The sequence below is a fragment of the Rattus norvegicus genome, chromosome 13, assembly GCF_021556685.1.
Source record: "Rattus norvegicus strain SHRSP/BbbUtx chromosome 13, alternate assembly SHRSP_T2T, whole genome shotgun sequence".
NCBI classification, from domain to species: Eukaryota; Metazoa; Chordata; class Mammalia; order Rodentia; family Muridae; genus Rattus; species Rattus norvegicus.
Genome location: NC_141546.1, coordinates 77,954,298 through 78,098,476, shown reverse-complemented (window position 1 = coordinate 78,098,476; position 144,179 = coordinate 77,954,298). Strand labels below are relative to the sequence as shown.

The 144,179-nt window shown below is 40.5% G+C and overlaps 1 protein-coding gene and 2 pseudogenes across 3 annotated transcripts; all 3 read left to right on the top strand.

Annotated features, from left to right (window-relative positions):
- The first annotated feature begins 46,402 nt into the window (after positions 1–46,402).
- Mroh9 (maestro heat-like repeat family member 9) lies at positions 46,403–115,537 on the top strand. 3 transcript variants are annotated; one of them, NM_001430807.1, is given in 21 exon segments: positions 46,403–46,514; positions 53,506–53,552; positions 59,188–59,264; positions 59,860–59,995; positions 60,561–60,647; positions 63,825–63,929; positions 70,931–71,066; positions 74,313–74,434; positions 76,077–76,226; positions 78,676–78,830; positions 79,838–80,003; positions 81,005–81,150; positions 83,970–84,107; positions 92,845–92,965; positions 93,176–93,313; positions 94,614–94,790; positions 106,341–106,493; positions 106,587–106,703; positions 107,333–107,435; positions 113,177–113,239; positions 115,083–115,537. In NM_001430807.1, coding segments are annotated over 21 exon segments (2,667 nt in total). In that variant the 5' UTR covers positions 46,403–46,513; the 3' UTR covers positions 115,412–115,537.
- On the top strand, positions 81,750–81,852 carry LOC120096402 (small nucleolar RNA SNORA17; annotated as a pseudogene).
- Positions 115,538–117,290: 1,753 nt separating the features above from the next.
- Positions 117,291–138,081, top strand: LOC148001730 (glyceraldehyde-3-phosphate dehydrogenase pseudogene; annotated as a pseudogene).
- Positions 138,082–144,179: the final 6,098 nt, after the last annotated feature.

Below are 144,179 nucleotides of genomic sequence, written 5' to 3'. Positions count from 1 at the left end.
ACTAGAGCAACACTTTTCTCATTCTCATTTTAAATAGCCTAAAAGGCAAAACAAAGCTAAACAACCAACTTGTGATTCATCTGACCTGTAGGACCCAGGCAGTTTGACATGTGAAATCTATTGAGGTGGACTCTATAATTCTTGATCTGACCAAGACAATGATTTACAGTTCTGAGTCTCAAATAGTCTCTGAGGAATGCTTTCTTATTTTCAGAAAAAAGAAATCATTGAACTTCAACATGTGAGATTTATTTTTTGAATCAAAATTTATAATAAAACCCAGTAGAGTGAGGTGCTCATTTGGGTGGAAGTTGCAATAGCTTTGCACCCCTTTCTAAGTACCTTTCCATCTATTTCTAGCATGAACTCAATCTAGTGGGATGTTTCAAGGGTGGCCCCTTGAGAGAGACCCCCAAGAGAATGGGTAAATATGAAAAGAGAGCAGATGGCCCTTAGTACGCTTACACCATTGAAAGTGGTTTTAGAGTTCCAAAAAAACTTAGAGGAAAGTCAAATTAAAACTACTCTCTAGTTGTAAATTTTCATCACAAGAGCAGAAAAAGGATATTCCTAGTCTTTTAGAGAATATCCAAAAATCATGACTTCAACTAATACCCCCTAGCAAAGTAATAAAACACAAAGACCAAAGGGCAGCGTTCTGATGTCCAAATCCCAACTGGAGTGACTTTTAACTGACCTGGTTCATTCCTCTAGATTACTGAGAGGTTGCACCTCAGAGGGCAGCAGCAAGGCTGATGTGAAGTAGCATGCATTAAGTGGTACAGTGGCCATGTGGACCAATAGCAGGTGCCGAGAGAATGTTCTAGCCGTTGTTTTCATCAGTTCCCCAGTGTAAATCTTCAGTGTAGTTCAAGTGGCATGACAGGACAGTGACACTTGGCTGTCTAGCAGCCATCCTGAGTTTATAACCCTGCTTAACACAAATGTATTATTTCAGGATCGACGTCACAGATCAATGATCTAAGAAACAAATTAGTCACTCACTCTCCATCAATCTCATCCCCCCACATGCATATTTGCTGACACAATTAACCTCCAGATCCAGTAAGTGGCTAGAGTCCCTATGGCATTGATACAGAGGGAGGAGATATGTCATTTAAAGTCTTAGCATTAATAATCTCACCAAATAGCTCCAGAACTTGTGTGATCTAAATCCAGTATTTTGAGGGAATGAACTCTTGGCAAGAAAGACTTGGAAGGCTATCAGGCAATATGAGGGGATTTGAGAAAAGAACCGCAAATGTGTCAATCACTTGATTGTTCTGATTGTTAAAATCCCTTTATTAGAATTCTTAGTCAAAGAAAAGACAAGTGGAATTGGGCTTTACAATTGAGGAGTCTGCATGTTCCATAGACCATTTTAACCTTACTTTAAAATCAGATTTAGGAGGTCCGCAGTATTTGTGAGCCAAAAACAATGGCTCTGTTGCCTCCAACAGTGTGTGTTGGTTCTGATTTTTGAAAACCACCAAGTTCAGGTCAAATAAACAATAATTAAGTTTCTTCAAGCCAGGGTATTCCACCATTGGGGTATCAAGCCATTTGCCCACATAGCTGCCTCTCTCTAGAGATTGTCAAAAGAGGCCTAACTCTAACTCTACCTTCTTCTTCCCTTTGACCATCCATATTTCTTTACCAAATAATTATTAATTAACTATTGCTACAATATGTCTGATAAAAAATCACCAAAATTCAATGGCTTAGAGGAATAATCCTATATTTTCACAGGGGTATGAGTTGGCTGGGCTGGATTGAGACTGAGTCCAGCTAGTCCAAAGTCCAAGAAGGCATTACTTCACATTGAAGGTTGGTTAGCCAGCTGGGGTCACTCGGTGCTACATTTCTCATTGTCTTGGGACTCAAGAGCTCACCAACTACCTTAGATCACATCTTATGGAGGAAAAGGGAACATTGTAAACTGACCATGTAACCAGGCTGTCAGCCCTACTTATGTGACACAAGCAAGTTACATGAACAAATGCAAATATAGAAGAAATTATGAGGAATCAAAGGTATGCATCGATCACCCTGAACTAATGTCTAGCCTAAGACAAAAATGCTCCCCTCTAAATAATTTTTAATTTCTTTTGAAAGGGTTTCTTTCTTCTGTCACTATTCACGAGTGCGCAGAGCTCTACACTACCTACCCTGACCTAGAGACTAGAATCCCTTCTTTCCGTTTCCTGCCTCTCAACAGAAACATTCCCTGCTAGTTATCTATCAAACATGATGCTATTCCATTTTCTATTTTCCTTTCAACTCTTTGGGAACAAATCTGTAAGACTTTCCTTAAATGGGTGGCTTAAGCATTTGTGGCATCATCCCAGTTAGAACCATAATTTAAAAAAAAAGACAATAAGGTTTACACATACACCTTAACTCTAAACAAGAAAGGTTTACTAAAATGAAGAGATGCTAATTACTACATAAGAGAAACATCATCATGGGACGTTTGAACATAAGGCATACATTTGAAGAAACGACTATGGCGCTGTTCCTTGTGAGAAATAATCTAACTAAAATCACACTTGTATCACTCTACTCCATGGCTATATGAGGAGAGAGGGAGGTGTGAACCAGTAGGTGTTCTGAGCCTTTGATTATTAATTATTCACCACCGCTCTACTGTTTCGTCCTCAAGGTATGCAAACCATCAGTGAAGGGGAAGAAAGCAAGATCGCACCGCACAGGCAACACTGTGACTAAAGCAGAGGCCATTTGCAATGTTGACTTGTGGTTCAGCAGTAGTGTGGCTGATGCGTTCTCTTGGTTTCTGTTGCTCTGCCTCCGTGTGTGTGTGTGTGTGTGTGTGTGTGTGTGTGTGTGTGTGTGTTGATAAAAGGAGAACATATAATTAAAAGTAAATTTATTCTGTTTTTTTAAACTAATTTGTGTTCACAAATATTCAGTAAGTAATATATCACATTTGTGTTGGAAGCTGTTGGGCCATCATGAAGTTTTATTGACTTTATTTACTAAGACAATATGGTATTCTGAGGCTTTACTCTCTAATTTCTATAACTAAATCATTGGGGGAAAGCTACTGCTTGAGTCTGGTACCCCTGCTTGGTGCTTCCAGGTCCCCATGGTTACTTTTCCCCATCCTACTCGGAATCCTATCCTGTCTATTGTCTTGTTTGTCTCCACCATTCAAATAAACTCCAATAGGGAAGTGAACACTTGTCTTGCTCGACAAAGTGCCGGGCAGGAGTTAGAGACTCACTGTGAATTAGTTGAGAGAGGTAAACACCAATCTAAATATTACAGAACACGATAAAGCTGAAGGGTTTTGCAACTTTCGAAAGTGATGTAGATATAGTTAGTATAATCTTAATTGATCAGATCTAGTGAGAAAAATTACAATCAAAACAGAAATTAAAAAATGTTATCAGCTCAGGCAATCTGCCATCTTTACACTGTCAGATCCTCCTAGGCATCATGTTTGGTGCTTTCTGAACAACACGGGCTACAGGGCACAAGAACATGCTTGGTGGCGGGGAACAGGCTTGCATGCACTGGCTACACATGAACTCTCCCATTAGTGACAGACACAAAACCCGGGCTCAGAACTGAAACGGTCTCTCTAAAATGGTTCTTCAAGGTTGTGAAATATAACCGAAATTCAAGTGCAAATTAAAATATGAGTCTTACCAGAAGGAAAATGCGTTTTTCCTCTGCATGAAAAAAGAGAAAAACCTCCCCCTGAACGATATGAGCATAATGATTCAATCTCTCCTTCGCCAATCAGCATCAGCCCGTGAGATTCAGACCTGGCCCATGGAAATTTCAGTCTTAAGTCAAATATTATTTCAAAGTTAATGACAAAATCTATTTTTGCAGTGGTCTTGTTTAAAATATTTCCCCTTAATACTCTTGAAATGCTGTAATTGAAAGCAGTTATTTGAGATGCCAGGGCATACTTCTTTAATTATGTCCCATGCCATCTGTTTCCAATGGAAGGAGAGTATCTGTTTGCAGTTACTGATCTTATGAAAAACAGGCTTGTCCCGAAATAGATTGGAACTAAAACCAGAAAGCATTTCTTTCAGAGGCATCCTTTCAAGCCAATTAACTTTAATCATTATAGAAATGTTTATTTCCCATCTAAGTCTCTCTTCACATGTAAATTCCTTCAGGGGAAAAGATCTCTTTTTGTGACTGTTTGAATAGTTCCAATTTGGATTAATCAGAACCTGCTGGCCTGTTTATGTCCCAATTGTGAATGCTGGCAGCTTTCTTGATGAGGGAGGCACACATTTCCCGCAGAGACAGACCCTGAGGTGCAGGAGATACACACCTACTAGTCAAAGCGGGTTGGCACACCTCCCGGCCCCCGTACATGTCTCAGTACTACGCCTTCCAGGGTGAGGACCCATGAAGCCATTTGTTGGATGAGAGATCAGCAATCCTAAGCCTTACCACTGAAAACTCATTTCCCCAAAGAACTCTGTATCTCCTCAGAGCGAACATTTACATGCTACTCGCAGGAAATCCGCAAGAACCTTGCAGGACACAGGGCCGTGGTGTGGATTGCAGGTAACATCAGTCTACTTAAGAGGTTATTATTTTTGAATTGCCTTTATTATTTAAGGGAAATTTCTACCTATAGGTAAAATGTTTTATAACAACTTCTGAATGAATGTAGATCCATCCATCCATTCATTCAGTGACGCAGAATGTAAGTTCCTGAGTGTTTTCTTTTTACTGCTTTAGACATTCATGTATCTAAAATTCCAAGAGCAGTGTCTTGGACATTGTCTCAACCAATATTTGACGGATTTTTCACTCCTCTATAACCTGGAGACCCGTGAACATAAGATACATAAAATCTCTACTCTTACAGACTTTTATTTAACATGATCAATCGATCGTAAAGTGGTTTTTAAAAAGCCACAAGGAATCATACTAATATTTGCCTAAAGAAAAACTCTATAATACACATAATTATGTGTATAAATAAATATACATGTATAGTTTCATCCGAGCTGCTGGTTCTGCCACCAAGAGCGAAAACTTACCTAACAAAGAAACTCTCAGACCAGATGAAATTCAACCATCTTTTGAGTTGTTGATCAGAGCTGTCCAAGAGACTCACAAAACATGCTCGTGCCCTTGGTTACCCCCAGAGGTGAACTCGCTATTGTTGAAAACGCATTGCATTTCAAAAGCAGGACCCAGAGACCCCTAAGCAGAACTGATCTCAATGTTTATCCTTGAAGACTATCTTTCGTGGTACCAGGAGAAACCACGCAAGCTTCCAAAGAAGCGAGACAACCAACCGTCCTACCCAGCAACGATACCTTTTATACCAAACCAATGACCAGAATGGCAACGATAGCCCCAAGGGTGTGGTAGTGACACACATGCCCCGTCAGTAATCAACAGCTCTCTAATTGGATTTAAGACTAGCTCGGTAAGAGAGAAACCGCCTGGTATTGGAAACCTAACTAAGTGCTCCGTAAAATTGTGGTGATGGAGGAGAATCTAAAACCACTAATTTACTAAACCAGCATAATTCCTAATGCCAATCTATAAACATTCATCTTTGTTCTCACAGATAAGTATAATTTTCACCCCTCATCAATAAAGTGTCTCTTTGCAACCGATAGAGACTACTACAGACACCAAAACAAATCAAAGTGCAAAGTTGTGGTGCCCGGTACCAGTGCGTCAACAGAACAACTCTGGAACCTAAGGTTCAGGGAACATTCTGGAAGAGGGAAAGACTGTGAATGCCAGAGGCTCATGGAGCTTGCTGTGGGATTGTGACTCCTTCTAATGTCAGAAGCTATACCCATAGAGTCTCACCAGCATGACTGGCCAAACGTGAACAGGTAAAGAATGACACGAAAGAATGTGTGAAGTGGAGCGGGGAAAGCCCATGCAGCCTCAACCCTACAGGAAGAGCTACAGGCAACCGAGGAAAGCTGGGAGTAGACGCCGAGGTCTCCCAAGGTGAAGAGTGCACACTAATTGTCCGGTCCCAGATGGTCAGCCCACAAAACATATATACAAGTAATGTTATATGGACAGAGCAAATTATATTTAAGAATATATATATAATATATATGCATGAAATAACAGTGAAAAAAAGTCACGTATTTGCAAAAGAGAGGCCAGGGTATATGGGAAGGTTTAGAAGGAGAAAAGGTTAAGGAGAAATGTAATTATATTGTAATCTCAAAAACAAAAAAATAACCTCTTCAGGTCCCACATAGCATGGAAAAAACCTCTCAAAGCCTTATGCTGACAAAAGTCAGATTCCCAAAGACTAATAATAAAGAGTAAAAGGAAAGGTACCCTGACTGTAAATATGGGAGACAGATCATGTGCTTCAGCTGTGTTAGTTTCCTCTCTGGGCCTAGATGCAGCGTCTGCTGCAGACTTGGTGTTTAATAATACTTGATCAATTTAACTCAGCAATCATGTCTGTGTTGGCCACCATCTAAGAAACCTGCCATTTACTGGGCTTCTAATAAATTCCACTTGCTCTGATGAATGTTTTACACACACGAGTTCTCTAATCTTCTAAACAAACAAACAAAACCCAAGAAAGCAGATACTTGATGCCGCCAATGTTCGGAGGAGGAGCCGGAACTTGAGTATGGGAAAATCCCTTGCAAGGGCTCATCAGCTAGTAAATCCCCGGATGTGATTAAGAACCCAGGTCTGACTTTAAGTATTCACATCTGCTTCCTGTTATCTTCCATGACTGCTCCAAGTGTCGTTTAGAAAGGCTTGCCTCTGACACGCCAAATTCATGGCCGCATATTTAAAAACCTGAAACCACCTCATCATGTAGGGAATGGCGGCTCTCATCCCCGCGTCTCCCTTGAAGTTCCTGAAGCTTTTTTCTGCCTGGGCTGTTCATAGAAACTCTATCTTTTCAGCCGAGTTTCCTGAGGCTTTGCATAGCTGTGGTTTCCAGATCTCATGGGCTCCAACCAAGAAGCATGTATTCTAATCATTTCCCAGGAATCATAAGAGTCAGTAATGTAGGGGTTTTTCTCCCCCCTTTTGGAGTTGAAAGCTATCCTATCAGGTCGGATGGACTTGGCAGTAAAGAAAACCAGCCGTCTATCTCAGGCTTTCTTCATTCGATGATTCAAATAGAAGTGTAATAAAATCCCCCCAAGCTTTCCTAATTTATTCCCATTTCAAACTTTCCAGAAATCAGTTGGACATTCCTGTGGGGAAAATCATATAAGGGACGGTACAGGATGACGCAACAGCAGCCAGGGTGGAGGGAGATAATGTGGAGTCGGGAAGGAGTGCAGAGACAGGCTTAGCCGCACAGTGAGCAGGGACTGCGCGTGGATGTGCTCCAGATGGAGCTGGGTGCTGTGTCCTGGAGGCGGGCCTCAGTGGCTATGACACAGCTGGATCATGGCAGACTAATGGTTTGTGAGCAAACTACAAGTATTAAATCTGCCTTAAAATAACTAATTGGCCAGCTTCTCACTGCTTGATAATATCAAAAATAATTTTTCCATCAATATCCACAGTATACCATCATGAGAAGCCAGACGCAGTTCTACCCAGACAGCATTACATATTTGAATTTAGTATGCACACACACACACACACACACACACACACACACACACACACACACACTATGTGGGGAGGGATGAGAAGGGGAAGAGAGGAAGGGAGAGAAGCACATGCATGGAACAAGTGTTCTTGCAAAGAACTTGAGTAGTAAGGTAAGCCGAGAAGAAAAGAGTGCGAATTTACAAGTTGAAAGGACTAAAATAGCAACAGCAAAAGTCTTAGCCCCAGGTGGTTAGTGCCTACCATATTCCAAGAATTAGGCTAAGGGGCTTTAGACTGACCTCACTCACAGAGACCCCTTGAGATGAGTATTTTCATCCTTATTTTACAAGTGAAAAATGTGAGTCCCAGAGAATCAATGTCTTGGGCTACAGAGCTAAAAATGGTAGAAGAAATTCCTCCTGACTGCAGAAGTTCTGCTTTCTGTCTTAATACAGTTTGTCTTAAAAAAATCACATTAGAGGATCTGAATCTGAAAAATGACATTCTTTAAGGGCAGCAGATCAAGGTATATACAAGAAGGTGAAAACTTAGCAGGACTTAGACATACACCTAAACAAGATATGTGACCTACGTCCCATTCTCTGGGACTTCACTAAATAAGTTTATATCCGGTGGCATGTCACCTGGTCCCCAAAGGCCTTAGTGGCAACACCTGTCTATCTTCAGAGGGCGAATTTAACACTGTTAAAGATTTAAGGAGGTTTGTGCGTCTAAATCTTACCTAAGCTCCATGTTGAGGATCTCTGAGGAAAGAAATAACTGAGCAAGCCTAAGGAGGAAACAAGACACTAGCTCTTCAGTCCTTCTTGACTACGTCATATGGGAGCATCCTAAGCTTGACGACTACTTTGGGAAGAGGCTTTCACACTCTGTCTTCCATGATTGGCTCTTCATAGCATAGTGCAAGGTAACCTAAATACACAGTTGTATAGAGACTAATCAATCTATTTAGCTACCCAGGGGCTAGACACTACAGAGCCCAGCATGTGGGCTACATTTCTTTAGGACCAACACAGAAGCAGGCGGATGAAAGGAAGCAAGAGAAAACAGTAGCAAATCTTCTCATGGCGCTCGTGGTATTAAGTCTACAGAACCACAAATCTGGCTGCCCACAAACAACCAGCACCAACATATGACTAAGACACATTTCCATCTGAACTGGGAAGCTAGTTATTATTACAAAAGGCAACTCTCAGGCAAAAGCAATAGCTATCAAAGAAGACAAGGGAAAAGATATTGAAAGTGTTGAAAACGATTGTGGAACTAGGCTATTTTTGTTCTTGTTCAACTTAAGAAGAAGGAGAAAATGTTTACCAGGAAGAATTTCTCACTGAATTCATTAGAAAATTATAGACTTAATGCCTTCATCATTTTTTTCAGCCAGGCAGATCCCAGACTGCCATGGTTTACGGCTTTCTTCTCTCTACTTTGCTTGCATTTCCTAAACGTCTCTACCTTCAAGGTAGCATCCTGGTACTCACTTGGAGTGTGCTTTCTCTAGACCCTCCGCAAATGTGCATATCCCAAGCCTCTATGTCTAAAAAGACCACTTGGTTTTTCCGTGGATCTCATTCCCCTCGTGTGTTAGCCCATGAAGGCCACCAGTGCTACAGAATTAAAAGATGGCTGTGCTCGAACTGGAGCTAGAGAGTGGATATCTAAGCATTCAGAACTACAAAGTAGTGTGTGAGACCCTACACTGTGTAAGACAGAGCAGAGTGAGAACAGGGGAGAGAGTGAGTAATCCAAGAAGATTAGATTTTACCATGACAGTCCACGTGGGCGGGAAGGTATATTTGCCAATAAGGAGGGTGGACCATAATTTGTTCAATGATTGACTTGTGGTCTATCTTAGATATGCAGGCACATGGTATATGAGGTTCCAATTAAATTTAACTGAAAGACCTTCAGAATGATAGGAGAACTCTGAAAGGAAAGGGAAACAAAGGAGTGTGGGGTGCCAGTCGGTATGGAAGTTAACAAACCATGCAACAGACCACGGCTATAAAACTAAACGACAAGTACATTTGTGGGTTAAAAATAGTAAGGAGAAAAATAATATAAAACACAACATTTTCTTTTAATATGCTAGAGAGAATCCTTCAAAAGCAAGATATAACTATTTTACCATTAAAATTTTAGAGCTAGTTCTACTCTTAGGCCAGCCTAAATGGATAGAAATTCTTAGTTTCTTAATGAACACAAGAAAAGGGGCACACATTAAACTCCATTAACCCAAAAGAAAGCAATTATTCACATTCATTTTAATGATTAAAATGTAAATTTATTTTTTATGTTGTTTTGCATTTTTTTCTGTTTATCAGAATTTCTTTGCTCTGCTGTGAATTTCTCTGCCCAACTTCATGTCTGCCCCCACTTTTTAAGCCAAGGACATTCAGTTTCTAACATCAATATACTTTGACTCTCCCAGCAGCTCCCAATCTCCAGTGTCTCCTCAGCTATAGGTAGGACTGAGGGTTTGTCTGCCTTAAACTTGACCAGTTCTTGTGCTTGCTGTCACAGTGCCTGCGAGTTCATCTACTCTCTTCTGGAAACACCTTTTCTTGTAATCATCAATAACCTTGGGCGGGGGGAGACACGAGATATTCATGATTTGTTTAGAGCTGAACATTATACAATCTCTTATCCCCTGAACCTTGACCCACTATGGCTGTGCTACATGTCATCTACTGCAAGAAAAAAAAAAGCTTCCCTAATGAGGGCTGAGAGATGTGCTACGTTATGGGTATAACAATAAGTCATTGGGAAATGGTTTATAACTCAACTGTGTCCAGTTAGCTGTACTACGGCTCTCCCCTAGAGACTATGACTTGTCTAGACATAAATAGATTCTTGATGTAGTAATATGGGCTTTATTTTATGGGTTTGACCTTAAATCTAATGAGAAATTTTTTAGTTATTCCTATTACGTTACTGTTGCTATTGCACCAGTGGGCAAGCCTTGCTAAGACAGTCATTATTGTAGCTGCGGGGGCCACAGCTGGGTAAGATTGCTCATTACAAGTTTCCTCTTGTAGCATGGATAGCACCTTTCAGCACGATAAAAAAAATAGACAATAGAAATAAATCATTGGGGTCAGTACCAGCTTGACTTTTCCATGTTCTATGACTCAAGGATCTGGGCATTCAGCAATAGGACCTTACTGTTGAGTTTTGGGGAATAACCGAAACTCAGCCATACCTTCTAATGTTTGGGGGTCTATGGGACCTCACTTGCCAACAGTTCCAAAAGAGGGGACCCATTCCTGACATTGGGCTTTTTATTCATTAGCCTGTGTTAGGGGCATAGTTTCCCCATTATACAGTAACTACATTTAAACTTTATATGCATGTCATTATACATATATATGTATTATATTTTCATGTATGTCTATACATATGCATATATTCATATATACACATATGTGTACATACATATATATGTATCATACAGTAGAATGCCTCCATGTAAACTTTTCTGAAAGTCTTTAGTGTTTTAAAAAGTCAGTTATTGGGGTTGGGGATTTAGCTCAGTGGTAGAGGGCTTGCCTAGCAAGCACAAGGCCCTGGGTTCAGTCCCCAGCTCCAAAAAAAAAAAAAAAAGAAAAAAAAAGTCAGTTATCTCTCCCTATATTCTCTACTCTACTATGCCCACTTACTCCCCACCCCAATTTAAACTTCTTGTTCCATTCTACTTTGACCTTGAAAAAAAACCACAGCATTCTGTTTTCCCTGCCTAGACAGCTGCACTCCCATGATCCCTTGTAATTTCCAGACCTCTATGAGTATTGCAAATGGAAAACACACCTGAAGATCTAACATATAAAATTGTGAGAACACAGGTAACATTTATCTTTCTGGGTCTGAGGTATGTCACCCAGAATGATTGTTTGTATTTACCTGTGACTTTCATTACTTCATCGTTCTTAACATTTTAATAATATTCTATCATGTATATGTGCTACATTTTCAATATCCATTCACCAGCTGACGGTTAGCTAGGTGCTTTCCATTTCCTGGCTACTGTAAACAGAGCATCAGCGAACATGAATGAGTGGGTATTAATCTGTCCGTCAGGATCTTGAGTCCTTCCAGCACGTGCCTGAAGGATGTAGCTTGGTTATGTGATGAACTTATTTCTGTTTTGTCTTGGTTTTTGGTTTCTTGGTTTGTTTTCATTTTGTTTTGTTTCCTGGGAAATCCCTGCATTGGCTACATGTTAACTATATCAGTTTATGGGTCCAACGACAGTGAATAAATGTTCCCGTCCCCTACAACCCGGCCAACGTTTACTGTTCTTTGTTGTTTTGACTTAGGCACTCTGACTAGGTTAAGATAGAGTCTCAAAGTAGTTTTAATTTGCATTTCCCTAATGATTAAGGATGTTGAACATTTTAAAAATGTATCTTGGCCATTTGTATTCATATTTAGGGAAATTTCTGCTTAGTCCACATCCCATTTTTAAATGTTATTGTTTCTTTCCTTGATTTTAGTCTTTGAAATTTTTTTGTATATTCTAGATAGTAACTCTCTGTCATATGAATAGCTGGCAAAGAATTCTTTCCACTCCATAGGCAGCCTCGACACTTAGATATTGGTTGTTGTATGGACGTTTTCTCTTTCTTGAGATCATTGAAAACTCTAAGCTACTGAAAAAAGAAACTGAAAAGCACCCCAAGAAATATGTGAATATTCTGCTAAAGCTAATGCATGCATTAACTAAGGTCACAGGATATAAAGAATATGTGTTTGATTGTTATATATGCAAAAGAAAATGGCTTTTAGAAAATAAGGCTTTAAAATTACACTCTCAGTGATTTTCTAACACTCAATTTAGAGCCAGATATAGTAATGTAAAGAAAAACATAAGCACAATTAAAGGAAGTTGAGAGCATAAATAAGCAGAGAGACATATCATGCTCATATATGAAAATACTCAATGATGTAATAATGTTGATTAACCTGTGATCTCAAAGCTGGGTCAAGGAGCTTTAAATGTTCTAATTTAATTGAGCTAATTATCTAGTTTTAAAAGAAACTATAAGAGCTCTATGAATAGTCCTAAAAATGTTAATATAAACTCACCAAATGACATTAATTTTAACTCACATTGATTGTATTGATGTGCTTATTATGTAAAATGGCTGAAGAATTAATATTGTGAAAATGGTTATATTATGGTAAGACTAGATTCAGTGGAATATCCACCAAACTCTATTGACTTTCTTCACAAAAATAAAGAACCCTACAATGCTTGTAGAAGTACAAGAGATCATTAGTGGCCAAAGCATCCTAAGCAAAAAGAATAATGCTGGAATTATTACAGTGTCTGGCTTTAAAATTGTAGTAGCAGAACCACCAAGGTACTGGTACAAAAATAGACACGTAGTTTTGAAATACATTAGAGGACCCAGAAATGAGCTCGTGCAGCCACAATCATCTGATTCTTAACAAAGAATCCCAAAACTATGTTAGAGGAAAGGTGGACTGTTTAATAAATAGTTCAAGAATATGGGATATCCACATGCAGAAGAATGAAATTAGATCAAAGTCTCTCAATATGTATAAAAAAATCAATTTAGAGTGGATCGAGGCCTTAACCCTAAGACCTGAAACCTGGATAAAGGAATCCCTTACACATTATTGGTGGGAATGTAGTGTAGCTACCATAGAAATCATATGGAGACTGCTCAAAACACTTTTTACAAGCTATCAAAGGATTGAGATATGCCATTCCTGGACATGTGCCAAGAAAGAGGCAAAGCCAGCATACAACAAGCACACTTTTACATCCATGCTTATTGCAGCGCTGCGCACAATAGTTATGAAATCAGCTAGGGACTAAACAATGGAAGAATGGATAAAAAAATATGTTCTATGCATGTGCACATATATGCACACAATTGAGCATTATTTATCCATGGGAGTGAGAATGGAAATCAGTGGGGTGGCATCTTTGAGACTACCTGGAGACCTGGGATGGGGAAGGCTATGAGGAGTCTATGGGAGTGACCCTAGCTGAGATTCCTACCACAGGGAAATATAGAGACTTAACTGGCCACTTCCTGTAGTCAGGCAGGACTTCTTGTGGAAGGAGGGGGAAATCACACAAAACCATCAACCCAAAACTTGTCCTTCCTACAAGATATGCAGGGATAAAGATGGGACAGAGACTAAGGGACATCCAACCAATGACTGCCCAGCTTGAGACCTATACCATAAGATATAGGCAACTCTGACACTATTAATGATATTCTTCTATGCTTGCAGACAGGAACCTAGCATAATTCTCTTATAAGAGGCTTTATCCAGCAGCAGATGGAAACAGATATAGAGACCCAAACATAAGACAAAGCTCAGAGAGTCTTGTGTAAGAGTAGCAGATAGAACTGAGCAAGCCAGAGGGATCAAGGACACCAAAAGAAGACAGACCTACATCATCAACTAATCTGAGCACATGAGGGGTGGGGGTGGGGTCACAGAGATTGAACTACCAACCAAAGAATGTGCAGGGCCTGGATCTAGGCCCCTCAGACATTTGTAACAGATATAAGGCTTGGTCTTCATGTGGGTTGCCTAAAAATTGGAGCAGGGGCTGTCTCTGCCTCTGTTGCCTGCCATTGGATCCCCTTCTCCTACCTGAACTGCCTGGCTGGGTCTCAGTGGGAGAGGAAGTTCTTAGCCCTGCTGGGATTAAATGTCCCAGGGTCTATTGATACTCAAGGGGGCTTCCCCATTTCTGAAGAGAAGGGTAGGAGTAATAAGGAAAGAGATTTGTAAGGGACAGACTGAGAGGAGAAAGAGGGGCTGCAATTGAGATGTAATGTGAATTTAAAAAGTAAATTGCAAAGAAAATATACACTCAGAAAAAAAAGAAAAAATAAATATAGACGGGGATAAAATATTATATATGCATATACATTATATATGTATATTATATATCTTATATATTTATAACATTTTACATGTTATAGATGCTAAGAATATATTTCATATTGACAAATACAGAAAAATTTGAAAAAATATTTTATAAGGAAAAGATACTAATGGCCATTTTGCATATGAGAAAGTATATTATATCATTGTTGCTAAATAAAAGCATATTCTAAGCACTGTGAAATACTAATTCATATACAACAGAATGGTTGAAACCTAGAGACTAACATCAATCATCTATGAGACTACACAAGAATGTAATTTCTCACAAATTTCCAGCAGGAATACTGTATGGCAAAACCACTTTGGAAACTGTCCATCTTTCTCAAAGTCAAACATTCAGCCACTTTTGATCTAGCAATTCGGTACTTAGTGTTTACCCAAGGTATTAAGAAATATGCCCAGAAGCAAGCGAATGTTCAAGACAGCTTTGCTTGTAACAGTTACAAACCTAAATATTGACCCCAGTGCACATCAACAGACGAGTGAACGACCCTGAGGAATAGCTATGCAATGTAACACTGCAGGCAGCAGCATTTGAAACATACAAGGGGTAAAAGAAGCCAGATACAAAAGAGTTCACAGTATGCAAATCCATTTCCTGGGGTTCAATTTTCATCCCAATACTGTAACAGCTAAAACTAATCTGTGTGGAAACTAATCGGAACATGTTTCCCCAGATGCACCAAGGAGTAGGTAATGGGGACTGGCTGTGAAGGAGATGGAGAGGTATCCTTGGTGTGAGTAACATGATCTATGCATCAGACATACCATGGATTGCATGGCCATAGAGTGGGTAGTTGACTGCAAAATTAAACATCATTTACTTAAGCTTTTTGTGACCACATTTACTTAATTAGAAATACACATTCAATACCAGTGCCAGCCATTATTTTTACACCCTAGAAATGTAACGAGTCTCTCATAAAGAACAGTCAAGAATCATCTTAAAATAAGAGAGTCTGCCAAGGGCTAAAACCTAGATGGAGAGAGGAGAAAGATGTCTGGCCAGCCAGAGGAAAGCTTGGCCACATTAAGGGAACTGTTGGAGGGGAACATTAGACTTCTACTTATTAAATGGAATTAGACCAAAATTAATGACTGAGATTGATTTCATGACTAAAATTACATTCAGGGGTAGTCAGCAAAGCAGCTGAGACCTACCATGTACTTCATCCAAGAGATAGGGAAGAGTGAGCACCAGAGAAATAACCTTATTTGGTAGTGTGCACATAGGACTGGGTAGATGAGGCTGGAATTGGTAATAATGGTCACTGGATGATTTATTTAATTGCTTTTCAACTCCACAATATCTACTTGTCTGCTCATTCCTGATAGCTGCACTGCTCATAAAACTTCGTGTGATTACTTCTGTGGGTATGTATGTGTATGGTATATGCATTTACACATACATATGTGCAAGGGTGTATATACTCATGTATGCATGTGCAGAGAGATCAAAGTTCAGCATGACATTCTCCCCAACTGCTCCCATTGGCTAGATGAGCTGGCAAGTCAGCTTGGACCTGATTTTCTTCTCCCTACTTCTGCTAGTAATTGAGTTACAGGTGAGTGCTGTCACACCAAGCTTCATGCATGTGTCCTGGAGGGGGGTGTTCTGGCTTCAGGTGTTTACCATCATATGGTGAACATTTTACCCACTGAGACATGAAACGAATTCTGTAACGGATGTCCAACATGGAGCCACAAGGAATGCTTCTTCGTGTGTCTGTCTCCTGAATGAAAACTGCAGCTCACAGTCAGAGATGGTTGAGAACAGAACCACTTGCTGACTCCAGTGTTTCTGGAGATCTGTATTCAAGCTCAATTCAGGAACACCAAGATTCTTTGCGGACAGATTCCAAACTGCGCCAGGTTGTCATGACAACTAGTTCCTCTCACTTTCATCAAGGAAGGTGAGATGATGTCACCGATGAGGACTGAGGCAAGGGATTTTGGAGTGCAGCCTTTTACAAAGCATTTGGCTGTGGAGAACAAGCTTAGGCCTGTCTCACGCATGCTGTTTGGGTTTCCTACGTTTTCTGTCTGCGGTTTTAAAATATATTAATACTTTCTCCGATGAGAGAGGGAAATTTTTATATGTAAGGGGAAAAATAGAGATCTCTGTGACTGAAACGCCTTAGATTGTACCATCTTGCCTTTCTTTTAAAATCCTCAATAATGCAATATAACTGTTTTGACACACAATCCCGACTGATGGATTCTATCTATCTAAGAGCTAGGTGCATTGCTGAACTATACGGACTCAGCAAAATCATGGTTGAATAGTAAGGAAGTTTTCACATCATTCTTTATCTCTATGCCTTACACTATCAACTTTTGCTTCAACTTAGCACAGAATGCCAGGAAGATAGTATGTCAGCCACTAAGGTTTTGGCACATGAACTTCCTACTGTTTCCTTAAGCGCTTCAGGGATAGCCCAGTACCATCTTGCTAACCACGGCCTGCTCTGCTGATGGATAGTGATCATAAAGTAGAAAAGCCATTCATTCTCCAGCCACTTCTAGCAAGGTGGCTGCAGTTTTGCTAATTTCTTATTCTTCGTGTTTCATGAGCAACTGATGTCTTTAGTGCTGGCTGGCTGAGGATTTGGACATAGATTTTTTTTTTCTGAAGAAGCAAAAGTCCGTGACAAACTTCTCAGAAATTTCTGTTATTGCTCTCTCCGAGAACCATGCTGCATGAGTGATGTATGAACTAAGGAAACACGACTAATGATACACAGATGATAATTGTAGGACAGACCCACAGTGCTCGTGTAATTGTCGGCTTACCCTCACTCACCACATTGGGAGCTCAGGAATGGCGGACCGTCCACTTTATTCGGGATCCACATAGCTGCTGGACAGCGAGCAGAGCACCTAGCACACAGCGAGGTCTCAGTACGCACTCTCGAATGCATGGATAAGCAATTGCAAGTCAGAGCAGATGCTTAAAGGCTTAATTTGGGAACCAAGCTAACCACAGTTCATGTGTTAGAGTAGCTAATGAGTTGTTGAAAGAGTGGCATGCAAACTCCAGAGCTTCAGCATGTTCTCCACCCTCTTGTCACCCCCAGATTAAGCACACGCATCTACTGTGGCTAACTCAGACCGCGCATTACTTCAGAAACCAAAGGTGAGGCACACTTGTTGGCCTCGTAATTAACACAGGCAGAAAGATGTCTCAGCTTTATCTTGAACTACATAGTCGAATCAGAATTGTAGCTAGTGGGTGGAAAAGCAAAAATAGAGTTAAAAATCCCCATCTGACAAACTCTAATAAGACAGTGGAGGTGATCAATGGTCACCCACAGGCATTAAAGCAGGACATGCAAAACTGACAGAGAACCTTGTAGGAGATGGCTCAGAATGGCAGTATCCCTGCCTGTCCTGGAACTTGCTCTGTAGATCAGGAGTGGCCTCGAACTCACAGAGAGCTCTCTGAATACTGAGATTAAGAGCATGCACCACTGCCACCTAGCAGAATGGCAACACATAAGCTCATGTTTTATCCTGCAGCAGGATTACTAGGCATTTAGTGACTGTGCTCTCATCATGATCTAATCTAAAACCAAACCTCTTTAAGCCTAAAATATACACACACATGAGGGCCAATGCAACTTTGGAGATAATCATAATATCACAGGAAAAGGCAGAGTTCCCCACATGTGACCTCACTCCAGAGAATCAGCACAAGTTCTGTGGTTCACAAGACACTGTTACTTCTGATTGGCCACTGTTACTGGCTATGAATTGGAGGCTTCAAAACACTTTCTAAAATGATCCTCCAAGCAAAGGAAATTGCTACATGTATAATTCACATTTTAAAATGAAGTATACAACCGAAGAGGAACAACCCAAGAGAGACATCCAGAGTGGGAGGTGTGCTGGGGTCCAACATGTAAAGTGTCTTTTTTTTCCTCATGATGTGTCAACCTCTTGGTCTATCAGTGTGCATCTCTAGTCAGGAAACTCACCCCACCATCGCTGTTCAGAATTTTTATTCCATAGGCATCGTTTGTGGAGTCATTCCTCTTGCAGTCAGGTGTTATCCTTACCCTACCTTCCCTTTCCAGAGAACTAGCTGATAGCCACTGGCTCATAGTCACTATCTCTAACCACATGGCCAGTCTTTCTGTGGTAGCCAGGACTCATTTTGAAAACACACTAGGAATTTATTCATCACAAGGTGCCTTACTTAAATTTCAGTTGCCTACCATGAAGAAGGATGAAAACATTTTTATAAATTGGGAATTTTCAGGAGTTTTAGAAGCCCCTTTTTGGAAAACAAGGCAGAAGTATAGCCATTTAAGTTATTATATAACCATTAAACTGATATAATCACAGGTAAGCTGAATTTTGTAGTGACGTGACAATTCACGAAAGAGAACTGCACTGTGCTTACAGAAGAGGTGACTGGGTGATCATGTTTGTAAAGGTACCACTCACAATAGCCAGGCTGTGAAATCAAGTACAGTCAATGGAATAATGGATAAAGAAAATCTAGAATATATAGAAAGTATGGAGAAGTGTTCATCCAAAAAGAGGGATGGAATTATGTCATTTGAAGGGAGATTATCATGTTAGGTGAAACAAGCCAGATTTGAGGAAGAAAAGTATCTTATTTTGTTCCTCATGTGTAGAATTTGGAGCAAAAATAAAACAAGAAAACAGAGATAGAATATTAGAAGATGCAGGCACTCAGCCATGAGAGTAAGGAAGGGCAATGTAGAGACAGAAGTTATTTAAATATATGTGTATATGAAAATGTCACTGTGAAAACCAATATTCTTCATAATTCATCCTCACTAAGCAAGCTTTCCCCATAAATGTTAAGTGTGCTAATGTCTTAAATATGCTGTCCATTTGATCTGCCCATTTCTTACATGAAGACTAATGAATCTCATTTAAAATCTCAGTGCCTGCTACATTACTTTGGAAGTAGTTTTTTTTTTTTTCTGTTTCACTGAGATCGATACTACAGCTGCTATCCAATGCTGCAGATTTTTACCTGTCTTAAGTAAGGAACAAAGTGTGGAATTGTCATTCACACACTATAATAACTTGGAATCTTTTCTTAAATTGATTCAGTGAAATGTTAAATTAAGAATTTTTTCATTGTAGTGGGGAGAATTTGTATTTTAGATGCAAATTTCTTTTATACATCTTTAACTGATTAGTCTTTGTTAGATTTTCCTTTATTCTATTCCTTCATTTTATGAATGAAATGTATACTGGTTAGTTTTATCTGTCAACCTATTACAAACTGAAAATGAAATAAAACTGGGAAGAAAGTCTTAATGAGTAATTACTTAGATCAGGTTGACCTATGGGCATGTCTGTAGACTATTGTCTTTATTGTCAATCTAATAGGAAGATCCAACCCACTGTGGGTAGTATCATTCCCTAGGAAGGGGGTTCTGCACTGTATAAGAGAGGATAAGACTAGTTGCAAGTGAGTAAGAATAGATACATTTATTCTCTTTTACTGTGGATGTGGTGCAACTTGCTTAAGTTTCTGCTTTGGCATTCCTTTAATGATAAGACTACAATTTGTAATTGTAAACCAAGTTAATCCTTGCCTCTACTATGTTGAAACTAGAAGGAAAATACTGTCATTTAAACACACCCTTAAAAAAACCCTTTGAGACTATACATGGACTGACCCTGGGCTCCAACCTCATAGGTAGCAATGAATAGCCTAGTAAGAGCACCAGTAGAAGGGGAAGCCCTTGGTCCTGCTAAGACTGAACCCCCAGTGAACGTGATAGTTGGGGGGAGGGCGGTAATGGGGGGAGGGTGGGGAGGGAAACACCCATATAGAAGGGGAGGCGGAGGGGCTAGGGGGATGTTGGCCTGGAAACTGGGAAAGGGAATAACAATCGAAATGTAAATAAGAAATACTCAAGTTAATAAAGAAAAAAAAATCCCCTTTGAATATCATCCCACCAAAGTTGTTTTTGGCATAATTCAAGTAGATCAATTCTCTCCTATTTGAGCCCAAGCTAATAATCGTCTTCTCAGTGCTTCTGTATTCTTTATCATTTTGTCTTTATTTAAAACCATATATAGCAGGAAGTTAATATACAATTATTATTATCCTATGGGGAAGACTTTCCAAAGTGTTCTAAATAGAAACCTAGGTACCCCCAATACTTTACCAAAAGGTCCATGAAACCAAAACTTTTTTCATAATAAGAACTGATGGGTAAAACCAGGATAGCCATATCAGATTACAGTAGCCATAATCTTCATTGCCACACATGAAAACCAACAACAGACAAATGTAAGCAACCCCAAGTCAATGGTGTCCTTAGGTAGGACATCCGTGTGATGCATGTGCACTGCATGGAGAAACACGACGGCATCACATCATATTTTCAAGGGAAAACTCTAATGAGATTGCTTGAGTTGCGAGCTGAGCTCCCTGCTCTAACCATGAAACATCTTTTACTACTTGGAAAGAGTGACAGACTGTGGTTATGCAAACCAGACCATTTGGCAGATGTTTTCTCAAAAGAATCTGTTACTACAGGGAAAACAATTACCTGTTACCAGTGATAAAATAAAGGTTTCAAGAGAAGAGTAAGGTCTTGGAAATTTTTACGCACCACGGTGAGTTTAAAAATTTTCCAATAGTTAAAGACTCTTCAGATGATATTGTAAGTCATATTAATAAAAATGATTGAGTGTCAGTGTCTGAAAGATCCATGGAATTGGGTAAGCTAATATGTTCCAAATTACTAAGATATAATGCTATAAAACTGGGCAAGTTAGAAAATTAAATTTTAATGTAATGGAGTGTGAAAGGTTTACTAGTATAGTCTAAGGTTGCACATAGCCACTAACCATTAATTAATTATGGCTTATCATATTTTAGTGCAATAGCTAACAGTAGCCACAAATATAGGTAAGGATGTGATACTGAGGAGACAAGGGATGGATCAATAATTACTACTATAGGGGAAACATCCTTCCTTCCAGAACTATTTCTGGTTGCAATAAGTACTCAGTATATAAAAACACATTTTTAGAGATAAAACTGCTTCTCAGTTGTTTCCTATCAACAGGTTCCATGATGAGGAGGAATCAAAAGGTGTTTACAAACTTGTAAAGTCCCATTTGACCAACCAGTCTTTTAGAAGACAATGTTTTGAATATTAGCTTTAATTTTTAATTCCCTGAACAAGTCTATTAACTAATTAATTAATTAAGTAAGTAATTTAGCTGCTGAAATATTCCAAGGAAAACAGGCCAACTGAAATAAGTTTGAATGTGATATTGAGATGCCCTTTGCCTCCCCAGCTCCTCCCTGGTGAAAAATTGTTCGTGGCAGTACAAAAATGGACACTCATTGAAGATGGGTGCCAGGAAGAAAGTGCTTTCTTTGGATGTTCCTATGGGTAGTCAAGACACTAGAATAACATATTTCCTCAATTTTAAGGCATATTAATGGCATTTGTCAGATACCTCCAAAGAGACCTCAAAAAGTAGTCCATACTATGTCCTTCATTATGGACTCATCGGTGTGACCATTCACATCTGTGTGTGGGATCACATTGGGCATGAGAGTGCATATGAAAAGGAGACCTGGAGAACTAGATGGGTGATTCCAGGAATCACTGATGAAATACTTGCTCACAAAATACTCTGGGAAACTGGCTCTGATGAAGAGTCTTCCTTTGAAGAGTGATGTTTACCACTAGCCCAGGAGCCATGTCTAAGTCTTACTCCAATGGTCTGCTACTAACTACATCAACATCTTTCTGTTCCTCAAATTTTTAAAAATCTCAAAAGAACATACTTCACATTTGTAATCATAATTGCTCTCATGGGGAAAAGCAGTGGGGGACCATTGAACTGCCTTCTGCATAATTATTTTATAAGGTACTTGACCTATCTGGGTTCTGGTTTTCCCGTTAGTAATGAAAGGGAGGGAAATAAATGATTGTCGCTCTAAACCCCCATGATTTTGTGCATCCTGATAAGTGATTGATTTAGAGGTTCTGTATAGGTTATTCCTAGCTATATGTCCGCACATCCACTCTCCTAGTCTTTTTGTGCCTATATGCAAGCTGCATTCTTCTGTGCCTGCTAGTAACTCTAATTTTGTTCAAGCATATTTTATAGGTCATGCTATGAACAATCTATGAATAATCAGCTACAGGTTTTCTATACATTGAACATTTGTAGGGAATCTTGCAAATCTTTGTATACACAATAGATTTTGCACCACAGAGGCTCTAGGCAAGAAAAGACTGCATTGGCCTGACTTGTATTATTCAGTCCCATGATGTCACAGTGAGAGCAAGAGTCATCACTGAGGGTTTGTTTCTATACCTGGGAATGCACACTACACTATCTCCCCGGTTTAACAATTCAAGTCTTACTAGATCAGAGGAGCTATGCACAGTACAGAGGATAAAGTTCCTCAGGAAAAACCATGACATGGTTCAGATTTGTAGGAGTCCTGAAGGAGATCTTCCCAGAGTGGCTCCCAGTGATAGATCACATGACAGGATATGCTTTTTGGTAAAGAGATGGCTTGAGGTTCTTTTCAGGTAATTTTTGGCCTTTGCTAGAAATCCATCTGATTGGACTCAGCAAGCCAAGAACTGTTCCCTCAGAGATTTGAGTGAGTGAGCATGAGCGTGGGTGTCCAAGCTACCACAGCCATCTTGAGGATCTGCCTCCCAACGTCTCTTTTTTCCTGGTCCCAGACCCTGCAGGAACTCTTACGCAAAGCCTGACCACAGTTAAGTGTATTAGAATAGTCTCTTACATTGAATATTTTATTTCTAAAGTGCTCTGATATAGTATCCTCTGCTGGTGCATTACACAAAGTTCTTGGGTTTCCCTGGGTCATAGTTCTTGTTGGCTTCAAATGACTCACCCTATAGGCTACATCTTAAATATTATGTACAGCAGAGTCCCTCACCCTCCACACAACTATAAAACATTCTCCTTTCAGTTTCTGAGCTCCCAGAGAGTTGTGTGTGCCTGGTGTTATCACTTTACCAAAATGACAACATTACATTGAAACACTGATATAAAAGTACATGCTGTGTCTAGAAGCCATGCTTTCTCCTCACCTTACAAAGATGTTAACATTGCTGCACTCTCAGTGAGGTGTTTGTCAAAGCAGTAAGGGGTGTTCAGATATAGCCGTGTTTAACCCTTCAATAAAATAATTTTTATGTGTTCATAGTCTTTGAAGCAAAATGGTCATGTAAAAATATTTCTAGTACTGGCTTGTTTTACAGATAAAATTAATTCTCTTAATAACTATGTTAACATATATTTCAGCTGGAATTGTCTGTGAACTGGGACATGAAAACCACCATCCTTACAGGAACTTGACCATTTTCTGAAACATATTTTATTGAAAATAAAAATTTTCATAAAACACATTCTTGTCACAGTTACAAACAAACATAATAAAACAAAATGAGCAAGCTAACAAGCAAAAGAAAGAGCATGATGAATGCATACACACAGATACACACACACACACAGATACACACCATAAAAACACAAAATGAAAACCATAATTTACAAACAATCAGTAAAGTTTAAAAAAATAGCCAAAGGAGCAGTATGAGATTTTAAAAAAGTCTCCAAAAATTGTCTACTACTGATCATGGGACCTGCCTTCTGTGGACCCAGTGAGACTCCTTGGAGAAATTAATTTTTCCATTAGAAGAAGTTATCAGCTGGAGATATGCTTATTTATGGATGGGGGGCTTGTGTACCTACTTCCCCATCTCAGGTCTGGGATCCCATCTGGTTTAGATTTTGTTGTGTGTCTAAAGTTTTCTTGGAAATACACAACACACACATCTACACACTCCAAATAGAAATCCCACAACAGACAAAAGTACAAATTCTACCCAAGTTCAACTTAGTTAACCATTGAGTTTTATTGGAGTTACTTACAGAAATAGGAATGAGAGGTTACTTACAGAACTGACTCAAAAAATAGCCACATCACCAAAGCCTATGCTAGCATGGACAACAGCTCATAGAAGCTGGGAACTTGGAGCACAATGAACATACTGCAGATAGCTCAACAGATTGGAGAGTGAGCTTTCCAGATGCCTCAGTTGGTCCAAACATCTCCCAGGAAGCTTAGCTAATCTCAGAATCTTCTTTGCAGCTTGGCTTGCCTGATAGGGACTCTTAGCTTTTATTGTTTACTCTGGGAAGGGAAGGCCTAGTGAATCTGCTCAGTTTAAGGGACTACCTGAAGCTACTTTGAGTTGCTTACCTCCCTGCTTAAAGATGGTTCATACAAGATGAAATGTTTCTATATTGGAGGGAAATGTTACACAATAGACCTGTGCAGTCCTTATGTATGCTTCCACAGTTTCTGTGAGTTCCTAAATAAGTTAGGCCTGTTGTAGCAGGAAGACACCATTTACTTGGTTCTTACAATTTTTCTCTCCTCTTCCTGAGCCCTGAGGGAAGGGGTTGATGTCTCCATTTAAGATTGAGTGTTCCAAGGTCTCTCATTCTACTCACATTGTTCAGGTGTGAGTCTCCGTATTTGTTCCCATCTGTTGCAGGATAAAGCTTCTCTAAAGATGGCCAAGCAAGGTATTGATACAGGCAACTGTCATTAGGAATCATTTTATTGCTATGTTCCTTCATCAGAACAATAGTATTTGGTTTTCTTGTAGATTCATGGCCTATCTAATCTCAGATTCACGGTAACCTGGATCAGTGTCAGGCCTGGGTTCTGTCTCATGAAGTGGGCCTTAAGTTCATTCAGATAGTGGTTGGTTACCCCCACAATGTTTATGACATGATTTGCACCAGCATATCTTGTAGGCAGGTCACCATTGTAGATCAAAGGATTTGTAGGTGGTTTTGTGGCTACTGTTCTCCTCTTGTTTCATGAAGATTATCTTCCAGTACCATGACCACTCATCAGCAAGGGTGAACTCTAGTTAGGTACCAGATTAACTTCTCTGAAGAAACTTTATGTTAAAACCACAAGCATCCTGATGTCAGATGCTGTTAAGTTCTTTTCTAACATATTTCCTTGACAATTTTCTAGTCTCCATATTAACTAAGCTACATCTTTTCTCTTTCTATATCTTCAAACTCAAAGGTAATGATTTCAGAAATGTGCTCTAGTTAAGAGATAATTTCTGGGTGGGCAAGTGTGTAAGTTTCATATGCCTTTTCTTTGGCTCTTTTGTTCTGTGTATTTGTTTCGTCCTCATCTGATTTGTTTGTTTATAATCTTATTTTACTTTATTTTATTATGTTTTAGATTCATGTTTGTTTTCTAATGAGAGAGAAAGAAAAAGATTTGGGTGGGGAAGTAGGGAGGGCATGGGAGAAGTTGGGGAGGGAAACCCATGTAAGAATATATTGTATTTACTGAAATCCATTTTCAATAAAAAAGACAAGCAACAGCAACAGTAAAGAGATCAGTTTTGCACAGAGGTCCCTGTCCTATGGGGATCCTGTGGACACAGGTAGCAATGATGGGTGCTTTGACCTCTCAGGCTCTGGGAAGGAGAATCTGTGTTTGCTAATAGCTAACATATTAAGCATGTGCTTTACGCTAATGAATTTAAATGTCATAGATGAAGTAAATCATGAAATCCTTATAATAACACTGAAAGGCAAGTCACATACAAATTGAAACCTCATAAATGGTCAAAGTGTAGAGAATAAATGACTATGGCATGGTCAGCCTTAGATGGGATATCTGTATCACACTTCCCTCTCTACCAAGGCTCAGGGAACATTCTAAAAGAGGTTGATGAAACAACATTAGAGTGAGATGTCAGGAAAGGGGAATATTGTTGCAAAGTAATGTCTTCTGGATATGGCGGGGCTGTTGTGCTCATGAAGTCACAACTCCTATGGTTCTCAACCCATACCCGTACTATACATCAAATTAGTCACCACTCCACAATGTCTAGAGAAGTGGAATATGAGCCTTCTAAACCCAGATCAAGAGCTATTAGCAGATTATGGCCATTGGGAAGGCAGAGTCAGTTTTCTTTAGCAGTGTGGCCTATGGTGAATTGGCCATGCACTAGTGGGTGGTGTCCTGTATTCATAAACACATAGGAATACATGCAGCAGTAATTGGACTCAGTGGGTTATAAAGAAGAAGAGGAGGAGGAGGAAGGGGATGGAGAGGAAGAGGCAGAGGGGGGTGAGGGAGTGGGAATGGGAGGAAGAGGTGGTGGTGGTGGTAGTAGTAGGATGATCTTTTTTATACATTGTATTAATATATGAAATTGTTGTGCAATAAATAAATTTTTAAAAATCAACATGAGACAGAAGAATGTTCATATTTCATCCTAAATCCATAGCTATCAAATGCCAAAGCTGAATTTGAACTAAGGCTTTCAGGTAGAGGATCCAGACACTTCCATATTTTGTTAATATGATGGCGGTCTCCCCCCTCCTTACCAGACTGATATGGAGAAAGGAGAGTAGCTACTGTTGTTCTGATGTGATGTGAGGGGGACCCGCTGTCCTGTGATGGCTTCTCATTCAGAGGGCATGGCACAAAGACAAGTGCCCAAATGTCTAAGAGTTAGCAAAGGGATAATGAATGATCAAAGGAGATAGAAAAATGAGAATTGTATCCCATGAAGCTGCTGAAAGGCAACGAACTTCATAAGGAAGATGAGTCCTTGGTACCTAGTGCAGTAGAGGTGAACCAAGTTGGTGCGCAGTGTAATTTGCTCAGTCTATTCTGGACATACAGATTATGGAGATCCATGGACAGTCTTACCAAGAAAAGTTTTAAATGGCTAGGAAATGTGAAATGCAGGTGTTTGAGGTGTGCAACAATCGATTAGTAAGGTCTCCCTGGGGACGCATTACTTAATATTCCTAGACTCTAAGGTGAGGAGATATAGTGACAGGGAAACAGAGTGTTAAAGATGGGGATTTGTATGGAAGCTTCCATGTTGATAGAAAGCAAGAGACAGCAATGAGTATAAAGGAGGGAGCAAGGTTAATCAGTCAATCAAACTTCATCAGCCATTGAAAGAGGACACTGGGACAATACAGGGCTGGGTAGATATTCATTCAGGGGAAAAACAAAAGAAAGAAAGACTTAGAATACATCTCAGAGATCACTGAGCCCTTTCTCTACGTGTTTTTCATTCCATTGAGTCTATTCACAGTAAATAAATAATGTACTGAATCCCACCCATAAGGCTATGCTTAGCCACAGGGCCTGCTCCACAGGAATAATGAGAGCAGCTCCTGACAGCGTGCTCACTAACGTGAGGCGATCTATGCATCCTCCTAGGCTAGACTCTGTCTTCATTTCCAAGATGCGCTTGCCATCCCTTGCTGCTTAGAGTCACCAGGATATCCAGTTTGTCTTTATTTAGTTCTATGAAGAATAGAAATCATCGGAATAAATTACCCTATTCAATCTTACTTGATAGAAAAGGCTACATTCCAGGTTTTCCCCAAGACACTTAGGAAAGGCAGTGCTTGCCCATACTCCAAGGACTTGGGAGGTGGAAGCAACAAGATTATGAGTTGAAGGGCAACCTCCACTACATAGATCCTTCAAGGCCAATCTGGGCTGTCTGAGACCCTGTTCAAAAAATGAGAAATTTCTCAGGGAATATAGTCACCTTCTCTTAGTGAGTTTGCTGTTTTGAAAAGACAGGACTTATTCTCTTAGGAAATGGAATTATGTTTCTAATTATTGCAATGAGTAAAGTGTAAATGAATCAGAAACAGAGCTGCATTTCCCTGGAAATACAAATGAACCGAAAATAAAGGGAACAAACATATCCTCCCAAAGTACTTAAGGAGTAATGGGAGCGTCGTGTTAAGAAGTGGTGGCTGGTTTTCCCAGCACTGAGAATGCACCTGGAAAGAAACCTGATATTCAGTTGCTTTTCTCCACTCTGAAGTGCAGACTCATTAATTCAATTAATGAAAGCCCAGTCTTTTTCCCACTTCATACATAAAGGGTCTCTAAGAGGCCTGCATGAATAGGTGGAGCATAGACAGAACCTATGGTATCCACAATGCTCGAGTTCTGAGTGACTTCACTCAATGGCTTCTCTCAGGCCCCAGGTAGGATTACATTAACTCCCAACGGCAACAGGACATTTCCATGATGAAGCTCCCCTTTCTTGGATATAAAAGCGGGAGGATGAGATAATGGGGTAGAAGGATTCACACTTGACCTGTAGACTCAATAACATTATCCCCCATGTTGAAAGTCAAACCATTGTTTCCCAGATATTAGAGCACAATAATTACAGCTTGGCAACTGTATCAGATACATTTTGTTGTATAAAAAAGTAATCACATGAAAATTTGGTGCCTTGAGACAAGGATTTAGTCTCTCTCAGTATGGGTCGCCTGGGAGAATTTTCAGGGATGGATCAGTCAGAATATCAAAGTTTACAATGATCTACAGAAGAAAGGAAAATTTTGCCCTTGTATCTCAAACATTTGCTGAAACAAATTGAAAGTAGGCAGATCAACAGGAGTGAGGTGAGATGGGGAGTGTATTATTAATGTACACTCACAGTTCACAACACGGAAATCACACAAAATATGCACTCCCTCTAAGTGCTTTGAATTATAGGGAAGAGGCCTTAGCTTAGCCTAGAGAAGGTGAGGAAGGACCACATGATGGTGACAAGGAAAAAGGGCAGGAGGAAGCTTGTGTTACTGACAGTCTCTGAGCTACTGGCTGTTCTTAGAAGCAGAAAAATCTGGACAGAGGTGGTAGGTATGAGTTCCTTTCTTCCCCACTGGTTAACGACTTCCTGGTTGTTCTTGAGAATCCTTGGTAAGGACTTAAGACAATGGCCCTCCTTCTCTTCAGGTGAGGGGTTTCTAAAGAGAGCCTGTTTCTGAATTTGGGGGTGGTGTTAGAGGAATAAGACAAGTCCAAGAGTCTGGAGTCCAGGGCAGCATAATTTCTAGGGTCTCTCAGCATGTCAAAGAAGCAATATTTGATGTATCATTTTTTCATTTTTTTATATTTTGTGCACTTCTGTACATGTGTGTGTGTGTGTGTGTGTGTGTGTGTGTGTGTGTTCTGCAGGAACAGTGGAATGTGGGTCTGTGTGGCGGGTGTGTGTGCAGCTGGAGCGGGGTGGAGTGTGTGTGTGTGTGTGCGTGTGTGTGCGTGTGCGTGTGCGTGTGCGTGTGTGTGTGTGTGTGTGTGTGTGTGTGTGTGTGTGTGTGTAAGTCAGTTTTCTCCTCCCAGGAACTGAAGTTAAGTCATCAGGTTTGAGAACAAGCATCTATATCTCTGGAGCCATCTCGCCAGCCCCTTGTGTGCCATTTTCTAAACTTAAGCAATACCCTTACTTATGTCTCTGGATTTGCCTTTAATTGCCTTTTATTCTGTACTGTTGTGTTGAAAGTCCTGTATATTAAATACCCATTCATTTTTGGAATTCAGGAAGCTATTTTTGTTGTTTTTCCTTATGAAATCATATCCACAATATATGCAGTTTTAAAATCTGATTTCATTTAGTAAAACTCTATTATTAGGGACTTCTCCTGTTTGAAAATTATCTTAATCGTAGTTCTAGTGGCTGCATCCCATCTTTTTACTTTAGATGTTCTTCAGGCAAAGTAGCTACCTCCTGCCAACACTTTCCTCCTTCCTGTTTCCCATGTAGGATCTTCTGGTGAGAATTTTTGTGAAACAAATTCCAAATGTATCTCTCTCTTTTAGAATCCCTGAAGTGTAATGATGTGTCAACAGTATGTGAGCTCTTACCAGAGTCTGGATCTCTATTTTCAGATCCTATGACAGAAGGACTTGTGTGTGTCACCACGTGCTGATAGGAGAAGGTCGTCCCTCAGAATACTGTCCTCTGCTGCTTACACATGGTGGCAAGTCAAAAGTGAAGTGAAAGGGGCTAGGTTTAATCAACATCACTTACCTCCTAAGAAATAAAGTACTGTCTTTATTACCTTTATGGGCAAAATCCTACAGATTTTTATCTTAGTGACATTTGGAGATTTTTACTGAATATAATCTTTCCCATTCTGATTTCTTGACCTTTAATTGAAGATCCATGACACAGCTTGTCCGTCATTCATACCTATGATAGATATATGGCCCTCTAATTGGCTTTTGCAGTTTATGTTTTCTTTGATTTGGTATATTTGAGGTAAAGTCACACTGCAGCTCTTGGTGGCCTGGAACTCTAGAGATTCTCCTAACTCTGTCTCTGAAGTGCAGGGATTATAGACTTGTGCCTTGGCACTTTACTAGGTTTGGGACGGCATTTCTAATTGAATGTGCACAAACCTACTGATATTTCTGATGCCTTCAGCTGTTCCCATCATGCTTTTGCTCAGAAAGAATGCTTCCCTGCTACAGTTTAGAAATTTTCTTGTTTTTTCTCCTGTATACCATATAGAAAGACGTTAAATGTTTATCTCTTCTTTTAAAAAAATGTTTACCTTCTTTAATCAAACTGAACTTCCTTGCTGCACCATGTGCTGTACAAGTGCTGAACTTGTTTTGCTCTGTTTATAGCCCCATCTTTACATTCTCCAGGGTCCTGTGATGTATCTTATATGAAAAGCTGGTTTTATATATCCAACTATCTACTCAAAACTTTACCAAGATGTCTGCATACTACACTGTCCTTCTGACCATCCTTACTGCCACAGACTTAGAGGATAGAACATCGACCCTTCTATTGCCTGTGGCCATAGATGCTTCTTAGAGCATGTCCACCCACTAATCTAGAAGCCTCATGTTCGTAGTAGCTAGAATCAGATGGCTATTACTGACTTCTCTCTGGTTTGCCACCATCACCTCTCTTCTGTAGTATTACAATCTTGTAACCAGTCTTTGGCTACTTTGTGGGTTCTTCTTTCTTCATTCTTCTCCACCTCTTTTCTTCCACCCTTTCAACCCCTAACACTGGATAGGGGAGAAAAGAGGATAGAGGAGAAAGGTCATTAGGGTACTTCCTGCTGGTTAGGGGCATCAAGTTTGGGGCAAGTTTGATCTTCACCATCAGGATATCTAGTTTCCTCTTATTGTTTCTTCTTTGTGCACGAGTACTTAACAAACCTTAACCAGCAACAACCAACATCAACAAACCAACCAGCAAACAATAACTTACCTTGTCTCTCAGGGTCCAAGCATTTATATCTCCTCTGAAAAGTTCCCAGAATTCCAAATGTCACACAGTTTCAAAATCTATCTGCTGCTGGCAAAATCATGCCCCTGCTAGAGCACAGGGCAAATCACAGTCAGCTGCTGCAGACAGACTGAAGCAGCCCCCTATCCCACACACGGGATAAAATGAAAACATGTTTTTATAATATTTCTGTGTCATTTAAGGAAACCAAAATTCTTACTATATAATCTCCGTATAAAGTGTCCATGTATTTGTATGTTAGAACAACTTCAGATTATTCTCCAAACAGCCGTACAATGACAGCTTACATAACACCCTTCCTCCACGCAGTCTTCAGTGACATCCTCGCTCATTTGTAACAATAGAGAGGTGTCCTTTCCTACTTCTTCTCTAGACTTCTTCCATCTACAGTGGTCTCAGCAGCATGGACAGAGGGAGGGAAGAGCTGGGTGGGAGAGGGGAGTGGGGAAAGGAGCAGCAGGATCAGGTATGGAGAGAGAGGAGGGATGCCCAGAGGGCCAGGAGAATGAATGGCAATATGCAGCAGTGGGAGTTAGGGGTCAGAGAGAACCTCTAGAAAGTCCCAGAGACCTGTGAGAGGCTAGCGAGACTCAATGGGGATGACATTGACCAAAATGCCTAACAGTGAGGAGCTGGAGCTGGAAGAGACTACCTCCAGTAGACAGACATGGCCCCTAGTTGAGGCAGGGGGCCACCCCCCATCTTCAAAATTCTTAATCCAGAATTGTTCCTGTCTAAAGGAACTTCAGGGACAAAGATGGAGCAGAGACTGAAGGAAAGGCCACCCAGTGACTGGCCCAACTTGGGATCCATCTCATGCTCGCACACCAAATCCTGACACTATGATATGAGGCCATATTGAGTGTGCAGACAGGAGCCTGGCATGGCTGTCCTCAAAGAGGGCCTACCAGCAACAGGCTGAGACAGATGCAGATAACCACAGACAGCCATTGCATTGAAGTCAGGGACCAATACAGAAGAGTTAGACGAAGGACTGGAGGAACTGAAGGGGATGGCAACCCCATAGGAAGAACAACAGGGTCACCTAATCCAGACCCCTCAGAGCTTCCAAAGACTAGGCCGGAAAACCAAGGAGCATACATAGGCTGGTTCATGACCCAGGGCACATGTGTAGCAGAGGACTGTCTTGTATAGCCCTAGTGGGAGAGAATGCACTTAATCCTGTGGAAACTTGATGCCCCAGGGAAGAGGGATACTGGTGGGGGTGGGTGGGGGTGGGCAGGCAGGTTAGGGAGCATCCTTTCAGAGGTGGGGAAAGGGGGAATGGGTAGAAGAACTCGGGGAAGGGGGAATGGGAATGGTGACAACTTTTGGAATGTAAAAAAATTAAGTAACAATAAAGATCTAAAAATAAGAAGTGCCACAGTCTCTTTGCACCTGCCCTTCCCTCTATTTGGGATGCCTTCCCCTCAGTAATGTACATTGCTTATTTTCTCCTTTCTGGAGGATTTGCTTAAATGCCACTTCCTCGCTGAAGCACCTACGTGTTGTGAACATGACCTAAGGCTACAGATACCACCTCCCCCTCCGTCCTACCCAAATCTCCCCCACCAACTCCAGATCTTGTTTTGCTTTTTAGCACATAAAGTTCTCACACATCGTATACGTCCTCTGCCAGTCCGTTTTGTGTCAAAGCTCCTTGAGGGCGGGAAGGCTGTGCCTTCTTCTCACTGACTCCTCTGTCTCCAGCCTCTGTTTCTAAGTTATATCAGAGCATCCCTAAGGTTTCCATTGCATCCAATGTTGTAAAACTACGAGTGCAAGCATTAGCCTAGATTATGTATCCTAAGCATTAGACTTGATTATATGTCTAAAGGGTTGTTTTTGTTTTTCTTAAATGGCATTTCGGTTTACTTTTGGAATTTGGTAATGGGAAAGCCCAGAAAAAGTTATTATACATTGTCTTCCTGTCCTATATATCATATGAGTCTTTAAAAATAACTTGATGACAGAGTACTGGGACCATTACAGATGTTTTCTATTTGAAGGCTGCCTGAGAAGAATGTTGAATTTCTTTGCAGAGCTTCTCAACTTTTATTACAAAATATACCGTAATAGAGTATATTACATTGTTACTTATGGATGGCACTGTTTCTATTTTCCATTATACGATTTTTATTTTAATTAAATGAGTTGTCCAAAGACTCATTGTATCTAAATTCAACATTTCTAGTCTCGTCCCTGCCACAGTTCCACACTTTCAGAAGTGTGGCTACCTGGAAAATGTCCTTTAATGTGAGGGTGACAAATCCAAGGCTCAAACACTTCGCTGTAGTTTTAAATAAATTTTAACGAAAAGATACAAATAGATCTTGTAATTATATATTATTGAATAATAATCATAATTGTTCACATATTTTAAAATATAAAATAATTATACAAAATTATTTGATGATATATAAGTATGTAATATATATGTATACATATATGGTTTAATACAATGAGATTACACTATAATAGTCGCATAGGAAAGGGTCCAGCATCCTGTTTCCCCCAAGGTTTTGCATCAGTTATGGCTCTCCATTAGGAATTGCTTCTAGACCCAGAAATGAACCCACACACCTATGGGCACTTGATTTTTGACAAAGGAGCCAAAACCATCCAATGGAAAAAAGATAGCATTTTCAGCAAATGGTGCTGGTTCAACTGGAGGTCATCATGTAGAAGAATGCAGATCGATCCATGCTTATCACCCTGTACAAAGCTTAAGTCCAAGTGGATCAAGGACCTCCACATCAAACCAGATACACTCAAACTAATAGAAGAAAAACTAGGGCAGCATCTCGAACACATGGGCACTGGAAAAAATTTCCTGAACAAAACACCAATGGCTTATGCTCTAAGATCAAGAATGGACAAATGGGATCTCATAAAACTGTAAAGCTTCTGTAAGGCAAAGGACACTGTGGTTAGGACAAAACGGCAACCAACAGATTGGGAAAAGATCTTTACCAATCCTACAACAGATAGAGGCCTTATATCCAAAATATACAAAGAACTCAAGAAGTTAGATCACAGGGAGACAAATAACCCTTTTAAAAAATGGGGTTCAGAGCTAAACAAAGAATTCACAGCTGAGGAATGCCGAATGGCTGAGAAACACCTAAAGAAATGTTCAACATCTTTAGTCATAAGGGAAATGCAAATCAAAACAACCCTGAGATTTCACCTCACAACAGTGAGAATGGCTAAGATCAAAAACTCAGGTGACAGTAAATGCTGGCGAGGATGTGGAGAAAGAGGAACACTCCTCCATTGTTGTTGGGATTACAGACTGGTACAACCATTCTGAAAATCAGTCTTGAGGTTCCTCAGAAAATTGGACATTGAACTACCTGAGGATCCGGCTATACCTCTCTTGGGCATATACCCAAAAGATGCCCCAACATATAACAAAGACACATGCTCCACTATGTTCATAGCAGCCTTATTTATAATAGCCAGAAGCAGGAAAGAACCCAGATGCCCTTCAACAGAGGAATGGATACAGAAAATGTGGTACATGTGCACAATGGAATATTACTCAGCTATCAAAAAGAATGACTTTATGAAATTCATAGGCAAATGGATGGAACTGGAAAATATCATCCTGAGTGAGGTAACCCAATCACAGAAAAAAACACATGGTATGCACTCATTGATAAGTGGCTATTAGCCCAAATGCTTGAATTACCCTAGATGCACAGAACACATGAAACTCAAGAAGGATGACCAAATTGGGAATGCTTCACTCCTTCTTTAAAGGGGGAACAAGAATACCCTTGGCAGGGAATAGGGAGGCCAAGTTTAGAACAGAGGCAGAAGGAACACCCATTCAGAGCCTGCTCCACATGTGGCCCATACATATACAGCCACCAAACTAGATAAGATGGATGAAGCAAAGAAGTGCAGGCCGACAGGAGCCGGATGTAGATCTCTCCTGAGAGACACAGCCAGAATACAGCAAATACAGAGGCGAATGCCAGCAGCAAACCACTGAACTGAGAAGGAGACCCCCATTGAAGGAATCAGAGAAAGGACTGGAAGAGCTTGAAGGGGCTCGAGACCCCATATGAACAAAAATGCCAAGCACCCAGAGCTTCCAGGACTAAGCCACTACCCAAAGACTATACATGGACTGACCCTGGACTCTGACCTCATAGGTAGCAATGAATATCCTAGTAAGAGCACCAGTGGAAGGGGAAGCCCTGGGTCCTGCCAAGACTGAACCCCCAGTGAACGTGAATGTTGCAGGGAGGGCGGTAATGGGGGGAGGATGGGGAAGGGAAGCCCATATAGAACGGGAGGGAGAGGGGTTAGGGGGATGTTGGCCTGGAAACCGGGGAGGGGAATAACAATTGAAATGTAAATAAGAAATACTCAAGTTAATGAAGATTTTAAAAAGGGGAATTGCTTCTAGTAGTATACACTCACTAGTAATTTTGTGAAGTATTAGGTAATAAAGGAATCAGCATGGTCCCTGCTCATCCCAAGCACGCACTGAAATGTTAATACACGACGAAATAAGAAAAGGGGAAAAGAAGCAGCTCTAGTTAAGTAGTTCAGCAGAGGAGAAGCTGCCTAGTATGCACATGGTCCTAGGTTCTATTTCTAGCCAAAAAGAACAAATGAAGAAGAGGAGGAAGAGGAGGAGGAGGAGAAAGAAAAGAAAAAGCAATGGCTTCTTGACTCACATGGAGTAGTTCATCAATGTAGGAAACACAGAAAGGTCAGTCCTTTCTCTTCCCTAATTAATACAAGTCTGGAGACTCCGCTATGAAAGAAAGATATCTGTTTGGTCTAAGAGGTATGAGGCCATAAGCAGTTCTGACTACATCTCCAGACCTTCTTGAGGTTCCCAATGAGTCAAAACATAAGTTAATGACAGGCCCAAGAATAATTTTCTAACAATGTGATACCATATATGTAAATACAAAAGCACAGCCAAGGAAATTCTTATTTTGGAAAATTATTCCATAAAAGTATGTGTGACTTTCTGTTTTCAATTTTCTTTTCAGTAATGATTCTTACTATTGCTTACTTATTTTGTCAGAGACACAATCATTGGCACCGACTCACAAGTGAATAGTTTGAAAGTAAGGCAATTCCATTCACGTAACTGTTACCTGCAAGCTTGGAAAAGATCACCGTTACTCAATGATACCTAGCTCAAGCACAGAGATCCTGGCCACAGAAAGCTGGGAGAATTCCTATTACCCAGAATGCAAAGGGTGGTCTGCCAATACCTCACAGTAGGTGTGGCATAGCCGAGCGTCACTCTATAATGAAATGGGATCGGAAAATGTTACATAAAGTATAAAATCCTGTATTAAGTAATATGATGTTCATTTCTTTTCTTCAGGATAGTCAGCCACTTTTATATATTAATGTATTGTATACATTTGAGGAAGAGGAACACAGACGATGTAATCCTTTGATATATGCTGTGACTGGAGGTCACAGGAAAGCATTCTCTAGTTACCTGTGAACAGGAATTTAGGAGAAAAAAATCCCATTATGTGTTTTTTTTTGTCATAATACGGCATTTGTAAATAAATTCATCTAAGCAAAACAGGACTCGAGGAATTTAAGGCTGTTGACATTGTTTATTATTAATTTTGTTTCCTTGTGTGGCTTTTCCCCTTGGACTTCAGTAAGCAAATAGCAATGTTGTCAGCTCAGGGGCCCGAAGAGCAACTGAAGTTCAGAGAAGAAACTATGTAGCCGTAGGCTGCACATCCCATTTACAGGCAACATGTGGTGTGTAAAAACCTGGTTGATTGTAGACATATGTGTAGAGTAATACATGCTACATACATAAAAGAGCATAAATGCAAATTTCTGTCTCTTTATATGAGACAGAAAGGCGGTAGTTCACTTCTCTTACTCCTCATTGTAGCGTTGGGCAAAGGTTAAGCAATGTTTAAAAAAAATCTGTGAAAATCAAACTTCCTGTTCCTCTGGCTATTACAATCTTTCCATCCTCTCTTCTAAAATGATCCCTGCGCCTTGGGAGCGGGGGCTGCGTTGTAGAGGTATCAGAACTGAGATCTACAACTCTGCATTTTGATTGGCTGTGGTTTTCTGTAGTGGCCACTGTCTGTTGCAAGGAGACGCTTCTTTGACATATTAGGAGGACTGCACTGTTTAGGGGCTTAAGAACAGCTATTTAGACTGTGTTAGGGATTGTGGTGGCTTGGTGTAGTGGCAGTTGTTATGCCTCTTAGGAATGTCAGAACGACACCCATAAAGTCTTAGCAACATGACTGCCTGAACACAGCTGAACAGAGGACACCCATAGACATGCTAACATAGACCAGGGTTGGAAGGCAGGGTATGTAAAGATACAGGGTTTTCTACACCCTCCTTTTCCTTGAAATAATGACAAGGAGACCTGGTATATTTATTAAAAAGCTTCTTTCTCTATAGCTAGACAGGATTCTCATCTATTCTAACCCAACTATGCTGCCCCAGCCAAGTACCCCATTACCTACCATCCTGGCCTCACCCTGGATGCTCCTGCTTCATCATGTCTTTATCAAAACTCCCCCATGGCGACCTCTTCTTTCCACTCTGGTCCTCCTCACTGGATTTGGAAGTTCTGCTTTAACTCTACTCCCCAGCTATAGGGGGATCAGCTTTTATTAACCAATCAGAGGTGATTGAGAATACCCTTTATACAACATTGAGACAAGAAATGCTTCAATAATCATGGCATTGCTAATGTCTAGACTGCAACCAGATCTCTCTGCACAGTAATCAGCATCTAATATACAGTGCACAAAACCATCTCACAAGGGAAAAAAAAATCCCAGGAGACCTCAACCTCACACAATGATCTACAAGTAACTAGGGAAAACTGAGAATGGGAGGGAAAAAAAATCTTCCCTGGGAAAGAGCACACCAGTTGCTTATCCAATGCTAAACGGTCAGCCCTGGAAACACATATAACAATAACATAAAGCAGACATAGCAAGTTGTACTTATGTACTTAGAAAAACACACATACAACAACAACAACAACAATTTAAAAGGCCATGAATTTGAAAGAAATCAAGGAGGGGAATATGGGAAGGTTTGGAAGGAAGAATGGGGAAATAATGTGACTATAATCTCTAAAACTAATTTAAAAATTGCTAAAAATCGCAGTGTTGATGATAAAATATTTAAGTTCTTGTTATAAGCAGTTCTGGGGTTAATTTTCCCGTAGAAACGCAAAGGCATTAGAGGCTGGAGCAATCTAGCACACTGGGATGGGTCTAAAACACAAACCCGTTTCTTATGTCAGTTGTCAATCACCCCTACTCAACGGCTCTGCTGGGAGGCATTCAGAATCTGCTTCCTGGAAGATGTAGCACTACATGCAAGGAACGCCTTTTTCTAGTGTTCTTTTTCTAGCCTGCTTTTGTACTGTGTCCTGAGCTGGCGCCTTGAAGGCAGAGACAGCCAGGCCGCCAAGGCAAGCTGTGAGGGCTGCCTGAGAACTGAAGAAGCGGCTGGACATTTTAGCATATCCAGGGCAGGAAGAAAGCTGTGGCGGACAGACGGAGAGCGGTGGGAGAAGAAAGAAAAAGGCTATAAAGAACCAGGGAAGAGAACCAGCACACCCTTGGTCTTCAGAGGCCTGCAGAGCTGTCAGATGCAGACAGGTCCAGAGAGCTGTTGACACTGGCTGCTATCAAGGAATAAAAGAATTCTGGTCAGCCCACCTGGAAGCTGCAATCCAGGCTCAGTCAGCAGCTCAGAAATTCTGTTTCCTGGGTCCACAAAAGGAGTTATTAGCACTTGTAAAGTTAGGGCATGCGTGGGTGCGACTGCAGTCCTGTTAGCATCCCAAGAGATAACAACTACAAAAGATACGATGAAGGGCCTCCCTTGCCTTCTCTACCCATATTTTCAGCTGAGAGCGGAAGGACTCCACCGGTTGGTTGGTAATCGGTCTACATGTACATAAGTATATTATGTAGCAGATGAAATGATGCGGTTAATGTGCACACACATACAAATGTGGGGAAATATGGTAGGTAACAGCACGCTGTTGAAAATGTTCAGACTGCGTTGTGAGACACACAGCCAAACTTTTCTAGAAGAGTGACCTCTGCCGGGAAAGGCCTCCCTTGCTGTCTTTCTCCTCCCCTTCCAGAATTTCACCAGGGAATCTTTGGTGGAGATGTAATGTATGAAAAGCAAACAAACAAACAAAATCGAAACACTGCCCATGCTTCACGGTGAATGTTATGTTAAAAATAAAAAGAAGTACTCGAGACAAAGCAACAGAAAGCATAGGATAGAGAATCTAAGTCGGTGTTAATTCCCTCCCTTAACTCACCCTGCTAATTTCACAAAACACGGTGAATGAATGAGTGAATGAACGCTACTTAAATAGTTTCCAGACAAGCAGTAAACGTGCATACACTAAAGTGTCACATCTCACTTCTCCAGGTCTGCGGAAACTCAAACTAATTTGAGTCACTGCCACCTGGGCGCAATGCTGACACTACCATGGTTCCAGCGAGAAGTTCTGTCAGACTTGAGGCTTGGAATCCTTGCCTCCATTATCCCTGTGGAGTTATCACTGCAGTATAGTCCGTGAGTTTTATGAATTTCACTATTTATATGTCACAATCTGGTTCCAACCACCACACAGATATGGCAGAGAAGGTGTGAAGCCGTCTTGGGTGGGTTCTGGCCTGGAAGGAAGCCACTTTCCTGTGTGTCATTAGTTTGGTCATTAACATGATTCCCTTTTTGCCATTTAATAGGGTGTCCCCTAAGATTTTTTTCACTGGATACTTTATTTATTGACATTTTAAATGTTGTCCCCTTTCCCCGTTCCCCCTCCCCCTGCTTCTATGAGGGTGTTCCCCCACCCACCCACTCCCATCTTCCGTGCCCTGGCATTCTCCTACAGTGGGGCATCCAACCTTCACAGCCCTCCAAGTTTTATCTAGAGTGACACCTAGTGGTTCTGTGTTATAAAAGAAATCTCTGGAAGGTAATTAAATTCTCCAAGTCCTTATACTGCAGCTGCCTTCTCCACTATAAAGGGTTACAGTGCAACCCTGGGCAGCGTGGGGTGATGTAGGAGGGGAGTGGGAAATGCTGTGGGTATCTCCTTCAGCTGGCTGAAGCACAGAGACACACACTGTGGAGGTTTCAGGGGAAGACGCCAACAACTCACATTTTTCTCTTCTGTTTTAATTTATGGTTATTTTTATAAAAAAGCAGAATGAAACCCAGAATGTGGCATTCCGTATTGCAAAGCCGTTTCAAAACCATCGCTCAGCAGACCCAACCGTGTGGTTTAGCAGTCACGTGTCTTATTCCTGTCTCTTGTTTTCTTTCCACTCATAGATCAGGAAAAAAAAAATTGGACAAAGTCAAAGGAATTCCCAGAGAACAGAGGGCTTCAATCCAATAAAACTTCCTTCTTAAATTTTACATACCGAAAGTAATATAGCAAACATTCATGTGTCAAGATTTTCTTCACTGAAAGAATGAAAATACTATGTTCAAAGTTGATCCTGTTTTGTTTTTGTTCTTGTTCTTGTTTTTGTCTCTCAATCCAGACCCATTAGCACCACTGATATTTATATTGTTTACTCCCCACTTCATTTTTGACAAAATAACTTATTCCATATGAAATGTATGATTTTGCAACTGTATTATTAAGGACATATTTTAATTATATACTGTATATTATTATACACCACAATTCATCTTTTAGCTTAATAGCTATTTGTACTTAGCGATATAATGTGAGTCTGATTCCTTTGCCTGCTGAGTTCCACTGAAGAAAGAGATTTGTTTGTCTCTTGTTGAACAATTTTTCAGTAATGTTTTCTAATCAAAAAACCATGTTATACCTACCTCCAAGTAGCTAATTATTCTAGTGTTGTCACTGTTTGGAACTGTGGCTCCCTGTGACTACCTGGCTTTGCACATGCCCACTCTCATGGTTACAGGGAGGCTCTGCATTTATTCATAACAGATATTTGATCTCTCTACACTCTATTCCCTGGTGTACCAGGATAAATATTGGTAAGAGCCATGCACACTACTTTCCTCTATCACTTTCTTTCCTTCCTTTTCATTTCTGATGGTGGTGGTGTCATTGGCCAATCCCCAATGTATATGTGCAAACCCCATGTTGGAAAATAGCGAGGAAGCTAGAGCCTTTGAACGAGGACTATTAGAAGCCAAGGAGGTCTGAGGAACCAGAAGGTAGTATGGGTCCGTGGTGTGCAACACTCCCTACGTGGATTAGAAGATTTGAATTACTTTAATAATGGAATGAACGTGCAACATTTTCTGCCTTTTATAACATAGAAACTTGTAATCATCCTACAAGGTAGAAATAAATAACAAGTACAAAAAATACCCCCAAGAAAGCCCAGAAATGCAAGCAAACAAAAAAATTTACAGTGTTTGGAAAAGGTAGAATTTTGAAAAGAGACTCTAAAAGAATAATAAGCTTCTTTATAAAAAGCCAGTGAGAACAAAACCAGGCAGGACTCAATGTAACAATGAAGGGCTGAAATAAGTGTTTTTCTTTCCAATTAACTGCTCAAGAAAAACCGTTGGAATTCAGTGAAAACATTGGTTCCATGGAACTTGTTTGGCCTGTTACCATCTTGCTCTTTCTAACCACAAAAGACTTAACAACTAACAACTTCACAACCAAAGCAACTGTGGAAATGGTGCCTCAGCCAGCACAGTGGGAGGAGAAAAGGGTTGTATCTTCCCACCAGTTCTCCCAGGAAGCCAGGCTATTTGACCTGTTTACCTTCCCCTCCTCCCCCTGGGGAAGCAACATTCCAAATGGTTGTCTTTTTCTACTCTGGCTCAGAGCTCATTCCATGCAACAGCCCTGTTGCCACAGTGTCTTAAAGCAGGCCATGAGGACTGCTTGGTTCAGCAATGGTCTTGGAAGACATGACCAAGTGTATCGAGTGAGTGACTGATGTGACACAGCAGTCAAAGGATGGACTGTCCACAGGGCACTGGGAAAGTGATGACTCATGGGTATCCCCAGGCTATGTGCAGGTGCAGGGCTATACACACCAAAGACACACCTGAGAAGGCCCAGGCTCTCACTACACTCTGGTCTGGTCAGTCTGCAACCTATAGGGAAAAGTCAAAGCAGAGTTATGAACTGCTGAAAATCTTAAAGACATTTAAACATCATAGACAGACAGACAGACAGATACACACACACACACACACACACACACACACACACACACACACTCAACACCTTGATGAAGGCTGGAAGACTACTTAGTTCAAACCCTTTTAGGAAGTCTGTCTAATATTAATAGAGGTCTATTAAAGTGAAGAGAGAATTCAGTAGTCACATATGACAAATGAGGGAATTTGCTACATTTATGAAATAAAAATTCATCTACACAAGAATAACAACAAACACTGACACTGATTATAGTCCTAAAAACATCCAGGTTTCAGTGAAAATTTCCTGTGTCTGACAAAGAAAAAGTCATTCATACACAGAGAGGAACTGATTAAATGTGTGTGTGTGTGTGTGTGTGTGTGTGCGCGCGCGCGCGCTATGCTTGTATATATGTTTGTGTATGTGTGCAAGTCAAAGTCTTCCTCTGTTGCTCTTTCCTTGAGTTTTTGATACTGAGTCTCTCGCTAAACCTAGAGCTCACTGATGGATTGGCCAGGCTGACTCCCACCAGACTCCAAGGACCTTTTGTGTCTCCCACTAAGATCCAAGGACCATTTTGTCTTTGCTTCTCCAGCACTAAGAAAACAGGCATGTGTCATCATGCCCAGCATTTTATGTGGGTGCTAGAAATTCAAACCCAGGTTCCTATTCTTGCAGGCCCCTAAGCAAAGACTTGTAATAAATTATTACAAGAAGAGTCAACTAAAAAGAATGTATAACGAACTGAAAGTACAGAGACAATGTCCAACAAAAACTACAAAATAACCAAATGTTATGTGAGATCCTGTCCATGGTAATCAAATAGAAATCATAAAAATCATAAAACAGATAAGGCAAACGAAATGTGCTGAGGTACTCAACCGCAAATCTGAGTAAGAGGAGGAAAAACATGAGGAAACCTGATGGCACGTTTACTGCTAGCCAACCTGAAGAACAGAAATAGAGAAAAATGAATAGAAGCTTATTTCTGTGGGACACCAGGAAGCATGCTGACTTACACATAACACACAACTTAGAGGGAGAAGAGAATGAAGGATAGGAAAAATATCTGCAAAGGTAATGGCCCAATGCTCCTGAAATCTAATGAAAACCATCAATTCTAAGAAGCTCAGCAAACTTCAAAGGGAGTCTCTGATGAGTTCTGAAGGATCTCTGAAAGAACCAAGTAAAAGTCACTATATTAGAACAGGACGTCATCAATCAAGGTAACCCGATCTGTGATCAGAAACTGTGGGGGACCAAAGGCAGTGGGATGCCATTTTCAAAGCACCAGAAAAAAAAAATCAACCAGCATTTCTAAATATAGCAAAATCACTCCCTGAAACTAGAGTACTGAAGACATTTGGACAAAATCCTTGCTTCCTTGATTTTATGATTTTGAACTTCTTATAATAAAATAATTATAATAGACAAAATATGAAGGGGTACTATCAGTAACACGACAAATACATAGAATGCAGAGCTAAAATTTGTAACAGCCAGTGTAGTTATCAGGAAAGAAGGTAGCTGCTTTGTTGCTGCCAACCTGCAAGCCCAGCTTCCTCAGGATGTTAAGGCTGGGCGTCACAAGTTCAAGGCGAGCCTGAACTATTAGGGAAACCTCTGTCTACAGAAGGTAGATATATAGGTAGGGAAGTAGGTAGATGATAAATGGATGATAGCTAGACAGACAGACAGATTAGATAGATAGATAGATAGATAGATAGATAGATAGACAGACAGACAGACAGATAGGATAGGATAGATGATAGATAATAGAGATAGATAGATAGATAGATAGATAGATAGATAGATAGATGATACAATAGACAGACAGAACAATTGATTGATAGATTGAATTAAAAAAAAAACTTAAATCTTAACTTTCATTGTTGAAAATTAGAAAGAGGAGATTGGATAATGTGATGGTTTGTATATGCTTGGCCCAGGGTATGGCACTATTAGGAGGTGTGGCCTTGGAGTAGGTATGGCCCTCTTGGAGTAGGTATGTCACTGTGGGCATGTGCTTTAAAACCATCAGCAGAGCTGCCTGAAAACCAGTGTTCTCATGTTTGCCTTCATGAACTCTCAGTTCTTCCTGCACCACGCCTGCTTGGATGCTACCATGTTTCTGTCTTGATGATAATGGACCGAACTTCTAAACCTCTGAACCTGTAAGCCAGGTCCAATTAAATGTTGTCCTTATAAGAGTTGCCTTAGTCCACGGTGTCTTGTCATAGAAGTAAAACCCTAACTAATACAGGCAGGACGATTGCCAAGGAAGAACCTCCAGGGAGTATCTTTCCAAAAACTTGAACACTGGCCATAGACCAAGCTACATCCACAATAGCAAAAACAACCAAGTGAGAGATCACAATACTTTCCTTTAGCATATGCTAATATTGCATTAAAGATAACAGGAAGAAAGAACTGTCCATGTGATATTTCTCACAATTCCAAAACGTGCAATATGGAGATAGATATGGAAGAAGGAACAAGACTGAACAACAGGTCTTGGACCCTAGTATGAGGAAAACTACTGTGAGAGCTGACATGATGCAGATCTCATAGCTCCTGCCCTGCGGCCTATGTGGGGGACCGTTTGTGCCCAAGTTAGCCTGGCACCCAACGGATATTTTCACCACCCATCCTGCAAGCTCAGCTGTCGTCATGTGCAGAGGAGGATCACAGGCTGGAGCTGAGTATAATGCAGAAATGAACACAGGGCTTTGGGAACCCAGTGTTTGTTTCACCACAGTTTAAGAGGGAGAACTAGAGCTGCCATGTAAAAGGGCCAAGAGAACTCAGCCCAGAGGGCTGCTCGATTGGGTCAAGAGTAGCCACGATGGAACACAGACATTAGTGAGTAATGACAGGACTATGGATAGAAAATTAATTCTTACAGCACAGAAGTTAGGCAGTTGCCTATTGTACTGCTCAAAGCATATTAAAGCATAAAGGCTGTGTGTGTGTGTGTGTGTGTGTGTGTGTGTGTGTGTGTGTGTGTGTGTGTCTGTCTGTCTGTCTGTCTGTCTGTCTTTCATCTGGGAACATAAATTGTCTAAGACGGGAAGGAACCCTGTGCCAAGATTTATTAAAATATTCTTACTACAATAGGCTCCAATTTTGCCATAAACCACCTCATGACTTATTTATATCTATTTGTACTCCTACAAATTACTTAAGAAATACTGGTGGGGTTTTTTTTAGCCCTTGCCAATGTTTAAAATGAACTGTTTTTAACTGTTACTTGATTTTGTTATACTTTTACTTTAGCTGGAAGTTAATAATTAATTGGTTTGTATTTCCATAAAATCAAGTCTGATTAATTTTTATTCCATATGCTTATTTGTCATTCAGTTCTCAGTGAGTCTTCTGTCAAAATTTATCCAACTATTGAACTGTATGGAGAATTTCCTTTTAGTAATCAGAAAGCTCCCCTCCTCAGAAGAGACAGTGCAGATGAGCATCCTTGTGCATACATTAGCACAATGTAGCCACGTGCCACATCCATTCCAGAATGGAATCTTTGAAACACACAGTTGCCATGACAGGTATCAACATTGCCAAGAAATCCCATGGTTGAAAATTATCCAAAAGTACCTTCGGTGACATTAGAGTTTCTCTTCACTACTTCATGTCATCAGAAAGTACAGAGAAATTGTAGACAAGTAAGTGGTTGTTTTATAATTTCTGTATGCTGCTAAAGGTCTGCTTTTTCTATATCTTCTCTTACTTTTCACTTATTACTGTTGCTTTATTAAAAGAAAACCAACTATGGATAAATTAGGAAATGACTTTGTCACCGACTCATGACAGAAAAGTCGTACAATCTGCAGTCTGGATGCTGGGAAAGCAGGAAACCAATGGCCCAGCCAATGACTGGTATCTGAGATCCTGAGAGCCAGAGAACTGATACCATACATTCCAGCCAAATTCTAAAAGTGTGAGACCACAAATGTTAAGCACAGGAGACTCTGACTTTGTTGTGCTTGTTGCTGTCCTTGACAGACTGGGTGATGCTCACCCATTGTTGTGCTTGTTGCTGCCCTTGGCAGACTGGGTAATGCCCACCCACACTAGGGACAGCTGCTTTCTATACAGTTTACCAACTGATATGGCAGTCTCTCCTAAAGACTTTCTCAAGGCACACCTAGCTCAGACTCCAATAACTATGCTGACTTAATAAATAAGTCAGCACACAGAATCCACCACCACAATATCTATCTTCTTTCCAGCTTCAATCACTTGCCGTTTGCCTTGCAAACACACGGGGCCATTCATGTTAACTTCCAACTAAATCGCCACTCAGCAGGTACCCACTAGAAAAATGTCTTCTCTAAACCGCTTAAGTTCTAAAATTGTATTTCTTTTCAGAAAAACGTTTTCTCCTCAATATAGCTAGATTTTAATATGTCTGGAAACAGATAAATTTCAAGCAGTGAAAACCTCCTAAGTTTAAATGCACAAATAATAAAAGAGCTAGGCATGGTGGTCTACGCCTGTGATTGCAGCCCCTGGGAGGCTGGAGTGGAAGGCTTCCAAGTTTAGCACCGGTGTTAGATGATGAGACTCATTGTCAAGAAAATCAGTGATTGTGCATTAATTACTAAAAGTAAACGTAACACAAAAACAGGATCGCAAAAATTATATCATGGAGAAAATTCTAGACCTATCCTAAAATTTCTTCATGTGAGAATTTTGGGGAACAAAGTGTTACTGAATCAAAGTCTTGATCTAGCACTAACTTCTTTTATTGAAACATGGAAAATTTAGAAATAAGAAATGCATATATTCCTGTTAGATGAGGTAGAAGGGGATTTGGGAATCAATATGACATGTTTCAGTTAGATCCATACAGAGGTCTATGACTACTGTTTGCAGATGGTTACCTTATCTTGGGTGATGGGAAGAGTGGAGAAAAGATTAGCAGCTTAGACAGAGAAATGAAATGGAATGCAGTCATTAGAAGACCATCTATGGCTCAATACTGAACTAAGGGGAAGCTAATGAGCCTGGACTAAACAGGAAGCAACAGACAAATTATAGAGACAGAGAATGGGTAGGGAGAAGGTCAATTCTGTAATACTCTAAGGCTGCGTATAAACTAGCAGGAAAAGAGTAAAGCTTGAATTTATGGAGTGAGACTTGCCCATTAATGAATGAATAGATAAAGAAAAAAAAATAAGGCAAATACAGTATAAAGTATTAAGGTATTGTTCTGTAATATGAAATAAATTATGTGATGTACACAAAAGTCTGTAGGACTAGAGATGTTTCTGTCGAGTGAATGAGGGCAGACTCAAAAGGCAAATACCCCATGAGCCCTCTCACGAGCAGAATCTTGATTTCAAGACAAGAAAGTAAGAGAAACATTGCGAAGAGAAGGGTCGGCAGGAGGGCCTATGAGCATGGTAATGTGGGGGTAAAGACAATGAAAATGTGATGTGTGTGCGTGGAGCACCATGGTGAAACCCCTTATTTTCTACAACGAGCGTATGCTAATCAAAGGTGAGGCTAACATCAAATCCCATATCTACTTCTGGCACAGAAGTATGGGAATTCTCCATAAGACAAAGCAATGGATGTGAGAGTACCACACTCTTCAATATGCAATCATTTCAAAGGAAGCAACATAAACAGGGACTCCATTAAAAATGGAGCAATGAAATGCCAATGAAACAACTGGGAAAATATTGTTAAAGCTTAAATAACCTAGATTTCTACATTGAATAAACAAATTGTATCTATGTAAAGTGAGTATAAAAGTAGAGGTGGAAGAATTTAGAGAACAAATGTTGCAACTTGGGGAAGCGGAGGAGAAAATAGAACAAGGGCCATGATGGAAACAGAGCAAACACAATCAACACTCTGTGGAAGATGCTAAGTATGCATAAGAGACGAGGGAGAGCTAACACGGCCTGCAGGATTTGCATCACTCCCAGAAAAAAATTATATGAATCAAGATACTTAACTAAATAATAGGCTTGCCCTAAATAATAGGCTGCAAATCCCACTGTACCTCTAGAGAAGTTAAAACAACCAGTGCTGACTTAAATGCTCTTAAAGCTACACACTTAAAAGATAAATAAGTGGGGTTGGGGATTTAGCTCAGTGGTAGAGCGCTTGCCTAGCAAGCACAAGGCCCTGGTTTCGGTCCCCAGCTCCGAAAAAAAAAAAGAAAAGAAAAGAAAAAAAAGATAAATAAGCAAATCTTTGAAAATCCAGGGCAAAGTTCTACACAGAAGGAAGAGAAAGAGTAAGCTAGTCTCCCCCTCTTCCACAGAAGAGCTAGAGGACAATGGAGCAACATCTAAGAAACCCTCCTGAAAAACAAGGTAGCCCATGAGTGCTATAAACGACCAATTTTTTTTTCAGTAAAGTAAAACAAACAGTTCTGAACATGAGAAGAATTGGAATGTAATTGCCAATAAGCTCTTCAATAAGCTAATAGAAAAGAAACTTTTATTAGCTCAGCAAGAAATGACCAAAGAAAGCCTGGCCCTGTGCATGGACTTCATTCAAATATAGAGCTGAAGCCTAAAGGAAGGTGAGGGCACCATTAGGAAACTGTATGAAAAGGATTATATAAGTGGCTCACTAATAAAGTAATAAAGTAGAAGATATGAAGAAGGTCATATAAGTGCAATGATTGCTTCCTGTTAATACTTAGAGCTTATTAACTAATCAAGTACTACAAACAAAGACATGAAGATTTTACTAAGCAACTTAGTCAAGTACAATTTTATGTGGAGTGAAGAAGAGAAAATACAAGTGAGAAAATTTGGTATTTGCTCCTATTTGGGAAGCAGCAAGTTCTGCCTAAAGTTTATTTAACTTAAAAAGCAAGTCAACTAATCTTTGTTTCAAAAATATAAACCCTACTGAGGACCGGCCCCAGTTTGGGAGAGAGTCCTGAGGAAGAGGTGTTTGGGAGCAACTTATGAATGACTCAAAGTTGGTGATGGATGCAACCTGACAGTTCTGTGTATAGCTCTCTGCTCAAGATGGCTCTCGCCTGCAAATCAAAGTTTAGTCTTTATTTTGTATAAGCTACTTCCTTAGGGATTGCATAACAATTCATTTACCTCAGGTTCCCTTTTGATTATCCCACAAATCAGCATTTTATGACTTTATCCCCTTGACTCTAAAGGCAGAGTGACATGTCCAAAGCTGCCAGTTCTGCTTGCTGGCACTAGAACATGGAACCCATTGTTCTATTACATTATCACCCATTTTCCAACTCCTCACTGCCTAAGCTTGCTCTGTAGACAGACCTTGAACTTGGTTCTGCCTCCTGAATGCTGGGATTAAAAGTGTATAACATCATACCTGGACCTAAGGTTTTCTTCACCTAGAACTTGCTCTGTCCCAGACTGGCCTTGAATTTAGAAATCTGCTTGCCTTTATCTTCTGGGATTAAAGGGGTGTACCACTTTGCCTAGGCCTAAGCTTTTCATGGCCGCTATTCTTCAAGATCCAGACCAGAAGCCTGTGTCTTCAAACCTCAAAATCTAGATCACAGGTATTCCCTCCATTTCTGGATTGCAGCTCATTCCAGTTGAAAAGTCCAAACTATTCCTTGTTCAACTGCAAACACAAACAATAAGTTTAGCTGGGTGGGATCTTGCCCTTAGATCACCACTACCTAAATCTCTTTATCTCCTTTCTTAATATCTTTCTGACAAAGCTGGTTCATTAACACAACTGCCTCTATTCTTTCATGTCTTCATACAATTCGTATTACATCCTTATATTTTGCATAGTTGAGAAATCCTGTAAAGAACTGTTCTTACACTGCTTTATATATTCTTGAACTCATATTTCAGAGTTCTTTCCCATGACCTGAAAGGCTGTCCTGAGGGTCACAGAATTTCCATTTGCCTAGGAACATGGACATCTTCTCAATTCTTGGAATCACGCTGTTTCTGATTTTCATGGTGTCATTAACCTCAGCAGGGAGAACATTCCCCAACAGAAGAACGTAAAGTAAAATAATACTTCTTATATGAACAATTTTCAGCACTCAAGAAGAACTACATCCTGCTGGCTGTGCTCCAGGGGCAGGAACTGTGTCATACCATTTCTTCCACAGCCATGCTGGACCTGGCACCTTCCTATTAAAAGAGTACATGAACACTGTCCATCTGTCCCTCTCCCTCCCCCTCCTCTTTCTCTCCCCTCTCTCTGCCCCTCCACACACACACAATGAAAAAACTCTTGAAAAGCTCTCAGGGAGAACTTTCCCTCGGGATGGAGATCCTCTAACTCCAAAGACCAGACCGAGACACCACAGGATGCAATCAGCAAGAGGATTTGGTTTATTGTCGGGATACACAGGCACAGGCACCTGCGGGTGCTTCAGTCACTCGGGGGACTGGCGCCCCACGGAACCAAGGATGGGCTTTTATAGGATTTTGGGGAGCAGAAGCAAGCATACAGAAGCAGATGCATGGTTACAGGGATATAATTGGTGGATTCTAATGTGGCAAGGGTTTAGCCCGGGGGCAAGTTTCCTAGCTACCTTTCTGAAACATAAGGGCTGACTCGGCCCCCCAAGGGTTCAGCCCGGGGGGCAAGTTTCTTAGCTACCTTTTTGGAACATAACGATTGACTCGGCCCCCCACCAGGGTGTGGGACCTCTCCCGGGGCTTTTTTCATTGTCAGGTGCTCAACCGCAGTCGTCCTGTTGCCAGGCCTTCAACCAAACACATCCTGCTTGGCAGCTGCTTTGTACTCAGTGTTTTAACCTTTCTCTGAACCAGTCATCTTAAGTACAGCCTTGCAAAATGGCGTTACTGCTGCTAAGCTGGGGTCTTTCACTCTTAATAAAAGATTTTAAAATAACAACAAAAAAACAGCCTAAGCTGTGTGGACATCCTGCTGCTTTAATAAATGGGAATGGATTGAATTTATTAAATGGGTGTGAATTGGATAGCTATTAAAAGACATGAATCTGGTTAAATTATAACTAAGTGCCAGCAATAGAGTTTACAGTGTTAGCATCTATAAATGAAGTCTTTCAAAAGATTAAGATTAAACAGGTTGAAAATAAAAAGACAGGGAAAAACCCTACTGGAAACAGAGCAGTAAGGACAAGACAGAACAGAAAAGCTGAGTTGAGCTTTGAAGTATTGTATATGAAATTTTTATTGTTTTTACAAAGAATTGCACACTGAGAATGTACAATTCATAATGAGTACAATTATGAAAAGCCTACCTATAAAAAAAGACAAACCTCAATATTTTTGAACCCAATGTTCCTGCCTCATAAAGTTAAAATAAGAACTGAGCCTCTGAACACACTGGCTTTCATTTTTATTACACATGAGGTAAAGGGATTTTGGCTGTAATTAAGGGTAATAATAAATTGTCTTTGAATTAATCTAAAGAGAGATTATCTGAGAGGGCCTGACTGAACTTCAGGAGCCCTGTAGTTTCAATCTCTAGTCTGTTGGAAACAAGACAGTTTGATCAGTCATGGATAGGGGCTTTATGATGGGGAACTGTGGGTGGGTTCTAGAAGATAAGAAATGGCCTTGGCCCAAACTGACAGAGAACAAGGCAGAAGCCTGATGGACTCAAGATGTGTTATACAAATAATCTAAATGACCTTGAAAGAAGACCAGCCTCAGACCATAGAACAGTCCTGGCTCACACGACTGTGGCTGGGGAAAAGGGACCCTGGGCAGAGGGTATAAAAAAACCTATGCTTAGCTTTGGACCTACAGAAACTGAAATGACAAAGCGTAGTTGATCATTAGGAAATTGAATGTGCAGTACTTTGGGACCTAAGATGGGAAATTAATTTTGTATTAATGCCCTGTATTCCCTTGTAGCACCTTGAAGATTAACTCACTTCAAGTGGCAGTATGGCCCAAGAATACTCAAACACAATAAGATTTTAGTGAGAGAGAGAGAGAGAGAGAGAGAAAGAGAGAGAGAGAGAGACAGAGACAGAGACAGAGAGACAGAGACAGAGAGACAGAGAGACAGAGACAGAGAGACAGAGACAGAGATAATCTGTTCTTGTTTCCCAGTAAAACATTTACAGAACTTGCATACCACTATATATATTATGATAGGTATTTTTGTATAAATTCCATAAGAATAGAAATAACAAATATTCTCTGATCATATGCAAAAATAGAAGTGGGAAACTCTAATACATATACATATATTAAATTTTCTGATAATATTGGATCGATGATCTTGTCACAGAAAACTTTTTCTGTTCACAATTTTATCAGTTATATTCAGGATAACCAACAAGAATACACTGATATCTTATCAGAAAATTTTGCCACAATAAAAATTATTATGAACAGCTTCTTTTTATTAAAAATAATGCTGAGATTTGAATTATAGATTGGATCATAGGCTCCAGAACACCCTCTGTTTAGAACAAATGCCACTCAGCTTTGGCACATTGCTCTTGCATGAGATCCCCTAGTGTTCGCCACTTTCTGTTAAGTGTTGCTCTGGAATAGACATTACGGATGTTTGTGTGTGTCTGTGCGTGTGCGTGTGCGTGTGCGTGTGTGCATGTAGTTTCACCATCTAAATCAGCACAACTTGAGTTTTAGAGAGAAGGTCTAACTAAAGTAACAAGAGAATTGTTTGCATTGTTCCTTACATATTCCTTTTCCTCTTCTTGCCTAGTGACCCGTCTCCAGACTCTGCAATCCTCTGTGATTTGGTACCATGTGGTATGTGATATTCTAAATGAGCACTAGTGCATCTGACATCTCCAGGGGAAACATTACACTCACAGCCTTATTGCCAGTTAAAATGAAAACGTCACTTGTGTGGGTAACAAAGAGCAGGAAGGCACTCCAGTGGGAACCCAGTTTTTACCTTATTCTCTCCTATAGCACTATGATCTCATTCATTTGGAAATGGCCCTCAGCACCAAGTTAAAAGGATCTACACCAATCCTCCTGATTCTCAACACCCCCACCAAACCCTGATGGTTCCACAAGTCTCATCACTCTAATACCATTACCGAAGAAATCATCAAACTGCGGCCCCTCTCCCTTAGCTCCACATCAGATGACATTATTTCTCTGTTTAGAAGCCATCCTGCTTTTCATCTCTCTTTCTACTTATCTTCTATGATTTCCCCCCCAGACTTTTCTTGGTGTTCATTACTAGAGGTCAGAGAAGTAATTTTTCACTTTAGTGCTCTTCAAAGTGTGTAAAATACCTATCAGTTTCAGTAGTTATTCATCCATCAGTTTTTTTAAAAAAAAACACAACATATTGAACTTTTAACAAACTATCACCATTTTACTATCAATATTTAATTTAAGTCAACATTGGTGCAAAAAATAGCATCACAATAAAATGTAATATTTTTAGGAGTGGGTCAGAATAGTTATTAAAACATTTCTTAAAAACAAAACAAAACAAAATAAAACAACAGGGTTGGGGATTTAGCTCAGTGGTAGAGCACTTGCCTAGCGAGCGCAAGGCCCTGGGTTCGGTTCCCAGCTCCGAAAAAAAAAAAAAGAAAAAAAAAAAAAAAGAAAACAAAACAAAACATTTCTAGGGGTTGGGGATTTAGCTCAGCGGTAGAGCGATTGCCTAGCAAGCGCAAGGCCCTGGGTTCGGTCCCCAGCTCCGAAAAAAAAAAAAAAAAACATTTCTCGATAGTTTTATTATGGCCCTAGGTATAAAAAATTACTGATCATTAAAAATAAAACATCAGTAACAGTTGATGGACAAGTTGAATTTTGCCAGCCTGGACATGAGGTCATTTGTCAACATCTGTAACTCAAAGGAAGGAAAAAGTAAAAAAAGAAAGTGTTAGCATTTTATTCACTCACTTACTCATTCACACATTCAAAAGTAGCTTTTAGAGTATCTGTGATAAGTGCAATATCATGCTGTAGTTCTGAGATGCAAAACAACAAAGTGCAGGAACTAGTTTCAAATTGCCTGTGGTCCAATGGAAAAGTGAACTACAGTAGCACTAAGAAATGTCTTCTACGGAAGGTACAGCAGGTGGGATGAGACAGGCACATGCTCGAAGGCACCTTCAGACTTGCCTGTGGTTAGAGAAGACGCCAATGGACTTTGTAAGGTGGGTGAAATATCCAGTTGAAAGAGAAGTTCATCCCAGGAAGAGGATGGAGCATGGGTATGGAAAAAAGCAAAGCAAGAAAGAAAGCCACGCAATTGTGTATTTTAGGTACAGTGCCCAGGACACAGAGTCTAATTGGATTTTCCACCTAGCAGTTTCTTGAACTTTCAGGTTATACTACTGAGGATTAGGGTGGGGTGTGGCTGGAGCATAAGGATTGGGTAGAGGGGAGACGCAATGTTATGAGGTTAGAAAACTGTTCTCAGCCACTGCTGTGGTGTTGGTGTATGTCTCAAACCAAGATGGCTCTTCAGAACTCACCTTCTTTGAGGCACAGAAGTAGATGAGTCTTCTGCTTTATGCCAACCAGTCGTATGCAACTAATGACTTCAGCTATTAGCTGAAGGTTTTCCCTAGAGAGGGGGCACATGTTCTGATGAGAGGCTAATGACAATTTCAGACTACTCAGAAAGCTCTCAGCTGCCAATCCTACCAGCAACAAGAAAATGTATTTTAACTCTGAGGCAAAGAGGGATGATTGACAAGGGCTTCACAGTCTCCACTCAGGACAACAGGTGCATGTGAAGTGAAAATTTGAGGTCGGAAGTGGTACCAGTTGTGGATAAGGTAGTCTGCCTAAACACACAGTTGCCAGTGTTCCTTTGAGACGCATTAACAGGTTATAAATGTTGACTCACTGAATCAAGGGACTCATATTGCTTCAAAAGAATACTAGCTTTCAGAAGTGGGCGAGACAGCTCACATGTTAAGAACACTTGCTGCTCTTGCAGGAGGCTGGGTTCAGTTCCCAGCACCCATATTGGACAGTTCTTAGCTGCCTGTAACTCTAGTTTCTAGAAATTAAATGTTCTCTCATGGTCTCATATGTACGTGTGGTACATATACAGATAAGTACACACACACACACACACACAACCACACACACAACCACACACCTTTTAAAAAAACATGAATGATAACTCTAAAACAGAAAAACCCAAAAAATAAATAAATAAACTCGTTTAGAAGTCACAGTAAGTATCTGACTGGAAGATATCATTAAAAAGGGATAGTGGAAATCATCTTCAACTTGTTGCTGGACCTTGAAAGAGACACTCCTCTAAGGGAATGGGTTCCTAGTTAGCAGGGAATTGCAGCCACCACCTGCTGGGGAAGGAATAATGACCACTGGGAAGGAGATAAGACATAAGACCTTGTGTTGTGAATGGAAAAAGAAAGATAGAAAGAAGGAAACAGGGAAGGAAGGGCTGGTGGAGGAAGGAAGCTAGAGCTACAATCGGAGGAGGGGCATGGGAAGGAGAGAGGGCCAGGGAGAGGGAGAGATCTACAGACAGAGACAGAGAGAAACAGCAAACCTCCCTGTTGAAATAACAACTCCAGCTAACTCCGAGCAGCTCTGAGTGCTAAAAACAAATGATACTCATTCGAGTGTCATAACTACCGTCTAGGGGAAGTACTACTGCTATGCCCACTTTGAGAAGAAGCAAATGTTGGCAGGAGATGAGACATAATTGTTGAAGTAACAGAGCCAGTAAGCAAACTCCAAGTCTGATAGTAGAGTTGGTAGCCTAGCACCATGACTGTTGGTACTAAAACAAAACCACATGCCTGCCCTGGGGACTGAGAACAGTTACTGAATGAATAAATTATGGTGTTAAAGGTTTCAAATAAAAAGGACTCAACGTTATCAATGATAATAACTAGGACTTTGTTTTTTTATTTATTTAAAGTTTTTCATGCAATATATTGTTGGCTTTCCTTCCCTCAACTCTCATTGATTCTCCTTACCTCCCAACCTGTCAAATTTTATTCTCTCTCTCTCTCTCTCTCTCTCTCTCTCTCTCTCTCTCTCTCTCTCTCTCTCTCAAAAAGAAAACCCACAAAAATGAAAATCAAAGCAAAGAACCAATAAGACAAAAAAGACGGTGGAGTTTGTTTTGTATTGGCCAACTATTCCTGGGCATGGGGTCTGCCCTATAGTGTGTTGATATGCTTAATGATGCTCCTTTAAAGAAAGTTGATTTTCCCTTTGCTGGGTTAGTTATCAACTACAAATAACTCCTTGGCTAGGGTGGGACCCTGTGTTCACTTCCCCCTCTCACTGCTGGGCCCCCATCTAGCTTGAACCCATGCAGGTCTTGTGCTTCCTACCACGATCTCTGTGCGTTCATATATACATCCATCCTGTTTTATCTGGAAGACATTGATAAAGTTAGGTACTGTTAATAACGGAAAGTGGTAGGTAAATTTTTGAAGTTGAAATATTCAGTAAGGTGACAAGCCACCTAGTAGGAAAGGGTGTTGTACTTGAAAATCACCTGGAAGACTTTTTAAAGCTACCGATGTCTATACTTGGTAACAAATATCTAGAAGTGTAGCTTCTCTCTTTTTAGACCCTTTATGCATGACAGAACATTCTGAACATTACTGATTTCCAAGGATACAAGGCCAGTTGGAACCTGACTTATGAGAAAAGCCCTGGATTTTTCTCATAGAGAACTATTCAAAGACAGATCATTAGGTTAGCCAATGCTAAAGGGACAGGAGCCAGTGCATTTCTGGCCCAATGGAAAACAGCTTCACATTGTAGTGAGGGTTGTCTGCATACAGATTTTATGTCCTTGCAGAAGTCTGTGGTAGGCTAACAACACACATCCCCAAGGGTCATTCCTTAAATACTTGCTATTGTAGGAGAAAGAAAAGGCATTTTAGAGAAAGGATAATAACTTCTGTGTATCATCCACTCGGAGTGATCTCTAGGGAGGAGGGGCTAGAGCGTGTTTCATGTTCTGCACATGCAACAGAATGTCAGGCCTGGAGGGGAATGTCCCTTTCTTACTTCAGACCCCAACTAGGAAGTTTTTCTAATTCTAATAAAGAAACCTTTTATTCTACTCAAAATTTGACTTATTTTCAGATTTGCTTTTTATATTTTAATGCCACCACAACCAAAAAAATAATCAATGTCAGGGCCAATTTTTTGGGGGGAGGGCTTTTTCCTTAACCCCCCCACCAAAGAGTTTTATACTTTTCATATTACTTTTAAGTCTTTAGTGGATTAAGGCTTAATTTTGGTATACCACACAAGACAAGGGTCCAACCTCGGATACCACTTATTGAGGACTCCATTCTTCAGCCATTTTATGTTTTTGGTACCATACCAGGGTACCATCTCTGGGTAAAATTATTCCTGAAACCTCCCTTGAACTTCATTGATATTTGGGTTTGTTTTCAGTCCTCCCTGTCATCACATTACAATGGGCGATGCCTCCATTTTTCTCTCTCTGCATTGATTTGGCTATGTGGGAACTAGTTTTCCATTTTGGAGGAGGAGCATTGCATATTCCTACTGAGAGCTCTTTAGTTGCCCCCATTAAGCAGCTACATGGTTATGTCCCAGAGCTGTGCATTAAATGGCTCTTGACCCTCATTCTCTAGTGTGAATTTAGGTGCTCTGTGGTAAGACTTGACTTCAGTTATCCTGCTGACATTTCCCTAAGTTGAATCATGAGATTGTACCCGTCTACACCTATACTTTGCACTCAACTTTTCAGTGGTAGATAGACACATACCTGGTAAGGACATCTGTACAAATTTAGTCTGAAATGCTCTGTCTTAGTCAGGGTTTCTATTCCTGCACAAACATCATGACTAAGAAGCAAGTCTGGGAAGGAAAGGGTTTATTCAGCTTACACATTCACAATGCTGTTCATCACCTAAGGAAGTCATAACTGGAACTCACACAGGGCAGGAAGCAAGAGCTGATGCAGAGGCCATGGAGGGATGTTACTTACTGGCTTCTTCCCCTGGCTTGCTCGGCTTGCTCTCTTATAGAACCCAAGACTACCAGCCCAGGGACAGCACCACCCACAATGGGCTGGGTCCTCCCACCTTGATCACTAGTTGAGAAAATGCCTTACAGCTGGGTCTCAGGGAAGCATTTCCTCAACTGAGGCTCCTTTCTCTGTGATAACTTCAGCTTGTGTCAACTTGACACATAAAACCAGCCAGTACATGCTCCAAAAGCATAATGGCTGGCTGTAAAAACCACTTACACTGTGGGTTGAACCAGAGAACTTCTAGTTTTAATCCTGTGAACTCTGTAACTACAATCCAATTTTCTTTTTTTAATTCTTCCTTTATTCTCTGTTTTGGGAGATCATCACATGGTGTCATGAATATTACTGAATTGTAATTGTTTATTCCTTGGGTTTGGGGTTTTTTCTGTGCCTTAGCAGCTCAAAGCTGAAATCCTATTGGATACATACTCGGGCCTGTTAAGTGAACAATCCATGATTTTGGCCATGAACTCCAGGTATGTAAGCTATAATGTTCCCTGATTTCACTAACTAAATAATCTTGCAAATGTTATAGATTTAAAACATAATGATAAGGAGTTAATTATTCACAATTCCTTCAGCCTAGTTCAGCAAATATAGTTTCTCCCTTAAGGTCTCTCTTAGAGTTACTGGACTGTATGGATAATCAGAAAAGATTTGGTCAATGGTGGTCAGGTTTCTTTTGCAATCATGTTGAAGATGCTTACTAATACCAGAAATATTGACATGTGTAAAACATAGTATCATTGGCTAGAGAAATGTGGTAAGAATTCTGCCCAATTACCTGAGGCACAGTGTGGATTTGTAGATCTGCCTGGGCATGTAATCAATCTATAACTGTATTTCTCTGGAAGTGTTCTGATTTCTAAACAACCACATACCATATTTTCAAAGAACTTCATTCTTTGGTACTTAAAGCATCATTGTTAAGAGATTTTTGAAATTTGTGTACCATATAAAGACCAAAACTACATCTCATGCCTAATATTTTCATTCTAAGAAAACTCCAATCAAGTTAAGTTATATTTGAAATCTCACTGACTTAGTTATTCTATTCCTTTTTCTTATCAGTTTTGTCGATCCTCTGATGCAGTTTGAATCACAGTTGAGGATAATACAGCTATCTTTCAAAAAGGTATTTTCCATGCCAAGTCTTAGCATAGTGAAAGCAATGGGGTGGACCTCTGAGGACACTGAGGACCTGGAGGTAGGCTCTTTCTTCCTTTACTAATGACAAGGTCTTGGCATACACTGCAGCAACCAGCATAGTGCACCTATGTGCTTAGAATTTGTCTATATCTTCATTGTTCTAACATGTAATACTTTTCTCACTTATCCATACCCCTGAAATCTTCAGGACTACAGCCACTGGATTTAACAGATAGCACAAACTTATAGGAACAAACGAGTGAAGATAGTTTGACTTAATTGGTTTAGGAGGAGAAAGGAGCTTGTTGGGAACTACTGAAAGCAGGGAGGGGGCAGACAGAAATGTACAAGAAGCTTCCTAAGATGCACAACATTTCTGGTTTCTGTCTTGTCTACATTACTACATCATACTTGTAGTGGAAGATGTTAATGAGTGAGAGAAGATGCTAATGAGTGAGAGAAGACACTAATGAGTGAAGTCATAGCAGCAGAGTCACCTGCCCCTCACCTTTCTCATACTCAGTTTACAGGGAGAAAGTAGGATGCTTAAATGCAAAGCTATACATATTTAGTAGAATTTTATTTAAGACTGGCCGATTACACATTTCTGTTTTGTATTTCAGAATTTGTACCAAAATATTTTCAACATATTTGAAGACACTCTTCTTATTTTAGTGTCTAAAGACTTCTACAAGATACAAATCTTAAAGGTAAAAAGCAGAGCAAATTGTTTAACTAGAAATATAAACAGGGGGCTGGAGAGATGGCTCAGTGGTTAAGAGCACTGACTGCCCTTCCAGAGGTCCTGAGTTCAATTCCCAGCAACCACATGGTGGCTCACCACCATCTGTAATGCTCTCTTCTGGTGTGTCTGAAGACAGCAACAGTGTACTCATGTACATGAAATAAATAAATCTTTAAAACAAAAAGAAATATAAACAGATTAGAGCAGTCTGCTTATTTCTGATTGGCCATATTTGTCTCTTCATCTGGAATGTTGGAATTTCCTTTTTCCAGATTGCCAATGATGTGAAATTACAGACTTAGCAATTTACTTTGAGTTGTTAAAAGAAAAAGTTTTGTGAAATAGTATTGATGGCTACTGAAAAGTCAAGTCCTCTGCAGGAATTGTGAGAGTGAGGGGAGAGGAGGGCAGGAAAGAACAGTAAACTCCTTTCCAGTCTATACAACAATGGCACAGCAACTCTGTGATGATGCATGTTTACGTTATGTTGACCACTGCTGGAGCCAAGGACTCTGTCTTAGCTTAATTTCTGTTGCTGTGTTAAACACTGTAACCAAAATCATTTTAGGAGAGGAAGGGGTTTACTTGGCTTACAATTGAAGGCTATAATCCATAATTCCAAGGTAGTCATGCTGGCAGGAACTCAGACAGATGCTCATACCATATCTGCAGACAAGAGCAAGAAAAAAAATACACCCTGCTTTCCTGCTTGCTAGGATGCTGGTGATCAGCTAGCTTTCTTCACTTACATAGTTCAGGACCAATTGCTCCAGGAATAATGTCATCACAATGGATTGGATCTTCCTGTATCACTCATCAGTTAGATCAGTTCCTTGTAGACACAGCTGGAGGCTTAGGAAATTTCTCAGTTGGGTCCCTTTCCCAGGTGATTTGAGGTTATGCCAAGTTGACATTTAACAGGAACCAGAATACATGCCCATGTACAGCTTAGCTTCCTGTACACAATTCCCTGTGCTTTATCCAACATTCATATATTAGACTCTAGGTTCTCCAAGGCAACAGTGTTGAGAGCTTTAAGAGTTGGGTGGATCATGAGAAGTACTCCCTCAGCAACTAATACCATATCATGAGCTCTGGATAAAAAGAGGGACTTTCCTTCTTCCTTCTCTTTCCCATTTATACTCTTCCCCTTCTCTTCCCACAATGGGATGTGCAGCAAGAAGGGCTCCTTGACCCTGAACTACCTCTTAGCCTCAAGAATTAGAAGAATTTCTAAGAATACTTTATTTTTAAATCACCTACTTTCAGATATTCTCACATAATTTGAAATGGACTTAGATAGAAAATTGGTACAAAAAATAGGACTGTTCTTATAACCGTATATACACATATGAAATCAGTTTGGAAAGTGGGTGACACAGGCTATGAATAGAAGTTTAGTAGCCATTGTGAGAGCCTGAAGATGAGTTATAGTAGAATCCTAAATCTAAATCTTCTTATGGACGACTTTTAAGGTCCCAGTCAGGGTACCTGTAGAAAGATGTAAACAAAGGTCACATGGATAAAGTCTCAGAAAGGGGGAGCAAGGTGCTGGAGTCTAGCATAAAGGATAATCTTGTTAGACATCTACTGAGACTTGGAGGAAATGTGCCTGTGTTCTATAACTTCAGGAAAGGCAGAATGTGAATGTAAGATCCTCTTCTGGAAGGAGAAGTTAAGATGTCAGTAACTCTATCTTGTCTGTTTCCATTTTAGAACTAGGTTATCCAGAAGTTTCTAAGTTGCAAAGTGTCCATTTCCCTACATCGCTTCTTTTGATCAGTTACAGTAAAATGAGAGATGGGAAATAAAATTTAAATATTAAATGTTTAATTAAAAGTGTTGTACAATGCAAATATATGGATAACTCTCACCCTAGACATGCAAACTATAGCAAAGTGTGTTTGAGATGGAATGCTAATGAACTGCAAACCAATCTGTGCTTACTCAGGAGATCAACCTGCATTGCCAGGTTCTGTTTGTTAGCATTTTGTCTAAGCCCCGCCCCACAGTTACCTAGCAACAGCTAGGTGTGCCTGATAGTGATAAAAGAGGCAGCTTGACCCCTCTGCTCTCTGCTCTCTGCTCTTTCTTGCTCTGCTTCTGTCCCCTCCCCCTTCCTCCTCTCTCCCCATTCCCTTCTCCCTTCTCTCCATGTGCTCATGGCCAGTCTTCTTTCTCTCTCTCTCTCTCTCTCTCTCTCTCTCTCTCTCTCTCTCTCTCTGCCTCTACTACCCTCTCAACCCCTCTCCCCATGCCATGAATACTCTATTCTATTCTATACTGTAGTGTCTGGTCCCTCAGGGGGAAGGGATGCCTCAGCATAGGCCCCCAGGGGGACCCCCTTCCCCCATACCTGACTACACATCCACCAAAATGTATTCACTCTCTCTTTATCTTTTTATAAACACGACACTGTCCATCAAGTGGAATATGGGAGAAGGGTCCTGAAGCCATTTCAGAGATTTTGGGGGCAAGCTAGGTCCTCAAATACATGGTTTCTGGACAGGTACTGAAAGGACCACAGCACTAGCTGATTTGCAGCATCTGCTCATGAATCCCAGAAAACCACACCTCCACTGTCATGGCTATGACTCAACAGGTCCAGGCGTAGTTACCCCCACAACTTGGAAGGTGCAAGTCATAAATCTTGACAGGGTCCTCTATCATGGTGGCAGTTCTGTAGGTACACAGACCTCAAGGTGCTGTGTCCGGAATATATAAATCAAGAGGCAGAATAATTCCTGGGTAAGTTGACATTTCTGAATCAGATACAATTTTAGTTCTTTCTTAAAGGTGAAATACAAATTTTATGCTTTTCAAAGGGAAAACATGAACTTAATGAGGTGACATAGCATCACAGTCTCATACGAAACATTTGAAGATACCCAGAATTTGGATTATAGTGAATATCAGTAACTGTCAAATAAATTTAATAAAACATAAATGTGTAAGTATAACAGTGGAAGTTGTGCAGTCGTTCCAAGGTCGGTGTTTACTGTAACTTAGGAGGAATGAGATCCCGTATGGATTAATCAGTAGACTAATGTTGCCTGCCTGAGTAAAGTTGGGAACTACAAAGAGGAGCCGTTCAGAAGGGAAGTTGCTATGGCTCTAAAGCAGCTGTTAATGTTTCCGACAGGAAATGGCCACTTGGATGAATGAGGATACTCTGTACCAGCAAGAACGAGCAATGATGGTTATCACCAGGGTGTTAATATTTGCCTCCAAGAGAGTCAAGAAATACGTAAGTCGCTGACTCCGGTAATGCTGCCAGCTCAAGACTGCAGTTGTCAAGTCTTAGGTCTTGAGATCACTGATGCTGGCTTAGTACTAGCGGACTGGAGGCAGGGTTATATGGAAAGAGCCAATGGCCTCCGTAACTGTGAACCAATGAGAGCAGCGCTTTTTCCAGTGATGATGAAACTGTATTCTATTTTACATACATACAATGAGCACCTCAAAACCCAGATTTTTGCTATTTAGACTCTTCTCTGATGACCCTGTGTCACAGATATTTCATTCGTACCTTATTTCCTGTCTTCTAAAATCTTTTATTCTTTGTTCTAAAGGCATACAACTAATTGTGAGGGTTCTCAGCAAATGTTATGGCTTACAGAGTAACAATCCTCACGGGGTAAGAAGAAAATCTGGTTCAACACAACTCCTTAGCCAGAGTTAGCCCAAATTTCTAGAGTCTGACCCTGGGCAGTTTATTGTAAGCATATTTAAACACAGCAAAACTTGTGAAAGAGTCTCCTGGTGGAGTACATAAGATTATCTGGATAATTTGTACCTGGTTATCTTCTGTGCACAGGAGGCATAAATACATCAAAACTCTTCTCAAAGTCTCCCTTCTCCAGAAATATGGGTTCTAGAAATGGGCTACATGTATCATTGTAAAGGCCTAGGGAAAATCTGTGTGGTCTGATCATAGAGGCTGTAAAGGTCATCTATGCTATTAGCCATCTCTGGTTCTGGTTTTGGGGCAGCCCCTGGTCAATACAGATAATACAATGGTCACCTATCCTATTATGTATCTCCCTCTGGTTGTACTTGTGGGAGCCTGAGGAAGCCTCTGGCCATTCAGATAACACAAAAGTCACCTAGACCACTAGCCTCTTCACTCTTCCCCCTGTAAGTGTGATATGCTTCCTGTTAAGCTATGTGTTCATTACCCCCATTTTTTATTAAAATTGCACTGTTTGCCTAGGGCTCTTCATTGGACTTTTAAAATACTGTGTCTCATTGATGTCTCGACACATGTAGCTTTATTTTACATTCCTAAAGGAGATTTATGTCTCATGGTTTTGTTATGTTATGATCAGCATTTCTACTTTCTAGTTGATTTTATGTTTTTCCACTTCACACAACACGAAGTGATCTGGGCCTGCTTAGGGAAGTAACTTTTAGGAGAAAGGCACGAATAGCTAAGGTTCATAAACACATGGTCTGTATTCTTAGAATGTCCATTTTTCTACAGCTTCATGAACACTGGGATACCACTACATATGATTGTTAAATTTCTCGTGGAAAGTGAAACGATGTCCTAATGGTCAAGCTCTTCTGAGGCTTTCTGCTTTGAATGCATCGTTGCTCTCCTTCTCAGAAACCTCACACTGTGAACATTTCCCTCCTGTGGATGCTTATGTCAAGAGTTGCTTTTCCAATCCATCCTCTAAGTAATTTTCAAATGTGCCCAACTAATTGTTCATTTAATTACCTAAATGAGGCTTAGGATTAAGAATAGTTCATCTCTAATATATCTTCTGTTCAACTCTTAATATATGTCACTCACCCAGCAATTATTTGACGCCAACCACTTATTTGCTCCCTGTCTAATCGCACACTTCTCTCTGGATATATTGGTGTAGTCCACTAAGTTGCACCCAGGGAACAGGTCAGCCATTTGGACTTTTGTCTTACATGACCTGTCCCCCCTCTCTCTCCCTTACTGTAGCCCAGCACATGCTCCGTTGCCCACAGGACACTTCATGTGTGAAAAACATGATCTCATACATTCCGGTGTGAATCCGAAGTCAAACATTGTTAGCTTCAGCACGTTGAGAAAATCCACATAGTTCTGTTTATTGTTTAATAGTACCTAGCACTGCGGTGGTTTGCAGTGGTCACCCAGGCCACAAGGTGGCAGCCCATCAGCACTTTTCAGATCATTTCCAGCTGTCCAGCTACTGATTTTGAACATGAGGATATAAACTTCAATAAGTCAGCTTTGTCTTAAAAAATCAATGTCATAGAAAAATGGTTAATTCAGTGAGAAAATATAAATCAAACCATATGTGTAGAACTACATAATCCAAACTACTCATAATAAATTAAAACCGGGGCTTCCTATGTCTGCTGTCTATTTCAGTAGCTAGCACAAAGAGTATTTGTTGTGTCCTCTGATTAAGTTACTAAGAAAGCTACATACTCTGTGTTACAGTGCTGCCCAGACACTAGACAGATACTTTATTTTATAAACCATCCTTGCCTAGGTCATTCCAAGTTTTAGAGGCTCTTGGCCTGTTAAAGAACCTTGACTCCCATTTGTTTCTTGCTGGAATGTTTTTTTAAACGGTGATTTCCCTCACATGATAACATAGAGGATACCCTACACTCCTACACTTCAATTAAGTAGAGCATATTTCTGCAGGCAGAAACATGGCGTCCTAGATCAGCTAAGACTGTTCCATTGTGCCATCGATAGATTGCTCCTGTTTCTGTTCCTTGCGCACATGGAAGGATGAATATATTGCTACTGGCCTCATAAAAGGACAGAAGCGAGAGAACAGAATATAAGACTCCAATGTGCAAAATGGCCACTGGAAAGAACAGGTCCCCATTGAGTTCAAATGGAGTAAAGACTGTTCTAGCAAAGATCAGTCAGGGAAAGTCAAAGGAAGAATTTGGGCTAGGTCTTGTATATTTGTTATTTATTGATATCTAACGCATTATCCTACTCTGGGCATTGTCTATAAGCTAAATAAAAATTTAATATTAACAGTTTTAGACAACAGATATATTTATCCAACAGTTTCTGTTGTCAAGAGTCTAAGGACAATAACTAGATGCCCATGGCTGGTAAGGTTCTCATGGGATTGAAGTTTAGTTCTCAGCCTAAAGGTTGATGGGAGTTAAAGAGAACTCAATGTTTAGTTTACTGAATTTGTCCTTTGTAGGCCTTCATCTCTCATGATTCATTTCTCTCTATAAGACTGCCAACGTGGATTTTTATCCTTCTGGCGCCATAAGCTGAAATAAACTTCTCTTTCTTAAAAAATGGGATCAGGGTTTTGAGTTCCTGTTGGCACATTGTCCACATAACGTCCTTCTTTGCATCACCCTCACAGGATGTCAGTGTGCTAATTAGTCACTTGTGTGCATAAACAGAAACACAAGGAATCCATGAAGGGCTTTCCCTGCTGAACTTCTCAAAGGCAGACTAAATAGAAAGTGATAACCGATACTCTGGACGGAGGAGTCCAGTGGCAGTGGACATTGGGCCCTGGGATTGCACAGTTGTAAAAGAGTCCAGGGGAGTCTAGAGCCAAGAAAATTGCAACAATGAAAATGTGTGTGCTGACTGAAAGGAGTCATTGGAAACCTATACTGAAGACCTGGTGTCCCTTTTCTTGGCACAAAATGAAGCTCACTGAAAGGCATGTGCGGGGACAACCTTCTTCCTGAAAATCTTTGCTAAGCATTCTGAGGAAAAATAATTCCTCAACCATTCCCAAGCAAAGCATCTGGTTTTGCTTCCAATTAAACCCCCCACCATGAAGGATTATTACATTCACTTATTCAGCTTTTTAAATATGAGTAGTTAATCAAAAGTGACCCAATACTTGAGAAAACCTTACCACTAAAACAGAGAAATTAAAGTAACTAAAGAGAAAATTTCCTATCAAAATATATCATTCAAAGTACAGATGAGAAGCTGACTCTGCCCCAGGGATGGTGAGGGCATATGTATGAGACAAGAAGAAACCCAGTAAAGTGAGCACGGCTCTGCCATAGACATTTTACTTGTTCACAGACTACATTTTCATTTTAAACTTTAAGACCAACCATTAAAACCCTGAAACTCTTTGCTGAATATGATATAGATGCTGTGAACTCAGCAAAGAAAAACAGAAATACAGTGTTCACATCAGTTTTGCCTGCAGGAAAATTCAAAATAGCTCTGCAGAAGCAACCCCAAAGCCACCAAATGTGTGGACAAGCAAGGTGTGATATAGTCGTACGCAGCATATCACTGAGTCACAGCCTCGTACCAGAGAAGAGAAGACTTGCCGGAAACCACCTCATGTGGATGATCCCCTCTCTGTAAACAGCACAACATGGGCATCGTTCGACATAAAGCCGGTGGGCGTGCCCATAATGAAGAGATTTGAATAGCTACTTTGTGGGCAAAGGATGCCTACGTACTTGAAAACACTGTGGTGCTAGATGGTTGCAAAGCGCTGTCCGTGAATTTCGTGCCACAAAATTACATATTTCACAAGGGTTAAAATAGCAAGTCTTACATACACATCAATCTGTCCTAATAAAGATGGCGAGAGTATAGTTAAGAGAAGAAAGATAGTAGAAGTAGCAGAGAAAAGTTGGGGAAAAGTAACAGCCCTCCCAACTGCTTGTCATAAAATAGATGACGCGCTGAGGAGCTCTGTTACATGCAACAGGAAATAAAAGTACAAGCAGGACAGACAGCTCAGTTCGTGAAATACGTTTGCCTCTAGGCCTGAAGGCCTGAGTTCTACCCCCAGGACCCACAAGGTAGGAGAAAACCAATCCCACAGGCTGCTTCCTGTCCCCCATACATGCACTCGCACTCACCCGCTCTTCTCTCTCTCTCTCTCTCTCTCACACACACACACACACACACACACACACACACACACACACACACACAGAGGGTTCTGTACCTCCTCTGCACAGCACAGTAGGGCTGGCCCTGGTCAAGGGGTCATGGGTGAGCCAGCTTTAAGGAGAGCTCTCCCCTACCTGCCACTTGGAGTAGCCCAGAGCACTGTTCCTGTGGTCATGAAGGTGGGACTGCTAGCACTGCCCTTCAAGGGCTATAGTACGCTGGAGAATGAGCCCTGAGCAACACAGTGAAGGTGACCCTGATGGAAAAGACACCAGTGAGCCAGCTTCAAGGGTGTAAGCATGGTAGAGCTGGTCTAGCCCTTCATAGGCTGAGGCACTTGGGAGAGTGGGTCCCACCCTTGATTGGATGTAGATAAGCAGGCATGAGAATGGGTCAACTGATCCTGCCTCCTTCACATGAACATATTGGGTAGCCTAGCCAAAGCAGGGCTTACCCTGGTGGTGCAAAAAAGGGAGAGCCAGTGGGCCGACCACCTCAGCTACCACCCAGTCCCAGATCAAGGGCTCTGAATTGCCCTATCCCAAAAATCTATATCATCTGCAAATAGATAGGACACATGAAAGGGACAGACTGCTGTCCCAAAGCCACAGGATCTCCATGACATGAGGCAACAACAGGATAACAGGGAGGAGTCCTGATAAGGATCCAATACTGGTGGTGTCACAGAAGCCAGAATATTGAACCAATGACTCACTGTAATGAAAAATAACAAGTGAAGATGTGTGAACAGAGGGGTACACTGTGGGACACGCTGCGACACACTACAGTTTCCATGAGATGTTTTCTATGCTTGTTTTTTGGATGGGCGGTTTGCAAGGGTACTAGGATGGCAAGATGAGCAGGACCAAGGTGCATGATGTGAAATTCACCAAGAATCAAAAAGTTAAAAATGTAATTAGGGTCCTGCTATATACTTGTAGATTATGGGTTAGAGGGCTCTGAAAAATGTAGTGTCATAGGACAGTATCACGCAGAAGCATGGGAGGGAAGGACGCCCAAGGAAAAGGAGGTGCATTGCCTCCCCTTCTCCCACTGAGACCATCTCTGACAGCATCTCAATTCAATTATGGCAGCGGGTCATGGCTCAGGTAACTTCATTGAGACTTTGGAGAACAGAGACAAAGAAATGGCTTAAGAAAGAGTAGAAAGGATTTTTCCAGAAGGTACATTTGGGGTCTATGTTCCATCCATACTTGCTATAACGAACACCAAAGCCACCTATCTAGGTTAACAACATCTTAGTAACAAGGGATATCTTACCAGCTCTTCCAGACAAAGGTTGATGAAGCAATTTATCCTTAAGAAACTATATCCCAGAGGGTGACAAAGGGTACTCACATCTTCACAAAAACACACACCTTCCATCTCATCTCCATTTATCTCTCTACCCACCTCTGTAATTGCATTTAGTCCAGTCAGATACATTATTCAAGACAAAAGTCTAAATATTCAATTAGCTGATGTGTTAAAGAAAGTATGAGGAGAGGTGCATAGACTATGACAATAGCTTAGAAATTGAAAGCACATGCTTTAAGGCTTTGGTCCTCTTTTGTTTTTAAGATTTATTCATTTATTTTGTGTATGTGAGTACACTGTCACTCTTCAGACACACCAGAAGAGGGCATCAGATCCCATTACAGATGACTGTGAGGCGCCATGTGGTTGCTGGGATTTGAACTCAGGACCCCTGGAAAAGAGGGTTTTGTTCTTGTGGGGTTTAAACAATTAATTTCTCTAGTAAGAGTCAACTAACTCTAGGAAGAAAATAGTTTCACAATTCACTCATAGAGTCACTTAGAGTGTTTTGCACAGGAAAATTGAAGTTTTACAATAGTTTGAAAACCTTCAAAGCTTCAGTCCCTGCAGGTCTTCTTTATTGGTGTCTCACTCCGTCACAGAGGCCTTTGCTACCTACCCGTTGCTATCTGGATTAGGAAATATAGACTAAGGTTGAATTACTATTACTTTAAGCAATGTTCTAGGAACTCCTCCCTGCATCACCTCCTGTTTGCTTACCCTCATTCCACAGCACAGGGAGTTGAGATTTATCAGCAGAGCCAGAATCTGTGTACAGATTTTAAGTCAGTAGTTCCTAACCCTTTATTAACACCATACCTCATGTTGTGATGTTAATAAAACACAAAATCCTTTTCATTGCTACTTCAGAACTGTGATTTTACTGCTGTTATGGATAGTAATGTAAAGTTTTGGAGCTTGGTGTTAGCCAACATGGTGGCAACCCACAGATTGAAAACTGCTGCTAAGTGTTACTCTCCTAATTAAGAGGATCCGGTGGGAACTTATAATGTTGATTACACAAAGCTAATGCACTTTGCCCTTTGTTTTCCAATTAGCCGAGTATCGATGCTCCGTGTTTAGGTATCCTGGCTGCAGAGCTCTCCCTCTTCTGTTCCCATGACGACCCCGAAATCATAAAACAAGCAATAACAGGGATGAATTATGTCCTCTACATCGCCTTGTGTCAGAATTGTAAGAACAGATCTCAATCTTTTTCCGCTATTAAGAACTTGTTCTAATCATTCAGCTTTTGAAGAAGCCTCTATGTCTATGGTTTATTTGTAAATCCTACTACAAGATCCATGACTTCATTTTCTAAAATACAGCTTTAAAATTTATTTAGCTACTGTCAAGTAGATTTTGTAATTAAATAGTTGGTATTTCAAGATCTTTACAGCGTCAAGATATATCTACACTTTTTTTTTTTACTGTTGAATAATGGTGGGGACAAAATGACAGGTAGTTTCAGGAAGAGAGGAGAAGGGGAAATTGTGCAAATGAAGCATTTAGAAGAGGCATGTTTCCCTCCTCAAAGTTATTATAGACTCAAGGAGCTGACAGAGGCCATATTGAGTGTCCATACACTATAAGCCAGTATCTAAAATCTAATAACTCATAAGGAATGTGAGAAGGTTTTGTCTTATTAGGAAGAGAAAACTATCCTTAGATTATGTCATTTGTTATTTAAGATTATAAAACACAAGCTAATTGGGGGAACTAGTTCCGAATACTTTAATTGTTCCCCAAAGCAAACCTAAAGACAGCCCAGCATTCAACCAGGCAAATTTAAGAATGTCTGGCAACCAATAAAATTACAGTCCATCTTGGTGCAATGGTGTACATCTGTAATCTCAGCCCTCAGGAAGCATATGGAAGAGGATTTTGAATTCAAGACCAGACTGGGTTATGCAGTCAGATCCTGTCTCAAAGGAAAAACAAATAAGAATATATATATATATATATATATATATATATATATATATATATATATACACATGTGTATATATATGTATATATACACATGTATATATGCATGAAAAGAAAGACTAAAATACAACCCACTATGACAATAAAAAATAGCCAAAACTTATTTTAAAAATCCAACAGGTAATGTAACTAGTAAGGAGGGATGTTAAAAACAATTATTACAAAAATTTTGAAAAGACGTATAATGTTCCACTACTTAGAAGGATGAGGCAGGAGGATCATGGGTTTGGTGCATGCTAGGTTGTATAAACCAAATAAGAAGAAAAGAGAAAGAAGGGAGGGGGATGGGAAGGGAAAAGAGAGGAAGAGAGGAATCTATGAATGCATCCTGAACTTTTAGAGGACAACAGGCTCTCTAAAATGAAAAACACTCTTGGGCAAAAACAAATAGCAATTAGACCCTGCAGGAAAAATGGTCTGTGACTTACTGAAATAGTAATATCAATGGCTAAGTGCAGAAATGAAACTAAATAATGCACTATGGTTGCATGTTATGAATTCTATAAAAGGTACAACTTATATCTCCCATAAATTAATAAAGTACAAAAATATGAAAAAAGCACAATAAACAAACATCTCGGTTAAATTATTCATCACTAGAGATAATTATTTGAGTCTTAAATTAGAAACTAGAGGAAAGAAATATTTCTTTGCCTATAATAGATTTCTCATTAGAAACAATGAAAGTCTGAGACACTGAAATAAAGAACAATTACTGTCTTATTGTTCTCTAATGGAAAATGTCTTTCAAAAACAAATTCAGTAAAGGCATTTTCAGATCTGCAAATGTTCTTTATCAGCGAATCTGCATTGCAAGAAATGTTATAAGAAATTCAGTAAAACAAAGTCATGGTGTAGAGATTTAGATTTTTTTTTCTCCCTAACTAAAGGAATGAACTACTAGAAATCGAAACTACATAAATAAACAGTTAATATAACACAAAATTTTACTTTTCTCTTATTTAAATCTCTTTGAGTGATACCCAATCATTTATGACAAAGATAAACATAATATAAAAGCAAAGCGAATAAGATTAAATGAATTAAGGTTCGAAGGGGATAAGCATATTAATACTTTTAAAGAATTTTCTACTAAGCACAAAACCAGGAAAAATTTCATGGAAGTAAACTATGTTATGTTAAAATATATCATATAAACCTTAACACAGCAACTAAGATAATGTAAGGGCTTATATATAACCAAGTAGAGTGGAAATAAAGTCAACTCACAAGATATCCTTAATCCATATAAAGTCTATTAAAAAGGAAAATAAAAAGAAATTAGGTGAGGAAAGACAGAAAACTCCAATTAACTCCAATATAATAAAGAAAAATGTTCAAACTATCCCCAAATAAAAGGCAGAGATGTTAGCTCAGTCACAATGCAAGACCCAACTATAAACTGTCTACAAGGAACTTGTTTAAATAGAATAACAGATAATTGTTAAAAATAACAAAACACACTAATAGTAACCAAAGAAAATCAATTGTGAGCTATATTAGTATTAAAAGAAATTTCAGAGTGAAGAAATGTTTCTGGGGGAGGAAGAGCTATTGTGTAATGATGAACGGTGGAATAGTTAGCAGACACAATAGTTCTAAACGCTTGGGTGCCCAAAACTAACAGCAAAAATGCTCTATCATAAAAATAGAAATAAACTTACCAAAAGTAGAAGTGTAAGAATTAACAGACAGTTCCACCATTACGGTCAGAGACTTCAACAGCCTTCAGCCAGTTTTGTAAGCATACCGAAAATCATTACCTATATAGACTTGAACTATTATGACTTACCTGACATTTACAGAACTCTGCACCTGCAACAGAAAAATGAATCATGAAATAGACCATATTTTAAGCTTTAAAAAAAAGAAATTATTTTCTAACAAAATGGTCCTAAATTAGAGATCAAAATAACAAATACATGGAAACCCCAAAGCATTTGGAAGCAGAGTAACATACTTCCAAATAACCCACAGAGCAAATAGGAAAGGTATTTGAACTGAATGAGAATGAAAATCTAATGTGTCACCATGTGTGGCAGGCTGATAAAGGAGTCCTGAGTAGCCTTCATCTAGGAAAAGAAGAACAAATGAAGCCAAGGCTAACAAAATAAGGGAATCAACAGAGATAAGAATGAAATTAAAGGTACCAGAAACCGGGGGTGGGGGTGAAATGTAAGGAGAAAGGAATGACAGATTCTTTGGGGGTGATCGTGGAGACAAGAAGAGAGAAACCTCGAATTGACAGAGTTAAACATGGCCTCATTTAAGAATCTTATAAGCTCTGGATCCATGCCCCCTTAAGCTTTTATGAGAATGGACTGTGAGCGCAGTGTTGAGTAGCCAGCGTATGGTAGGCATCCGGAATTGGACGGGAAACCGGAAGTAACAACATCTTCTGTGAGAGCGGTAGTCAACGGAAAAGTTTATATTCTATTTTTTTCAACACAGCCAATGCCATAACATTCCGATCTCTTAAGACGAATGAGAAAGAAAGCAATCCCAAGATTATAACGTCTGATGTGGAATTGCTAGCCAAGATCACACAAGGAGAAAAAACCAAACTTGTGCAGGTACCCTTGCTCTGTTCCAGCTTCGTCCTACGTAGTTTGTCCACATGTATCATTGCCTTTAGTAGTAATTTATTTCCTCGACGTTAGTGTGTTCATTAAGGAAGTTTCCTTTTCTTAATTCAGAATGACAGATGACCAGATGACTCACATATGTGGTTCATTACTTTTTATGCCACTTAAGAATTATGTTCACTACCCTCGAATACAGCAATTGAAAACCTACTACTTGTTATATAGTGTAAATTAATAGATGTTTCTTAGTTACACTTCTATAGGTGGGTAACTTCCAATTTTTTGACAAAATTAATGGAGTCAACAATTAAGTATTTTCTAAAATGTGATAATCCACCCCCCCCCCGAATATCAGAATGGCATTGTAAGCTAGATTTTATTTAAAAAAAAAAAACTATGAAGTTTTACAGAAAGGCCTTTCCATCCTTATATGTGCCTGTAATTCCGGCACCCAGTTCAAGGCCAGCTTGAGTTGCATACAGATACCCTCTTCTCAAGGTCAAAGGAAAATAAAACCTGCTTACATGATGTGCTGTTAAGCCTTAGTATTAAGCAAATAATATTTACCCTATTCTAGAGAAACCATTAAGTTCTATAATTCTATATATGCTTTCATTCTTCACAGCTCCTGTTTTACCTAGAACCTTGTGAGGCTCCCCTGCACTGGGGCCAGACTGGGCTGACAAGTGAATTAACGTTCAGACATACATACTGAGCCAACATTTCAGCCTAAGTTCTAGAGAGGACCCTCAGGCCAGCTCATCTCCTAGGATGAGAAGACCGAAGACACCCCTTCTTCCAAACCCCATATATAGAGCAGTGGCTCTCTTCCCATGACTGACACAGTTAGAATCGTGGAAAGCTAGGGACATGACAAAGCAATTCACTTAAAATTATATATATTCTAAGGATACACGGGTATTTGCTATATCCATATACCTGATGGTTCTTCTTTACAAAGACAAGGGTTTTTCCTACACACTACACACAGAGCCTTACAAGACTGATTATGAATATGTCTATTTCCATAAGAAGGCTGAGAATCTATGTAATCATGCAAGCAAATCTTCTTCATCCACTCACGCTCCAGTGCAATGCCAGGCAATAGAACCGACTCTGACTATTCCTCTCCTAGTAGCTCCTCAGCTAGGGGCGGAACTTCCTGATAACCACCCCATTCCATGATCCATGATGGTTTTGCACAGCTCTCTCTCTCTCTCTCTCTCTCTCTCTCTCTCTCTCTCTCTCTCTCTCTCTCTCTCTCTGTGTTTCTCTGTGTCTGTCTGTCTCTCCCCCTCCCTCCCCCCGCCCCCCTGTATCCTTCCACCATAGCTTCTCCAGCATCTCCTCCGTTTCACATTTGTTTCTCACAATGTTGAAGATGTTCATGGTAATATTTGGACACCGTAACTGTCTTAAAAGCAAAGGATAACTTTTGGGTAATAATACCTGGGGCCTCAATCATCACTACACCAACCCTACCACAAACACACTTTTTAATCCTTTGTAATAAAGAAAGCAGCTCCCATTGTTCACCTTGTGCTCCCGCCTGGTCCAGAGCATCCCCTGAAATGTCTAAGCTTCGCTATCTTGCTTACACTGGTGGTCACGAACATTCTTTTGGTTTCAGAGCGTGGGGCAAATATTACTGCCCCAGTTGCTGACTGACTTTGTGTGGACTCTCCTGAAAAAACTCTCCTCTCCTTACAATAACACGGCAAAGGATGCTGCCTCCTTACTGAAGCTGACTTTGGAGTTTCACGCTCAGAAGATCACCAGGGTAACGTGCGTGGCGATGCGCTAAGAACAGAGTGTGCTCTCAGAAGTCTGCTTTTCAGCTTTCTCAACTGGTGTTTTACCCATCCTGCCCCCTGCTCTTATTCTCTGAGCCCCTTTAGTCAGATGAGGCTTTTGTGAAATGTCACAAATGGGGAAAATGGGAGAAACTGCTCTTAATATTCACTTACCAATCACATTAAATGAGGACATTCTGTCACATTCACTTTGTTGGGCTTTTGAAAGAGAAATATACTAGTAAAAATACCTCTGTAAGTGAAACCTTCCATGCAGCATTTAAGGAATATTTTCAAGGACTCTCAGCCAGAAGTGGCACTGGCTAAGGAATTTGTGCCACACAACAGAACATGAGGTAAAGAACTACGTCTCACTCAAACACACAAAGTTGGAAAAAGTGAGGCTTCGTTAGCTCTCCCGTTTACTTTATGGCCTGCTTCTATCATTTGCACTTGCTATTAGATGTCTAGGTGAAAAGAAAATTAACTTTTTATGAGTGCATTTTGAACATGTGTACATTGTACCAGTGGCAAAGTTGTGAATATAAGAATAATTAAGTGAAATGCAGACTCAACAAAACAATGCAGTTTGTATTGTGTAGTTCATACGCAAATATGCATGTCCATTTTACCAGGAGTTACACAAAGCTAAATCAACTGTTTAATTCACTCCTTGTGATTCATATACCTTGTTAATATTTTCTCCCTTCAGTACACTGACAAATAAGGAAAGATTGAAAAGAATTAATAGGTTGCCATGGCATCATTATAACAGAATGCCTTTAGAATGGATAGCTTACACCAAATGAATGTTCATTTCTTACAGTATTTACTTATGGGAAGCCCAAGGCTTGTGTCTAGAAAGGCCCTCCTTGCTGTAGCATCTTGTTGGTGAACACTTGCAAGAGAACACTGCAAAAGAAAGAAGAGGCCAAACTCATGCTCTTATCACAGACTTACCCCCACTCCTAGGGATTACTCTTCTAACCACTCATGAGCAGGGGTCGCCCCCCTCAGGACCTAGTCACCTTTTAAAGCCTTCATATCTGAGACTGGTGAAATGACTCTGTGGGTAAAATATTTGCTGAGCAATCATGGGGACGTGAGTTTGATATCTAGAACCCATATACAAGCAAGACCCAGTGGCATGTGTCTGTAAGTCTAGCACTGGTGGACTGAGACTGGATTCCTGAGGCTCCTTTGTTTAGCAAAAAGAGCAAACCTTTGGCTCAAATGCACTCTATATCAATAACATAAGGTAAAGAAATGGTGTTTATGACATCAACCTCTAGCTTCCACATTCAACTGCACAAGCAAACACACACACACACACACACGCACACGCACACGCACACGCACACGCACACGCACACGCACAGTTGCATTTGAAACAGGTTTCTAACATGACATTTGGGAAACATACTTAGACCATAACACCTTATTTTTTTTTTCTTCCATTCTGTTTCCTTTTCCGGCTGAGTGGTTGGAATTTCAGTTCGATGTCTCTCATATTCAGCTTGTTTTCCCACTGAGCTTCTCAAACATCACAGCAATTCCACTCAGATGAAACACTGTAAACATTACACGGAACGGGGGCCACAGGAACCATGCAAACCTCACGTATTACAAGAATTTTCTGTGCTCCATGGTACTCTTGGAGCTCAAAACTCAGCTTCAAAGACTGCTAACTTCAAGTAGACAAATCCAAGCTCTAGTCAATAGTGAGAGGACCTTCTGGGTAGGGTTCCCCATGCAGATCCTTGGGTCATAAACCCATAGTACAGCCCCGATGGTGATAGACATACAGGGCTCACAGTTCCCTCTCCTGACACAACTGTGCACTGTGAAAGAAGGTAGGCCAAGGGAAGTCATTCAGACACAGAGAGCAAGTAAGACAAGGTCCACCTCACGGAGAGTTCTCCTTGTTGCTATTGGCAAGAACATTCATTCTTGTAAGCCAAACACAACCTGAGGAAAATGAGAGGTCCATGGTCAGCTCCCTAACGGAACAGAATTCCCACAGATTAGGAAAGATCCTTCAGAGGGCCTCCTAAAAGAAGCCATGGCACATCAGTGATGGCAGGGATGGGAGTCAAACAGAAAACTGGAGATGTAAAACTAGCTTCTATTACAGAGAATCAGTAACCTAAGAGAAACTGAACCTAAACGGGGCTTGGCAGTTTATCACCTCAACCCAGCCACCCTTTTAGAGCTCGTTGTCCCAATATGCATAAACACATGACTTTATTCCTGACCATTAATAAGTATTTGGCATTGCAACCATGCAGGTGCATTTTCTGTTACTGCTCATTTGTATGCTGATTGCTATGTAGGTCATTCCGATAAAGGCTGAATTCCTGTAATGGAGAAATAGCCCCTTTTAAAGGTGAACAAGGAATTTGACATCTTTATCGACTAAGGAAATTCTTCTTCCAGGTGTCTAAAATTGTGAATGACATTTATGAGCAGCTCTCTGAGAATTCCTCCTACATGATGCAGAATGCCATGCTACCCGTTATCAGCCTGTTGACACGTGCTTCCCCTAAGAAGGTCATCTTTCAGCTCATGGAGTTCCCAGTCCCTGCAGACAAGTAAGGCCTCCCCATGATGGCCCAAGCTGGATTCTTTATTCTAGTCAGGCCTGATTTCTTTTTCTGAAAAGATTTTCTAATCATCTAGGCTGGCTAGACAAGTTTTAAATAAGATCATATGTTACACGTAATTTTGCTCAATGCTTAGCACAGAGTAACACCTCAAAACTTTATTAATGCACTATTGTGAGGAAGGGTTAAACTGTGTTCTGTTAAAAATATTACCCAAACATTTTTTTTCAAAAAGATAATGCAGTTTTTTTGTTCATTGTTAACTTACTCATTTTCCTTGAGAAAAACCTCAAACATACAGTTTTTCTTATTTATGAATTTTGCTTTAATGTACAAGTGCTCTGTCTGCATGTACACCTGCATGCCAGAAGAGGGCATTAGATACCTGTATAGGTGCTGGTGAGTCACCATGTTGTTGCTGGGAATTGAACTTAGGTCCTCCTGAAGAGCAGCCATTGTTCTTAACCACTGGGTCATCTCACCAGCCTGGGGTTTTCTTATTTATAAAGGACAATTGTAAGTTCCAAAATAGGGGCCAGAGAAAGGGTTCAGTGGTTAAGAGCTGCTCTTACAGAGGGTCAATGTCAAGTTCTCAGCCCTCATATAGTGGGTGACTTACAACCAACTCTGGATCCAGGGGATTCAACATGACCTTCTTTTTTTCATAGGCACCCACAAAAACAAAAATCAATCTTCTTTTAAAAATTACTAAAAGCAAGAATTTTCTGCCCATTAATGTTCATCTGAAATTTTCAGACCTATTAAATTTCATTTGAAATTCATGCCCTAGGGGCACAAGAAATATTGAAGAACAAAACCTTGTTCCTTTGAGTCTGGGGGTCAGTACAACTCTAACAGGTATGTTAGCAGAGATTAGGAAAATTGTATGGTTCTATTTCGACAGTTCATATGCTGGCTTCACCTCTCTTTTGCTGGCTGAAACAAACTAAGAGTTGCAAATGGTAGACATGATTCTCAACACCCTGTGTTTGCAGAGTTCTGCTGCTGATGTGGCAAGCAGCGAGTGTGGAGTCGAGTGTGGCATCTGAAGTGCTGAAGACAATCTTGTTAATACTGAAAGGAAAGCCTGGGGAGATGGAGGAAACCATGGTGGAAAGACGGCGCTTCTCCCTTGATGCCACCAACATGATGCCTGTGGCGGTAAGTGACACCATGAGCGTTTCTGTTCTCCGCTGTCTTCCTGATTCATGAAACTCCTCCTATCTGCATAGATTAAGCCCTACCTCCTTGACACAGCCCCCTCTGATCATGCACACATCCATCCAACACGCATTCATTTATGTGAACATCTTGATCGGAGCATGCATTCTGCTAAGCTACAGAGACCAAGAACAAATATGTACATTTGAGATCCAAAGAAATACAAAGCTCTACATGTGAGGGAAAGAGGGAACTGTGATGATTCCGAGTAAGTCGGACACGGCACACCTCGATATTGAAAGGACTTAAAATAGAATCCTGGGCCGATTCAGGGCAATACTTATATGCATCTTGGAAAGGTAGAGAGTGGAGGAAAATCCTGTTAGAATGGAAGTGTGGCTGCTGTAGCCAGAAGGCCAAAGAATCAGAGAGAGCTACCCAATGGCAAAACTGTGTGTGACTATAGAGCGAGAGCCACCAGCTATGTCATGTAAACTTCACTAGTCACATGGGGAGCTGATATTACCTGTGTATATCCCATTTCTCTCATGGACCAACACCATGAAGCATGAGAGGAAACTCTGAGAGATGTAATGAAAAGGGGGTGCTATTGTTTATTAATATGAGGTGTGTATTCCGGGATCAAGAGATTCGAGAATGGCGTGCTGCATCTCCTGTTGACTCTATCCCTTCCCTGTGTTTTTAACAAGTCTAAGGAAGACTTTGCTTACTAGTGAGACTATTCCTCATGGCCACATAGGAAGTGGACCTTGGGATATATTTCTTTCCACAAATCTGACAGCTGGAAGGGATCCATTCACAGCACCTTGGAATCCCATTACCGAGAGCTTCACCACAGACTTAGTGAGTGTGGCTGAGTGAATACACACACACGCTGAGGGAGGCTGGGAAGACTTGCAGCCATTACTGCCCTCTGTATGATAGACAATCTTTGGAGGGAGACCGTTGCCTGTTTTAACTCCCCTTTCCTTCCCTTGTAGGCATCTCAGGCCCTGTGCACATTTCTACCCGTGACTTCTTATAGGAAAGTGGTGGTCAAGTTTTTCCCAGAGTTCCTGATGGCCCTCTTGCTTCAACTCTTCTACTGTAGTCAGCATTTAAAAGACACGGCACAGGACAGACCTCTGTAAGAGAATGCCAGTTCTGATTAAGTGGGAGATAGGCATCCAGGGGCTTGCTTGGGTTTATATGGGACTTGCTATAAGCCTGTGGGAGACTCTGTTCTCATTTAGTTCAGTCTTCTCCCCTCAAAGGGTACAGTGTCTTGAGAAGAGTAATCCTCCTGAGGCCATGAGCATTCACTAGACTCCACCCTTCATGTGTGGAGCAGATAGAAAGAGCGAATAGCACAGACACTGTTCATTCTCATTGCCCCTGCTGTGCGAGAAGCAGTAGCTCAGTACAATCAAGTTCTTCCATTCATACAGTCCCTGATAGTAACCTCTCAGAGTTAGTGACATATACAAATGACAAACAGAACAGTGTGTGCGAATATTACAGAACTGTAAACTGGAAGCTATCTCACAATTTGATATGGATATGATGTGGGGGGAGGGCAGTATGACATCAGTTCTCTGTTTCAGGTCAAAGTTCATAATTTTCTTTTGGGCAAGAGAGTTAGTTTTTTCTGCCCTGAAAGGGAAGTCTCACTGCAACTGTCAGCTATTCACCATGTCTGATATGAACATCTAAATTAAACAATCAATCTCATTTAAAGTATTTAGTCCTCCCCCTAGAGTAATTGCAGGTGTGACTGCTATGTCACGTGTGTGTCAGTAGGTGGCAGAGAAGCGAGAGGCTATGTCTGATTGCTTAGTAGCCTAACATCCTCTGAAAACAGCAAACCTGAGACAACCAACGACAGTCCCTCATTGAGCGGGCTCAGATGAGTTCTCAGGGCAAGGAGCTAGCTAGAGGCTAGAAGAACTTTGCCTAGGACTGCAAGCATCAGGTGTAACTAAGCCTGAGAGATATGGCGCTTGCCACTTGGGCAGGTCTGGGTGACCACTAGACTGATGCCATGGGACCCAGACAGGGAGCTAGCCTGAGATGACCATCAGTCTGGCAGTGCATAGACCTCGGTTGTAGATCATGCCCGAGATGACCCTTGCCAGATGCCATACTGCACAAGTGGCATTGTTCTCCTGAGACAACCCCGGACACTCAGAGACTCCAAGTGCCAGGAGGAGGAGGTAAGTGGGGGAGAAATGAGAAGAGAAAGAAAAAAAAAAAAAGGATGTGGGCACAATGAGGAGAGGCAGAACTGGAGACTTGAGGACAATGAGGAATAGTTTGATAGTGAGGAACAGCCAGTGATGCCACCCGAGACCATGGTGAGGTCCTAGCCTGGGCTATCTGTCACCCAGGGCCATGTCTGGGTCTGTAGCCCTGCAGCAGCATGGATCTGTCACTACCAAAGGCCAGGAAGATATCCCTGGTCTGAGCTGCCACCCTAGGACATATTGATGGTTGAGGGCTATGTAGAACTGACCCACCCCTCACCTAGGCATTGTGGGAGAGCTAGCCCTTGTGGCAGGAGAGTGGGAAAGACAACCCTGTTCCTAGTCAGCTGCAGTACTTGAGAGAGTGTGCCCTGCACATTACAGGAGTTGCAGGTAAGCCTGCCATGAGGGTATGAATGTAAGAGAACTGGCTTAGCTACTTGTCTCCCTGGTGGTAGCATGAATGAGGGAGGAATGCCCTCCTCCCCTTTTTCCCCTTGTCACCTGCAGCAGGTGGGAGACCTGGTCCTAGAGTCATGAGAAAAGGAGAGGTAGCCCTGCTCCTCATCAGATGCAGCACTCAGGAGAGCTGGTCCTGGGCCTCAGCTGTGTAGCACAGTAGAGTTGGTTCTGGATATGGGCATTGAGGGTAAGCCAGCCTGAGGGCATGAGTGTCCGGGGTTGTCTCCGGCTCACCTCTTGTCTGCTCTGCAATAGTGCACATGAGGAGAAGATCCCCTCTTCTCCTCCCTTGCCCCTCACCACCTATGGCAATCATGAGAGCTGGCTCTGGAGTCATGAGAGTGGGAGAACTGGCCCTGTCCCTCACCAGCTGCCACACTTAGGAGAGCTGGCTCTATACCTTGCCTGGGCAGCAGGGTACCCTGAGACTGGGCAAGAAGGTGAATCAGAGGGCTGACCAGCTCAGATACATCTCTGCCCCAGATCCAGGACTTTGAGTTGGCCCACCCCAACATCTACACCATCATTGAACTGCTGGAGTACATGAAGGGACCTGTCTTACAGATCCAAAACTACAGGATCTCCATGGCACAGGATAATAACAGGATATAAGAAAGGATTTCCAGTGAGGTTCCAGTATTGATGGAGTAGCAGAAGCCAGAGGCCTAGTGCCAGACCAATGAATCATTGCAATGACCATTTGCAAGCAAAAAACCAAATGTGGACAAAAGGGTGTACTATGGGACACAACTATGGCACACCATAGCTTCCACATGAGTTTTTTCCCCTCGATTGGGTTTGGGAGATTGCAAGGGTGTGGCTGGGGGTGGGGGAGGAGGTGAAGATGAGTGGGATTGGGGTGCATGACGTGAAAGTCACAAAGAACCTATAAAAAGTTGAAAAAATTAATATATTCATTGTCCTTTAAGAAGACACACACCAAACCACTCCCAGGAAGATATTCTGGGAGTGGGAAGAATCCTATTCTGATTATTTAGGACATCCCCCAAAGAAAATTGATAGTTTTAACAGGTCATTATATTTCCAGGTAAGACAGAAAGCTGTTCATATGATCAAACCTACATTCTATGTGCTATCATTTTAACTTGTGCAGTTCACACACTGTTCATCCAGAAAGACAAAAGATCGTTTCACAACTGCCTTCCTCTTTTCCTCTCTCAAACACTGTATGCTTCTCAAAATAGCAGGTCGTGTGTAGTTAGTCACTGTCCTGTCATATCTGCTCTTTTCTGTGCCTAAGCTATGTAAGAGACGCCCTGAAGGCTCTGTTGAATTGCTCTGGCCTAGAGGAAGTGGATAAAGCTCTGGAGAGGAAGAATTTCTGGGACCAGTTTTCTCAAGTCATGGATCACCAGTATGGGATCCACCTCATCGCCAAGTAAGAAGAGGGGACTCTGGGTAAAATTCTTGCTCTCCGTCTTGTCCTCTCCATCTTCCTTTGGGTCTCTTATATGGGAACCAATTTTCTACAGCTTTTTTTTAATAGTTTACAACACAACTTGATTTCTGATTGTTTTTATGATTTGAAGATTGATCCTGAGAGAGCTTCTCCCTTCTTCTCCTCTTACTCAGTGATACAGAAACACCCAGCACCACTCCCCTCAATGACACACCCAAACCCACCCACAAATAGAATAGCATTCTCTTTCACATTCAGAGAACTGAAAGGAAATGTGATTCTTCCTCTCTGCGGTTAGTGATTCCCTGCTCTGAAGACATCCAAAGGTGCCAGGTGCCCTCTAGCTTTAGTGAGGTCTAGCATACTCATACACTCAATGAGCCACACATGTTCTGGAAAATGTAATGGAAGAGTATTTTTTAAATTTTTTCTGCACTAGAAATGTTTTAAGATTGTTTTAGTTTGTTTTTATTTAATCCTTCTGATTATAGAAATCAAATTTTCTGAACAACAACAAAATCCAGAATACAGGGTCTTGGTGATATGAAAGACAATTTATACTTGTGACCAGTTCAGAAAATACTTTTTATGGGGTCCACAGGCTTTAGATGCAGTATCACGTTGGCATATGAACTTTGAGAACATATCTTTTTAAATGAAAACTATACTTATTTAGACATTTTTTGAAAGTGGCAAATCCCAGAAGATAAAAGAAGCCACGTCATGTGAGTTAGATCATCTCCAGGCACATCGCATTAATTAATGAATGTAACAAGTAAATCTTACTATTTTATATTGCTTTTCACCAATTTTGACTATATGGATGTCTGGGGAAAGGAGGAATGCTAAGAAAAGTCCCACAGCTGCATGCAGCACCTAGGATATGACAGCGTGGGGAAATAAATTTCTATCCTTATAGATTCTGGAAAACTAGACCTTTGTGACTTCAAAAGCAGCCATTTTCACAGGTGGGTAACACAAGAAAAATATGGACAGAGTCCATTAAAACGCGACCCAATACAGGTGCAGATGTTTCTCAGGTTTTCCAATCAAAGTATAAAATGAGACACATTACCTTCCTGGCAGTCTGGCAGCCATTGATGGCAAAATAAACAGTACGTCACACATTGTACCAGGAGTGAGATTAAATATTCATTACTTAATCATCACCCTGGTCTTAGTATTACTTAAAACATAGTCCACAGACCAGCAAGAGCATCAGTTGGAAGGCAAAGCTTCATATTTGTGAGTTTTGTGGTTTGAATGAACAGTCACAGCTTTAGCAAAAGGGCCTGGAGTTTAAAACAGAAAGTTATCATATGCTCTCCTAATATCCTATCACTACCGATTAGATTCAGGACAGTTTATGATGACAAGTCTGAGCCTGGCCTACTGCCCAGGTGTTTCTGGAAAACAGTTTAGGGAACCAGAGCTTATCATCCTTTTTCTGGAGTAACCCAAAGTCATCCCCAAAGGAAGAGTGCCATCCCAAGTCACAAACTGACTTTAGCCTGTACCTTGAATTGCTTTTTTTTTTTTTTTTTTTTTTTTTTTATTAACTTGAGTATTTCTTATATACATTTCGAGTGTTATTCCCTTTCCCGGTTTCCGGGCAAACATCCCCCTCCCCCCTCCCCTTCCTTATGGGTGTTCCCCTCCCAACCCTCCCCCCATTGCCGCCCTCCCCCCATAGACTAGTTCACTGTGGGTTCAGTCTTAGCAGGACCCAGGGCTTCCCCTTCCACTGGTGCTCTTACTAGGATATTCATTGCTACCTATGGGGTCAGAGTCCAGGGTCAGTCCATGTATAGTCTTTAGGTAGTGGCTTAGTCCCTGGAAGCTCTGGTTGCTTGGCATTGTTGTACTTTTGGGGTCTCGAGCCCCTTCAAGCTCTTCCAGTTCTTTCTCTGATTCCTTCAATAGGGGACCTATTCTCAGTTCAGTGGTTTGCTGCTGGCATTCGCCTCTATATTTGCTGTATTCTGGCTGTGTCTCTCAGGAGCGATCTACATCCGGCTCCTGTCGGTCTGCACTTCTTTGCTTCATCCATCTTGTCTAATTGGGTGGCTGTATATGTATGGGCCACATGTGGGGCAGGCTCTGAATGGGTGTTCCTTCAGTCTCTGTTTTAATCTTTGCCTCTCCCTTCCCTGCCAAGGGTATTCTTTTTCCTCATTTAAAGAAGGAGTGAAGCATTCACATTTTGATCATCCGTCTTGAGTTTCGTTTGTTCTAGGGATCTAGGGTAATTCAAGCATTTGGGCTAATAGCCACTTATCAATGAGTGCATACCATGTATGTCTTTCTGTGATTGGGTTAGCTCACTCAGGATGATATTTTCCAGTTCCAACCATTTGCCTACGAATTTCATAAAGCCGTTGTTTTTGATAGCTGAGTAATATTCCATTGTGTAGATGTACCACATTTTCTGTATCCATTCCTCTGTTGAAGGGCATCTGGGTTCTTTCCAGCTTCTGGCTATTATAAATAAGGCTGCGATGAACATAGTGGAGCACGTGTCTCTTTTATATGTTGAGGCATCTTTTGGGTATATGCCCAAGAGAGGTATAGCTGGATCATCAGGCAGTTCAATGTCCAATTTTCTGAGGAACCTCCAGATTGATTTCCAGAATGGTTTTACCAGTCTGCAATCCCACCAACAATGGAGGAGTGTTCCTCTTTCTCCACATCCTCGCCAGCATCTGCTGTCACCTGAGTTTTTGATCTTAGCCAATCGCACTGGTGTGAGGTGAAATCTCAGGGTTGTTTTGATTTGCATTTCCCTTATGACTAAAGATGTTGAACATTTCTTTAGGTGTTTCTCAGCCATTCGGCATTCCTCAGCTGTGAATTCTTTATTTAGCTCTGAACCCCATTTTTTAATAGGGTTATTTGTTTCCCTGCGGTCTAACTTCTTGAGTTCTTTGTATATTTTGGAAATAAGGCCTCTATCTGTTGTAGGATTGGTAAAGATCTTTTCCCAATCTGTTGGTTGCCGTTTTGTCCTAACCACAGTGTCCTTTGCCTTACAGAAGCTTTGCAGTTTTATGAGATCCCATTTGTCGATTCTTGATCTTAGAGCATAAGCCATTGGTGTTTTGTTCAGGAAATTTTTTCCAGTGCCCATGTGTTCCAGATGCTTCCCTAGTTTTTCTTCTATTAGTTTGAGTGTGTCTGGTTTGATGTGGAGGTCCTTGATCCACTTGGACTTAAGCTTTGTACAGGGTGATAAGGATGGATCGATCTGCATTCTTCTACATGTTGCCCTCCAGTTGAACCAGCACCATTTGCTGAAAATGCTATCTTTTTTCCAATGGATGGTTTTGGCTCCTTTGTCAAAAATCAAGTGACCATAGGTGTGTGGGTTCATTTCTGGGTCTTCAATTCTATTCCATTGGTCTATCTGTCTGTCTCTGTACCAATACCATGCAGTTTTTATCACTATTGCTCTGTAATACTGCTTGAGTTCAGGGATAGTGATTCCCCCTGAAGTCCTTTTATTGTTGAGGATAGCTTTAGCTATCCTGGGTTTTTTGTTATTCCAGATGAATTTGCAAATTGTTCTGTCTAACTCTTTGAAGAATTGGATTGGTATTTTGATGGGGATTGCATTGAATCTGTAGATTGCTTTTGGTAAAATGGCCATTTTTACCATATTAATCCTGCCAATCCATGAGCATGGGAGATCTTTCCATCTTCTGAGGTCTTCTTCAATTTCTTTCCTCAGTGTCTTGAAGTTCTTATTGTACAGATCTTTTACTTGCTTGGTTAAAGTCACACCGAGGTACTTTATATTATTTGGGTCTATTATGAAGGGTGTCGTTTCCCTAATTTCTTTCTCGGCTTGTTTCTCTTTTGTATAGAGGAAGGCAACTGATTTATTTGAGTTAATTTTATACCCAGCCACTTTGCTGAAGTTGTTTATCAGCTTTAGTAGTTCTCTGGTGGAACTTTTGGGATCACTTAAATATACTATCATGTCATCTGCAAATAGTGATATTTTGACCTCTTCTTTTCCGATCTGTATCCCTTTGATCTCCTTTTGTTGTCTGATTGCTCTGGCTAGAACTTCAAGAACTATATTGAATAAGTAGGGAGAGAGTGGGCAGCCTTGTCTAGTCCCTGATTTTAGTGGGATTGCTTCAAGTTTCTCTCCATTTAGTTTAATGTTAGCAACTGGTTTGCTGTATATGGCTTTTACTATGTTTAGGTATGGGCCTTGAATTCCTATTCTTTCCAGGACTTTTATCATGAAGGGGTGTTGAATTTTGTCAAATGCTTTCTCAGCATCTAATGAAATGATCATGTGGTTCTGTTCTTTCAGTTTGTTTATATAATGGATCACGTTGATGGTTTTCCGTATATTAAACCATCCCTGCATGGCTGGGATGAAGCCTACTTGATCATGGTGGATGATTGTTTTGATGTGCTCTTGAATTCGGTTTGCCAGAATTTTATTGAGTATTTTTGCGTCGATATTCATAAGGGAAATTGGTCTGAAGTTCTCTTTCTTTGTTGTGTCTTTGTGTGGTTTAGGTATAAGAGTAATTGTGGCTTCATAGAAGGAATTCGGTAGGGCTCCATCTGTTTCAATTTTGTGGAATAGTTTGGATAATATTGGTATGAGGTCTTCTATGAAGGTTTGATAGAATTCTGCACTAAACCCGTCTGGACCTGGGCTCTTTTTGGTTGGGAGACCTTTAATGACTGCTTCTATTTCCTTAGGAGTTATGGGGTTGTTTAACTGGTTTATCTGTTCCTGATTTAACTTCGATACCTGGTATCTGTCTAGGAAATTGTCCATTTCCTGAAGATTTTCAAATTTTGTTGAATATAGGTTTTTATAGTAAGATCTGATGATTTTTTGAATTTCCTCCGAATCTGTAGTTATGTCTCCCTTTTCATTTCTGATTTTGTTAATTTGGACACACTCTCTGTGTCCTCTCGTTAGTCTGGCTAAGGGTTTATCTATCTTGTTGATTTTCTCAAAGAACCAACTTTTGGTTCTGTTGATTCTTTCTATGGTCCTTTTTGTTTCTACTTGGTTGATTTCAGCTCTGAGTTTGATTATTTCCTGCCTTCTACTCCTCCTGGGTGTATTTGCTTCTTTTTGTTCTAGACCTTTTAGGTGTGCTGTCAAGCTGCTGACATATGCTCTTTCCTGTTTCTTTCTGCAGGCACTCAGCGCTATGAGTTTTCCTCTTAGCACAGCTTTCATCGTGTCCCATAAGTTTGAGTATGTTGTATCTTCATTTTCATTAAATTCTAAAAAGTTTTTAATTTCTTTCTTTATTTCTTCCTTGACCAGGTTATCATTGAGTAGAGCATTGTTCAATTTCCACGTATATGTGGGCATTCTTCCCTTATTGTTATTGAAGACCAGTTTTAGGCCGTGGTGGTCCGATAGCAGGCATGGGATTATTTCTATCTTTCTGTACCTGTTGAGGCCCGTTTTTTGACCAATTATATGGTCAATTTTGGAGAAAGTACCATGAGGAGCTGAGAAGAAGGTATATCCTTTTGCTTTAGGATAGAATGTTCTATAAATATCCGTTAAGTCCATTTGGCTCATGACTTCTCTTAGTCTGTCTACATCACTGTTTAATTTCTGTTTCCATGATCTGTCCATTGATGAGAGTGGGGTGTTGAAATCTCCCACTATTATTGTGTGAGGTGCAATGTGTGTTTTGAGCTTTAGTAAGGTTTCTTTTACATAAGTAGGTGCCCTTGTATTTGGGGCATAGATATTTAGGATTGAGAGTTCATCTTGGTTGATTTTTCCTTTGATGAATATGAAGTGTCCTTCCTTATCTTTTTTGATGACTTTTAGTTGGAAATTGATTTTATTTGATATTAGAATGGCTACTCCAGCTTGCTTCTTCTGACCATTTGCTTGGAAAGTTGTTTTCCAGCCTTTCACTCTGAGGTAGTGTCTGTCTTTGTCTCTGAGGTGTGTTTCCTGTAGGCAGCAGAATGCAGGGTCCTCGTTGCATATCCAGTTTGTTAATCTATGTCTTTTTATTGGGGAGTTGAGGCCATTGATATTGAGAGATATTAAGGAATAGTGATTATTGCTTCTCGTTATATTCATATTTGATGTGAGGTTATGTTTGTGTGCTTTCATTCTCTTTGTTTTGTTGCCAAGACGATTAGTTTCTTGCTTCTTCTAGGGTATAGCTTGCCTCCTTATGTTGGGCTTTACCATTTATTATCCTTTGTAGTGCTGGATTTGTAGAAAGATATTGTGTAAATTTGGTTTTGTCATGGAATATCTTGGTTTCTCCATCAATGTTAATTGAGAGTTTTGCTGGATACAGTAATCTGGGCTGGCATTTGTGTTCTCTTAGGGTCTGTATAACATCAGTCCAGGATCTTCTGGCCTTCATAGTTTCTGGCGAGAAGTCTGGTGTGATTCTGATAGGTCTCCCTTTATATGTTACTTGACCTTTTTCCCTTACTGCTTTTAATATTCTTTCTTTATTTTGTGCGTTTGGTGTTTTGACAATTATGTGACGGGAGGTGTTTCTTTTCTGGTCCAATCTATTTGGAGTTCTGTAGGCTTCCTGTATGTCTATGGGTATCTCTTTTTTTAGGTTAGGGAAGTTTTCTTCTATGATTTTGTTGAAGATATTTACTGGTCCTTTGAGCTGGGAGTCTTCACACTCTTCTATACCTATTATCCTTAGGTTTGATCTTCTCATTGAGTCCTGGATTTCCTGTATGTTTTGGACCAGTAGCTTTTTCCGCTTTACATTATCTTTGACAGTTGAGTCAATGATTTCTATGGAATCTTCTGCTCCTGAGATTCTCTCTTCCATCTCTTGTATTCTGTTGGTGAAGCTTGTATCTACAGCTCCTTGTCTCTTCTTTTGGTTTTCTATATCCAGGGTTGTTTCCATGTGTTCTTTCTTGATTGCTTCTATTTCCATTTTTAATTCCTTCAACTGTTTGATTGTGTTTTCCTGGAATTCTTTCAGGGATTTTTGCGATTCCTCTCTGTAGGCTTTTACTTGTTTATTAATGTTTTCCTGTGCTTCCCTAAGTGTGTTCAGGTCTTTCCTGAAGTCCTCCAGCATCATGATCAAATATGATTTTGAAACTAGATCTTGCTTTTCTGGTGTGTTTGGATATTCCATGTTTGTTTTGGTGGGAGAATTGGGCTCCGATGATGGCATGTAGTCTTGGTTTCTGTTGCTTGGGTTCCTGCGCTTGCCTCTCGCCATCAGATTATCTCTAGTGTTACTTTGTTCTGCTATTTCTGACAGTGGCTAGACTGTCCTATAAGCTTGTGTGTCAGGAGTGCTGTAGACCTGTTTTCCTCTCTTTCAGTCAGTTATGGGGACAGAGTGTTCTGCTTTCGGGCGTGTAGTTTTTCCTCTCTACAGGTCTTCAGCTGTTCCTGTGGGCCTGTGTCTTGAGTTCACCAGGCAGCTTTCTTGCAGCAGAAAATTTGGTCTTACCTGTGGTCCCGAGGCTCAGGTTTGCTCGTGGGGTGCTGTCCAGGGGCTCTCTGCAGCGGCAGCAACCAGGAAGACCTGTGCCGCCCCTTCCGGGAGCTTCAGTGCACCAGGGTTCCAGATGGTCTTTGGCTTTTTCCTCTGGCGTCCGAGATGTGTGTGCAGGGAGCAGTCTCTTCTGGTTTCCCAGGCCTGTCTGCCTCTCTGAAGGTTTAGCTCTCCCTCCCACGGGATTTGGGTGCAGAGAACTGTTTATCCGGTCTGTTTCCTTCAGGGTCCGGCGGTGTCTCCGGCAGGGGTCCTGCCGCTCCTGGGCCCTCCCCCTCGGGAGCCCAGAGGCCTTATACAGTTTCCTCTTGGGCCAGGGATGTGGGCAGGGGTGAGCAGTGTTGGTGGTCTCTTCCGCTCTGCAGCCTCAGGAGTGCCCACCTGACCAGGCGGTTGGGTCTCTCTCTCACCGGGTCTGGGAGCAGAGAGCTGCTGCGGGCCGGGATCCGCGGGTGTGGGACTTCCGGTAAACACAGAACGTGCCCGGTTCTAGAGAAATTCTGCTTCCGTGTGTCCCAAGCTCACCAGGCAGCTTTCTTGCAGCAGAAAATTTGGTCTTACCTGTGGTCCCGAGGCTCAAGTTCGCTCGTGGGGTGCTGCCCAGGGGCTCTCTGCAGCGGCAGCAACCAGGAAGACCTGTGCCGCCCCTTCCGGGAGCTTCAGTGCACCAGGGTTCCAGATGGTCTTTGGCTTTTTCCTCTGGCGTCCGAGATGTGTGTGCAGGGAGCAGTCTCTTCTGGTTTCCCAGGCCTGTCTGCCTCTCTGAAGGTTTAGCTCTCCCTCCCACGGGATTTGGGTGCAGAGAACTGTTTATCCGGTCTGTTTACTTCAGGGTCCGGCGGTGTCTGTGGCAGGGGTCCTGCCGCTCCTCTTGAATTGCTTTTTAGATAAATATTTCTTCTCTCTCTGGTCAAGGACTGATGGAAGCTTATGCAAAAATGGGGCTTCTCTTAACATGGAAAAAATAGAGAAAAGAATAGGGGTGATGATAAGGAAAGAAATATTGTAGAGACCCAGGCTTGCACAGTTCCTCAGAGTCAATGTAGATGCCATACAAATGCCACAGCTTAACTTATATGAGGGAACGTTTCAGAATTAACTTTCCTTCTAGTCTGGGTAGTCCATAGTAGGCAGGTAATGACTGACTCCTTATCTGGGAACGCGGAATATTTCCTTGCTTGCCTAAGTTGGTGCCTTGTACCTCTTTACAGAACTCTCAGTGAATGTAACTTTCCACAGTTTCCAGAGACCCTACATTATGTCTACAAGGTTGCAGTAGAAGGTCCTAGAAGGTCCGAAGACAGTATCGTCACCATAATATTCTTTGCTGAAGTGAGTTTTAATGGTAGATTGTAACCGAGTCCTCATTCCCGTTCCTAGAATCAACTTAAAATTTCAGCATCTAATTTCCCTCTCTAAATCATTTTCTTATAAAAATTTAAGAAAGTAAAAGATATTTGAAGTCAAATGGGGGGAAAGAGGGGAGGAAGGAGCCCTGATTCTACTCGGTAATTTATTAATTGAGGTTTTTTTTTTTTAAAGCTTCTGAACAACTTCTTCAAAGAATCATTACCAGAAGAATTTTTGGTGCTCTTCAGAAACTGGATTAATGATTCCAATCCTTCGGTTGGCAAAATGAGCCTTCAGAAAATTGCCAGCATGGCACCAGTTTTCAGTGAAGTACGTGTGTGTGTAGAGTATGGCACTGTGCGTCATGACTGGATGTTTTGCTACTGCTCAGTGTCTTGTAGCGAAACCTTGGTGCTCTTTAAGTTTCTGTGCAGCTAAAACTACCAAAGTCTGAAACTCAATAGAATAGAAAAAATGTGGATCAACCTAGGTGATTTGGTCCACTTATTCGTAATTTCTCCACAAAATCATGTCGTGCTCAGAATTTATTCTTCATTGCTCAGAGGAAATACTCTTCTTACAGCTTAAATAAATCATCAACACCTGTCCATTATCACTCTATAGCTCTCTACTCCTGGACCTCTTTCTTGGGGTACCCACTGAACCTCGTCTTTCCACTTATAACACTTTCCCCATCACTCACAGGTGATTGCATTTTTGTCCGTTTTGATGACCACCTCAAGTCAGGCTTCACTGAAGATTCTAATCCCTAGCAGCCCCCTCTTTCTGAAAGCCAGCCCCCATATAGGAGCACTTATGTAACCGTTTATAATATTGATGCCCAAACTATGATCCTCGAGCCACCAGCATCAAAGTCATGTGGAAATTTGTTATGAATGCAAATTGTTATGTCCATTTCAAGCCTGCAGAACCAGAAATTCTGAGTTGGGGTCCACTGGCCTTTCTTTTTGGGTCCTTAAGTAACAATGAGAGTCACTAAGTCATTCCCCAGGAGCTCATGTGAGTATCTCCAGGTCAAGCAAATTTAATCAGGCCCCAATATCTTAAAACTCCAAGTTTCAAAGGATTTTGCACAATCCCGCTACAGTCTATGCACTACTCCAGCCTGCTTCTGGGGCTCTGTTCCTATTTAAGCCGTTTGTGCTCATTTTTAGAGACCATGCTACCAGATATGTTAGTAAATTTTTAGTCTTAATTCTCTAAAACACAAGATCAGAATTTTTCTGGTAAAATATTTTTACCATGGCTAAGTTCAAGATCCCAAAGGCATATTATTAAAAACAGAATTGGGTAGAAATGCATAGTGTAACTTTACTATTTTAACTAGTCATGCGCAGTACCTAAATAGCCTTAAGAATGTAGAAAATAAAACATATATCAGCAAAAGATTTTAGAATTTATCCCTTTTAATGCTACTTTTGATTTTACTTAACTATAAATTTATGTAATTAACTTTTTAACAATGACTTCTTGAAACAGTTTACAAAATCTTTAAGGGATTTAAAGAAGACTTGTAAGTTGGCATGCTAAACTCAGAAATATATATACCAACTCTCAGCCCAAGTCTCTTAATCCCAATATTCTACCATTTTCTTTCTCTCTCACACAGATAGAGAGTGTCTGCAACCTCTTACTCCCAGTCCTAGATGCTTTCCTATCCAAAGAGCACACTGTCATTATCCGGGCCATGCTTACCCTTCGAAATATTTTGGGCAAACTGGACAAGGTGATCTACTCCAAAGTGTGTATCAGGATTGCTTCCAGCTACTGTCCTTTGATGGATCATGTGAGTGACAGATGTGACTAAATGTGTAACCATTAGTTTTTGTGGTTCAGTTAGGCCCCAGATCGCACGATGATCTTGTATCCTAGAATAAAGCAGCATAAGACAGATTTCTGTCCCTGGATAAACTTCAGATTAGTAAACACATTGATTAACACTGGACCTGGGCTGGGTGGGTGTAAATCCCTCTCCTATCTCTGATATTATGGTGACACAGAGATTCATTAAGAGTCTTGAGGGGTTGGGGATTTAGCTCAGCGGTAGAGCGCTTGCCTAGCGAGCGCAAGGCCCTGGGTTCGGTCCCCAGCTCAGAAAAAAAAAAAAAAAGAAAAAAAAAAGAGTCTTGAAAAATCAGTTTCCCTTTCTGTAAAACAGGCACAGAAGTATGTTTTTTTTTTTAACTTGAGTATTTCTTATATACATTTCGAGTGTTATTCCCTTTCCCGGTTTCAGGGCAAACATCCCCCTCCCCTCCCCTTCCTTATGGGTGTTCCCCTCCCAACCCTCCCCCCATTGCCGCCCTCCCCCCATAGACTAGTTCACTGGGGGTTCAGTCTTAGCAGGACCCAGGGCTTCCCCTTCCACTGGTGCTCTTACTAGGATATTCATTGCTACCTATGGGGTCAGAGTCCAGGGTCAGTCCATGTATAGTCTTTAGGTAGTGGCTTAGTCCCTGGAAGCTCTGGTTGCTTGGCATTGTTGTACTTTTGGGGTCTCGAGCCCCTTCAAGCTCTTCCAGTTCTTTCTCTGATTCCTTCAACAGGGGACCTATTCTCAGTTCAGTGGTTTGCTGCTGGCATTCGCCTCTGTATTTGCTGTATTCTGGCTGTGTCTCTCAGGAGCGATCTACATCCGGCTCCTGTCGATCTGCACTTCTTTGCTTCATCCATCTTGTCTAATTGGGTGGCTGTATATGTATGGGTCACATGTGGGGCAGGCTCTGAATGGGTGTTCCTTCAGTCTCTGTTTTAATCTTTGCCTCTCCCTTCCCAGCCAAGGGTATTCTTTTTCCTCATTTAAAGAAGGAGTGAAGCATTCACATTTTGATCATCCGTCTTGAGTTTCGTTTGCTCTAGGCATCTAGGGTAATTCAAGCATTTGGGCTAATAGCCACTTATCAATGAGTGCATACCATGTATGTCTTTCTGTGATTGGGTTAGCTCACTCAGGATGATATTTTCCAGTTCCAACCATTTGCCTACGAATTTCATAAACTCGTTGTTTTTGATAGCTGAGTAATATTCCATTGTGTAGATGTACCACATTTTCTGTATCCATTCCTCTGTTGAAGGGCATCTGGGTTCTTTCCAGCTTCTGGCTATTATAAATAAGGCTGCGATGAACATAGTGGAGCACGTGTCTCTTTTATATGTTGAGGCATCTTTTGGGTATATGCCCAAGAGAGGTATAGCTGGATCCTCAGGCAGTTCAATGTCCAATTTTCTGAGGAACCTCCAGACTGATTTCCAGAATGGTTTTACTAGTCTGCAATCCCACCAACAATGGAGGAGTGTTCCTCTTTCTCCACATCCTCGCCAGCATCTGCTGTCACCTGAGTTTTTGATCTTAGCCATTCTCACTGGTGTGAGGTGAAATCTCAGGGTTGTTTTGATTTGCATTTCCCTTATGACTAAAGATGTTGAACATTTCTTTAGGTGTTTCTCAGCCATTCGGCATTCCTCAGCTGTGAATTCTTTGTTTAGCTCTGAACCCCATTTTTTAAAAGGGTTATTTGTTTCCCTGCGGTCTAACTTCTTGAGTTCTTTGTATATTTTGGATATAAGGCCTCTATCTGTTGTAGGATTGGTAAAGATCTTTTCCCAATCTGTTGGTTGCCATTTTGTCCTAACCACAGTGTCCTTTGCCTTACAGAAGCTTTGCAGTTTTATGAGATCCCATTTGTCGATTCTTGATCTTAGAGCATAAGCCATTGGTGTTTTGTTCAGGAAATTTTTTCCAGTGCCTATATGTTCCAGATGCTTCCCTAGTTTTTCTTCTATTAGTTTGAGTGTGTCTGGTTTGATGTGGAGGTCCTTGATCCACTTGGACTTAAGCTTTGTACAGGGTGATAAGGATGGATCGATCTGCATTCTTCTACATGTTGCCCTCCAGTTGAACCAGCACCATTTGCTGAAAAGGCTATCTTTTTTCCATTGGATGGTTTTGGCTCCTTTGTCAAAAATCAAGTGACCATAGGTGTGTGGGTTCATTTCTGGGTCTTCAATTCTATTCCATTTGTCTATCTGTCTGTCTCTGTACCATTACCATGCAGTTTTTATCACTATTGCTCTGTAATACTGCTTGAGTTCAGGGATAGTGATTCCCCCTGAAGTCCTTTTATTGTTGAGGATAGCTTTAGCTATCCTGGGTTTTTTGTTATTCCAGATGAATTTGCAAATTGTTCTGTCTAACTCTTTGAAGAATTGGATTGGTATTTTGATGGGGATTGCATTGAATCTGTAGATTGCTTTTGGTAAAATGGCCATTTTTACTATATTAATCCTGCCAATCCATGAGCATGGGAGATCTTTCCATCTTCTGAGGTCTTCTTCAATTTCTTTCCTCAGTGTCTTGAAGTTCTTATTGTACAGATCTCTTACTTGCTTGGTTAAAGTCACACTGAGGTACTTTATATTATTTGGGTCTATTATGAAGGGTGTCGTTTCCCTAATTTCTTTCTCGGCTTGTTTCTCTTTTGTGTAGAGGAAGGCTACTGATTTATTTGAGTTAATTTTATACCCAGCCACTTTGCTGAAGTTGTTTATCAGCTTTAGTAGTTCTCTGGTGGAACTTTTGGGATCACTTAAATATACTATCATGTCATCTGCAAATAGTGATATTTTGATCTCTTCTTTTCCGATCTGTATCCCCTTGATCTCCTTTTGTTGTCTGATTGCTCTGGCTAGAACTTCAAGAACTATATTGAATAAGTAGGGAGAGAGTGGGCAGCCTTGTCTAGTCCCTGATTTTAGTGGGATTGCTTCAAGTTTCTCTCCATTTAGTTTAATGTTAGCAACTGGTTTGCTGTATATGGCTTTTACTATGTTTAGGTATGGGCCTTGAATTCCTATTCTTTCCAGGACTTTTATCATGAAGGGGTGTTGAATTTTGTCAAATGCTTTCTCAGCATCTAATGAAATGATCATGTGGTTTTGTTCTTTCAGTTTGTTTATATAATGGATCACGTTGATGGTTTTCCGTATATTAAACCATCCCTGCATGGCTGGGATGAAGCCTACTTGATCATGGTGGATGATTGTTTTGATGTGCTCTTGAATTCGGTTTGCCAGAATTTTATTGAGTATTTTTGCGTCGATATTCATAAGGGAAATTGGTCTGAAGTTCTCTTTCTTTGTTGTGTCTTTGTGTGGTTTAGGTATAAGTGTAATTGTGGCTTCGTAGAAGGAATTCGGTAGTGCTCCATCTGTTTCAATTTTGTGGAATAGTTTGGATAATATTGGTATGAGGTCTTCTATGAAGGTTTGATAGAATTCTGCACTAAACCCGTCTGGACCTGGGCTCTTTTTGGTTGGGAGACCTTTAATGACTGCTTCTATTTCCTTAGGAGTTATGGGGTTGTTTAACTGGTTTATCTGTCCCTGATTTAACTTCGATACCTGGTATCTGTCTAGGAAATTGTCCATTTCCTGAAGATTTTCAAATTTTGTTGAATATAGGTTTTTATAGTAAGATCTGATGATTTTTTGAATTTCCTCTGAATCTGTAGTTATGTCTCCCTTTTCATTTCTGATTTTGTTAATTTGGACGCACTCTCTGTGTCCTCTCGTTAGTCTGGCTAAGAGTTTATCTATCTTGTTCATTTTCTCAAAGAACCAGCTTTTGGTTCTGTTGATTCTTTCTATGGTCCTTTTTGTTTCTACTTGGTTGATTTCAGCTCTGAGTTTGATTATTTTCTGCCTTCTACTCCTCCTGGGTGTATTTGCTTCTTTTTGTTCTAGAGCTTTTAGGTGTGCTGTCAAGCTGCTGACATATGCTCTTTCCTGTTTCTTTCTGCAGGCACTCAGCGCTATGAGTTTTCCTCTTAGCACAGCTTTCATTGTGTCCCATAAGTTTGGGTATGTTGTATCTTCATTTTCATTAAATTCTAAAAAGTTTTTAATTTCTTTCTTTATTTCTTCCTTGACCAGGTTATCATTGAGTAGAGCATTGTTCAATTTCCACGTATATGTGGGCATTCTTCCCTTATTGTTATTGAAGACCAGTTTTAGGCCGTGGTGGTCTGCTAGCATGCATGGGATTATTTCTATCTTTCTGTACCTGTTGAGGCCCGTTTTTTGACCAATTATATGGTCAGTTTTGGAGAAAGTACCATGAGGAGCTGAGAAGAAGGTATATCCTTTTGCTTTGGGATAGAAAGTTATATAAATATCCGTTAAGTCCATTTGGCTCATGACTTCTCTTAGTCTGTCTACATCACTGTTTAATTTCTGTTTCCATGATCTGTCCATTGATGAGAGTGGGGTGTTGAAATCTCCCACTATTATTGTGTGAGGTGCAACGTGTGTTTTGAGCTTTAGTAAGGTTTCTTTTACGTATGTAGGTGCCCTTGTATTTGGGGCATAGATATTTAGGATTGAGAGTTCATCTTGGTGGATTTTTCCTTTGATGAATATGAAGTGTCCTTCCTTATCTTTTTTGATGACTTTTAGTTGGAAATTGATTTTATTTGATATTAGAATGGCTACTCCAGCTTGCTTCTTCTGACCATTTGCTTGGCAAGTTGTTTTCCAGCCTTTCACTCTGAGGTAGTGTCTGTCTTTGTCTCTGAGGTGTGTTTCCTGTAGGCAGCAGAATGCAGGGTCCTCGTTGCGTATCCAGTTTGTTAATCTATGTCTTTTTATTGGGGAGTTGAGGCCATTGATATTGAGAGATATTAAGGAATAGTGATTATTGCTTCCCTTTATATTCATATTTGGATGTGAGGTTATGTTTGTGTGCTTTCATTCTCTTTGTTTTGTTGCCAAGACGATTAGTTTCTTGCTTCTTCTAGGGTATAGCTTGCCTCCTTATGTTGGGCTTTACCATTTATTATCCTTTGTAGTGCTGGATTTGTAGAAAGATATTGTGTAAATTTGGTTTTGTCATGGAATATCTTGGTTTCTCCATCAATGTTAATTGAGAGTTTTGCTGGATACAGTAACCTGGGCTGGCATTTGTGTTCTCTTAGGGTCTGTATGACATCAGTCCAGGATCTTCTGGCCTTCATAGTTTCTGGCGAGAAGTCTGGTGTGATTCTGATAGGTCTCCCTTTATATGTTACTTAACCTTTTTCCCTTACTGCTTTTAATATTCTTTCTTTATTTTGTGCGTTTGGTGTTTTGACAATTATGTGACGGGAGGTGTTTCTTTTCTGGTCCAATCTATTTGGAGTTCTGTAGGCTTCTTGTATGTCTATGGGTATCTCTTTTTTTAGGTTAGGGAAGTTTTCTTCTATGATTTTGTTGAAGATATTTACTGGTCCTTTGAGCTGGGAGTCTTCACACTCTTCTATACCTATTATCCTTAGGTTTGATCTTCTCATTGAGTCCTGGATTTCCTGTATGTTTTGGACCAGTAGCTTTTTCCGCTTTACATTATCTTTGACAGTTGAGTCAATGATTTCTATGGAATCTTCTGCTCCTGAGATTCTCTCTTCCATCTCTTGTATTCTGTTAGTGAAGCTTGTATCTACAGCTCCTTGTCTCTTCTTTTGGTTTTCTATATCCAGGGTTGTTTCCATGTGTTCTTTCTTTATTGCTTCTATTTCCATTTTTAATTCCTTCAACTGTTTGATTGTGTTTTCCTGGAATTCTTTCAGGGATTTTTGTGTCTCCTCTCTATGGGCTTTTACTTGTTTATTTATGTTTTCCTGGAATTCTTTCAGGGATTTTTGTGTCTCCTCTCTATGGGCTTCTACTTGTTTATTTATGTTTTCCTGGAATTCTTTCAGGGATTTTTGCGATTCTTTCAGGCATTTTTGCGATTCCTCTCTGTAGGCTTCTACTTGTTCTCTAAGGGAGTTCTTCATGTCTTTCTTGAAGTCCTCCAGCATCATGATCAAATATGATTTTGAAAATCGATCTTGCTTTTCTGGTGTGTTTGGATATTCCATGTTTGTTTTGATGGGAGAATTGGGCTCCGATGGTGCCATGTAGTCTTGGTTTCTGTTGCTTGGGTTCCTGCGCTTGCCTCTCGCCATCAGATTATCTCTAGTGTTACTTTGTTCTGCTATTTCTGACAGTGGCTAGACTGTCCTATAAGGCTGTGTGTCAGGAGTGCCGTAGACCTGTTTTCCTCTCTTTCAGTCAGTTATGGGGACAGAGTGTTCTGTTTTCGGGCGTGTAGTTTTTCCTCTCTACAGGTCTTCAGCTTTTCCTGTGGGCCTGTGTCTTGAGTTCACCAGGCAGCTTTCTTGCAGCAGAAAAGTTGGTCTTACCTGTGGTCCCGAGGCTCAAGTTCGCTCCTGGGGTGCTGCCCACGGGCTCTCTGCAGCGGCAGCAACCAGGAAGACCTGTGCCGCCCCTTCCGGGAGCTTCAGTGCACCAGGGTTCCAGATGGTCTTTGGCTTTTTCCTCTGGCGTCCGAGATGTGTGTGCAGGGAGCAGTCTCTTCTGGTTTCCCAGGCTTATCTGCCTCTCTGAAGGTTTAGCTCTCCCTCCCACGGGATTTGGGTGCAGAGAACTGTTTATCAGGTCTGTTTTTTTCAGGTTCTGGCGGTGTCTCAGGCAGGGGTCCTGCCGCTCCTGGGCCCTCCCCCACGGGAGCCCAGAGGCCTTATACAGTTTCCTCTTGGGCCAGGGATGTGGGCAGGGGTGAGCAGAGTTGGTGGTCTCTTCCGCTCTGCAGCCTCAGGAGTGCCCAATCAAAGGCGGTTGGGTCTCTCTCTCACCGGGTCTGGGAGCAGAGAGCTGCTGCGGGCCGGGATCCGCGGGTGTGGGACTTCCGGTAAACACAGAACGTGCCCGGTTCTACAGGAATTCTGCTTCCGTGTGTCCCAAGCTCACCAGGCAGCTTTCTTGCAGCAGAAAATTTGGTCTTACCTGTGGTCCCGAGGCTCAGGTTCGCTCGTGGGGTGCTGCCCACGGGCTCTCTGCAGCGGCAGCAACCAGGAAGCAGAAGTATGTTTATTATAATGCAAAGAGCTGCTATACTCACAGCTCCAAGTCTTGCAGAATATCACATAGGAGAGTGTCTTAGGGTTTTACTGCTGTGAACAGACACAATAACCAAGGCAACTCCATAGCAGTAACACTTAACTGAAGCTGGCTTACAGGTTCAGAGGTTCAGTCAATTATTATCAAGGCAGGAACATGGCAGCGTCCAGGTAGGCATGGTGCAAGAGGAGCTGAGAGTTCTGCATCTTCATCTGAAGGCCTCTAGAAGATTGGTTACCATGTGGTCAGGAAGAGTGTCATAAAGCCTATGCCCACACTGACACACCTACTCCAACAAGGCATTCAAGTGTGCTATTAAGGTTCTATGAGTTTTCCTCTTAGCACTGCTTTCCTTGTGTCACAAAAGTTTGAGTATGCTGTGTCTTCATTTTCATCGAATTCTAGAAAGTCTTTAATTTCTTAATTTCTTCCTTGTAACCGAGTTATCATTGAGTAGAGCATTGTTCAGTTTTCATGGCTATGTGGGCTTTCTATTGTTTTTGTTGTTATTGAAGTCTAGCCTTAGTTTGTGGTGATCTGATAGAACACATGGGATTATTTCAATCTCCTTGTATCTGTTAAGGCTTGTTTTGTAACCAATTATGTGGTCAGTTATGGAAAAGGTACCATGAGGTTCTCAGAAGAAGGTATATTCTTTGGTTTTAGGATGAAATGTTCTGTGGATATCTGTTAAATCCATTTTGGTTGATAACTTCTATTGGTTTCACAGTGTCTCTGTTTATTTTCTGTTTATTTCAATGACCCATCCACTGGTGAGAGTGGGGTGTTGAAGTCTCCCACTATTATTGTGTGAGATTAAATGTGTTTTGAGCTTTAGTAAAGATTCTTTTATCAATGTGGGTGCCCTTGCATTTGAGGCATAGATGTTCAGAATTGAGGCTTCGTCTTGGTGGATTTTTCCTTTGATGAAAATGAAGTGTCCTTCCCTGTCTTGTTTGATAGGTTTCGGTTGAAAGTTTATTTTATCGCATACTAGAATGGCAACAACAACTTGTTTCTTGGGATCATTTGCTTGGAAAACTATTTTCTAGCCTTTTATTCTGAGGAAGTATATGTCTTTGTCATTGAGGTATGTTTCTTGTATGCAGCAAAATTCTGGATCCTGCTTGAGTATCCAATTTGTTAGCTTATGTCTTTTTACTGGGAAATGAAGTCTGTTAATATTGAGAGATACTGAAGACAGATGACTGTTAGTTCCTGTTATGTTTGTTGTTGGAGGTGGTATTATGTATGTTTGATTCAATCAATATGGGTTTGTTATGAGATAATTATTTTCTTGTTTTTTCCTTTGGTGTAGAAACCCTCCTTCTATTGCAGTTTTCCTTCTAGAATCCTCTGGATTAGTAGATATATACTGCTTAAATTTGGTTTTGTCATGGGATATTTTGGTTTTGTCATGGAATATTTTGGTTTCTCCAACTATGATGATTGAGAATTTTGTAGTCTAGGCTGGCATTTGTAGTCTCGTAGAGTCTGCATGACATCTGTCCAGGACCTTCTCTCCTGAGAAGTCTGGTGTAATTCTGATAGATCTGCCTTTATATGTTACTTGGCCTTTTCCCCTTACATCTTTTAATATTATTTCTTTGTTCTGTGCATTCAGCATTTTGATTATTATATGGTGGGAGGATTTTATTTTTTGGTCCAATCTATTCAGTGTTCTGTAGTCTTCCTGCATATTTATGGCTATCTATTTCTTTAGGTTAGGGAAGTTTTTTTTTTCTATAATTTCATTGAAAATGTTTTGTGGTCCTTTGAGCTAGGAATCTTCATTTGCTTCTAGTCCTATTATTCTTAGATTTGGTCTTTTCATTGTGTCTTCAGTTTCCTGGTTAGGAGCTTTTTATTCTTTGTATTTCCTCCCATTATCTTCTATGCCTGAGATTCTCTCTTCTATCTCTAGTATTCTGTTGGTGATGCTTGCATCTATAGCTCCTGATCTCTTTTCTACATTTTCCATTTCCAGGGTTGCTTTCATTTGTGATTTCTTTATTGTTTCTATTTCCACTTTTAGGTCTTGGATCACTTTGTTTGATTTACCTGTTTGATTTGTTTTCCTGTATTTCTTTAAAGGATTTATTTGTTTTCTCTTTAAGGGCTTCTACTTGTTTTACTTTTTCCCTGTATTTCTTTCAGTGAATTATTTATATCCTCCTTAAAGGTCTCTATTATGTTCATGAGATAAGATTTTAAGTCAGCACCATGTTTTTCAGGTGTGTTGGAGTATCCAGGACTTAATGTGGTAGAGAACTATGTTCTGCTGTTGCCAAAGTATATTGGTTTCCATTGCTTATGTTCTTGCACTTGCCTCTTGCCATCTGGTTATCTCTGGGGTTAACTGAACTGGGTGTCTCTGTCTGTAGCCTGCCTCTTGTGTCCCTGGCTGTAGCAGGTCTCTTGGGAGACCTGTAGACTGTGGGGTGTTGAAAGGGGCAGACAGGCAGATCTTCCCTGGAGGATGTGTACCAGAAGGGAGACGGGGTTCAAGTCGGGGGGAGGGGTCCCACATCTTCTGGTCTCCCTTGGAGTCCCAGCTGTTGTAGTTATTTGGGTGGGTGTTTTACATGTTACCCTGAATGCTACAGTTCTCCCAGGAGACCTGCAGACTGTGGCACGTTGAGAGGAGCAGATACACCGATCTGTCCCAGTAGATGAGCAGATCAGAAAGAGCATGCCTATATGTTTGATAGAGGGTTAGTATCTAAAATATCAATAAAGAACTCAAAAATTTATTAAAAAATAAACAATTTTTAAAACGAGGTATGGGACTAAATGGAGTCCTTGAAAAATGAACAACAAATAGTTGAGAGGTTTTTTATTTTTTTTTTAATGTTTAGCATCCTTAGCCGCTCAGAAAATGCCAATGAAAACAGATAAGACTCAGAACAAAGTCTTACCAAGAATTATGCATCTGGAGACGTCTCATTTTATCCATGTCCACGTCAAAAACTGAGGCAAAGGGAGTTTAATACTCACAGGTCATATGGCTGATAAAGTAGTTGGTATATTTTAAACAAATATATTCAAGGTAAAGCTATAAATACTTTCTTAACATGAGTTGATGTAATTTTAAAATTAATTCTCCCCTCTGCGTTGCAATGGTACAACCCCAATCTGTTTCTCAACTTGGCACAAATGCTCCTTGGAAACCAAATTGTGTGCCAGGATGCAGAACTCCAACTGAGACGCAGGACCCTAGTACTGAGCACAGCTTGCCCATGTAACTCCGAGTGCTCTTACAGAATGACTCCCACCTTAGACATATTATCCTAGGTTATACTTTCTAGATGTTATTAACTACTATCTTTCTAAATTTAAGAAACCCACTTTGGTATTTTTTGTCTTATTGTCCTTCTACTTCTGAATAGAATATTCGATCTGAATCAGGTCTTTTTATTTAAAATATTTTTAATATAATATATTTTGGTCATAATTTACTTTCTCCCAACTTCTTCTACATCTTTCCCCATGCATCTACTTACCCAGCTTCTTATTCTATCTATCATCTGGCTACCTCTCTCTCTCTCTCTCTCTCTCTCTCTCTCTCTCTCTCCCTCCCTCCCTCTCTCTCTCTCTCTCTCTCTCTCTCTCTCTCTCTCTCTCTCTCTTTCTCTAAAACAAAACAAAGTGATAGAAAGCCAATAAGACAAAAAAAAACCAAAATAAAACAAAAAGACAAGAAAATATGGTGTTCATTTTATAATTCCTTTTTAAGTATAGTTTCAATATTTTATTAAAGTAACACTTTAAGATATATTAAACAAATAAAACTCTGCACATTAACAATGCACATTGTGGTGATATTGAATCAAGATAAATAATACATCTGTCACCTAGCATATGTTTGAAAGGTGAGCATCTTTATATGACCTCAGAAATTTTCATGGAAGAAATACATTATTAAGTACAGTCACAATGCCATGCATGTAATATACAAACCCTTTGCCCTGTACCACCAAGCAGTGCTCAGCCTCTGTTTCTATGAGTTCAAAAGGTGAAGCATGTAAGTAAGAGCAGGAAACAGTGTCTGTACGCCTGGCTGAGTTTACTCAGTATAGTGCTCTCCTGGTTTAGCTATATTGTTGTAGTGATAATCTTTATATTTTTATGTTTTAAATTATGTTTGTGTTCATTCATCTATTCATAGGCACCTATATCTTGATTATAGTGAATAGTGGTTGATCAAACCCTGTCATAAAATTAAGAGAAGCACTAAGAAGCCCAAACTTTACTAAAAATTATAATCATATATATACATGTGTGTTATATAAATTATATATATATATATATTGAATATATGCCAGCATTAAAGAAAGTAGCACTGATATGCTGATATGCTCAACAGAAACCCTGACCTTTTCTTGTGTGCATGTTGCAGGTTAATGGTGGCATTCAGTGCATGGCCATTCGTCACTTTGGTGAACTGCTTATGGATATGAATCAATACAACTGGATGCTGCATCATATAGTCCTAGGAAGCCTCGTGCCCTTGATCCTGTTTTTGGAGTCAAAGGAAACAAGAATTGTGAATGTAAAAACCTTGATATTGTGTCTCTTCATGTAAAGTACCACTGTGTTTTATGTAACAGCGAATCAAACGTCACTGATCTTTTCTGTCTCTCAGGCTTGTAGATATACACTGACTATCTGTACTACACAGCTGAAGTGGTCAACAGCACATCTTCTCAAAGAGGAAACTTACAATTTTGAGTCAGTGGTTCTTGATGTCTGCAACAACCTTGTAAGTGGCCCTCTGCTTTAATTGTCATCAGAGGTGTTAGCACAACCTTAAAGTTACACAAATGATGAGCGATGGCAAAAAGGAAGATCTTGTAGAAAGAATGTCAATTAAAATATAATAATACTTAAAATTACTGTAAGGGGTATCCAGTCACAGGGTAGGAACTGCTGTTTTAGATGAAAGAAAAAGAATTTCACACCCTTAACATTGACCATTCATTCTATTTTCTTCCTCCTATTTTGAGTCATGAATGTGTATAAACTTGAATAGACACCTCACATCACCAAAGGAAAAGCTGGAATTATTTGTCATGATTTCCTGAGCTGGTCCTTTGAAACATGGTATGAACGGGGGGGGGGGGGGTAAAGTGAGACTAAGAGGATGCTAACACAGATTAGAAACACAAACATGGGTTAGAAACACAACACTGGTTTCAGAATAATATCTCAAACAGACTAATCCTAGTCACCAACGAGAACCATGCAATTCATACAAAAATTCTTCATTGTAAATTGGTCTTAATTTCATACTAGTAATTAAGGAATTAAGGTCCCTTGCCTTGACACTTCTCTAGAGGAAGTGGATATGTTTTATCAAATTAAGAGTTTATTTTCCTTTTTTATTCTCAGCTTTCTTCTTATGAAGGTTACATTACAGACTTAATATCTGATACCTTAGGGTTCCTGGGGAGCTCTCGAGCCTTTCTGAAGAAAGGAGCCATTATATTAGTAGGTAAATAATTTTAATTATTCATTATTTGCCTTTGAACGTACAACATAGTATTCAATTCAGAAGTACTCATTGAAACATTTATAAATCTTTATGATTGAATTCCTGTCATGATAAATAGGATGAAGAGAGGTTAATAAGTGTAATTAACTTAGAATTCTATTTTACAACTCAAAGTATATATATATATATATATATATATATATATATATATATATCTACTGCTTAAAATCACTATCTAAAGAACAAGAATAATTTAAAACTTCATGAAAAATCATGTTTTATACAACCTGAACACCTGTAAGTACAAACTACAACAAATAAGGTCAATGATGTTTAAGAATAAAATGTATATGGGCAAGCCCAGGAAGACACTACAAAAGGAAAAGGCAACTAAAGCTTTTGACCTTGGACAGATCTGACCAACAGTAGTGGTGGTTTTGCTAATGGCGATGAAGATGAAATTAATAACCTTATAGTTTAGGATTTCCAGTTTTGGTGCAAACTGAACTGTGATGAGCATTAGGGATTCTGATTTGTGATGCTCCCAGAGAAGAAAGGGGAGGGGAGTAAGAGGGTGAGGATGGGAGACAGAAAGAAGAAGAAAAAGGAGGAGAAAGACAGAGCCAGATACCAGCACAGACAGAGCCAGATTCTATAACTTTGTTTCAAACCAATACAATCTCCTGAATAGCCTGGGGCCGTCCATCTCTGTGTTACAACTTGGAACTCTCAATAAATAACTTCTTCACAAAAGGGCAGCAATATTTTTCTGTAGAGGTAATTCAAGGGGAAATAAAGAAAAATAGAAGATATTTTCACCAAATTGATGAGACTCACAGTAAATAATTCTGCAAATCTAAAACCTCAAAATAAAGATTGAGCTTAACTACAAATATACAGGATACATCTGATGAGATAAGGTAAAGCCCATGGAAATAGGGCTTTGTAGCTCAGGGACGGGTGTGAGGAAAGACACGTAAGCATCACAGAAAAGGAAAACAACTGTAATCAGAAAATAAGGAAATCTAGAGTTAGTAGTGATAATTCAATAATCAACAAGAATGAAAGTCATTTAAGAGAGGTGAGCCAATTTCAACAAGAATGAAGGTCATACAGGAGGGATTAGTGTCCAGACTACTGTGATGCTTTAGGATATACATTGATGTGAGTGTGTGTGTGTGTGTGTGTGTGTGTGTGTGTGTGTGTGTGTGTGTGTGTGTATGCTTACAATGAAATTTAAATCTCATAAATCTTATACAACAATCCTGGTTCTATATATTAAAAGACAAACCAGTAACCCAATAGGAAATATATGAGAAGAAATTATTTGCTTATATGGGCTAAAGAAAGAAGGGAAGAAAATGATGCAGGAAGAAGCGGGAGGGAAGGGGAGAGCCAAGAAAGGAGGCAAGGTTAGGAGGAGGAGCTGAAAAAGAGAGAAAGGAAGGGGGAAGAAAAGAAGGGATGGAGGGTTGATAAAGGGAATAAAAGCAAACTTGGAAATCGATGCATAGCACATATGAAGACTACATGTGAACATTGCCAAAGAAAATGACATTTGAACAGTGAGTACAATATAAATTCTATTTTGAGAATGAAGGGATGGAGTTTAAAGTCACAATGATTTTTTAAAAACTTTATACATATATCAACAGTTTGTTTTCAAAGCCAAGACATTGATTCTCTGGTTAATATAATAAAGTCATGGCAGGAACAGTAAAGATTGTAACCCGAAGCATCCCAAGAGACAAGTAACCATGCCAGTTGTCGGCTTAGCTACTGTAATTAAAGTTTGCATGTGATGAACAAACAAAAGAAGGAACAAAAGAATATTCAGAAATAACCTCCAAATTACATGAGGATAGGCCACTTTAACTGATGAAAACACGAAATGTATGGAATATTATTTAAATGTATGGTATATCATATGGAATATATTTTTTTGCTCTGGCATTAAGCAAATTTCATGTTGTCAAATATTCAAAGAGTCAACACTAATACTGAAACCCATAATTAAAAAATACTTGAGTAACATGGAAAATGTACTTGATAATCACAGGGTAAATGAGCTTTCCATGTGAAATTCATAATATAAGCCATAGGAAAAGACTGCCAACTCTGTAAAATCAAAACATTTTTGCAATGAAAACTCTATAAAAGAGGGTGGCGATTCCCACTTCAAAGGGCCAGAAAACATCTTTAACAAAATCAGAGAAGAAAACTTCCCTAACCTAAAGAAAGAGATGGCATAAATATACAAGAAAACTACAGAACACCAAATAGATTGGACCAGAGAAGAAAATCTTCCCACCATAAAATAATCAAAACACTAAATGCACAGAACAAAGAAAGAATATTAAAAGCTGTAAGGGGAAAAGGCCAAGTAACATATAAAGGCAGACATATAAGAATTACACCACACTTCTCACCAGAGATTATGAAAGCCAGAAGATCATGGACAGATGTCATGCAGACCCTAAAAAACCACAGAAGCCAGTTCAGGATACTATACCTGGCAAAACTCTTAATCATCATACATGAAGAAACCAAAATATTCCATGACACAACCAAATTTAAACATTATCTTTCTACTAATGCAGCCCTACAGAGGATACTAGAGGAAAACTCCAACACAAGGAGGGTATCTACACCCAGGAAAACACAAGAAATTAAACATTTCTCGACAGACCCAAAAGAAAAGAAACATACACACACACACACACACACACACACACACACACACACACACACACACAATACCACCTCCAACAAGAAAAATAACAGGAACTAACAATCCTTGGTCTTTATTATCCCTCAACATCAATAAACTCAATTCCCCAATAAAAAGACACAGGATAACAGACTAGATATGCAAATAGGATCCATCATTTTGCTGCATACAAGAAATAACCTCAGTGACAAAGACAAATACTTTTACTCAGAGGAAAAGGCTGTAAAAAAGGTTTTTCAGATAAATGGTCCCCAGAAACAAGCTGTAGTCACCATTCTAATGTCCAATAAAATAGACTTTCAACCCAAAGTTATCAAATGAGATGGGGAAGGACACTTCACATTCAACAAAGGAAAATTCCACCAAGGTGAAGTCTCAATTCTAAAATCCAAATTAAAAACCATAGAAAACAATCTGGTGAAAAATATGAATAACATTAAATTTTTCCAATTAAATGTGACATTTTCACAACTTCATTTAAAGTGGAATGTAAGTTCATGATCTTAAAGCAGAAGCCATTGGTGTTCTGTTCAGGAAATCTTCCCCTGTGCCTATGTGTTCAAGGCTCTTCCCCACTTTCTCTTCTACTACATTCAGTGTATCTGGTTTTATGTGAAGGTCCTTGATCCACTTGGACTTGAGCTTTGTATAAGGAGATAAGTCAATTTGCATTCTTCTACATGCTGACCACCAGTTGAACCAACACCATTTGTTGAAAATGCTGTCTCTTTTCCATTGGATGGTTTTGGCTCCTTTGTCAAACATCAATGGGTTCATTTCTGGGTCTTCAATTCTGTTCCACTGATCTATCTGCCTGTCTCTCTACCAATACCATACAGTTTTTATGACTATTGCTCTGTAATACTGCTTGAGGTCAGGGATGGTGATTCCCCCAGAAGTTCTTTTATTGCTGAGAATAGTTTTTGCTATCCTGGGTTTTTTGTTATTCCAAATGAATTTGCAAATTGCTTTTAATAACTCTATGAAGAATTGAGTTGGAATTTTGATGGCGATTACATTGAATCTGTAAATCGCTTTCAGTAAGATGGCCATTTTTACTATATTTATCCTGCCAATCCATGAGCATAGGAGATCTTTCCATCTTTGAGGTCTTCTCAAATGTCTTCTCCAAGATCTTTCTTCAGAGACTTGAAGTTCTTGTCGGACAAATCTTCACTTGCTTGGTTAGAGCCGCACTGAGGTATTTTATGTTATTTGTGACTATTGTGAAGAGTGTTTTTTCCCTAATTTATTTCCCAGCCTGTTTTGAGTAGAGAAAAGCTACTGATTTGTTTGAGTTAATTTTATATCCACCCACTTTCCTGAAGTTATTTATCAGGTTTAGGAATTCTCTGGTGGAATTTTTGGGGTCATTTAGGTATACTATCATATCATCTGCAAATAGTGATATTTTTACTTCTTTCTTTCCAATTTGTATCCCCCATCACTTACCCTCTCCCTCAGATCTACTCCTCCTCCTTTCCCTTCAGCAAAGGGCAGGCCTTGTTGCTTCAGTCTTTGCGAGCCCTTGTATAAGCTCTGGTTAGTTGACTCTGTGGGCCATTTTATTCATATGTCCTTGACCCCTCAGGCTGTTACAACCCTCTTTCATCCTCCTCTGTGGGATTACCTGAGCTCCACCTAGTGTTTTGCTGTGAGTCTCTATGTCTGCTCCCATCAACTGATGGATGAAGCTTCTCTGATGATGATTATGCTAGGCTCTGGACTACCTAGGAATCATTTGGTTTACTTTTTCTGGTCATATTTGGTTCTATGTAAAGTCTCTGGGCTATCCAGACACTGGTTCCTGGCCTACCAGGCAGTGCTAGTCATGGGCTTCCTCTTATGGCATGGGCCTCAAGTTGAATCTCATTGGTTGTCCATACCCACAAGTTCTCTGCCACCTTAACCCTTGCACATCTTGCAGGCAGGACAAATTGTAGGGGAAGGTTTGGTGGCTGGGCTGGTGTCCCAGTCCCTCCACTGGAAGCCTTGCCTATTTACAAAAGATGAACAGTTCAGGTTCTGTATCCCCAGTACTAGGAGTAACCCTCTTTAGGGTAACCCTCACAGATTTCTAGGGGTTTACATTGCACTAGGTTTCTATCTTGCCCTGAAATGCACCCCCCAACCAGTGCCAGTCATTTCTCCCAGTACTCTCTCCCTTCCAACTCCAACCTGATCCCACCTGTTCTAATCCCCATCATCCCCCAGGCAACCAACAAAAGCTACTCTCTTTCCTGTTTCCCAAGGAGATCCATGCAACCTCACTGAGTCATCACTTAGTCGTTCTGGCTCTGTGGGATTGTAGCCTAGTTACTTTGCAGCTAATGTCCACTTATAATTAAGTACATAACCACGTTCAGCTGGGTTACCTTACTCAGGATTATTTTTTTCAAGTTCCATCCAAATTTTATAGTGTTAACTTTTTTGACACCTGAGTAATACTCCATTGTGTGTCACTTTTTAAATCTCAGAGCATCACTGTCTGTTGCTCTGAATAAAGTTGGTTATTGCATAAGATTTTGGTCCTCAGCTCCATTCTCTCAAATCCCACCATCAACTAGAGCAGTCGATAATAAATAATATATAAACAAAATGAGCCAATGGCCAGGCTGTTTAAAGAAATCTCTACTCTGCATGTAACAATGGAAATGCATGTGTTATTGCAACAGGAAAGAACATGCATACATTTCACAAAGCTATGCTGAATGAAGATAACAGAGCCCCAAATGCATTCTGTGTGAAGGAACATACACATTTGTGTACAAATATGAAGGAACTTGCAAAAGGCTTGTGGAATGCTTGCAGGGCATGCACCCACACGATAGCTAAGGTGTGCTCACACTCTGTAGTCATTCTTTATATACATATTTTAATTTTCATTAAATAATAATTGTTTGAAATCACTAAAATACAGTTTAAGGAAACCCTGAGATCTAGCGAAATAACAAGAGAAATATACTTGATAGTTTATTTTGGTCTAACTTTGCTTATATCTTACATACAGGATATTTGGGGAAATCAGGAGAACATTTACTACTCAGAGATGAAATTGACATTATGATTGAGGGTAAGATTGGAGTTTTTGTATATAAATCCAAATAAATTCACTACTTTGGTTCTAGTTAATTAAGAGTTCTATATAGGGCTGGGGATTTAGCTCAGTGGTAGAGCGCTTACCTAGGAAGCGCAAGGCCCTGGGTTCGGTCCCCAGCTCCGAAAAAAAGAACCAAAAAAAAAAAGAGTTCTATATAAGGCTTATAAGAGAGGGACTAGGTTAAGGGTCATTTTATATATATTTTCTCTCTCTCTATCTCTCTGTCTCTGTTTCAGTCTCCAAATTTATGCCATTTATTGTCTGATCTAATGATCATGCTAGAACCTTGAGAAGTTACTGAAATGTCAAGAGTCATTCACTTACATATCCTGTAATTTTTTTCCTGTAATAACACCATGTAGTTGTTAGGTCACTCTAGTAAATAAAGTAGGCTCATCTCTCGTGGATTTTAGATTCTAGTGGATACTAACATACATTGAACTCAGAGGGAAGAGGAAGAGAAGAATAATGTTATTGCTTCAAATGGCTTAGATCCTGGGCATGGTTCTCTCTTAGCATCTCTCTACTGCCTTATTAGAAAATAGTGGGAAACTAGAGAGATGATTGATCACCAGTTGGAAGCGCTTGTTCTTGCAGAGCACCAAAGTTCAACTACCAACACCAACATAGTAGCTCAAAACCATCCACAACACCATTTCCAGGGAACCCAACACCCTATTTTGGCCTCCTAGGGCACCAGGCACACATGTGCTACATTTATATACACTCAAGCAAACCATTCGTAGACACAAAATAAATAAATCCAGAACAAAAAAAATAAAGAAAATAGCAGGGTATCTTTCTGGTTGTCTCTTCCTCCTCCTCTTCCTCCTCTTCCTCCCCTTTCCTCCTCCTCCTTCTCTCTCTTGTCTCTCTCTCTCTCTCTCTCTCTCTCTCTCTCTATATATATATATATATATATATAAATATAGATATAGATAGATAGAGATATAGATAGGTATAGATATAGATATAGATATAGATAGATAGATAGATAGATAGATAGATAGATAGATAGATAGGTAGATAGATAGATAATCTGAAAACTACCATTATTCAGAGAAATTTCCATAACACTGCTGGAAGTTCATGAGCTCCCACTAACTTTCACATTATACTCATGCAGTCTCCTCCCTTGTCAGTGTCTCCCACCCCGTTCAGTTGCTACATTGTTTCCACTTGACATCATTATCTCTCCTGCATCCATTCAGTCACTCAATCATTCAACACTTCTCACCACCTGCTCAATGCTGAGCACTGTACTTCTCCTTAATTCTTCTTCAGATCTTTGTCTTTTTCCTTTTATCTTATCCTCTTCTTTTCAAAAAGCATCCCTCTTCATTCTATTTCCTTTATCGAAACGATAAAATAATATTGCTCACCCTGTATTCCCAGAAGGATCATTACAAATTCAAGGCTGTTTAACATGTGTATTTTCATTCCAATGATTATAACATGACCTCCTATAGTGGAATACATGTGCTATTTTATTGTATGATAACCTTAATTTTAATCAGTTTCCTATTAATTAATAATCACTTAGACTCATTCCAATGTTTTACATGATTATCACAATACAATATACATGAGTCTTTCCTTACAATACTGAGAACACTTTGCACATATGTTTGCCATAAATTTTGTAACTATTTTTATCTTTATTTTATAGTTAATATTAGTCAAGTAAAGATCAGGATAGGGAAGAGTTACAGGGGAAGAATACAGAGGAAAGTAGCTTGCTAAACTGTGACTGCTTAGACTTAATGTTGCTTGAAGTCATCTAGACGTTGAACTAAAGATCCCTCTGCTGTTACAGTTATTGAGCGGTTGACCCGGGAGGAAGACCCTCTGATCAAGGAGTTGGTAGAAAAAACCCGTAAACTTTTTAAGGAAATGGCCAATCGAATGGCCTCTTCGACCGTCAAACAAACCTTCCGAAAATGGGCTAAGATGTTCCGTACCAAAAAGCTGAAGCTTATTTATGATGCGGCCAATATGATATCCCCCAAAGAGGGCAATACAGAAAGCATTAAAGAAGATAATCTGATAAGGCCCAATTTGGAAAACTCTAAAGAGCTACATAGAGTCATTAATGAAGACAAACTAGTGAAGCCCAATGTGAAGAAATCTGGATATTTTCCTTAAACAGAAGCACTTGTCCCTTGCTTTTTAATAACCTCAGTCTGTGCTTAAATTCTTTTCTGAGGAATATTAAAAGTTATCACTAATCCTTTTAATTTTCTATTAAAATATATAAATCTGAACATTCTACCACCTGTCTGGCAATGAGCAAAGCCCTAAATCATACAACACTGGTAAAGCTGATGTGTACTTTTATGTGTACTTTTATGATGTGTACTTTCTTAGTCAAAGTGGGTGGGCACTGCTGCTGTCTTGTCCTAATATCCTGATTGAAAATATCTCTCAGTACCCTGTCCCCAGTGCTCCATCTTCCTAGTCACAACACTGCCTCCTCTCCACCAAAGACAACCAGGCAAGACCCTGCCCCAAGCCCCTGCCTTCCAAGTCCCCTTAAAGCACACCCAGTAGCCTTAAACTGCACCCCACACCTGGACACTACCTGAAGCACAAGAAAATGACCTTAAACATAATCTCTTCTTTTCTCATTAATTTGTTTACTTATTCACTCACTTTACAATTCAATTTCAGCTCCCCTCACCTACCAATGCCCTCCTTACATGGCCCCTCTTCCTATCCCCTTCCCTTCACCTCTGAGAAGGGGGATGTCCCTCCAGGGAGGCAACCCACCCTGGTACCTGAAGTCACTGCCTGAGTAGATAATCCTTTCCCACTGAGGACAGAGAAGACAGCTCAGTTAGGGGAGCAGGATCTACAGGCAGGCAACAAAGTCAGGGTAAGTCTCCACTACAGCTGATGGGGACCTGCATGAAGACCAAACTTCATATCTGCTACATATGTGTGGATGACCTAGGCCCAGCCCTTGTATGCTCTTTGGTTGGTGGTTCAGTCTCAGAGAGCTCCCATGGGCCCAGGTTAGTTGACTCTGTTGGTTTTCTGGAGTTTTCATCCTCTCCAGGTTCCCCAATTCTTCCCCCCAGTTCTTCCATAGGATTTCCTGAGTTCTGTCTAATGTTTGTCTGTGGATCTCTGCCTGGTTTGGTCAGCTGATGAGTGGAGCCTCTCAGAGAAGTTATTCTCCTGTCTCTGAGTTCAGAATGACAGATATAAATATAACCTGAGGCTCCAAGGTAGTTGAAGGAGGAAGGCAAGCTACAATATAGATCTTCTGAAGACATCAGAGCACATTCTCTCCCACCTGCGGCCAATCGGTAGAGATTTCTACTGCACTCATTTATATTCATTTCACCCACAGCATCTGTGTATCCAGTAACAGATGTAGCTGTCAACAGTGTCTTCACATGTTGCTTCCATGACAGGCTCTGACCAATAATGAGGCATCAGGGTCTCACAGTGTGACCCTGTGAATCTACTACTTGTGTAGACACAGTGAGCGTTGCTTCCTCCATCCACACATAGACCTCCATGGAGACATGGCTGACTGGCACATTCACCAAAGCTGATTTCACAGTGGTCTCCAAGGAACCCAGGTGCATAATCACAGAAGTGAACCCCAAGAGCATCCCGATGCGTGGCACTGTATAGACATGGCTGGGACTCATTTTCATCCATTTTTAACTTATAGTTCATACAAGAATACACTTGAGGACAAACATGTGTGTATCTTTCTATCTTGTAAGCATACAGCTTTATTCATGCAGGGATCAGACAAACATTCATCCATTTCCAAGTCACAATGTCTGCCTTAGAATCCAAGCACACAGAAGCAGGAATAGTCTTTGATTCCATGCTGGTATCCAGTCCCATTGTGGCAAGGGGTTGGAAGTACACTCTTTGAAATCTTTCTCACAAAACCTTCCAGAATTTCCAGCAAGGCAGATACAGATAGGGTGCTCAGGGTCTTCATGGCAGGTACCTCATGTTCCCCCAGTGTTCCCGCTGCAGAAATTAGTGGCAGTTTCACATGTCAGTCCACTGTACCCAGGAGAACATTGCCACAGGTAACCTCTTTCCTCCAAGATATTCATATGAGTGGCAATTCCTTGGAAAGAACTAGAGTAAGGTTCTCATATCTTCACAGTCTTTATCCAAATCATTGGCTATGCTAAGCAACAACTGTTATCTTGTAGAAAGACAGTACCATTGTTTCAGCAAGAATTTAAGAGACATCTAATATTTTTTTTGGAAATGGATCCTGGCTCCTCAAGTCACTGCAGGACTATAGATCCTCTCCCACTGAGAACAGAGAAGAAAGTCTAGTTAAGGGAGCAGGATCCACAGGCAGGCAAGAGAGTCAGGGTAAGTCCCAATACAGTTGTTGGGGACCCCATATGAGGTATACCTACTACATACATGTGGGGGACCTAGGTTCAGCCCTTGTATGCTCTTTGATTGGTAGTTTAGTCTCTGAAAACTCCAAAGGTTCAGGTTAGTTGATTCTGTCCCAACTGGGACCTTCAACTTTTCCACAAGACTCTGAGCTTTGTCTAATGTTTGTCTGTGGGTCTTCCCATCTGTTTTGGTCAGCTGCTGGGTGGAGCCTCTTTGAGAACAATTAAGCTAGGCAATACAAAATGATGGAAGCCTTTAAATAGGAAACAAGTAATCCCCTTAAAGAAAAATAGGAAATTACAATCAAGCGGATGAAGAAAATGAATAAAACTGTTCAAGACATGAAAATGGAAATGGAAGGAATAAAGAAAACACAAACTGAGGAGATGGAAAACCTCGGAAAAAAAACAAGAACTAGAGTTGCAAGTATCATCAACAGAGTACTAGAGACAGAAGAGAGAATCTCATGTATAGAAGATACAATAGAATAAATTGATACATTGGTCAAAGAAAAGAAAATGCTAAATCTAAAAAGTTTCTAACACAAGTATTCATTATGATAGGATATATGAAAGGACCAAACCTAAGAATAATAGGGAAAGAAGAAGAAAATTCCCAGCTTAAAGGCCCAGAAAATACTTTCACCAAGATCATAAAAGAAAAATTTCCTAATAGGAAAAGATGCCTATAGACATACAAGAAGCTTACCAAATAGATTGAACCAAATAGATTGGACCAAGAAAGAAAATCTACCTACCATATAATAATCAAAACACTAAACGCACAGATCAAAGAAAGAATATTAAAAGCTGAAAGGGAAAGATGCCAAGTAAAATATGAAAGTAGACCTATCAGAATGACACCTAACTTCTCAACAGAGACCCTAAAAGCCAGAAGGGGCTGAGCAGATGTCTTGCAGTCCCTAAGAGACCACAGCCATCAGTCCAGTCTAATATACCAAGCAAAATTTTCAATCATAAATGAATAAAACAAGATATTCCATGATAAAACCAAATTAAACTGTCTTACCACAAATCCAGCCCTACAGAGGATAATAGAAGAAAAACTCCAACATAAGGAGAGTAACTACACCCAAGAAAATAAAAGAAATAAAAAATTTCAGCTACATCAAAAACACAGGAAATCTCTCTCTCTCTCTCTCTCTCTCTCTCTCTCTCTCTCTCTCTCTCTCAATACACACACACACACACACACACACACACACACACACACACACACTACCACTACCAACATCAAAATAACAGGAATATAACAATCATTGATCATTTATAAATAATCTGATCTAAATTCTGCAATAAAAAGACAAGTTAACTTAATGGATGCAAAAACAGAATCCATCATTCTGCTGCATATAAGAAACACACCTTAGTAAAGGACTGGGGAAAGATTTTCCAAGCAAACAGATCCAAGAAAGAAGCTGGAGTGGCCACTCTAATATATAAGAAAATAGACTTTCAACCAAAAGTAATCAAAAGAAATGGGGAAGGACACCTCATACTCATTAAAGGAAAAATCCACCAAGATGATGTCTCAATTCTGAACATCTATGCCCCAAATGCAATGGCACTCACATTCATAAAAAATATTACTAAAGCTTAAATTACACATTGAACCCCATACCTTAATAGAGACTTCAACACCTGATTTTCACCAATGGACAGGTCATTGAGACAGAAACTAAGCAGAGAATTAGACTGACAGAAAGTATGAATCAAATAGACATAGCATAACTATAAAACATATTACCCAAACACAAAGGATATACCTTCTTCTCAGCACCTCATGGAACCTTCTCTGAAATTGATCATACACTCAGTCACAAAGCAAACCTCAACAAATACGAGAAGATTTGAAATAACCCCTTTCATCTTATCAGAACTCAATGGATTAGAGATGAACTTAAACAACGGAAGCAACAAAAAGCCTACAAACTCATGGAAACTGAGCAACTCTCTACTCAATGACCAATGGGTCAAAGAAGAAATAAAGAAATTAAAGACTGTCTAGAATTCAATGAAAACAAAGGCACAACATGCCTAAACTTATGAGACACAAAGAAAGCAGTGCTAAGGGGAAAGTTCATACCTCTAAGTGCTTTCCTAAAGAAATTGGAGAGATTTCATACTAGCAACCTAACAGCACTCCTGAAAGCTCTAGAACAAAATGAAGCAAACATGCCCAAGAGGAGTAGATGGCAGTAAATAATCAAACTCAGAGCTGAAATCAACCAATTAGAAACAAAGAAAACAATACAAAGAATCAACGAAAACAAGAGGTGTTTCTTTAAGAAAATCAACAAGATAGACAAACCTTTAGCCAAGTTAACTAGAAAGAGTATCTAAACTAAGAAAATCAGAAATGAAAAGGGGAACATAACAAAAGACACTGAGGCAATCCAAAGAATTATTAGATCTTACTTCAAAAGCCTGTGCTCCACAAAATTGAAAAATCTAAATGAAATGGACAATCTTCTGGATAGATTCCACTGACCAAAGTTAAATTAAGAACAGGTAAACGGCGGCACATATCTTCCTGGTTGCTGCCGCTGCAGAGAGCCCATTGGCAGCACACCACGAGCGAACTTGAGCCTCGGGACCACAGATAAGACCAACTTTTCTGCTGCAAGAAAGCTGCCTGGTGAGCTCGGGACACACAGAGGCAGAATTCCTCTAGGACCGGGCACGTCCTGTGTTTACCGGAAGTCCCACACCCGCAGATCCCGGCCTGCAGCAGCTCTCTGCTCCCAGACCCCGTGAGAGAGAGACCCAACCGCCTGGTCAGGTGGGCACTCCTGAGGCTGCAGAGCGGAAGAGACCACCAACACTGCTCACCCCTGCCCACATCCCTGGCCCAAGAGGAAACTGTATAAGGCCTCTGGGCTCCCGTGGGGGAGGGCCCAGGAGCGGCAGGACCCCTGCCTGAGACACCTCCGGAACCTGAAGGAAATAGACCGGATAAACAGTTCTCTGCACCCAAATCCCGTGGGAGGGAGAGCTAAACCTTCAGAGAGGCAGACAAGCCTGGGAAACCAGAAGAGACTGCTCCCTGCACACACATCTCGGATGCCAGAGGAAAAAGCCAAAGACCATCTGGAACCCTGGTGCACTGAAGCTCCCGGAAGGGGCGGCACATATCTTCCTGGTTGCTGCCGCTGCAGAGAGCCCGTGGGCAGCACCCCACGAGCGATCTTGAGCCTCGGGACCACAGGTAAGACCAACTTTTCTGCTGCAAGAAAGCTGCCTGGTGAGCTTGGGACACACGGTAGCAGAATTCCTCTAGGACCGGGCACATTCTGTGTTTACCGGAAGTCCCACACTCGCAGATCCCGGCCCGAAGCAGCTCTCTGCTCCCAGACCCGGTGAGAGAGAGACCCAACCGCCTGGTCAGGTGGGCACTCCTGAGGCTGCAGAGCGGAAGAGACCACCAACACTGCTCACCTCTGCCCACATCCTTGGCCCAAGAGGAAACTGTATAAGTCCTCTGGGCTCCCGTGGGGGAGGGCCCAGGAGCGGCAGGACCCTGCCTGAGACACCGCCAGAACCTGAAGGAAACAGACCGGATAAACAGTTCTCTGCACCCAAATCCCGTGGGAGGGAGAGCTAAACCTTCAGAGAGGCAGACAAGCCTGGGAAACCAGAAGAGACTGCTCCCTGCACACACATCTTGGACGCCAGAGGAAAAAGCCAAAGACCATCTGGAACCCTGGTGCACTGAAGCTCCCGGAAGGGGCGGCACAGGTCTTCCTGGTTGCTGCCGCTGCAGAGAGCCCGTGGGCAGTACCCCAGGAGCGAACTTGAGCCTCGGGACCACAGGTAAGACCAACTTTTCTGCTGCAAGAAAGCTGCCTGGTGAACTCAAGACACAGGCCCACAGGAACAGCTGAAGACCTGTAGAGAGGAAAAACTACACGCCCGAAAGCAGAACACTCTGTCCCCATAACTGACTGAAAGAGAGGAAAACAGGTCTACAGCACTCCTGACACACAGGCTTATAGGACAGTCTAGCCACTGTCAGAAATAGCAGAACAAAGTAACACTAGAGATAATCTGATGGCGAGAGGCAAGCGCAGGAATCCAAGCAACAGAAACCAAGACTACATGGCATCATCGGAGCCCAATTCTCCCACCAGAACAAACATGGAATATCAAAACACACCAGAAAAGCAAGATCTAGTTTCAAAATCATATTTGATCATGATGCTGGAGGACTTCAAGAAAGACGTGAAGAACTCCCTTAGGGCAACACAGGAAAACATTAATAAACAAGTAGAAGCCTACAGAGAGGAATCACAAAAATCCCTGAAAGAATCACAAAAATCCCTGAAAGAATCACAAAAATCCCTGAAAGAATTCCAGGAAAACACAATCAAACAGTTGAAGGAATTAAAAATGGAAATAGAAGCAATCAAGAAAGAACACATGGAAACAACCCTGGATATAGAAAACCAAAAGAAGAGACAAGGAGCTGTAGATACAAGCTTCACCAACAGAATACAAGAGATGGAAGAGAGAATCTCAGGAGCAGAAGATTCCATAGAAATCATTGACTCAACTGTCAAAGATAATGTAAAGCGGAAAAAGCTACTGGTCCAAAACATACAGGAAATCCAGGACTCAATGAGAAGATCAAACCTAAGGATAATAGGTATAGAAGAGAGTGAAGACTCCCAGCTCAAAGGACCAGTAAATATCTTCAACAAATCATAGAAGAAAACTTCCCTAACCTAAAAAAAGAGATACCCATAGACATACAAGAAGCCTACAGAACTCCAAATAGATTGGACCAGAAAAGAAACATCTCCCGTCACATAATTGTCAAAACACCAAACGCACAAAATAAAGAAAAAATATTAAAAGCAGTAAGGGAAAAAGATCAAGTAACATATAAAGGCAGAATCACACCAGACTTCTCGCCAGAAACAATGAAGGCCAGAAGATCCTGGACTGATATCATACAGACCCTAAGAGAACACAAATGCCAGCCCAGGTTACTGTATCCTGCAAAACTCTCAATTAACATTGAAGGAGAAACCAAGATATTCCATGACAAAACCAAATTTACACAATATCTTTCTACAAATCCAGCACTACAAAGGATAATAAATGGTAAAGCCCAACATAAGGAGGCAAGCTATACCCTAGAAGAAGTAAGAAACTAATCGTCTTGGCAACAAAACAAAGAGAATGAAAGCACACAAACATAACCTCACATCCAAATATGAATATAACGGGAAGAAATAATCACTATTCCTTAATATCGCTCAACATCAGTGGCCTCAACTCCCCAATAAAAAGAAATAGATTAACAAACTGGATACGCAACGAGGACCCTGCATTCTCCTGCCTACAAGAAACACACCTCAGAGACAAAGACAGACACTACCTCAGAGTGAAAGGCTGGAAAACAACTTTCCAAGCAAATGGTCAGAAGAAGCAAGCTGGAGTAGCCATTCTAATATCAAATAAAATCAATTTTCAACTAAAAGTCATCAAAAAAGATGAGGAAGGACACTTCATATTCATCAAAGGAAAAATCCACCAAGATGAACTCTCAATCCTAAATATCTATGCCCCAAATACAAGGGCACCTACATACGTAAAAGAAACCTTACTAAAGCTCAAAACACACATTGCACCTCACACAATAATAGTGGGAGATTTCAACACCCCACTCTCATCAATGGACAGATCATGGAAACAGAAATTAAACAGTGATGTCGACAGACTAAGAGAAGTCATGAGCCAAATGGACTTAACGGATATTTATAGAACATTCTATCCTAAAGCAAAAGGATATACGTTCTTCTCAGATCCTCATGGTACTTTCTCCAAAACTGACCATATAATTGGTCAAAAAACGGGCCTCAACAGGTACAGAAAGATAGAAATAATCCCATGCGTGCTATCGGACCACCACGGCCTAAAACTGGCCTTCAATAACAATAAGGGAAGAATGCCCACATATACGTGGAAATTGAACAATGCTCTACTCAATAATAACCTGGTCAAGGAAGAAATAAAGAAAGAAATTTAAAACTTTTTAGGGGCTAGAGAGATGGCTCAGTGGTTAAGAGCACTGACTGCTCTTCCAGAGGTCCTGAGTTCAATTCCCAGCAACCACATGGTGGTTCACAACCATCTGTAATGAGATCTGATGCCCTCTTCTGGTGTGTATGACAGCTACAGTGTATTTATATGAATAATTAATAAAATTAAAAAAACTTTTTAGAATTTAATGAAAATGAAGGTACAACATACCCAAATTTATGGGACACAATGAAAGCTGTGCTAAGAAACTCATAGCGCTGAGTGCCTGCAGAAAGAAACAGGAAAGAGCATATGTCAGCAGCTTGACAGCACACAAAAAGCTCTAGAACAAAAAGAAGCAAATACACCCAGGAGGAGTAGAAGGCAGGAAATAATCAAACTCAGAGCTGAAATCAACCAAGTAGAAACAAAAAGGACCATAGAAAGAATCAACAGAACCAAAAGTTGGTTCTTTGAGAAAATCAACAAGATAGATAAACCCTTAGCCAGACTAACGAGAGGACACAGAGAGTGCGTCCAAATTAACAAAATCAGAAATGAAAAGGGAGACATAACTACAGATTCAGAGGAAATTCAAAAAATCATCAGATCTTACTACAAAAGCCTATGTTCAACAAAACTTGAAAATCTTCAGGAAATGGACAATTTTCTAGACAGATACCAGGTATCGAAGTTAAATCAGGAACAGATAAACCAGTTAAACAACCCCATAACTCCTAAGGAAATAGAAGCAGTCATTAAAGGTCTCCCAACCAAAAAGAGCCCAGGTCCAGATGGGTTTAGTGCAGAATTCTATCAAACCTTCATGGAAGACCTCATACCAATATTATCCAAACTATTCCACAAAATTGAAACAGATGGATAACTACCGAATACCTTCTACGAAGCCACAATTACTCTTATACCTAAACCACACAAAGACACAACAAAGAAAGAAATCTTCAGACCAATTTCCCTTATGAATATCGACGCAAAAATACTCAATAAAATTCTGGCAAACCAAGTCCAAGAGCACATCAAAACAATCATCCACCATGATCAAGTAGGCTTCATCCCAGCCATGCAGGGATGGTTTAATATACGGAAAACCATCAACGTGATCCATTATATAAACAAACTGAAAGAACAGAACCACATGATCATTTCATTAGATGCTGAGAAAGCATTTGACAAAATTCAACACCCCTTCATGATAAAAGTCCTGGAGAGAATAGGAATTCAAGGCCCATACCTAAACATAGTAAAAGCCATATACAGCAAACCAGTTGCTAACATTAAACAAAATGGACAGAAACTTGAAGCAATCCCACTAAAATCAGGGACTAGACAAGGCTGCCCACTCTCTCCCTACTTATTCAATATAGTTCTTGAAGTTCTAGCCAGAGCAATCAGACAACAAAAGGAGATCAAGGGGATACAGATCAGAAAAGAAGAGGTCAAAATATCACTATTTGCAGATGATATGATAGTATATTTAAGTGATCCCAAAAGTTCCACGAGAGAACTACTAAAGCTGATAAACAACTACAGCAAAGTGGCTGGGTATAAAATTAACTCAAATAAATCAGTTGTCTTCCTCTATACAAAAGAGAAACAAGCCGAGAAAGAAATTAGGGAAACGACACCCTTCATAATAGACCCAAATAATATAAAGTACCTCAGTGTGACTTTAACCAAGCAAGTAAAAGATTTGTACAATAAGAACTTCAAGACACTGAGGAAAGAAATTGAAGAAGACCTCAGAAGATCGAAAGATCTCCCATGCTCATGGATTGGCAGGATTAATATAGTAAAAATGGCCATTTTACCAAAAGCGATCTACAGATTCAATGCAATCCCCATCAAAATACCAATCCAATTCTTCAAAGAGTTAGACAGAACAATTTGCAAATTCATCTGGAATAACAAAAAACCCAGGATAGCTAAAACTATCCTCAACAATAAAAGGACTTCAGGGGGAATCACTATCCCTGAACTCAAGCAGTATTACAGAGCAATAGTGATAAAAACTGCATGGTATTGGTACAGAGACAGACAGATAGACCAATGGAATAGAATTGAAGACCCAGAAATGAACCCACACACCTATGGGCACTTGATTTTGACAAAGGAGCCAAAACCATCCAATGGAAAAAAGATAGCTTTTTCAGCAATTGGTGCTGGTTCAACCGGAGGTCAACATGTAGAAGTATGCAGATTGATCCATGCTTATCACCCTGTACAAAGCTTAAGTCCAAGTGGATCAAGGACCTCCACATCAAACCTGATACACTCAAACTAATAGAAGAAAAACTAGGGAAGCATCTGGAACACATGGGCACTGGAAAAAATTTCCTGAACAAAACACCAATGGCTTATGCTCTAAGATCAAGAATCGACAAATGGGATCTCATAAAACTGCAAAGCTTCTGTAAGGCAAAGGACACCGTGGTTAGGACTAATTGGCAACCAACACATTGGGAAAAGATCTTTACCAATCCTACAACAGATAGAGGCCTTATATCCAAAATATACAAAGAACTCAAGAAGTTAGACCGCAGGGAGACAAATAACCCTTTTAAAAAATGGGGTTCAGAGCTAAACAAAGAATTCACAGCTGAGGAATGCCGAATGGCTGAGAAACACCTAAAGAAATGTTCAACATCTTTAGTCATAAGGGGAATGCAAATCAAAACAACCCTGAGATTTCACCTCACACCAGTGAGAATGGCTAAGATCAAAAACTCCGGTGACAGCAGATGCTGGCGAGGATGTGGAGAAAGAGGAACACTCCTCCATTGTTGGTGGGTTGCAGACTGGTACAACCATTCTGGAAATCAGTCTGGAGCTTCCTCAGAAAATTGGACATTGAACTGCCTGAGGATCCAGCTATACCTCTCTTGGGCATATTTCCAAAAGATGCCCCAACATATAAAAAAGACACGTGCTCCACTATGTTCATCTCAGCCTTATTTATAATAGCCAGAAGCTGGAAAGAACCCAGATGCCCTTCAACAGAGGAATGGATACAGAAAATATGGTACATCTACACAATGGAATATTACTCAGCTATCAAAAACAACGGCTTTATGAAATTCGTAGGCAAATGGTTGGAACTGGAAAATATCCTGAGTGAGCTAACCCAAACACAGAAAGACATACATGGTATGCACTCACTGATAAGTGGCTATTAGCCCAAATGCTTGAATTACCCTAGATGCCTAGAACAAATGAAACTCGAGACGGATGATCAAAATGTGAATGCTTCACTCCTTCTCTAAAAGGGGAACAAGAATACCCTTGGCAGGGAAGAGAGAGGCAAAGATTAAAACAGAGACTGAAGGAACTCCCATTCAGAGCCTGCCCCACATGTGGCCCATACATATACAGCCACCCAATTAGACAAGATGGATGAAGCAAAGAAGTGCAGACCGACAGGAGCCGGATGTAGATTGCTCCTGAGAGACACAGCAAGAATACAGCAAATACAGAGGCGAATGCCAGCAGCAAACCACTGAACTGAGAATAGGTCCCCCGTTGAAGGAATCAGAGAAAGAAATGGAAGAGCTTGAAGGGGCTTGAGACCCCATATGTACAACAATGTCAAGCAACCAGAGCTTCCAGGGACTAAGCCACTACCTAAAGACTATACATGGACTGACCCTGGACTCTGACCCCATAGGTAGCAATGAATATCCTAGTAAGAGCACCAGTGGAAGGGGAAGCCCTGGGTCCTGCTAAGACTGAACCCCCAGTGAACTAGACTGTGGGGGGGAGGGTGGCAATGGGGGAGGGTTGGGAGGGGCACACCCATAAGGAAGGGGAGGGGGAGGGGGATGTTTGCCAGGAAACCAGGAAAGGGAATAACACTCAAAATGTATATACGAAATGCTCAAGATAATAATAAAAAAAAAAGAACAGGCAAACAATCTAAATAGTCCTATAAGCCATAAGGAAATAGAAGCAGTCATTAAGAGTCTCCTAACAGCTTCCTGGTTGCTGCCGCTGCAGAGAGCCCGTGGGCAGCACCCCTTGAGCGAACTTGAGCCCAGGGACCACAGGTAAGACCAACTTTTCTGCTGCAAGAAAGCTGCCTGGTGAGCTTGGGACACACGGTAGCAGAATTCCTGTAGAACCGGGCACGTTCTGTGTTTACCGGAAGTCCCACACCCGCGGATCCCGTCCCGCAGCAGCTCTCTGCCCCCGGACCCTGTGAGTGAGACACCCAACCGCCTGGTCAGGTGGGCACTCCTGAGGCTGCAGAGCGGAAGAGACCACCAACACTGCTCACCCCTGCCCACATCCCTGGCCCAAGAGGAAACTGTATAAGGCCTCTGGGTTCCCGTGGGGGAGGGCCCAGGAGCGGCAGGACCCCTGTGCCTGAGACACCACCAGAACCAGAAGGAAACAGACCGGATAAACAATTCCCTGCACCCATATCCCGTGGGAGGTAGAGCTGAACCTTCAGAGAGGCAGACAAGCCTGGGAAACCAGGAGAGACTGCTCTCTGCACACACATCTCGGACGGACGCCAGAGGAAAAAGCCAAAGACCATCTGGAACCCTGGTGCACTGAAGCTCCCGGAAGGGGCGGCACAGGTCTTCCTGGTTGCTGCCGCTGTAGAGAGCCCGTGGGCAGCACCCCAGGAGCGAACTTGAGCCTCGGGACCACAGGTAAGACCAACTTTTCTGCTGCAAGAAAGCTGCCTGGTGAACTAAGACACAGGCCCACAGGAACAGCTGAAGACCTGTAGAGAGGGAAAACTACACGCCCGAAAGCAGAACACTCTGTCCCCATAACAGGCTGAAAGAAAACAGGAAAACAGGTCTACAGCACTCCTGACACACAGGCTTATAGGACAGTCTAGCCACTGTCAGAAATAGCAGAACAAAGTAACACTAGAGATAATCTGATGGCGAGAGGCAAGCACAGGAACCCAAGCAACAGAAACCAAGACTACATGTCACCATCGGAGCCCAATTCTCCCATCAAAACAAACATGGAATATCCAAACACACCAGAAAAGCAAGATCTAGTTCCAAAATCATTTTTGATCATGATGCTGGAGGACTTCAAGAAAGACATGAAGAACTCCCTTAGAGAACAAGTAGAAGCCTACAGAGAGGAATCGCAAAAATGCCTGAAAGAATCGCAAAAATCCCTGAAAGAATTCCAGGAAAACATAAATAAACAAGTAGAAGCCCATAGAGAGGAGACACAAAAATCCCTGAAAGAATTCCAGGAAAACATAAATAAACAAGTAGAAGCCCATAGAGAGGAGACACAAAAATCCCTGAAAGAATTCCAGGAAAACACAATCAAACAGTTGAAGGAATTAAAAATGGAAATAGAAGCAATCAAGAAAGAACACATGGAAACAACCCTGGATATAGAAAACCAAAAGAAGAGAGAAGGAGCTGTAGATACAAGCTTCACCAACAGAATACAAGAGATGGAAGAGAGAATCTCAGGAGCAGAAGATTCCATAGAAATCATTGACTCAACTGTCAAAGATAATGTAAAGCGGAAAAAGCTACTGGTCCAAAACATACAGGAAATCCAGGACTCAATGAGAAGATCAAACCTAAGGATAATAGGTATAGAAGAGAGTGAAGACTCCCAGCTCAAAGGACCAGTAAATATCTTCAACAAAATCATAGAAGAAAACTTCCCTAACCTAAAAAAAGAGATACCCATAGGCATACAAGAAGCCTACAGAACTCCAAATAGATTGGACCAGAAAAGAAACATCTCCCGTCACATAATTATCAAAACACCTAACGCACAAAATAAAGAAAGAATATTAAAAGCAGTAAGGGAAAAAGGTCAAGTAACATATAAAGGGAGACCTATCAGAATCACACCAGACTTCTCGCCAGAAACTATGAAGGCCAGAAGATCCTGGACTGATGTTATACAGACCCTAAGAGAACACAAATGCCAGCCCAGGTTACTGTATCCAGCAAAACTCTCAATTAACATTGAAGGAGAAACCAAGATATTCCATGACAAAACCAAATTTACACAATATCTTTCTACAAATCCAGCACTACAAAGGATAATAAATGGTAAAGCCCAACATAAGGAGGCAAGCTATACCCTAGAAGAAGCAAGAAACTAATCATCTTGGCAACAAAACAAAGAGAATGAAAGCACACAAACATAACCTCACATCCAAATATGAATATAACGGGAAGCAATAATCACTATTCCTTAATATCGCTCAATATCAATGGCATCAACTCCCCAATAAAAAGACATAGATTAACAAACTGGATACACAACGAGGACCCTGCATTCTGCTGCCTACAGGAAACACACCTCAGAGACAAAGACAGACACTACCTCAGAGTGAAAGGCTGGAAAAAAACTTTCCAAGCAAATGGTCAGAAGAAGCAAGCTGGAGTAGCCATTCTAATATCAAATAAAATCAATTTTCAACTAAAAGTCATCAAAAAAGATGAGGAAGGACACTTCATATTCATCAAAGGAAAAATCCACCAAGATGAACTCTCAATCCTAAATATCTATGCCCCAAATACAAGGGCACGTACATACGTAAAAGAAACCTTACTAAAGCTCAAAACACACATTGCACCTCACACAATAATAGTGGGAGATTTCAACACCCCACTCTCATCAATGGACAGATCATGGAAACAGAAATTAAACAGTGATGTCGACAGACTAAGAGAAGTCATGAGCCAAATGGACTTAACGGATATTTATAGAACATTCTATCCTAAAGCAAAAGGATATACCTTCTTCTCAGCTCCTCATGGTACTTTCTCCAAAATTGACCATATAATTGGTCAAAAAACGGGCCTCAACAGGTACAGAAAGATAGAAATAATCCCATGCGTGCTATCGGACCACCACGGCCTAAAACTGGTCTTCAATAACAATAAGGGAAGAATGCCCACATATACGTGGAAATTGATCAATGCTCTACTCAATGATAACCTGGTCAAGGAAGAAATAAAGAAAGAAATTTAAAACTTTTTAGAATTTAATGACAATGAAGATACAACATACCCAAACTTATGGGACACAATGAAAGCTGTGCTAAGAGGAAAACTCATAGCGCTGAGTGCCTGCAGAAAGAAACAGGAAAGAGCATATGTCAGCAGCTTGACAGCACACCTAAAAGCTCTAGAACAAAAAGAAGCAAATACACCCAGGAGGAGTAGAAGGCAGGAAATAATCAAACTCAGAGCTGAAATCAACCAAGTAGAAACAAAAAGGAGCATAGAAAGAATCAACAGAACCAAAAGTTGGTTCTTTGAGAAAATTAACAATATAGATAAACCGTTAGCCAGACTAACGAGAGGACACAGAGAGTGCGTCCAAATTAACAAAATCAGAAATGAAAAGGGAGACATAACTACAGATTCAGAGGAAATTCAAAAAGTCATCAGATCTTACTATAAAAACTTATATTCAACAAAACTTGAAAATCTTCAGGAAATGGACAATTTCCTAGACAGATACCAGGTATCGAAATTAAATCAGGAACAGATAAACCAGTTAAACAACCCCATAACTCCTAAGGAAATAGAAGCAGTCATTAAAGGTCTCCCAACCAAAAAGAGCCCAGGTCCAGACGGGTTTAGTGCAGAATTCTATCAAACCTTCATAGAAGACCTCATACCAATATTATCCAAACTATTCCACAAAATTGAAACAGATGGAGCCCTACCGAATTCCTTCTACGAAGCCACAATTACTCTTATACCTAAACCACACAAAGACACAACAAAGAAAGAGAACTTCAGACCAATTTCCCTTATGAATCCCGAAGCAAAAATACTCAATAAAATTCTGGCAAACCGAATTCAAGAGCACATCAAAACAATCATCCACCATGATCAAGTAGGCTTCATCCCAGGCATGCAGGGATGGTTTAATATACGGAAAACCATCAACGTGATCCATTATATAAACAAACTGAAAGAACAGAACCACATGATCATTTCATTAGATGCTGAGAAAGCATTTGACAAAATTCAATACCCCTTCATGATAAAAGTCCTGGAGAGAATAGGAATTCAAGGCCCATACCTAAACATAGTAAAAGCCATATACAGCAAACCAGTTGCTAACATTAAACAAAATGGACAGAAACTTGAAGCAATCCCACTAAAATCAGGGACTAGACAAGGCTGCCCACTCTCTCCCTACTTATTCAATATAGTTCTTGAAGTTCTAGCCAGAGCAATCAGACAACAAAAGGAGATTAGGGACTACAGATCGGAAAAGAAGAGGTCAAAATATCACTATTTGCAGATGACATGATAGTATATTTAAATGATCCCAAAAGTGCCACCAGAGAACTAGTAAAGCTGATAAACAACTTCAGCAAAGTGGCTGGGTATAAAATTAACTCAAATAAATCAGTTGCCTTCCTCTATACAAAAGAGAAACAAGCCGAGAAAGAAATTAGGGAAACGACACCCTTCATAATAGACCCAAATAATATAAAGTACCTCAGTGTGACTTTAACCAAGCAAGTAAAAGATCTGTACAATAAGAACTTCAAGACACTGAGGAAAGAAATTGAAGAAGACCTCAGAAGATGGAAAGATCTCCCATGCTCATGGATTGGCAGCATTAATTTAGTAAAAATGGCCATTTTACCAAAAGCAATCTACAGATTCAATGCAATCCCCATCAAAATACCAATCCAATTCTTCAAAGAGTTAGACAGAACAATTTGCAAATTCATCTGGAATAACAAAAAACCCAGGATAGCTAAAGCTATCCTCAACAATAAAAGGACTTCAGGGGGAATCACTATCCCTGAACTCAAGCAGTATTACAGAGCAATAGTGATAAAAACTGCATGGTATTGGTACAGAGACAGACAGATAGACCAATGGAATAGAATTGAAGACCCAGAAATGAACCCACACACCTATGGTCACTTGATTTTTGACAAAGGAGCCAAAACCATCCAATGGAAAAAAGATAGCATTTTCAGCAAATGGTGCTGGTTCAACTGGAGGGCAACATGTAGAAGAATGCAGATCGACCTATGCTTATCACCCTGTACAAAGCTTAAGTCCAAGTGGATCAAGGACCTCCACATCAAACCAGACACACTCAAACTAATAGAAGAAAAACTAGGGAAGCATCTGGAACACATGGGCACTGGAAAAAATTTCCTGAACAAAACACCAATGGCTTATGCTCTAAGATCAAGAATCGACAAATGGGATCTCATAAAACTGCAAAGATTCTGTAAGGCAAAGGACACTGTGGTTAGGACAAAACGGCAACCAACAGATTGGGAAAAGATCTTTACCAATCCTACAACAGATAGAGGCCTTATATCCAAAATATACAAGGAACTCAAGAAGTTAGACCGCAGGGAAACAAATAACCCTATTAAAAAATGGGGTTCAGAGCTAAACAAAGAATTCACAGCTGAGGAATGCCGAATGGCTGAGAAACACCTAAAGAAATGTTCAACATCTTTAGTCATAAGGGAAATGCAAATCAAAACAACCCTGAGATTTCACCTCACAACAGTGAGAATGGCTAAGATCAAAAACTCAGGTGACAGCAGATGCTGGCGAGGATGTGGAGAAAGAGGAACACTCCTCCATTGTTGGTGGGATTGCAGACTGGTAAAACCATTCTGGAAATCAGTCTGGAGGTTCCTCAGAAAATTGGACATTGAACTGCCTGAGGATCCAGCTATACCTCTCTTGGGCATATACCCAAAAGATGCCTCAACATATAAAAGAGACACGTGCTCCACTATGTTCATCGCAGCCTTATTTATAATAGCCAGAAGCTGGAAAGAACCCAGATGCCCTTCAACAGAGGAATGGATACAGAAAATGTGGTACATCTACACAATGGAATATTACTCAGCTATCAAAAACAACGAGTTTATGAAATTCGTAGGCAAATGGTTGGAACTGGAAAATATCATCCTGAGTGAGCTAACCCAATCACAGAAAGACATACATGGTATGCACTCATTGATAAGTGGCTATTAGCCCAAATGCTTGAATTACCCTAGATCCCTAGAACAAACGAAACTCAAGACGGATGATCAAAATGTGAATGCTTCACTCCTTCTTTAAATGAGGAAAAAGAATACCCTTGGCAGGGAAGGGAGAGGCAAAGATTAAAACAGAGACTGAAGGAACACCCATTCAGAGCCTGCCCCACATGTGGCCCATACATATACAGCCACCCAATTAGACAAGATGGATGAAGCAAAGAAGTGCAGACCGACAGGAGCCGGATGTAGATCGCTCCTGAGAGACACAGCCAGAATACAGCAAATATAGAGGCGAATGCCAGCAGCAAACCACTGAACTGAGAATAGGTCCCCTATTGAAGGAATCAGAGAAAGAACTGGAAGAGCTTGAAGGGGCTCGAGACCCCAAAAGTACAACAATGCCAAGCAACCAGAGCTTCCAGGGACTAAGCCACTACCTAAAGACTATACATGGACTGACCCTGGACTCTGACCCCATAGGTAGCAATGAATATCCTAGTAAGAGCACCAGTGGAAGGGGAAGCCCTGGGTCCTGCTAAGACTGAACCCACAGTGAACTAGTCTATGGGGGGAGGGCGGCAATGGGGGGAGGGTTGGGAGGGGAACACCCATAAGGAAGGGGAGGGGGGAGGGGGATGTTTGCCCGGAAACCGGGAAAGGGAATAACACTCGAAATGTATATAAGAAATACTCAAGTTAATAAAAAAAAAAAAAAGAAATACTCAAGTTAATAAAAAAAATAAAATAAAATAAAAATAAAAAGAATAAAAATAAAAAAATAAAAAAAAAGAGTCTCCTAACAAAAATAAGCCCAGGATCAGATGGTTTTAGCACAGAATTCTACCATACTTTCAAAAAAAGAATTGGTACCAAATACTCCTTAAATTATCCACAAACTAGAAACAGAAGAAACACTGCCAAATTTATTTTATGAGGCCACAGTCACTCTAATGTTTAACCCACACAAAGAATCAACTACGAAAGAGAATTTTAGACCAAGTTCCCTTATGAACATTGATGTCAAATACTCAATAAAAATACTCACAAACCAAATCCAAGAACAAATCAAAACATCATCTACCATAATCAAGTTTGCTTTATCAGAAATTCAGGAATGGCTCAACATACGAAAATTCATCCATGTAAATCAATGTAATCCACCGAAGAAGAAGAAGAGAAGAAGAAGAAGAAGAAGAAGAAGAAGAAGAAGAAGAGGAAGAGGAAGAGGAAGAGGAAGAGGAAGAGGAAGAGGAAGAGGAAGAGGAAGAGAAGAAGAAGAGGAAGAAGAAGAAGGAAGAAGAAGAAGAAGGAGAAGGAGAAGGAGAAGGAGAAGGAGAAGGAGAAGGAGAAGGAGAAGGAGAAAGAGAAGAAAGAAGGAGAAGAAAGAAGAAGAAAGAAGGAAGAAGGAGAAAGAAGAAGAAGAAGAAGAAGAAGAAGAAGAAGAAGAAGAAGAAGAAGAAGAAGAAGAAGAAGAAGAAGAAGAAGAAGAAGAAGACGAGACGAGGAGGAGGAGGAGGAGGAGGAGGAGGAGGAGGAGGAGGAGGAGGAGGAGGAGGAGGAGGAGGAGGAGGAGGAGGAAAACACATAACCATGTCATCAGCTGCTGAGAAATCTCTTGATAAAGTCCAATACTTCTTATTGATAAAAAGTCTTAGAAATATCAGGGATAGAAGGCACATGCCTAAACACAATAAAAGTAATATACAGCAGGTGATAGCTAACACTAAATTAAATGGAGAGAAACTTAAATCAATCCACTAAAATGAGGAACAAGACAAGAATGCTCTCTCTCTCTCTCTCTCTCTCTCTCTCTCTCTCTCTCTCTCTCTCTCTCTCTCTCTGCCTGTCTCTGTCTCTTCAATATAGTATTTGAAGTTCTAGCTAGAGCAAGAAGACTTCTAATAGAGTTTAAGGGGATATAAATTGGAAATGAAGTAAAAGTATTAGATGATATGATAGTATACTTAAGTGACCCCAAAAATTCTACTAAAGAACTCCTACAGCTGATACACACCTTCAGCAAAATGTCTGGGTATAAAATTAACTTAAAAAATCTGAAGCAGTCCTATTTGCAAACATTATACAGGCTGAGAAGGAAATTAGGGAAACACAACACCCTTTACAATAGCCACAAATAATAACAAAATATCTTGATATAACTCTACCCAAGCAAGTGAAGGACCTGTATGTCAAGAACTTCAAATGTTTGAGGAAAAAAATTGAAGAAGATATCAGAAGATGAAAAGATCTCCCATGCTCATGAATCAGTAGGATTAACATAATGAAAATGGTCATCCAACAAAAAAAATCCACAAATTCAATGCAATTCCCATCAAAGTTCCAAAACAATTCTTTACAGACCTTTAAAGAACAATATTCAACTTCATATAGAAAAAAAGAGAGAATATCTAAAACAATCCTGTATAATAAAAGAACTTCTATTGGTATTATCATCCCTGATCTTGAGATGCACTACAGGAAAATATTAATAAAAAACTGCAGAGTACTTGCATAAAAATAGGACAGGTTGATCAATGGAATCCCATTGAAGATCCAAAAGTAAGTCTATACACCAATGGATACTTGATTTTTGACCAATAAGCTAAATTATACAATGGAAAAAAGAAAGCATCTGCAAAAAAATGGTGCTGTTATAAGTGTATGTCTGCATGTGGATGAATGCAAATAGATCCATATTTATCACCCTGCATAAAACTAAAGTCTGAGTAGTTCAAAGACCTTAACATAAAACTAGATACATTAAATCTGATAGAAGAAAAAGCAGTGGGGAATAATCCTGAACTCATTGGTATAGGAGTCAACATCTTGAACAGAACAACAGTTCAGGCTCCAAGATCAACAATTAATAATGCATCCTCATGAAACTAAAGAGCTTCAGTAAGGCAAAGGACATTGTCAAAACTGCAGCCTACAGAATGGGAAAAGATTTTTACCAACTTTACATCTGACAAAGGACTGGTATCCAAAATATATAAAGAACTGAAGAAACGAGATATCACCAAACCAAATAACCTGATTTTTAAAATGGAGTACAGATTTGAACAGAAAATTCTCAACTGAGGAATCTCTAATGGCCAGGAATCACTTTAAAAATGTTCAGCATCCTTAGTTATCAGAAGATTGTTAATCAAATTTAGACTCTGAGATAAGATTTTTTTTCTTATGCACCTCAGAGTGGCTAATATCAAAAACTCAAGTGACAGCTCATGCCAGCAAGGATGTGGAGTGAAGGGAACTTTCTTCCATTGCTGCTGGGAGCTCAAACTTATATAACCACTTTGGAAATCATTTTATTTTTGCTTTCTCAGGAAATTGGAACCCCAAGACCTAGCTATAGCACTCCTGGGCATATACCCAAAAGGTGTTCCACCATCCCACAAGGACACCTCATTCATTCAAAGAATGAATAAAGAAAATGTGGTACAATTACACAATGAAGTATTAGTCAGCCATTAAAACCAATGACATCATGAAATTTGCAGGCAAATGAATGGAACTAGAAAAGATCATCCTGGTTCTCTGCTCCTCCCTGTTCTAAAGACAGCCTCATAGACAAAATGGTTAATTGAAGGTCATGTGAATAGATTTGGCCATATTGGGCACCTAGTTACCAGGACTAACTTCTGCTCTGCATCTGGCAAAATGGAGATTGTTGCCATCAACGATCCCTTCATTAACCTCAATTTCGTGTTTCAGTATGACTCTACCCATAGCAAATTTAATGCCACAGTCCAGGCTGAGAAGGAGAAGCTTGTCATCAACAGGAAGCCCATTAGCATCTTCCAGGAGGGAGATCCTGCTAATATCAAATGGGGTGATGCTGGTGCTGAGTATGTTGTGGAGTCTACTGGCATCTCCACCATGGAGAAGGCTGGGGCTCACTTGAAGGGTGGGGCCAAAAACATCATCATCTTTACCCCTTGGGCTGATGACCCAATGTTTGTGATGGGCATGAACCATGAGAAATATGACAACTCACTCAAGATTTCAGCAATTCATCCTACACCACCAACTGCTTAGCCCACTGGTCAAGGTCATCCATGACAACTTTGGCATCATGGAAGGGCTCATGAACACAGTCCATGCCATCACTGCCACTCAGAAGACTGTGGATGGCTCCTCTGGAAAGCTGTGGCATGATGGCTATGGGGCTGCCCAGAACATTTACTCTGGCATCCACTGGTGCTGCCAAGGCTGTGGGCCAGGTCATTCCAGAGCTGAATGGGAAGCTCACTGGCATGACTTTCCATGTTCCTACCCCTAATGTATCCTTTGTTGATCTGACATGCCGCCTGGAGAAACCTGCCAAGTATGATAACATCAAGAAGGTGGTGAAGTAGGCATCTTAAAGCCCACTAAAGAACATCCTAGGCTACACTGTGGACCAGGTTACCTCCTGCAGCTTCAAAAGCAACTCCCACTCTTCCACCTTTGAAGATGTGGCTGGCATTGCTCTCAATGACAACTTTGCAAAACTCAGTTCCTGGTATGACAATGAATACAGCTATAGCAATTGGGTAGTGGACCTCATAGCCTACATAGCCTCCAAGGAGTAAGAAACCCTGGACCACCCCAGCAAAGACACTGAGAGCAAGAGAGAGGCCCTCAGTTGTGAGGAGTTCCCATTCCAACTTGGCTCCCAACACTGAGCATCTTCCTCACAATTTCCATCCCAGACTCCCATAATAGGAGGGACTTAGGGAGCCCTCCCTATTCTCTTGAATACCATCAATAAAGTTCACTGCACACATCCCCAAAAAAATAAAATAAAAAAGGTCATCCTGAGTGAGGTAACTCAGACCCAAAAAGACAACCATAGTTCGTACTCACTTGTAAGTGGATATTATTCATAAAGTGTAGGATAGCCCTGCTACGAAGCACAGATCCAAAGAAGCTAAGTAACAAGGAGGGCCCAAGACAGAATGCTTGAATCTCCTAGGGAAGGGGAAAAAGATTAGATGTCAGAGGTAGATGGAGAGAGTACTGGTTGGGAAAGGAATAGGGAAAAGAACAGTAGGGAAAAGTTGGGGGGAATAGAGGGAGAGAGTACTGGGAGAGACAACTGTGTTGGGGGGCGCAGAGTTGCACATAACTAGAACAATGGAAATTTCCAGGAATCTATGACAGGATTCTAGCTAAGATTCTTATCAATGGAGCCTGAACTAGCTATCTCCTAATACCACACAAGACTTCATGAGGAACTGGGACACCAAACCACTCACAAAACCTTAGACTTACAGTTTGTCCTGCCTACAAGATGTACAGGGATAATAGGTGGAGCAGAATTTGAGAGAAGGGCTAACTAATAACTGACCCAGCTTGAGACCCATCTCATGAGAAGGAGCCCACCTCTGACACTATTGATATTCTGCTATACTTACAGACTAGGAACCTAGCATAACTGTCATCAGAGAGGCTTCACCCAGTAACTGGAATGGAAACAGATACAGGGACCCACTCCCAAACATTAAGCAGAGCTTGGGAATCCTGTGGAAAAGGGGAAGAAGGATCAAAGGACCAGAGAGGTCAAAGACACCACAAGAAAACCTATAAAATCAACTAACCTGGGCTCATAGGGACTCATAGAGACTGAACTTCCAAACAAAGAGCACAACTGCCTGTAAGACAGTGAGGGTCCCTGGCCCCATTTGACTTTGATTGGTGACATAAAGTTGCCTTTGGCCAATGACTAGGTAGGAAGCAGCGGCAGGACGTTAGATTTCTAGGACAAGAGAGCAGGAAAGGGAAGGAGTTTCAAGAAAAACCACAAGAAGAATGGGAAACAGATCAGATTCCAGAGAACAGAAGAGAGCCTCCAGCCATGTAAGAGTCAGGGAAGTGGCCCAAGAAGTTATTTCCCTGATTGAGTCTGGGGTAGCAAATGTGGCCCAGCCTTTCAACTGCTTAAAGCATATAAAAATAAGGGTGTGTGTGTGTGTGTGTGTGTGTGTGTGTGTGTGTGTGTCTTTCATTAGTGAATCCAAAACATCTAGAGAGTGGCAAGAACGGAGCACACACCCTGTTGGGAGCTATGCCCTTAAAATCCTCCATTATTGATGTTAATATTATAGTTAGAGTTAAGTAAGATAAAATGGAAAAATGCTAAAATAAAAATACGATGACTATGGTTGGGGATTTGGCTCAGTGGTAGAGCGCTTGCCTAGGAAGCGCAAGGTCCTGGGTTCGGTCCCCAGCCACAGGGAAAAAAAAAACAAAAACAAAAACAAACAAAAAAAATACGATGACTGGGTTCTGGGTTCATTAAGAGGTCAGGACAATGGAAAATCCCCAGAGCCAGCTGCAGAAGGCTAATACAAATCTGGTGGTCAGGATGCCTAATGATATGACAAACTTGTGACCTTTCTGAGAAACCAACATCCTGTTGACATCAGCCAATTGCCTGACTTACAAGAGCACAGTATCCTTGGCTTGCGTAAATACTTCCTGCTTCCTTCCTCCCTCTGTTACCCCTGCTATGGTATAAATTCAGCCTTGGGAAAAATAAAATTTGTCACCTTGATCACACTCCTGTCTTGGTGTCCTTCATGTCTCTTGTCCTCCATTCTCTCCTAGGTGGTCCCCAACCTCCGCTGACTGCCCTGTGGGCCCAGGCAACACCCACTGGAGAGTTTAGAACAGATTAACTTACTACCACTTCAGGATCCCTTTCTCCTAACTGGGCTATGTTATCCAGCCTTAATAGAAAAGATATTCCTAGTCTTACTGCAACTTAATATGGTAATCTGGTCTATACCCATGGGAGGCCTTCCCTCTTCTGAGGAAAAGGGGAGGAGGGATGGATGGGGGGCAGGGTAGGGAATTGAGAGGGACATGGAAGAAAGGAGGAAGAAGCTGTGATCTAGATGTAAAGTAAACAAATAACTAATTTTTTGAAAAATACCCCCCAAAAAGAAAATACTTCTCATCACATTTATCAGATTGTATTAAAATCATTTCCTTCTTCTGTCTTACAAAACTAAAGTTTATTGAACACTACCATCTTACTGTCCATTTTGCTATTTTGATGTGTGCTCTAGGACTCACAGTGCCTGGCACCTGATGTACGAACACCTGAAGAACACTTCCCAGATGAGTTAATGACAATGATAACCTGGTCAAGGAAGAAATAAAGAAAGAAATTAAAGACTTTTTAGAATTTAATGAAAATGAAGGTACAACATACCCAAACTTATGGGACACAATGAAAGCTGTGCTAAGAGGAAAACTCATAGCACTTAGTGCCTGCAGAAAGAAACAGGAAAGAGCATATGTCAGCAGGTTGACAGCACACCTAAAATCTCTAGAACAAAAAGAAGCAAACACACCCAGGAGGAGTAAAAGGCAGAAAATAATCAAACTCAAAGCTGATATCAACCAAGTAGAAACAAAGAGGACCATAGAAAGAATCAACAGAACCAAAAGTTGGTTCTTTGAGAAAATCAACAAGATAGATAAACCCTTAGCCAGACTAATGAGAGGACACAGAGAGTGTGTCCAAATTAACAAAATCAGAAATGAAAAGGGAGACATAACAACAGATTCAGAGGAAATTCAAAAAATCATCAGATCTTACTACAAAAGCCTATATTCAACAAAACTTGAAAATCTGTAGGAAATGTACAATTTCCTAGACATATACCAGGTACCAAAGTTAAATCAGGAACAGATAAACCAGTTAAACAACCCCATAACTCCTAAGGAAATAGAAGCAGTCATTAAAGGTCTCCCAACCAAAAAGAGTCCAGGTCCAGACAGGTTTAGTGCAGAATTCTATCAGACCTTCATAGAAGACCTCATACCAATATTATCCAAACTATTCCACAAAATTGAAACAAATGGAGCACTACCGAATTCCTTCTATGAAGCCACAATTACTCTTATACCTAAACCACGCAAAGACCCAACAAAGAAAGAGAACTTCAGACCAATTTCCCTTAAGAATATCGACGCAAAAATACTCAATAAAATTCTGGCAAACCGAATCCAAGAGCACATCAAAACAATCATCCACCATGATCAAGTAGGCTTCATCCCAGGCATGCAGGGATGGTTTAATATATGGAAAACCATCAACGTGATCCATTATATAAACAAACTGAAAGAACAGAACCACATGATCATTTCATTAGATGCTGAGAAAGCATTTGACAAAATTCAACACCCCTTCATGATAAAAGTCCTGGAAAGAATAGGAATTCAAGGCCCATACCTAAACATAGTAAAAGCCATATACAGCAAACCAGTTGCTAACATTAAACAAAATGGAGAGAAACTTGAAGCAATCCCACTAAAATCAGGGACTAGACAAGGCTGCCCACTCTCTCCCTACTTATTCAATATAGTTCTTGAAGTTCTAGCCAGAGCAATCAGACAACAAAAGGAGGTCAAGGGGATACAGATCGGAAAAGAAGAAGTCAAAATATCACTATTTGCAGATGATATGATAGTATATTTAAGTGATCCCAAAAGTTCCACCAGAGAACTACTAAAGCTGATAGACAACTTCAGCAAAGTGGCTGGGTATAAAATTAACTCAAATAAATCAGTAGCCTTCCTCTACACAAAAGAGAAACAAGCCAAGAAAGAAATTAGGGAAACGACACCCTTCATAATAGACCCATATAATATAAAGTACCTCGGTGTGACTTTAACCAAGCAAGTAAAAGATTTGTACAATAAGAACTTCAAGACTCTGAAGAAAGAAATTGAAGAAGACCTCAGAAGATGGAAAGATCTCCCATGCTCATGGATTGGCAGGATTAATATAGTAAAAATGGCCATTTTACCAAAAGCGATCTACATATTCAATGCAATCCCCATCAAAATACCAATCCAATTCTTCAAAGAGTTAGACAGAACAATTTGCAAATTCATCTGGAATAACAAAAAACCCAGGATAGCTAAAACTATCCTCAACAATAAAAGGACTTCAGGGGGAATCACTATCCCTGAACTCAAGCAGTATTACAGAGCAATAATGATAAAAACTGCATGGTATTGGTACAGAGACAGACAGATAGACAAATGGAACAGAATTGAAGACCCAGAAATGAACCCACACACCTATGGGCACTTGATTTTTGACAAAGGAGCCAAATCCATCCAATGGAAAAAAGATAGCATTTTCAGCAAATGGTGCTGGTTCAACTGGAGGTCAACATGTAGAAGAATGCAGATCGATCCATGCTTATCACCCGGTACAAAGCTTAAGTCCAAGTGGATCAAGGACCTCCACATAAAACCAAATACACTCAAACTAATAGAAGAAAAACTAGGGAAGCATCTGGAACACATGGGCACTGGAAAAAATTTCCTGAACAAAACACCAATGGCTTATGCTCTAAGATCAAGAATCGACAAATGGGGGGCTGGGGATTTAGCTCAGTGGTAGAGCGCTTACCTAGGAAGCGCAAGGCCCTGGGTTCGGTCCCCAGCTCCGAAAAAAAGAACCAAAAAAAAAAAAAAAAAGAATCGACAAATGGGATCTCATAAAACTGCAAAGCTTCTATAAGGCAAAGGACACTGTGGTTAGGACAAAACGGCAACCAACAGATTGGGAAAAGATCTTTACCAATCCTACAACAGATAGAGGCCTTATATCCAAAATATACAAAGAACTCAAGAAGTTAGACCGCAGGGAGACAAACAACCCTATTAAAAAATGGGGTTCAGAGCTAAACAAAGAATTCACAGCTGAGGAATGCCGAATGGCTGAGAAACACCTAAAGAAATGTTCAACATCTTTAGTCATAAAGGAAATGCAAATCAAAACAACCCTGAGATTTCACCCCACAACAGTGAGAATGGCTAAGATCAAAAACTCAGGTGACAGCAGATGCTGGCGAGGATGTGGAGAAAGAGGAACACTCCTCCATTGTTGGTGGGATTGCAGACTGATACAACCATTCTGGAAATCAGTCGGGAGCTTCCTCAGAAAATTGGACATTGAACTGCCTGAGGATCCAGCTATACTTCTCTTGGGCATATACCCAAAAGATGCCCCAACATATAAAAAAGACACATGCTCCACTATGTTCATCGCAGCCTTATTTATAATAGCCAGAAGCTGGAAAGAACCCAGATGCCCTTCAACAGAGGAATGGATACAGAAAATGTGGTACATCTACACAATGGAATATTACTCAGCTATCAAAAACAATGACTTTATGAAATTCGTAGGCAAATGGTTGGAACTGGAAAATATCATCCTGAGTGAGCTAACCCAATCACAGAAAAAACACACATAGTATGCACTCATTGATAAGTGGCTATTAGCCCAAATGCTTGAATTACCCTAGATGCCTAGAACACATGAAACTCAAGACGGATGATCAAAATGTGAATGCTTCACTCCTTCTTTAAAAGGGGAACAAGAATACCCTTGGCAGGGAATTGAGAGGCAAAGATTAAAACAGAGACTGAAGGAACACCCATTCAG